This window comes from Lepisma saccharinum, chromosome 14, assembly GCF_977018435.1.
Source record: "Lepisma saccharinum chromosome 14, izLepSacc3.1, whole genome shotgun sequence".
In the NCBI taxonomy this organism is placed as follows: Eukaryota; Metazoa; Arthropoda; class Insecta; order Zygentoma; family Lepismatidae; genus Lepisma; species Lepisma saccharinum.
The window spans coordinates 48,538,248-48,682,426 of NC_139242.1; the positions used below are offsets into that span (position 1 = coordinate 48,538,248).

Below are 144,179 nucleotides of genomic sequence, written 5' to 3' on the forward strand. Positions count from 1 at the left end.
CCCCATTAATATTTTTGTCGGTTTGCAAAGATATAGTGCCAATAAATAAGGGTGCGTGACATGGGCAAATAATACAGATAAGGTAAGTTCAATTTCCGACAATATGGCAGATGTTAAAATATTAATCGTTCAATGGTTGGCTGATTTTAAACTTAATTGAACGGCTCAGGTGTAAAACATGGTAAGTGCCGTTTTGGTCATTTTTGAGTTACTAAGTAAAATGTGCCATCCTTCAATTTTCGAGTGAAATTGCCATGTCATACAATTAACGTCAAAGATAGGAAAATATGACAAAGGAGGGCTGACTATCAATAAAAAGTATACGTAACCCTTCCAATTCGAAAATCCTGGGCACGCCGCTGCATTTCCGCCATTTTGGCGGAGGCGATAATGGTAAGGATGATTAGATGAACTTGAACACTCACAAACGAACATTTTTGCCTAGTTAATAGATAATAATTCATTATTATTATTTATAAATAAAGATATTTGGGGCAGATATTAAATTCCAGCTTATAAAACTGCAATTTATGATGAATCATAAACCACAGAACTATCTTGGCAGGTCACAAGAAAGCAAACAATAAAATTGGCAACAGTGTGTCGAAAATGGAGGTAATGATATTGGCTCTTCAAGCACCATTGCAAATAATGAGTCTGCAGATAACTTGGTGGTATAATACTGTTTTCGTGTGAATTATTCCACAATTCATGAATGCGTGCAAAGAATGAAGCAGCCTTCACGGTATAATTAATGAAAATGTACATAACCAGTAAGTACATGGGCACAAAAGAACCCAGGACTAGATCAGCAAAATTTTCGTATACTTAAAACTTGGCAGTGCCTTAGACTTATCTCAGAAACGACTGTTTCCAAATAATAATAATAATAATAATATGAAAGAGCACACCGATATTTTCAAATACTTTGTTAAAATATAAACATAGATCTCTTTATATACGTATACACGTATAAATGTAGTATTACCTACTCCTAGATTATCTTCGTGTGGATGGATTGCACTGAATGCTTGTGTGTGACTAGGTGTATAATAGAAATATTAGCAAGGTTGTTCGTGATGAATAAGACCAGGATTTGATGCAGATACATACGAAATATGTACAGAAAAACATTGAAATATTATAAAAATATATATTCCTTCATTCTGGTTCCTGACAGTAAGGAAAAATTAGTAATACTAACTTAATTTCTCAATATATTTATTTCATTATGTTATTTGGAAATCGGAAATTGTGATGTGGTAAATTACTGAAAAGTTCATGATTATAATAAACTCATAACATCACTGATAACAGTTTTGGGTACAATTCAGTACTTGATGTAGCCAGACATTTTTCACTGTAAAATGCAAATAAATGTTTATAACATAAAACAAAATTTCCTTTCAAAGATGAAAGATGTCTGTCAAATAGTGAACACACATTTAGTGTAAATTTCAAGAAGAGATTATTTCTTAAAGAAGTAAGTGCATACTTTCAGTAATGCGTAGTGATTTGGAAGGAAATCACAGTTCGAATGCTTGTTCCATACATATTTTTGCATTACTCACTAAAAACGCGTGTTCTAAACACAAAATATGTAAGATACCTCACAATATGTAACTTGAAATTCACGTTTCATGTAAAAATATGTATTCTGAACAGAAAATATATAAGGTATCTCAAAATATTTAAAAATATGAACGTGGAATTCATGTATATCGTTCCCAACACCATAATTCGTCGATTTGTGTCATTTTTTCTTGGCAAAATAGATGTAAACTACATATAATCCGGACTTTAGTGATGAGGGACATTTTTTAAATATGTCGTTAATGAAGATAGACCTATTGTCTAATGGAAGTCATTATAGAGGCTACAGACATGATCCAAACGCGATGACTAACAGGAATGGCACACATTCGAGTTTACAAGAATACTTTCGTAGCTTATTTTGTACTATTGTTTGTCTTTAAATAGGAAGTCTCATTATCTACAATCTGTCTTAGTCTAAGAAGCTGAATATTTCTCGTACATGATTCTGACAAATTTGGCACCGTCACTATCGCAAGCCGTAGTTGAACACTGATATGTATCGTTATCACAAACCGCTTTTTCTTCCTTCTCAGGACACTCCACCGCGAGATCTTGCTTGGTCCATTGTCTCTCCTGCGTTGGTCCAGCGGTCTCGGATGCTGGGGACACGTTGAAATGCGGGACAACTGGAGTGATCTGAAAACAAGGTTAGTAAAGTTCTCCAAAGGTCAACGTTTGCGTGGTTTGGTCCTCTGGGGGCACGGAGGGTGGAGGAATGTCCGGAAGGGGCTGACCCACCCCAAGGGGGTCCCCCAGGTGTGGGGCTGCTGGGTGGGTGAGGTTCGACCTGGCGCTACCGTCTTGCTCCGAGGTCTGCTGGCCGCTCGTCTGCTGCGCTTGCCCCTCCTGCCGCATTATGTTCCGCCTCCATTTCGCCCTAGCGTTCTGGAACCACACCTGCAAGGGGAAGAACGGGACATTGGGATCTGTGAGATGAGATTTAGGAGCCCTTGGGACCATAACATAACAAACTGCACGCATAGTCATCTATACTCTGAGACAAGTCAACCTTGCAGTCAAGATATGTACGTGCGCAGAACATAGTCCCGCTTAGACATGTTCTTTCCTGACGCAATTTTGCACCTGGAACAAAACAATCATTTCATCTCTAATATGTACTCAAAATGATAACATTGGTTATGCAGCTGTGCGGTTATACAGGCGAACTTGGAACTTTAGATTCGCCAACTGGACAGTCTGTTGCGAGGAAGGAACGATGAAAGCCAAGATCCAATCGAACTCGAAAATTTAACACGGTTGTTGCCTACGTTTCTTACCCGTGCGATTTTGATTTAGTTTATTTTGCTTAGCTTTTCTTCCACCTTTGGCTAATCGCGAAAGATGAGGATGAATGATGATGAGATGAGATGGATGCAAACATAAGAACAACACAACACGAGCCCTACAGAGAAATATACTGGCTGTGAGTCCAGACGCCACATAGCGTCGTCGCCTTATAATCAAGGGGTTCGATTCGAGGCACATAGTGGTTTAAACTGTAGGCCCAGCCCCGATTATCCTTATGTGCATAAAGTGAACTTAAAACACCAACTTAACCAATCCAGACGCCAGAGTCTCGCTAGTCTGCAAAATGCAGTCCACGGTGTACTACTTGAAAGTGAGGTTTACATTTGGGTGTCTTCAAAAAGGGTCACTCCCTGCACCCCTCGTACTATTTTCTCAGCTCTTAGGACGCTGCGCCCTTTTCACACACGCGGATTAATACCCAAAATCCTGATGCAAGGTTACATTGTCTCGGAGCCAACTCTAACAGAACAGACGTACAAGATCTGGTAAGAAGGCAGAGCGACTGATTTTATGTAGGTTATTTATAGCTATTTAGCGCTCATGCTTTTTGGTAAAGTACATTTTTGGCGTTATCATGAAGACAATTATTGAGCTGCTGAATTATGAGGTACTAAACGAGTAACCTGGTAGTAGCCAACCTTCTGAACATTACATACTCCTTGAAAATGCCCCAGAAGTTGTATTGTTCAATGGGATTTAGTTTTACTCATATTTTGATGATGTTCACGTAGACTATACAGGTTTTACACATACATGACTGCCTGATCGTACCGTTGCCTCGATTGAATAGGAGGGTTCTACGTACACACTGACGCAGCGTTACCACAGTATCATCTCCCTGACATGTTCTTGAAATTCCACGGAACTCTCCGATGGTGTAGTGGCCATGCCTTGTAATCAAGGCTTCCGGGTTTGGGATCCAATCCCTACTACCCCATCTGAACATAAAGTGGGCTTGAACTTTGACAAACTAAAACAAATTATAAATTTACATACATTTGTGCAAAAGTGCAATATCGTGCATAAAATTCGCACAAATTACTGAAACTTGAATAACTCCTCTCCCATTTCAGTTCTTTTTCTTGTGCTCTTGTGCTCTAGCAGAATTATCTCGCCTGCAGTCAGCATGGGGTCACGTGATCATTTAACTCTTGGGCGTAGCCCTCACATCATCGGATCAGCCAGTTGCTCCCAGAGGAAACTAGTGGAAAAGGATCACATTTTGTCAGTGAAAATGCTTGTCAATAAACACTTGTATAACATCAGCATCGCTGCTCTCCTAACAGACCTCGTACGAATATTAGCGCCTGAAGGTCAGAAAATAAATTAAGTTTATCCATATTCTTTGCAAAAATTGAATAAATATTACACTGTTAAGAGGTTTGTTCCAAGAGTTCCAGTTCTTGTATTACTCTCTCATGTGGAAGTGTGATCAGCATCACGCTTCGGCAACTCTTTGCATATAGTGTGTTGTATAAGCTCCAGATACGTTTAATCCCAGAAATAGTATACCTAATTTGGCAAGTTTGGCTTGAAAGTTGTTGGCAAGAAGTAAAAAACCTGTTATAATCAGGTGCACACAGCCGTTCCTGCAGTATGCACCCAGTTATCCGTGAATTAACTACTTTAAGGGTCTTCGATTTATAGAACAAAAGTTAAAATGTGAAAAGTATTGTATTCTAGTCTGCTTTAACTCCGAATCACATTAAGTAAATCATAGAAATAAGAACACTTTAATATTAATATGTAAAGCAAGACCTTGAGGTTTTTGAACAAATCTGGTGTTAATACAACATACTCATAAAAACACACATATATTATGAACTAATTTATATTAATACATAAAATACACACATTATGAATTAATATTCATTGTACCACTTCAAGAAACTAAGTTGAAATGTACTTTAAACAGGCACATACTTTTATTTATTATTTTTTTAAAAAGAGTAAAATGAGTTTGAATGTGTCCAATTTAATTTCAAGTCCACTAGTTAGAAATTGTCCTATGTCAGTTGAAAAATGCATAGTAGATTAGCTTTTCAGAAAGTTAATATTAAGATCGCACAGAACCTTGGGCCTGTGTTAAAAAGCCTCTTTCTTCGAAAACGTTTCGCTGATAATAGAAAATAAATAGATTTGTTGGAGTTCTTTCTAGTTGCAATTGCATAAGATTGCATTGAATTACTCGTACCTATTAACTAAATGCCTCTCAGAGAAAATGAGGTTATTGCACCGTGATAAGGCCTATTTAACAACCAGGACTATTTTTTACTATGAAGTCATTTTTCCCACTGAAGCTACTCATCTCTACCCATCTTGTATTGACATTTTCGTTACAGTTGTCAATCACTGGAAAATTATTATTTTTTGTTCAAATTACAGATCAATTTATTGATATTTCTTTATTAGTGCGTCTTACAAGATTAGTATGTTTATTATTATTGTAAGATTTTTTAATGGTAATACATTTTGAAGTACTCCTGGTGCAGACAACGGAAAGTATAGAACTGCCTTGGAATACTTTCTAGGGACATTCTAATTCTAGCCTATATATAGCTACAGACTCGACTTCCCCAGCCCCTTGATTAACATGGTCTTCCTCGAAACAGCCCTTCACGCCCTTTGGCCTGATAATTAACAAAATATCCCTGTGTTAACAATTCTAATATATGATCATAGAATCTATCTATAACTAAATGCAGTGGCGTACGCAAGGGGGAGTTACGGGGTATAAACCCCCCCACTTGAGCTTGTGAAATATTATGAAAAATGCTTTGGAAAAAAATTAAATGGCCAATTTTTCACAGTCAAAGATCTGGAACAATAATATTACTATTACTATTTCTACTACTACTGCTACTACTACTACTACTAATAATAATCATCATCATTTGAATTATTATTTCCATGGAGCATGGAGAAAAGCACAGCATTCCAAACACACGCGTCTTTCAGAGTGATGCCTTGAAAATAAACACGAGTTTATGAGGTTAGGTTAGGGTAACTATGATTCACTTTAAAAGAGGTTTCGCATTTACAAATTTTGATTTTTTAAAGTTCTTAACGGATTTTTATTTGAAAATTCTGATTTTCTGAAAATTTCGGTAGGGGCTGGAACACCATCGGCCTCCCCTCTACGTACGCCAGTGTTCAACGAACATGTATTTTTTTGTGTGTGAACAATGAGAATTAACTAAATAAAGTTCTTGGTACGTTGTAAGAGGCTAATGTATAGACAAAGGCTAGGCGGACAAGAATACAGTCACCAATTCGCCTTCCCATTGTATTGTTTACCGCAGCATGTTTGAATGTCTTCTCTCTTTAAAATGTCTCACCTTGTTGACTAGACAATTATTCAAACGATAATAAGCTTAACTATTACAAAATGTTTTGTTGGTAAGAACAACGAGACAATTCAAATGTGAATTATCAGGGACATTTATGCGGGAAAGAAGCCGGAAAAATTCCGACTAATTCCGGGAATCGAACCCGGATCGCCAGCGTGGTAGTCAGACGCTCTACCGACAAGACCATCGCAACTCCTTGGATGAGTTCCATACTTTGATTATTTCCATTTATTTTAATATATTTTCTTGTATTTATGGATCTTCTTCACCCTTGAAATGTCTCACCTTGTTGACCAGACAATTATTTCGTAACAAAGAAACAAAAAAATGCTCCCAGGATTTGATAAAAATCGATTGACTAGAAAGTAATTTCGTTCTAATGTTTTCATAAATACTATATTTATGTAGATCTCTACTACTTAATAGTAGTAGTAGTGGTATTAGTAGTATTATTAGTATTAATTTAGCTAATTAATTAATTATAAGTATTATTAATTAATTGTGATTATTATTATTTAATTAAAGTATAATAAAACAATGGTAATGTGCATTTGGAAAAAAAGTTTTAGAAATAACCCCCCCCCCCCCTTGATGAAATCCTGCGTAAACTACTGACTAAATGTATGTGACTTGATACAGAAAGGAAATAATTAAGTTCATGTACGATTCTTAAAATTTCCTAAACGTACCTAAGATAAGATAAAGCATGCTGGTATGACAGGTTGTAGATAGGTCGTAGCCTATAAACCGCATGAGTTAACAGTACTGAAGCAAGACAATCTCTAACTAGTGGACTTAAAATGTAATTGACACATTCAATGTACAGGCCTATACACACAATATTATTATTGTAACGAAACAATTGATTTCTCTATTAGGTTAACACTTCATATCTCGTAAAGTTAAAAGAGGATTTTCTGTGAAAGCTACTGCCCCATTATGTTCGATAACATAAAATGTTATCGAACATATTCAACCTCCAGAGTAGAAAATTAAAGGTTTTCGTGATGTTCTTCACAGAACATGTGCAAAATATGGTAAAAAATCACTGAAAACGTTAAAAAATTATAAACTGATAATTTTGCATTACTTCCCGAATTATAATGAATTAAAATGTATTCAGCTTGTAAGTGTATCCGCTTACAAGCAATTTCGAGTAAAGAATCATGTTTTTCTTTACTGTAATTTCGAAAGACAAGGTTTCTACATGTAGTGTATAGATACAACATTTGCAAGTGGTTTAAATTACTTTCCCCTTGCATAACATGAAAACACTCAAGAGCCAATTAACAACAACTGATTTATAATTCAGCTGGTTACTGCGTTTGTTTCTGTAGAAATTGCATTTTATGGTACATAATTGTAATTTTAAAATAAAAAAAATCATCGAAACTCATGACCTAATACGCAAATGCCAGTCTGACAGTTATGATAGCAGCAAACTGGCAGTGTTGGTGATGACATGTACAGAATTTACATTTGGTAATAATTCAGAGGGAAAACGACAATACATACGGAAATAAATCTATTTTCAGAACATTTTTACTGCGGTACTGGCGAATTATCAGGATTCTCTCCGGTGTCCCTCTCAAGAATTTAGTTCCGTTTGTGCCACAACTTTGCTTGCAACCATTTGCAACACCCAACTCAGACAAATATCCTATTTGATGAATAATCTTATTTATTCCCGTGCCCTCTGGATCCATATCTCACCTGTAGCACCCTCTTCGACAGGCCAGTCTTCTGAGCCAGCTGCTTGAGGTCCTTGGCGTCCGGATTCTGGTTGATGGCGAAGTACGACTTCATGGTCCGCAGCTGGTGGTGCTTGAACGATGTCCGCATCCTCTTCGTCCTCTGCGAGTGCTGCTGGCCGGGGTTGCCGGGAGACGTGGCGGAGGCCTCGAACGACAACTGGTCCATCGGAGTCCCCATCTCGCCGTGGTGGATCATCTCTGAGAGAAAGGTAAATTAGCACATGGTACCTTCCTCTTGGGTCGTATTACAGTACAAACTTAGGCTAACTGATCAACCAAAAAGTTCCCTTTGCGAATGTCGAGTCAGTATTTCTGAAACTGCAAGTGCTATAAAAATAAAACGTGAACAAGAAAACCTAACTCAATCAGCCGATCCGTTCAGGCCAGTATACCTAGCATTTTCAGGGGGTTGGGCATATCAGAAAATGTGGTGAAAAAGAAAAGATCCGATATGCTGTTGGAGTATTAGATATGGCTAACAACGCTACGGTAGAGCAAAAGGTCTTAATATGGGCCCCCCTTTGTATTTTGTCATTTTCGGAGGAAAAACATTAATATATCAAGCACCTGCTTTTAAAATGCATATCTATGAAATATATACTTAAATGTAGTAGCATGCTAAAGTATAGAAGGTCTCCATTTTTTTTTTAAAAAAAAAGCAATTTCCAGAAAATGGTAAACTGATGTATTTCAAAATTGTGGTTTAAATATGGGCTACTAGTGGCAATATCACAAAAGCAATTAAAATTTTAAAAAAACAGTAATTTATCGCTAAATTCATATTTATGAATAATCTGTTGTTTCGAAAATCACGTGGAATGGGAATAATCGAAATTAAGAAAAACATACAAATATTTGTTGAAATGTGATCTCAGCATTAGACCTCATGTCATAGCCCATATTTAGACCATAACGCTATTTTTCTTCTTCAATTTATTTTCGCTCTCTGTGGTACGTATTTCACAAAGAAATCATGGCATTACAAAAGCCCATATATGTTTTATGTACCGCTAATATCATAACTTATACAAAACAGATGAGAATTCAGAAAACGCTGAGTTAAAACATACCTGCAAAAAGTTTTCGGAGTTCGCAATTCTATAACAGCGTCCAAGGCCGAAACTAACCACCACTTTCTCTTGCGAATTGGCAGATAACCAGTTCCAAGAGCCTCTGCCAGGCTGCAGCACCCGGGAGTGCTGATAACTCCAAAACCCATATTTAAACCTTCGCCCATATTTAGACCTTCTCCTTTAATATTGCAGCTAGAGCTGGACACACAATGACCACCCGACAATCAGGAACACAGTCACTTACAGACAAAGGCTGCCACACGGCTTCCATTTGGCGCTTATTGTTTACGTCCAATTCTCAGAAGTAGGTCGAATGTAAATTAACAATGTTTTCAAATTTCCTTTTATTTTCTTTCACGGCCACCATTGAACAGCCATCATAATTGTACGTTTAGAAAACAATATATTTATAAATTAAATTATTCATATTAGCAACGATTCATTTAACGCCAAGCACACACAGACCAAGGACATTTTAGCATCGCAACTACAGTTCGAAAGAAATCGGGACAGGGGTTAAATTGAAGAACTGTCCAAATTAAATCGGGACTTCCGGTTGCCTTGCATGAACGATTACAAAACTAAAATTACCTAAAATTGAAGACTTCTGCAACCTACCTCTCGCCACAAACAACCCATTTATTTATGCAAGGACAAAACAAATTCTTGCAAAATCTGAAAAATTGTCAATCCCGGGTACGGGACTTGATGCGTCTGAGCGAGAGTGGCAACAATCGATCACAAGCGACCTGTCGATATTTCCGAAACTAGGGAATGTGAAGATATAAAATTTCCTGGAAATGAAGTCCTAGTGAACGCGACTTTAAGGCGACATGAATTATTTTGATTGGCACGGCCGTCGGTCTGCGTGGGTCAAACAATTGAAAAAAAAAAAATCGACACACGATTAATACTTATATTCCTTTTCCGGAATGTCTGGAGTAGCGACGCGCAGAGGGGAAAGCTTGTGGGCGGGGCCAGACTATGCGGCGCCCTCCTGAATGCAGAATTCCCACAGAACTAGTGGACCGCGAATGACCAGTCGAGTCGCCTCCTCCCGCGCGACCCCTCTCCTCCGCGCGTTCATTGGACGAGGCACACACCGCAACGTGCGCGCAGGACGCGTTCGCGTTCCCTTACTCCAGACATTCCGGAAAAGGAATATAGTTTCGAAACCACCCGATACATAAATGCAAAATTTGGTGGGTTGAGAGCAAGGTCCGTCGACGTTGTTTGCTGCCTGCCTCAGTACGGGGGAAACTATGATTTTTCTACAGTGGTCTGTTCTAAGCAACCAATCTACGCCTGTCGATTCTTCAGAAACTACTAAGGATAGAAACTTAAAATTCGGTGGAATGAATCATCTACCCAATACTAACCTAAGGTGCTAGAAGAATCTCCGTCTGGTTGCTTGTCCGTCTATGGCAGCCAATGGAAAGTCAAAAATCAATATCTAAGAATTGAATAACGCTACAGACATGTAAATTGTTGTACCCACAAGTTAAGCGGGTATTGAATCAAGAGCGAATAAGGGTGATAGAAGGGTTGAGCCACTCGTTCCCGTAACGTCCTTATTTCAAGCTGTCCAAATTTGTAATATTCATGCGTCCGTGTGTGTATTACCAATAGCTTACCCGTGCCATTGATTTGATTTATTTCACTTCGCTTCTTGTGCCAATTTTGGCTAATTTTTCGAAGTGGGGATGAGTGATGATATGATGAAATTGATGAATAGACATCACAAACGCCCATGCCCAAGCCAGGATTCGAACCCGGGACCCCTCCGTGCCATACAAGTAATGTACTTACCTGAGGAGGGGGCCTCACAGGCCCACACTTTTTTTCATTAAAATTCTAGAAACCAGTTCGTCATTGAATCACTGCTTCCTTTGTTGATTATATATGTGCAGTTATTTATTAATTATAGTATTTATAAAATATATCATCATTAATAAGAAATAATAACTAATTATTCCATGAGTGTCAAACACGTATTTTACCATTCACTAAAACTCACAAAAACATAATTTTAAATTATTGCATTTTTGTTTATAGAGTTGTATTTGTTCATAAATTATAGTAATCACCAAAATTACAATTATTACCAACCAATTGTACACTCTCATTTGCATGAGTCTCTCGAATAGCACGCATTTAAAGATTGCACTAGGCACACTTAGTTCATTTTGCCTCATATTTACATTACTTTTATATACAGCAATATTGTGAATACTCTAGGGAACAATGTCATTTATTCTAATTTTTTAATAAAAATTTTCAGGGGTGAAAAATCGAAAAAATAGAGGTGGTGGGCCTGACAGCCCCCTCCCCCCCCCCGGGGGTTACAAAATCATGAAATTGTACAAATTAACGAATTGATAAAATAATTAGCATTGAAGATTGTTGGACGATGAGTGGAGGAATTAAATAATACTAATATTAGATTAGAGAACAATTACTACTCACGCATGTAATCAATAATCACACGTAGCAAAGAAGATATTTTTCACTTTATAAATCTCACAGAGTTTCTCCACAAATCGGCCCACACTTATCTTTTCTTTAGACATTTTCAGAATTTTATTACTCCATATAAACCATCACGTACATTAGTATTTCGAGGGTTCAGTACAGTTCAGATTAATTACAAAATTTCTATAATTTACAATCTAGATATTCACTAACGCGGTAATATTCCTTATTAACTAATAGTTTTTTTTAAAATTTGTTTTTGAAACTTGTCATACTTTCTGCTTTTATATCATTTGGTAGGTTATTAAATATTTTAACTGCCATCTGTTCGGTTCCTTCTTGAACTAACATTAGCCTGGTGAAGTATGGCTTTAGAAGCTGTTTATTTTGGGTGTTATATGTACGTTCTATTGAACTTCGTAGCTTAATATTTTTTCTCGCATATAAATCGTCACAATGATGACGAATGTGATAACTCAGAGACTATAATGCTAAAATTTCATCTTCATATGCCTAATAGTTTCTGTGAAAAATGAATATGAAACTACGACAATTAGGCTAACATTGTCCAGATAGGCAATGAAACTCCCATTAAGGCAACCCCCCTCATAAGTTAGTCTGCACGCGCCTTTGGTTGGGACTATTTTCCTATTGTATACATAGAGAGTGCTCTGCACGAAGATTCCTCAGAATACTTCGGAATGAACTCTAAACTTTTTAGAATTTAGGTCTATCGTAACCTTGTCACTTCGATGGAAATTTGTGTCGAAACATCCTTCACTACAAATTTATGATTGCTTTGGTCTCGGATAGTCATCATCGGTTCGGACGGGACAGCTGATGGCGAAGGAGAAAAAAAAGTCCCTTCGTTCTCTGTCTTTGGTATTTGATACTTTTTTTTGTACTTCGATCGACACCAGATGTTTTCTCGGAAAGGCCGCAGAGTGGGAAAACACGAGAAGACAGCTCGTCACTTCTTCAGAACCAGGGCGGTCCATTATTGGCCGGGAAGCCATAACTACTGCATTCCGTGGCCACGAATGTTATCCAATCAATGAATCTACGCGGCGATCCTCATCTGTCACTGTCTGCCACCGGGGCCCAATCGGCTGGACAGGGCTCCACGTTGCCATATCATGTTAACTCCACCCCTGGATTTATTCCACAACTAATCGTTCATCACTTGCGGACAAGGATGGCCTTTGTTCTCCAAGGATGGCAACATGGAGTCCGGACGACTGCACCAACTCTTTTTTCCCCCTACTCCCTTATTTTGACTCGCATCTCTGCCACCACCACACACGGAGGGACATCAAAAGGACTCGATTGTGGACGGACGCCGACTTCTCGACACAAGAGTCGAATTGTATTTCATGCTTGTTGAGAGATAATGTATGCTATTGGAACAGAGCAGACGTGATCAACAGCTATTGGGTACGATGGGATGGAATGTCTGTCCCGAACAGCACAGCAAACCCCTTCATGGTTTTAATTGTTGGGGTATAAATCATGAGATCATGTGTTTCATGGAAGTGTCGGCCTGATCACCATCCGCAAGATAAAAAGACAAAAGATAAAAACTATGCTGTTATTATAATCACAAAAATTATGAATTTCCTGTCAAAAATAGGTAAAATTTCATATTGATGATTTCAAGGAAATTGTATACACAGTGTTTTTTTCTTTTTTTTCGGTATGGCGTACCGGCACCTTTCTGTGGGTGAGAATGGACCAATAAATACATGGATCAATGATCATACCACAATACTTTGAACGATTGTTATGATGAATACGGTAATATACCGGGTGTCCCAAAAGTCGCATGACCGAGAAATAAATATTTGTATTTGAAAACAATACTTGTGTTATTAAATCAACAATAATTTAATAAATAAATACAAATATTTATTTCTCGGTCAAGCGACTTTTGGGACACCCGGTATATTGAGATCCGAACCACTATGTGCCTTAAGACTGAATCGAACCTGGAAACGCTTGATTACAAGGCGACAGAGTTACCACTACGCCATAGGGAGGCCACCTTGCACATTGCAACATGCCATGAAAGTGATGTGATCAGTACCATGCTCTGGTCGCATTAAACCCACCGGGAGGGCGGTGAATCTCAGAGCCGTCCTTTGTAAGGACAGTGGTTGAAAAATTCCTCATCTGAAATCACTTACCACAATAATCAAACCTGGCTCTCCCATTTGACAGTTCTACACCCTACCGACTAGAAAGCCGCGTTTCTGTGTTGGCAGCGGCTGGCTGCTAAGACATTGGTTCTAAATATTCAGCTAACGAGCAAAACACTGGTTTCTTGTGTTTCTTTCTCTACCTCTACTGATTGCACTTTGAACCTAAGTTGGAAACACTTAAAAAAAAGGGGGGGAATAATTTTGTTTCAAACAGGTCCATATTGGATTTTTGTACTAATTTCTCGCCCAGAAATTCTCCTCAAGTAACCAAAATAATTCTGGTATGCCACGCCCTTTTCCATGGATTTTTCTAACAGAATTTTGGGTGCCAGCATCTCTACACCATTGCAAAATTATATGAAACAGAAAAGCTCGTTCTCGAAGGAGCCAGGCCAGGTTGCCAACTGCTGAAGCACCATCATCTTGTTATTGAAATAAACTATTTTATGCTCTGGCAGGGTGTCTACTAGTCAGAATGTAAAGAAAAAGTCAAGAAATCAACATGTAGGTCAAGCACGTCAGAAAATTTGCTTGTGGTCAAGATTTTTTTTTTTTATTATTATTATTTTTACAGTATGTTGAATTTACATTGTTATGTACTTGTACTGGTATTTGATAAAGTTGGAGATTTGGAAATCTAAAATAGTATTGGGTTGTAGTTAAGATTTCTTCACTTTGTTTCTTAAGAATTGCATTCTTGTATACTTGAAGTTTTGTAAAAATATTAAGTAAAGTAATGTGGCCATTATCCCTCCAGGATGAAGTCTGAAACATTAATTTTTACATGCAATTAAAGCAAGTCTAAATCTCTTGTTAAAGTACTGCTTCAGTTTTCATCTTAACGGCCTTGTAGTAGTGGTGGTTTTTTATTGAATAAAAATATCTATTTTCTTAATTTCTAACTATATCTAAGTAGGGGGTGATTAAATAAATGTTTAAAAAAAAAGTGGAAAAGAGGCCAAGAAAAAGGAAGAATAAGAAAATGTCATCAAAAAGTCAACAATTTTGGATTTGTTATTACTTGAGATAAATCATCACGACTAATTATTTCGTGAGTATAAGACGTAGCATAAAAATTACAGAAGGGTCAGGTATTGTAAATTCTTGCCTTAATGAATAATAGGGGTACAGAATTTTACGCTTTCGATTTGCTTTATGCGCCGGGATGCTGTCTTCCCTTTCTGTCAACTGAGAATAAACATCCTGTGTTATAAGAGATGACCTCCTTCAACAGCAATACAACAAGCTGTTTCTGTTACGGACTTCCTGTAAGTCAATTTGCCGGGACCTGTTGCATTGCCGAAAAATGGTTAGCAATACTGTGGGCTACCAGACGTAGTGAGTGTACCGTACCCTCATGCTCACTTCTGTTTGCGTTTATCAGTACGCGTGTTTTTTATACTGTGTTATTGAGTTTCTGTGCTATTCAGTGCTAGTGCTTTATTGTGTGTTAATTGTTATTCATTCATTAGTTAAGCCGCTAAACAAATATAGTCTTGAAAACAAAGAGTTTTATGTACGATAATTGTGAAGGGGCTGATTAATTAAATACAAATATTTCTGGCACCTTATTTCTGACATCTAATTACGAGGACGGGATCGGGACCAAGTCGGAAAATTTTCGGACGGGAAATGTTCGAAATTTCCCGAAGCTCTGGAAATCTCGAATTCTACACGTCGTTTTCACTTTAAGTGATTGTTTTTGCATTTCTAGAATAAAAACTTACTATTTCCGGTAAGTTCCAGAAACTTGCAATGCAGAAAACGTCGAGAATTAACGACTTTTTAAAGTGACCATTCGGTATTTACCGACTGCTTGGGATCCCGAAAAGTCGGAAAGTCATTTCCCGAAGTCAGAATCGGGACGGGAAATTTTTTTTCCCGATCCCGGTCCTGACTTTTCGGGATCCCGCACATCCCTAATGAATAACGTTGAGTCGTTTACTGTTCATTATGTTATTTGAAGTCATACATGCTGCTACTGCTGTGAAGAGATAGATGTTGGTTGGTGATGCTGTATTTCCTGCAGCCTTGAACAATTCTGGTCCCATTTTATTTCTCTTTTTGGTTTTTGTATCACTTAACATTGAAAATAATCTCTCCGCTCCCGCGTTTGAATGTGACAATGTTAGCACTATTTTCGCGAGAGTGGAAATGTTTTAAAAAAAGAACTTGCCTTTAAAGTACTTGGTAACCGATAACATGTTCCAAAATTCTGATGGAGATTTGTTAGTTAGTTCTTTTTTTCTCCTCCTTGCTAATGTATCCAGATAAACTAATCCATTCATTCCAAACCGAGCACGAAGAAAGTGCAACTGACTGGCGAGTATAAGCTTTGCACCTTTGCACAATAAAATGTTATTTTCCAAGATTTAAAAAAGTCCCTACGTTTTCCTTTATTTGGTCAAATCGGGCGAAATATAGTGAAAAGTCCCTATGCGTAGGGACATGACCCTACGGTTGGCATCACTGCCGACAGGTGTCGCATTCGTTCAGTATGAAGCGCCCTCTCGCGGCTGACAACTTCCCCGACCCCCGATAAGCTTCCGGCGCTGTCGAGACAACTGAGGATAAAGTAGCGATGTCTAATCTAAGATTAGATGTCAGAAATAAGGTACCAGAAATATTTGTATTTGGGAGGACACCTTTTCCAGCATCCTTGCGACAAGGTACGTGCTTATTTCAATTGTAATTGTAACTGTAATTGTGAAAAGTGGAAACATTACAAAACAAGCTGTTTCTGTTACGGACTTCCTGTAAGTCAATTTGCCGGAACCTGTTGCATGAAGGGGGCGCTCGGCGGCCGACGCTGTGGCGGTAAACGACTTAAATAACCTCCCTGTGTGTGTGTGTGTGTTTATATATATATATATATATATATATATATATATATATATATATATATATATATATATTGTAATATATATATTGTATATATATATATATATACACACACACACATACATACATACATATATATATATATATATATATATATATATATATATATACACACACACACATACACACAGGTATGTATGTATGTACCTATGTGTGTGGGGTGTGTGTATGAATGTAATAAAGATTGACCTTGTGGCTTTGTAGATAAACCTTAACCCGTCTCGAAGTCTCTTATTGGGCAGACCGAGAATGACGACGACAACAATGATTTACAAATTTCGTAGCCCTTGAAGGAAGCGAAAGCGGGACCTAGAGGTCGAATTCCGTTTTCGGTCCTTTTCTTCCCAGTTATTTTAATTTCTTTGTCTCCTCCGCCTTCCTCCCACACCTCCCCTCGCGGGGGGGACCACCCGAAACCAGAAGCGAAGTAATCGACGAGTAACTGTCTGCCGGAGGAAGCCATATTTCATCCCTAATGGCCCCGACTGGAATCCCCCCACCCCTTCCCTCTCTCTCCAGACGGCCATTGGGACCCCTTGCTCTCTTCCCACAAGGATCGTCTCCTGTCACTTTTATGGGAGGCTGGATTTGTGTCTCCAATTTCCCGAATCAGGGCCGCGCCAACAAGCCGAGCAGCCCTCGAGGAGACGGGCAATCAATCCATCAGCAGGCGAATGGTAATCGGGAGGTCGCGAGTGACGAAACATTAAAATTAGATAAAGTATCATTGGGTGGGTGTGTTTGTATGGAGAAGAGAATGCCTCTCGCCCTTTTCTTCTCTCATCTGTTCTTGTTGGTGCAGGTAAACACACTTTGATTAAGTGCGAATCACTCAAATTGTGTACCACTTTTTCGTTTACTGGTACGCGTACTATACCGCAGTTGAATTCTCTTCGACTGACATCGGGCATTTTCGAGTCACGAGGTACCGAAAGTTCTTGGCGGGACGAAACAAATGAGCGTCGGTTACACAGCATGTTGCCAAACGTCCTGTAAAACGAAGAAGTGGGGGGCTTGATCAGCGCAGTTACTGGATAAAAGTTGTACACTAGTGCACAAAGCACGAAAAATTAGTACACAAAGCACCCAAGCTAGTAAAAACAACTGACAAAAACAGACGTACGCGTGGCAACGTTGTAAAAGGAGCTTTTACTTCGCAACTGAGGTTGTTGACACTCATCGAGACAATTGGCGTATAGATAGAGCTATGTAGCAAAAAGTAGGCCAGCCGCCAGGTGGGCCCGCGATCAATGTAGTTCTGATAAACGTACCTGGTTGGTAGGGTGCTACACATTCACGATCTAGGTCATTCTTGGAGTTGATGTGATCAGCACCACGCTCCTGTCGCCCTTATTCCCAGGGTTACCCCCAGGAACCGATTCATTTGAGGCTGGGTTAACCCCAGAACCAAGGACGTATTTAGGGGGGTCCAGGGGGTCCGCCCCCCGAAAGATTTATCAAGTACTAAAATTAAATAATGAAAATATACTCGTTTAGCATTTCTTGTATAATCTATAATTTCCTCTGAACTTATTAGTATAATCCGTAGGGTTATATTGGGATCATACGGTTTTGAGGGACAGGGAGGACGTACTTGTTGCATAATCGATGATTATTAATTTCCTCTGAACTTTTTTTAATCAGAAACTTAATTTTCTCCAACTACATGTGACATCATTTTTGTTATTCGATAAATATTCAATTATTCATCTAATTGACATTAATTTCATTGTCAGGGCACTTGTTTTTATGTAAATTATGCCGATCTTCACTAAAGGTAAGCTACGTAATGAATATGCGCTGTTATATCTCTATTTTTATAGCTACAGTCTTTTTACCTAATCGTTTAAATACAATATAATAATTTATGTATTGTAATTAGTGTTAATTTGATTTAATATAATTATTTTAATTTAAACATTATTATTATAATTATTAGAGGAGAAGGTCTAAATATGAGCGAAGGTTTAAATATGGTTTTTGCAGTTATCAGCGCTCTCTGGTGCTGCAGAGGCTCTTGGAACTGGTTATCTGTCAAGGACAAAGGTTGTGGCGCTAATTCGCAAGAGAAAGTGGTGGTTAGTTTCGGCCTTGGACGCTGTTATAGAATTGCGACCTCCGAAAACTTTTTGCAGGTATGTTTTAACTCAGCGTTTTCTGAATTCTCAACTGCTTTGTATAGGTTATGATATTAGCGGTACATAAAACAAATGTGGGCTTTTATAATGCCATGATTTGTTTGTGAAATATGTACCACAGAGAGCGAAAATAAATTGAAGAAGAAAAATAGCACATTTTCAACAAATATTTGGATGTGTTTTTCTTAATTTCGATTTTTCCCATTCCGCGTGATTTCCAAAACAACAGATTATTCATAAACATGAATTTTTATAATGTTTTAGCGATAAATGACTGTTTTTTAAAATTTTAATTGCTTTTTGTGACATTGCCACTAGTAGCCCATATTTAGACCACAATTTTGAAATACGTCATTTCACCATTTTTTGGAAAATGCTTTTTTTTAAGAAAAATGGAGACCTTCTATACTTTAGCATGCTATTACATTTAAGTATATATTTCATAGATATAGATAAAGGCAGGTGCTTGATATATTAATTTTTTCCTCCGAAAATTACAACATAAAAAGGGGGGGCCCATATTTAGAGCTTCTCCTCTATTATTCCTGAGACACTAGGTTCGGACCCCCCCCCCCCCGAAACATAGTTCTAGATACGTGCCTGCCCGGATCCACTTTATCCAGGGACAAGGTCGGAAAAATTCCCAGTCAATGTGACTCCCTACCTACTAGTTCACCACGGCTATAACTAGTAGGAGACCTTGGTACAAAACTGCGGAAAATTATTGTAAACTCTACCGTATCCTATCCCATTTTTTGCAGACGTGTTCCTGGTCTCTACCTGTTCGCATTCTACATAAAAGTTCTGCAGTATGTATGACCTGAACGAATTCCAAGAAGATTGAAAAAATGAAACCAAGGACGCAATTTTTTATGTAATCTCAAGAGAAAAAGAACTAAACAGAGACTGGAGCTTGCTACTTCTTAATTTCAAGCAGCTTCCCAATCGTCCTCAAGATGCTGGGTCAACCAGGAAATGTATTGTTTCGTCAATTCTTTCATTGTTACTTCCAAAATTAACTGCCACTTTTAAATTTGTCTGTTGCCTTTTTCAGTTACTTTAAAACGATAATTGTTGTAACATTATATCCTTTAAAACAAGGATCATTTCCATAACTCTAACCGCTTCGATGGTCGAGAGTGTTGGATCACGTACTCACGATATCACCACCAAAGTTCCTTGTTTCGTGTGGTTACCAGATCATTATCAGAGGAAAAAATAGGACACATTGTCTCAAAATGCTGCATTCATAAATTCCTCTCCTTTAGAAACCGCTGATATTCCAAATCCTGAAGAGTTACATGTGTTTAGAATTCCGTCTCAAGCTTTCACATGAATGGTTATATAAATAGACTTATGGTTCTCCTTAATCCACCACCATATTAGTATCACTCGACAGGAAGCCATGGCGCTAGTGTAGAAGCATTACGTACTTTGAATATTCTCCGAAGGCACATGTCGCTAGAATACACAATTGTCACAGAAATATTGACAACAGTGAAAGCAAACAGTCACTTGAATGTTCTGGAATGAATTCTGAACAGACGTAAATTTTCAGAATTTGAATTATCATAGCGGTTTTTCGAAACAAGGATTGGATTAATTTGGTGTTTAAAGTTCACTTGAAGCACAATAAAGATAATCGGGACTGGACATACAGTTTAAAGTGGAATCTGACACGGTTGTGCCAGGTTCAACTATAGGATATTAATAACTATAAGAATAGATTTATCTCAATACAAATTGAGAATGAGTAACATGAGACTGTATATCGGTATACGCGTGATACCTCCCAGGGCACGGGAAAACATTAAGATTTGCAGCAAATAGACAGAAAAACACAGAACTTACGTTTTAACATATGAATTCAGAATCTATTTCTCTTGATTATGCAATTTAAAAAGAACCAAAGTTGTACATCATAACGAACTCACAAATCAAAATCACAGTAACAGTACAATCTTTCTGTCATGCACTTCCATTAATCTCGTAACTTCCCTCCAAGATTCATATCTATCAGGCGGGATGATGTACTTCAGCAGACTCTTCATACGTCCGGGAAGGACATGTCAAATCCGAACCAGTATGTGCCTCCACTGGGTATCGAACCCGGAACCCTTTGATTACGGTACCACGACGGTACCACTGCGCCATCGGGGAGGCCCTTCGAAAAATAATTTTTGCCGTCAAATTTTCCCTTTTCATACAAATTTTCCCTTCATGCTAGAAGAATTGGAATTGTGACCACAAAATTTTGTTGTTGTTGTTGTTATTATTATTATTTCTATTAATCCCATAGAAAAATAAAGAAAAAGTGTTCCCTGTGCTATGCAACATGCCATGAAGACGTATCGGAGTGTAAGGTAACAGATTGAAGAAATCCCGGTTCTCCCCCGCCGGGGATCGAACCCGACCCGGACCTCTCGCATGGTAGTCAGACGCCCTAACGACTGAGCTACCGCAGCTTCTACCCATAGAAAAATGATTTACAAGATACTAAAATTTTTAATAATGAAAGTAAAGAGGAAATAACCGATAGTTAAGATTTGATGATATCAAATTCTGCACTTTCATGATATCAGGTAACATTAGGTTAATAGTCAGCGTTATTAAAATGCCATTAAAAGTAAGATAACGGAAAGGTATTGATTAAGCGACAAAAACGAAGAAAAATATGTCTAACACTTCACAATAGCATGAATCTGACGTATTATCCTGGTGCCATCTAATCTCGCCTCCTAGAATTTTACATGAATTTTCCTGCGTTGAGGAAATTTCCTTCGGGTGGCAACACTGCTTGTTACTGCAAACAACTTCTCCAGCAACTCGTGTCAGATTGTATCGGCGAGGACGTGGCACTTCCATAATACTTGGACAACAAAAGAGGCTTTCCTTCAGGACAAATAAGAGGATTTGCGGTCAGTCGTTGGAGCGTCCCTCGGGAACTAATGAACAAACTTCTCCCCCGGACAGATTCCCCCGTAGAAGGAGGCGAAAATCCTCGTCCGCTGTCCGTCGTCTCCAATTTTCGGATGCTGCGTGGACCGGAAGATGGCGACCGAGAGAAGAAGTACTCTGCATGTACGCAATGAGTCAGGGGAGTTGCTTACCATCTCTCGGCGTATCTCTGTTATTGAACGCCTTGTTCTTCTTCCCCGAGTGACAGGCCTTGACTGAACGAATGTGTTTCGCTACGTCTACGTCTTGCTAGGAAACACAGCGCTTGGCTTTCTAAATAAAAGCTCAATGACAAGAAGGTACAGAGCGCCTTCAGCACCTGATGCCTCAACATGGAAGAGGATTTTGCCATTCGACGTCATTTCTTGTACTTGTTTATAACTATCGACAGTTGTCAAACCCACAATGTGCGAAATAATGGGGGGATGCCGGAAATATCCCCCACACAAAAGGTTTTATCCCCGGTATAGAAGAAAGTTATTTTTATCCCTGCAAGGGATGTTTTTATCCACCTCAAATGAAATCGAATTGAAAGCCTATGAAAACCACAGGGAAAGATTATCCATTTTTTTTAGCAGAATTGAGTTGTTGTTTTAAGACCACTTTATGCACAGATACGCTAATCGGGACTGGATCTACAGTTTAAGGTGGGATCCGAATCACTGTGCCTCGACCGGGTATCGAACCCAGAACCCCTTGATTACAAGGCGACGACGTTACCACTACGCCATCGGGGAGCCTTAGCCAAATTGAGGCAATGGTGCTATCAGATAGCTTTTTCTACACTCACAGAACTAAATGCATCATATCGATTGACGCACCAGAATACATCGATTGATGCACTAAAGTGTGTTTTATGGCTTCTTCAAAGAATCAGATGCGTCTTGATGCACCTTTATGCGTTTTGATGCACCAGAATGCAACTTTTTGGATGATGCAGGAAGGTGCATCAAGGAACATCAACTGATGCATTGAAGTGCATCATTGACTGAAATAAATCCTCACTTGAATCGAATGATGCACTTTGGTGTTTCTTTCACGACATACAAAAATGCACCCAAATGCATCAAATGTGAATCTGATTCCTTGAAGAAGCCATAAAAAACACTTTAGTGCATCAATCGATGTATTCTGGTGCATCAATCGATATGATGCATTTTGTTTTCTGTGTGTAGGGTCTTGTCTAACTAAGAATTGTGCAATAATAGAATGTGCTCTTTCCACCCATGCGAAGAGGTTTTGATCGTGTATACGCGTACATGGAAAGAACGTGCACATGAACGTGCTCAGGAATAACAATAATAATAAAATAATAATAAATAATAATATTGTTTAAATTAGAATAATTATATTAAATCAAATTAATACTAATTACAATACATAAATTAAAATTATATTATTATGACACGATTAGGTAAAAAAGACTGTATAAGAATAGAGATAACAGCGCATATTCATTATGTATTATAGCTTCTGTAGTTAAGATCGGAATAACTTACATAAAAGCAAGTGCTCTGGAAATGAAATTAATGTCAAATAGATGAATAATTGAATATTTATCGAACAACAAAAATGATATTAAATGTAGTTGGAGAAAAGTAAGTTTCTGATTAATATTTTATGCATATTACTTTGAGTTGTAATGTACATAAATCTTCTTTGTAATGTCGGGGCCTCCCCGATGGCGCAGTGGTAGCGTCGTTGCCTTGTAATCAAGGGGTCCCGGGTTCGATACCCGCTGGAGGCACATAGTGGTTCGGATCCCACTTTAAACTGTAGGCCCAGTCCCGATTAGCCTTACTGTGCATAAAGTGGACTTAAAACACCAAATCTAATCTAATAATAATAATGTCATTCAAAACCGTATGATCCCAATATAATCCTTGCCTTCCAATAAGTTCAAAGGAAATTATACAACAAATGCTAAACGAGTATATTTTAATTATTTAATTTTCGTACTTAATAAGTCTTTCGGGTGTTTGTTGGGGGGGGGGTCGGACCCCCTATACGTCCTTTCTGTCCTTCAAAGCCCAATATAATCCTTGTCTTACAATAAATTCAGAGGAATTTATATAACAACGGCTAAACGAATAAATTTTTCATTATTTAATTTTAGTACTTGATTAATCTTTTGTGGGGGGGGTCCGGACCCCCTGGCCCCCTAAATACGTCCTTGGTTCTGAGGTAATGTATACAAATTTGCACTCCCAAAAAAACTGCCTTCCGGAATGAAATCACAAATACGCAATTGAGTGGACCCCCCCCCCCCCCCCAAGCTTAATTCACACAGTGCAAGCTCATGACACGACAGGAATATGTACATCGTTAACTTTGTGTTACTGAGGGAGGCATGCTGTAAAATACGCGATATGCTGCAAAGTTGGTTCCTATGTGTAATAACACTCATGTAAAACACACAAGGATGGTTGATGATTTGGTTTATTTTACTTTGCTTTTCTGCGACTTTTGGCTAATCGTGACGACGATGATGAGTGATTATATGATGAAATTAAGGGACACTCACAAAGAACATCTATGCCCAGGCAGGAATTCGAACCCGGGACACGAATATGGACAGTACCTTCCATTTACAACTCGCTACCCAATAAAATTACATTCATGTCAAATAATTATTCTAATACTTAAGAATAATTTAAGATTAGATTTCAAAATATACTTTCTTGCACGAAGAAAGAAATGCTGTGTAGATTACTTTCAACATTTTAAAGAAACTACTAAGTTAACGATCTACGAATCAATAAATAATGACTTAAACTTTGAGCGCTGTAGCCTTTCCGTCAACTATTTGAGTGACCCTCGCATATTTGGAGCCCGTGCTGCCCAACGGGAGAGAAACTGGGCTTAAAAAACATTGTGTAGATTATTTTCAACATTTTATAGAAACTACTATGTTAACGATCTTCCAAGATAATTTAAACTTCGAGCGCTGCAGCCTCTCCGCCAACTATTTGATCGACCCTCGTATATATGGAGCCCAACCGGCCCTACCGGAGAGAACTATGGGCTTGTTCTATCTTGTAAAACCTTTACATTCTTTGAACACGTCAACTTGACTACCATCCAGCCGGGAAGAACCTTTTGGAAGATATGCGTTTCCATGGTTTCCAAAAGTAGTCTCGGAACCGGAAGTTAGTTTGACGCCGGAGGAAATCCAACTAAGTTCACCTCCGTTCTCCGTTCCTAAGTTTCAAGATCCAAGAGAGCTTTGTGCCTCCTCTTCTCGCTTCTTCTCAGAGTCGCGATATTTTTTTTACCCCCCTTTTTCCCTCCTCCGCTCCATTTTCTTGCAGAGTGGGTTGGGGGGAGTGTTTCATCCCAGTTGCCATGACGACGCCACTTCGTCTGGAACTTTCCGGGGCGATCGATGATTGGTCGGGAGAGGAGCAAGGGGACGGGCTCCAAAGAGAGACAGTGAAGGGTGTGTGGAACGTTTTGCGATCGAGAAAACTGGAGACATTGGTCTAGGTATAAATTACATTACTATTTGCACGTGTATTCGGTTCATCAATTTCTCTATTGTTTGTTGTAATTGTGGTTTTCTTCAGTGTACACATAAAACTTTTTGCTTTGGAAAATTCATGTCTAAAAAGTGAAGATAAATATTTGCAAGAAAATCGCCTTTCTCTTTTGGTGACGGACATAAACGCGCACAATTATTTTTATTTACAACAAGTTGCTACTTGTACAACATCCGCATTTAAATTTGAATTTTTTAGTATACATTATACACGGATAATTGAGACTGAACCTACAGTTTAAAGTGGAATCAGAACCATTATGTACCTCTACCGGGTATCGAACACGGGGTCCCTTGATTACAAGGCGAGGAGGAGGCACGTAGATTCTCTGCATATGTCCCACGCGGCCACGCTGTAGGGTGTCAAACGTATGCAACCAGCAAATCCTTTGTGGAGCTTGTGTTGTGTTGTGCTGTCCATATATGGTTTGTGCTAACGTGGAGAAGGGTTAAATATTGGGCAACTCTGATAATAGCACGGGCAGACACTATCAAAGGGAAGGTTCTCATACAACAGCTAAGGGGAGAGGAAATCGGCTCGTGGGCAAAGGAAGTTAAAGGCAAACTATTCGAGATCGGGTTGGGATGGGTATGGGAAGAAGAGCACGTAGACCAAGGCACACGAGAACTCGTTAAACAGCAACTATGGACGATATAGACCGGCAAGAAATAATGATGGAAAGTGCAACGAAAATATCACTAGACCGCCAGGCAAGGTACATCCGGGAATGGGGACAAGCAAACTATATGAAGAAAGTAATCAAGGAAACAAAAGAGGGAGTGGTATGGCTCAGTTTGGGGAGGGGACCAGTGGCGTAGCATGGACATTTCGGGTGGGAACGCCAAGTCCGAAGGAAGGGTCAGACCTTTCTTGCTTAATAATTTACTTATGGTATTAGTCGTCACAGGTATTGTTCATTTGCCTGAAGTCAGCTGGGTTTTCAATAAAACAACATCCATACATGTTTTAGCTAGAAAATGAGAAGCCTCACTATGCAATAAATGTTTTGAACTCTGGTGTTTTATATCTTTTTTTATACTTTTCTGCATGACGCAAGTCATTAAAAAACCTACCTGAATATCTTGTGCCTCTGAACAACAGTAGACGTCATTGTTGTGGATGATCCAACTACTGATTGATTTGGTTTATTTTACTTCGCTTTTCTACCACTTTTGGTTAATCGCGAATATGAGTGATGATATTGATGAAGGGACACTCGCAAAGAACACCCGTGCTCACGCCGGGATTCGAATCGGGACCTCTGTCGTCTTGGTACAAAACACTCTGACATTACATCTTGAGAATGCTAGAACGAGTGTTGTTAGTGGAGCGTTGCAAGCGGATCGCGAAAAATAGCTATTATAATGCCATGAAGGTCAAACATATATGAAATTACTCAAGTTTTACTTTATATTTACAGCATTTACGCATTTTTGATATTTTAAATCTGGGAACGCCAGGCGTACGGTACGCTACGCCACTGATGGAGACACACTACGGTGAAAAGAGAGGGAGGGACATATGAATGTATAATAGGTAAGGGGAATGACTGGCCAGATCACCTGTTTAAATGTCCGAGAACGCGCGCCCTACAGGACAAATGGCTGTAGGGTGTGGGAAAAGAAGAAGCACTCAAATTAGTTGTGGAACAGAGAGCAGCAAATGTGGAAAAGTTGGAGAAAGTGGAAGTGTTTTTGGTGAAAGTGAAGGAAAAGAGAAGTGAGGCGAGGAAGAAGGAAGAAAGACTGGGAGAAGAACGAGTGGAGTGAATGAGCTGTTAGGGGAGGGGAAAGAATGTGTACATACGGGATAAACTAAGTAAAGAGGCAGCATAACGAAAAATCCAATTGAACAAAATATTGTAGAAGTAAAATTCAAATATTATGCAGTGCTCGCACATGAAAGGAAATAAGTCTAAATCGATATTTGTGATTATCCCTTCATGCGTTTCATGTTATCACCATTCATCGACATCGTTGAGATTATCCAAAGGTGGCAGAAATACAACGTTAAATAAATAAATAAAAAAAAATCTCTAGTATTCAAAGTCATATGAAACAAAAACCCTTAATATTACAGTAGTAGGATGTTCAATAGCTGATATCCATATGTTAAAAACAATTAGACAATATTATTTTGTTTTCTTTCTTCGACTTCACAATTTAACATTCTTTCAGAATGTATGTTGTTTCATGGCTCCGGGATGTAGTTATGTACTGCGTAATAAGACTTTCTTACGTTATGTACCCTCTCTGTAGAGCTAAGTGACGTCGATGAGTCACACAATATCTATGCTTGGAAGATATTATACTTAAAGTATTGATATAATCTGAAACAAACAAAATCTATTGGTTGGCTGATTTTTCTTGACTTTTTGATATGGGAGTGCCGTTTCCTTGACTCCTATATGACTTTTCCACTTTCTTTGGCGTTGTTGATGTTTTGATATCTTGTCCTCTGCCATTGTCGTTCACTGAAGCCAGGTGCTAAATAAATTTACCAAAGATTTGTTATGTTGTGTTAACTAATTATTATATAGTGCGATACTATAAAATAATTAGTGAACATAACATAAATATTTGGTAAACTTATTTTAGCACCTGGCTTCAATGTCCATATTCTCTTCGATTTATACACTAGTTATTGTTTTGGATTTCGTAGCTTTTCATAGTGTGTTTTATTTTACGTTATTTAATCTCCTACACCACTCTCTTATCTCTAGAGTTATCGATTTTTGTTAACTTTCTTTCATCTTCCCTTGGAGCCACCTACTGTCACCATTAGTAACTATTTTATTTACGATTGTGTCAGCCCGTAACAAACTAGAATAAAACATAAAAATTATTCATATCCTCATATTGATTGTGAGTTTATTGTTCCATCGTAATCTTAATTAGATATTCATTTCTCGCTCATTTTAACTCCATTTTCCATGATATATGTTAACAATACACACTCGTACATACATACAGTGGAACCCCGATTTTACGTTCCCGCATTTTATTTCTTAACCTTTGTCCCCTGAAAAATGTAGTTCCACTGTGTGTGTGTATAAAATGTGAACGTCTGAAAACAATACAGTACTCTTGGTCTTTATTTTAACAGGTTCGGTTTTTTTTCACAGGAACTATTCAGGTTTCGTCCACACGAAAAATTGGATGTGAGGCAGGGGTTATAGAAAAGAAGCTTATGACCCTATCGCACCCTCTGGCGTCACTTATATAAGTAGCTCACAAGGGTGACAACGGAAATAGAGTAAAACGGACGGTAAAGTAGAAAAAAATTGATGAAACGTAGGATGAATTAATTCTAATGGATGTATGCGCTTTCCGTCACTTTGAACGAAAAAAAAATCCCCTTGAAACGGTGAAAATTGCAAGTAAACTTTCGTTGCGTTTTCAATCCCTAATATTTACATACCAATGATTAAAAAAAGTAGCAGGTAAAAGGCACAAGCGAGATTTTTTCCTCACTTATTTACGTTGCTTCTCCAATCAGTTGGAAAAGTGTTTGCTTTTGCAAACTCGGCGGATTGGATAAATACGCGGAAATGGCAAATTTCCTGCCTGCGTTCACATTTTTGTGTCTCTAGTAACACATTCCGCCACGTAAACATCACAGGAGAACCTTAATTTGGTCCTGTATTTTCTAACACGAGTTAAATTGCCATGCTTCACATCTTATGTGAAGGTTCTTTTTATCTCATATGCCTATTTATATATCTTATTTCTGATTCGCTTGATAAGTCATTCTCTACCTATCAGAATATAGCTTCTGTTGGTACGATTGTTCAAATACGCAGATGACAAAACAAATTATTTTTCAGCAGTATCATTTTCATTTTTATAATTTAACTAAATCAAGCCTATTCGCTTAGAATTACTAATATAATTTGGTCAAAATTAGCAAATTTAATAAAACCTAACATGCATCTTCGTGATTACGTTAAAAGCTCTACAAAATTCAAGCAAACCAGTTTTTTTTTCAACTATATTTAGTTGAATTGTTGTTTCAAGTCCACCTTATGCATAGGTAGGGTAATCGGGACTGGACATACAGTTTAAAATGGAATCCGAACCACCGTGCAGTGTACTTCCACCGGGTATCGAACCCGGGACGGCACCATTTAGTGCTCGACACTCAACCTCACTTTCTTAAGTTCTGCAAGTTGTGTTTGCTGTACCCCGTCGAAATGGACTACATGAGAGATTTTGAGGGCTCGAACAGGTGTTCTCGGATTACCAGCCATGTTAAATCAGCTTTAACCCGAGAACACCTGTTCGAATCACGTCGCCAGAAAAGCTATAATTCCTATTTGAGGGTTATTTTTGAGTGGAACAAGAATGACATACACAGACACGGAGGGATAGCTAGACAGTGTGTGAGAGAGAAATAATGCATGAGAAACGGATATAAAGAGAAAAAGTGATAGTATGAGACAGAGAAATATAAGAGGACTGACGAAGAGGATAGAGACATACAGATAGAAAGAGAGAGATAAATATGGAGTGAAAGTAAATGGAAATAACAAATACGAGGAAGAAAGTAATAGATACACAAGGAGAAAGATGGAAAGAAAAATATTGGAAGAAAGATTAAGAGAGATCAAGAAACAGAAGCAGAGAAAGAGAAACGCAAGAAGAAAAAGCTAGAGGAAACAGAAATAAAAAAAAACGAGAGAGAGAGATAGTTACTCAGAATAAGAATGAACACGTTGAGCTCACCAGAGATACCAGAGTTCTCGAATTCGAATCCAGGGTGTTCTTTGTGTGTCCTCCTTCATCAATTTCATCAAATCATCACTCATCCTTATAGTCGCAATTAGCCAAAAGTGGCAGAAGAGCGATGCAAAATACAACAATCAAATCAAGTTAAGGGTATTTGGTTAACATCCTGTAGCCTTCATATTCTGTCCCCACATAGTAAGGCCCTAAGTTTCCCTGCTGTGTAGTCTTGGTTTTGGTATGTTTTCTTGTAATCAGAATGTCCTGTGTTTGACTTCGGTTGTGTCGCTGGAGAGTGAGCTTTCACACCGTTTTCACCAAACCCATTACGCCGGCTTCCGTGGCGGAGTGGTTAGCACATCGCGCCACGACACCTGAGGTCCGGGATTCGAATTCCAGTACGGACGTTCTTTGTGAGTGTCCCTTCATCAATTCCATCATATCATAATTCATCCTCATCTTCGCGATTAGCCAAAAGTGGTAGAAAAGCGAGGTAAATTAAACCAAATGAATCTAACCTATTACAAAAGACTGAAAAATGGATCGAGCTGCTTGTGCACTTATCTGGCGAAAGTCATTCTTCGTACGTAGAACTCTTGGCGAAAAATGCAGGCTCGACCAGGACTCGAGCATATATGCAAATATGTGTTTATTTACCAACTTCCTTGGATTAATATTCGCAGACAACTACTATGGGAGGAAGGAGGAAAGATTAGGCGAGTCGAGTGCAATTTCGGTGGTGGTCAACCGCAAAACCACTTCCACTTCCTGCTGAACGAATATCTCACGCTTCTATTATGATTCTTGCAGATAAGAAAGTTTGCATCCAGCTTCATGTTTATGTAGCGTCCCTATTGACTTGCCACAAAAATACACTTAAGACTACTTTCTTGTTTATTTCATTGATTTGTTGGTTACTTCCCTCCTCTGTCCGTTTTGGCTAATTCCGAAGATGATGCATGCTGATCAGATAAAATGGATGACGGAACATTCACAAATACAAATGTGGACAGGACACAAGTCACACAGACGCTTATACTGGACATGGGTTCAGACGGCAGAGCCTCGCTGTGCAAAATGCAGTCCATAGTGTACTACATGGAAGGGAAGTTGACAATTGGATGTCTTCGGGTCTCATGTGTCTCAGGCCTTCATATTATGTAGTATGACTGTCTACAGGAAAAGTATATAAGTTAAGCCTACTATTCTATCTGGCTTCCCTATCCATGCCCTTCTCTTTAAAACACCCTTGCTGATGAAGATGTCTTGGGTTTGACTTCCAGGTAAAAACAAAGAATTTTGTCGCAACTCAAGAATAAATGTAAATATTGTCAATTAAAACTTCGAAGAAAAGCACGTTGAGGGGTCCATACACAATTTGGATTCATTACAATACAGAACTCAACATTTATGAAATTAAGGTTGATCGTGTGTCGCTTAAAACAGTTAATGGTGTAATCTTGCTTCCTTTAAAATGATCTGTTCAATTGATACATTTTTAATGCATTCCACTGAACAAACTGATGAATAGTACATTTTGATGCATTCCTGTGTGTATTATGATTAGCAGTGTAGTGTGTTACTGGAGTCAACATTTACACCAATAGACATATTTTGGGTTCTTTGGTCCGGGTTCGAACTTTGGCTTGTTTTGTGAGTGTCTCTTTATCACTTTTACATATATTCATCGTCGCGATCAGGCAAACGTGGCAGAAAAAGCAATGCAAGTAAGAAAAAAGAACAAAAAATGACACTAAAACATTACATTTTAAGTGAAAGCTGAACTTTATGTCGATTCAGCTGGAAACAATGTTTGAAAAAAATTACCCCAAGAGATCGAGCACGGTTTCGCTAAACAAATCAATATTTTTAGTTTCAAGATGACTTCCTCAACTTCAAGATACTTACCAAGATAGAAATATTTGTTTGAATTAGTAAAATACATTTTGGTATGCTTCTTGGTAAGGTATCCTCTTTAGCAAATTTGGTAATATTGACTGAATGTTCTGTTAACTCTAAGCTAAAATAATTTGATTCAGTTGAACAATCATTTCTTAGGCTAGGCGCCTGTTTAAACCAATATTTCGGTGCGAGAAACTTTTTTTTTGGCTGTTCCAATTTGTTGCACCGTGAGCTTTTTTTCCATCGCGGAGGTAACAACACGAATATTAACTGGAGTGCTGTAAAATAAATTCTGATAAAATGTACTTGTACAGAATTTGGAATATCTCGGAGAGTTTTTAGAGGAAGGAATTTTCGTAAATGACTTTGCTTGCGTGGGCCGGCCTCCGGGGCGCAGTGGTTAGCACAGGGAACTCGGGTACGAATCCCGGCCTGGGTATGGGTGTTCACATCATCACTCATCCTCACCGTCGCGATTCGTTAAAAATGGCAGAAAAGCGTCTCTAATAATGAAAATCAAAACATGGCAGAGGGAGAAGCATCTTGAGAGCACACTATACTTCTTTTGCCATTTTCCTGATCGTATCTCAGAGTCGTCACTTCCCCAGTTTTTTTCCAGTGAGGAAAGCAGCGACGACGGCCAATCAGTAGATATAAACACGGCAAATCTCGAGATGCTTTGAAGTGACGCCGTTGGCAGCCTGTGCGACGCTCCTGGTTGTTAACGCTGCGAGGGGATTGAGCGCTGTTTCTGCACGATGCTGCACGTCCTCCCGAGAAGCTGCGAGGATCCATCAGAGGAGCTGGACGAGTACCAAAGGCTCTTCGGGCGTTGGCAATTAGGCTGCCTGTCTCGTAACCCTTCCTTCCCCGTCGTCCGGGACATGGTTCGAGTGTCCCGCTTCCGTAAACAAATTATATTCGCACTTAAGCGCGACCGTGGGAGACATAAAATGCTGAGACGGCTTACTTCTAGTGTTGTGAGCAGCGTGAAATATTTGACCCAGACTGCAGATTGGATATTTTATGTAAGGTGAAGCTATGAACACGGGCTCCCGCTTATCCAAATGACCAGGAGCCCCCAAAATTTCAGCGTTGACTTAGAATCGATAGGACAAAGGGGAACTACTTAAAGAAGTAGATGGCTCCGGTCTCGAAAGTCAGAAAACAGCGGCGATGGGACTTGATGCGCTGCCCACGTGTCAACTCAATCCGCAGGCTATCGCCCTTTGAGGGTTATAGGGCATGGAGTTTAGAGAAGCTATGAAAGAGATTGCGCTGTGGGAGAGATTGGGTGGGTGCGAGTTTTGGGCCGCGTGAGGAATATATGTATCACAGCACGATACGACGCTACGGATTCCGGGTTTGAATCCCGGTCTAGGTGTTCTTTGTGAGTGTCCCTTCATCAATATCATCACTCATCCTCATCTTCGCGTAAGCCCAAAGTGGCAGTAAAGCGAAAATAAAACAAAGTAAGCGTCCCTTTATCAATTTCACCTAATCGGCACTCAACCTCGTCGTCGAGATTAGCCTAAAGAGAGAAAAACACAATACAAACACAGAGAAGTCAGATGTGTTGTCAATGACTATCATAATGATGTCCGAATACATAATTTAAAATATTTGCATCATGAAGTTTGATATTGTGACGGGGACATATGATCATCCTTGGCAGTAATGAAAAATTAACCTCGTTGCCTCGGTTACTTGGGCAACACCCTCGTTAACTCACACCTGCTTCTATAAGAAGACTGCTAACGTAGATTTACCCAAAGCGTTTATGTAGGAAATCGCTCAGGTAAGCAATAAGATTATACGTAGATGATCACAGTTGAGATTCCATTTAAGCTCCCCCCCCCCCACCAACTCCCGTGTTTTGTCTTTGGGAGAGAGCACCAGACATCCGATCCCCAGTAGCGTCAGCGTTGACTTGGTGTTGCTCGGAAGGGAAAGGAGGTGACTTCACAAACAACTTTTTCTTCTTTGAAACTCGACGTTTTATTTACGGAAACCGGGAAAGGTTTCGAATTTTTCGCACAGGAGATCTCTTCGGAGACAATGGAAAAGCGATGTTTATCTTTTCCCCCCGCTCTTCCACGAGCTGCCAGCCCACTACCCCCTGACAAATTTAAGGATACTTATCAGCTGAAAGCTGGAAGCAAAACATCTTTGTTGAAGGGACTCTGGTCCTTCTCCTCTGTGCGTTAACTGTCAATATCTCGGGCTGTACAGTCACGGACATTTCTGGGTTGCAACAATCTCTACTTCGAATGGAGTCGTTAAAACCCAGAAGTGTCCTTGACTGTAGAGCTGGAAATAAAGTGTGGTGGTTTAGAAGACTGGCTATGGAGAAGATAGTGACTCAAGTGACTGCACGTGCATCCCAAAGATTCTTCTAGCCGACCTCTGTGGAGGAGTGATTAGCACAGCGCGCTTCGACTCCTAATGTCCCGCGTTCAAATCCCGGCTTAAGTAGGGTGGTGCTCTTTGTAAGTATCCCCTCATCAATTTCATCATATCATCAGTCATCCTCCGGTAGGCACTTAGGGGAGCCGGGCATTTTGGTGCCAGGTCATTTTGGTGCTAGGACTTTTTGGTGCCTTTCTCTTTATATCCTTTCACCTCTTACCTCTGTCATTCACTTTCACTTTTCAATGACTATAAATACTGAATGTCAGTTACTTCGTCATCACTTCAAAAATGGGTTCTGTAGTGAATAGTTCTCATGGTGGAAAGGAATTAATCCATGATGGATTTTCGTATTTAAAAGAAAAGGTTAGAAATGATAAAGTGCACTGGCAGTGCTCTCTGAAAAAGCAGGCCCGTGTCCACACTGTGAACGGTGAAATTGTGAAATTTGTAAATGAACACACACATGCACCAGATGTTTGTGGACTAAACACCGGATTACTACACACTGAAATGAAGATTACGGCGCATCCACTGCCTACCAGTCTAACTCAGACTTGAAATAAAAATACGTAGATCAGCAGAGGGTCAATGAAAATGATACGCTAGGGGGATGCTTTATGAAAATTTACTTATCTGGGGGGAATAGCAGGCCCCCACCGAAATACTGTTGTAATGTGTAGTCCTGGGTGTACTATTTGGAAGAGAGGTTGAAATTTGTATGTCTTCAGAAAGTCGCCCATGGTGTCAATTAAAAAACAAAGAAATTGAATAATCACAAGAAAAGAAAAGCTCAGCAATAGATTGATTTGGTTTAATTTACTTCGCTTTTCTGCCACGTTTTACTTATCACCAAGGGCGCCCGCAGAGGAGGGCCAGGGGGCACTTGCCCCACCCCCATATATATATCTGGAAAGACTTTATATAATTTAAATTTTGACATTGTAGCTTGAAAACATGGACGAGCGATGCCGTGAAAGACAGCAGATTAGTGCCTATGCAAATTAGCTGGCGATTCTTTGTGAGAATTCTCTTAATTGGGGGAAAGTATCACCCCCAACGTTCCCCACCTTAAAGCGCTGCTGGCCCCCTCTCGCCGAGAAAAAATCCTGCGGACGGCCCTGCGAATCACGAAGATGAGGATGAGTGAAGACATGATGAAGGGACACTCGGAAATAACATCCATGCCCAGGCCGGTATTCGAACCTGGAACCCATCCATGGAGGTCGGCACTCATTAACACCGTAACTGCGAGGGAAATAGCAGAGAAATGTCTGGAAAAAGTGTGAAATTTATATAATTTATTTCGAGTTTTAGCATCGATCACTGAGAAATTCGTTTCCACTCATTATGGAAATGATAATTGGCCACGACGCGCGGACCGCCCTTATCCGCCCAGCGAACATATTATCGCCGCATCATCGCGATACAAGATAGCAGGATTCGCGCGGATCACGTGACAATGGAAGCAATCGCTGCCGCGCTCACCAGACGACGATGGTCGATGCCGGCGGATCCTCAAAAGGCCAGGCAGATAAAATCGGTCAACTGCATAATCCAGATTATATACGATTCGTTAGTCGGCGGCTGCTAATTGCCCCTGGAAACGGATCGGGCAGGTTGCTGAGGTAACCGGAGGCACATGTTCCTTCAATTAAAGCTCCCGTGTGTGTGATGTCGCATGGACGCCACTGCTTTTTTTTTCACCTGTGACCGCCACGCTTCTATGTAGTTATTAATCAGCTTGTTTTGCAGGCTGACAAGGCTTTATATATGATATATTTGAGCAGAGCTACCTTTTCTGTCAGCAGCTCTGGCTTATCTTGTGTCCAGCTTTAATGCGAGTCTCTCGCCTGGCTTTCCATAGCAGATTCGTTCTTCTCATAGCTTTTCTACCTCTACGCGCATGCGCAGGAACTTAGAGCACATTTTCTACGCAGAAGCTTCCATTCTAGCATCAATAATAATACGGTTAAGTCTACACATGATATGGGAGTATGAGAACTACAACTATCTCAGTAACGATTTATTGAAAACTTTCATAGAACCAAACTGATTCTAAAATCTAAAAGACGTATTGTTATTTAGAATTCCAACCCATACAATATCGCTATAAACTGCGCTTCTTGATTAGTTTCGTGACCCCGTAGGCCTATTGCAAATATCTATACAAGTGTTATAATAAAAGTACGGTCCCTTGAAACAAGATATGCTTTCAAAAAGTAGTTTTTATTATAGATTTAAGGTCAAACAATAAGTTGATAATAATCAAGGGTCCTGTGCTCGATACCCGGTGAGGGCACACTGCACAGTGCTTCCTTGGCAGTGAACTGCGTCAATGGTGGCATCTAGCGGCGTTCTTAGAGTTTTCTATCACGTTGCCTGTTGCTACTTTGACGTTGTAAACACAAACTTTAAGGTCATATGAAATCGGATGATTCCTTTTGATTTATCCTGTTAATGAAACGGGTTAATTGTGACGAACACACAAAGCAGAGATATTCTCGATTGAATCCCAAGAACGCTGGTTACAACTAGTGTTGCCCACGGGACGAGACGGGACAGGCTTTTAAAAATTCGAGACGAGACGAGATTGACCATGTGTCATAAGACAAACGAATATTTTCGAGACGAGACAGCATTTCCAGGAGACTCCACGAGACGAGACAGGCCAAAGTCTCGTCTCGTGGGCAACACTAGTTACAACCAACAAATAACCGTTACATTTCTTTCTATGCTGGTTTTACATAGTTTTTTCTATCTCTTGGGTTAATAGCGACGATGAGGATAAATGATAAAATGGAGGAATAGGCAAACAGAATTCGAACCTTGATATCTGACTTCGTAGAGTGTTGCTCTGACCACTCTTCCACGTGGGCCAGCTATTAGCAGGGGTCTAAGGGTTCCGGAGGTCCTTTCCTCCCCGAAAGACTTACCAAGTACTAAAATTAAATAATGGAAACATATACTTGTTTAGCATTTGTTGTTTAATCGTGGGTTATTTCCACCGAACTTGTTGGATTATATTGGGATCATACGACGTTTAATTACAGCCATAGACGATTTAAGCACATTACTTCCATGGGCGTATTTAGAGGGGGAGGTTTAGGGTTCAAACCCCAACCCCCAGAAATATCTGGCATGTTGGATTAATGGGAGTTCAGAAACCAAAATTTGTAATACACTTTCAGAAATTTATTCGCAGTTTCACAAAAATACAACAGGGAGACAATCCTGGAATGATCGAGCTAGAATTTTCAAACATTTTGAATTCTGAAATTTGAGCGCGACCCCTTCATTTTTACTTCTGCCGCCCTCTTTCCAGTGCTGTTCCTGGATCGACTGAAAATTCCCTTGTGATTGTCCAAAAATTCCTGTCCCAACTTTTAAATTCCCCCTTTATAAGAATTCAAACCAAGAACTTCAGCTTCGTAGCGCGTTACGTTCACTATCCTGCCTTCACCCAACGGTTCGATATAGAAGATACATTTAACCCATATGCGGTCCTATAAAACACATACTTGTATAGTGCATATTGGTTGTATGTAATGTTGTTTGGTAACTATAGGAGCAATATGAGCGTCGGAAAGAGGGATCGAACTGGTTCATAGAACCCCCCCCCCCCCCCGCCTCCCCCGAATTGACATCGTTTATTGCAAGGTACAAAATAGCAGAATGTTTGTTAGTTTTATTGCAAATAACAGAAATAAAGTCCATTGTTAATTAATTAATTGAGTTGGTGTTTTAAGTCCACTTTATGCACAGTAAGGCTAATCGGAACTGGACCTACAGTTTAAAGTGGGATCCGAACCACTATGTGCCTCCACCGGGTATCGAACCCGGACACCTTGATTACACTGCGCCATTGGGGAGGCTATAGAAACAAAATCCGGTTACTTAGTATTCCAACAGAATAACCAAAGCAAAACGGCGTAGATCGAAAAATTTAGGTTACAATACAGGCACCAGGTTACGTTTTACCATTTAATCCAAAAGAATAACTGGTTCCATAGTTTTCAAAATTCCAAAAATTAAGTTTTATGTGAATGGTCAAACGACATAACCTTTATGACTAAAATTTCTCTCTTACTTTTAAAGCTTTTTCTTGAGGTACCTAAAACTTAATGACAAAATATAATAACTGTGCATTTCAGTACACACTGCATGAAACGTACAATAATAATAATAAAAACAATTGTGCTGCATATTCACACTTCTGATGGATAGAGTAGAAAAATCTCCTCAAGGATATAAGGACAGCATTAATAATAATAATAATAATAATAATAATAATAATAATACGTTTGGAATTAATTAGTTTATGAAATTTTAAAATTTTACTTTTTTTACCTTTTTTTATCTTTTATGAAATTTTAAAAATTATTATTAGTATTATTCTTGTTATTATTTCTATTATTCAAATTTCTTGCGACTCCCATGGGAACAATTATGAGTGACTCCCCCCCCCCCCCCGAAATTCTTTCCTGCCTACGGCCATGATTACTACGTATAATAATATGCATAAAATATTAATCAGGAACTTTACTTTTCGCAAAAACAGAATCTAACATCCTTTTTTGTTATTCAATAAATGTTATATTCTCTATCTATTTCACATTAATTTCCTTTCCAGGGCAGTTGCTTTTATACAAAATTTGGCTGTCTTAACTATACGTAAGCTAGATAATGAATTCATGCTGTTATATTATTATTCTTATACCGTATTTTTACCTATTCATGTAATAATTATACAATATTACTTATTTGCATATTTTAATTAATTTTCTTATAATTATGTTAATTTAAATATTATTATTATGAAACACTTGTCCTATTGAAATATATTTTTAGATAGGTCCTGCCTGATATTAGGTGGCAGTACTGGAAATGGGAAGTCTAGCCGCGATAACGTGTTATATCTGTTTCTGACGTCAGCATGATATTTTAGTACATTGCACTGGCAACACTGCAAATACAGTGGATGGGATTAAGTGATGTCAATTCTCATATCGCCCTCAAGGGAAAATTATCTATATTGATGAAAACGGTTCGAGGGGAAACCGTTTAAATTTCAGAGAAAGCCCGTCTGGTGAAATAGCGGAGCACTTGTTAAAACAACAAGAGGCGACCAATTTAGTAAGATTTGCTAAGCGGGCGTGGAAGATATTGGGGGTTAGGGGGGAGAGAACGTAATGTAATTTAACCAAACGGTCCTTCCGCGGGTCTAGTTATTCCGGCCGCTTAACCAAGATGTCGCCACAGGGGAGACCTTGCAGATCCTGAGTCAATATGCCCATTACCAGACGCCAAAGGATGGGTAGGAGGAGAACACGGGGGAAAAAAGTAGCCCCCCCTTCTCCATCTTCGCTTTTCGCCGAGTTCGCATTATCATGGTTTATTCTCATGCAGCCTCCGTGTTTGCCTGGACCAGCGTAGCGTGAAGGAGGCAAACAACGAAGCTGCAGTGCGCAGAATCGGCGAACAGAGCTCAAACATAAAAAGCTCTTGTGCCGCCCCTTTCATGTTTCCCCTAACCGTGTTTTTCTCCTTTTTTCCCCCCAGTACTATTTGAACAAGCTTTTCTGCACACGACACTGAAAAGCATTACTTCATAAGACATGAGAGTGTTTTTTTTTATATAACTCCGCGCTTTTGGTTAAGTCAACTTTTTTCTTCTTTTTGCGCGTGCAAACTCTGAGTTCTGTCTGTCTGCTTTGTCAGTATTAATAAGGGTCGACGTCTGCTATGCGCTCTTAAGGGTATCTTACACCATATTATAGTCTGTATCAAGGCATTGTAAAACTTACGGAGGGCATTCTGGTCACGGTTATCTCGAGAACAAATGAATGCAACATTGTCTAATTTCACTTAAGTACTGAGAAAAAGATTCTCTACCGACTCATTGTTTAAAATTTCCGCTTACGTTCGTTTCAGCTTCGGAAAATAATTGATATTATTTGTCATCTTTTATGGACCAAAGCTCGCGCTCCTATACGTTGAAAGTTGGAGGAGACAACTGGAGTAAGTTACCCAAAGTTATTTGCTACGTCATTACTACACTTACACCACAGAACGGGTGGGAAATAATTTAGAAATGTAAACCCTTTGATGTAAAACTTGGAAGGGGAGCCTCCTCCCTAACATATCTTCTAATTGGAACACCATTCACAGGGTATGACTAAACGTATTCCACAGTGTTTCTTGTCTGGTGCTGCATACAAGAATTGTATACACTATTATCTGGTTACTGTTAACCAGAATGGTTGATATGCTATATTACCAGGACTAGTAACTTCATGAGCAAAGACTTCTCAGAAACTATCCATAAAATTATTACAACTGACTTAAGAAAGTAAGCTTGGATTTTGTATAAATGACAAAAAATTACGTACTTGTGAAAACAGTTTAATAATTCCAGACTACCGGCTGAAATTACTAAACACAAGAGAGAAAAACAATTATTGAGTGCTATTGTACTTTTATTTGCAACGTTTAAGAAACAACAAAGAAAAAGGGGAAGCAAATGAGAAACAGAGGACGAAAAGAGGAAGAGAATAAGAGATAATGAAATAATAATTCAGACATAGAAAGAAATAAGATAGATACGAAACACAAAGAGAGAGAAGACGAAACGAATGTGAAGCAGAAACAAAGAAAGAGAGAACAAACTGAAGAGAAAGAAAATTAAAGGGAAGAGCAAAAAGAAGAAGAGAAGGATTGAGTGAAGAAAGAGATGTAAAGATAGATAGAGACTGATTACATGAGGAAAGGAGGCAAACAAAATTAAAGAGAATCTAAAGATCATAGAAACAGAGCAGCCTAATATTTCGTTTACCAAAGGGAAAAGGACAGAATGAGAAAGATAGAAGAAACAGATGTGAATAGGAGGGAATCTAATGATCAAAGAAAGATAAGAGGTAAAAAAGGGAAGAGAATGAGAGAAAATAATAATTCAGAACAATGAATTGTAGAGATGCAGAATACAAATAATAAAGAAAGAGAAAAAAGGGAAAGAATCGAAGGTAGAAGGAGAGAAGAAAATAAAGAGGAAAAGAGAAACAACCAGAAGAAAAGGGGAAGGGATAGAAAGATTGAGAAAGAAAGGGAAATAGAGAGTGGAAAAGAGAGAGAGGGGAACACTGAAGGTAAGATAATGTAGTGGTCACAAATGCAGAGTAGCACACCTACAAGACCTGCTGGTAATCCTACTCATGTAGATCGATTTATGTTCAGTAAGCCCGAAAACAAACAACACAGCCTTGACAGCGAACTAATGTAAGAATTAACCAGGTACATACCAAGCGCAGGAGGCATCCTCATGGCGACGGGAAGGTCAGGTTCCGGGATCTTCCTCTTCCGAGGCCGCCCCTTCTGCACGGTGCCGACACCGTTGAAGTAGGGCAGCCTGGTGTCCGGACAGTCGGAGTAGCAGGCCTCCAGCTCCGTGACGCAGTAGTCGCTGTGGAAGAGGAGCTCGTAGTGGACCTTGCAGTAGATGAGCCCTTCCCTCATGCCGAAGTGGTCGCCCTTGGCCAAGGGCCGGTTGCAGGAGACGCAGGTGAAGCACTGAAGGTGGTAGACGAGATCTCGGGCCCTCATCACCAGCTCGCTCGCCGAGATGCCTGCTTGGCAGCGACCGCAGCGCTTCACGGCAAACAACCTGAAAGAGCACGATGCATTGTCTACTGTTAATATTTATCTCAGCGATAAATGCTCTCAAGAAAGTTCAAAATACAAACACCAATGTCTTACCAAGAGAAACTACTGTACAAAAAGGATTGACTTTAACGTGAGAAAAGAATCTACAAGGAATGTTGAAATTAACCTAAGAAGAGACACTACAAAATTGAAATTAACTTGAGAAGAGAATCTACAAAGAAGATCGAAATTAACTTGAGAATAGAATTTACAAAGAAGATTGAAATTAACTTGAGAAGAGAAGCTACAAAGAAGATCGAAATTAACTTGAGAATAGAATTTACAAAGAAGATTGAAATTAACGTGAGAAGAGAAGCTACAAAGAAGTTTGAAATTAACTTGAGAAGAGAAGCTACAAAGAAGATCGAAATTAACTTGAGAATAGAATTTACAAAGAAGATTGAAATTAACGTGAGAAGAGAAGCTACAAAGAAGTTTGAAATTAACTTGAGAAGAGAATCTACAAAGAAGATCGAAATTAACTTGAGAATAGAATTTACAAAGAAGATTGAAATTAACTTGAGAAGAGAAGCTACAAAGAAGATCGAAATTAACTTGAGAATAGAATTTACAAAGAAGATTGAAATTAACGTGAGAAGAGAAGCTACAAAGAAGTTTGAAATTAACTTGAGAAGAGAAGCTACAAAGAAGATCGAAATTAACTTGAGAATAGAATTTACAAAGAAGATTGAAATTAACTTGAGAATAGAATCTACAAAGAAGATTGAAATTAACTTGAGAAGAGAATCTACAAAGAAGATTGACATTAACTTGAGAAGAGAATGTACAAAAAAAGATTGAAATTAACTTAAAAAGAGTTACAAAGTTACAAAATAAGACTGCAGTAAAGGAAAAGTATTTGTACCTTTAGTTGGAAGTTGAAAAATGATCTTAGGAAAGACAAAGAAAATATTTTTTGAAATATAGATGTAATAGTAGGGGTTGCTAACAATAAACAATTTAATCTAATTAACTTCAAAGCAAATGAATAGGGGAATAGAGAGTGTCGTAATGCGAACCAAGTGTAAAATGCAGATTAGAACTACATACATAAAGATGTAATTAATGGGGAAAATTTAAGATAAAAATTATTAGACGGTTTAAAGGAAACAAGCTGAAAGTAGTAGAAATGAATGTGAAATGGTGAAGTAAGTCTGAGTGAATCCCTAACACAAGTAAAGTAAAGAAGTAGAAACTACCAATGTAAGCTAATAAGGTAGGTGAGCTAGTAGAAAAGAAGGCTTTCGATATGTAGAAATGATAGGAACTGTAAAATAAATAGTTAAAGGTAATAAAAAAATATAGTAAATGAAGCACAAAATGGCAGAATCAAAATGCAAGAGAAGGTGAATGAAACTAAGAAAAGAAACAGAACAATATGAACAAGAAAATAGAAAGTGGGAACGGGTAAAATCACTAATAAATTATAAAGCCAATGAAAAAGAATTGGAAATACTATTCAAATGAACTGAGTCGTAACAAAATTAAGCTACGGCCGCTATTGTGATAGAAGATCCACTTCCACTACTCCTATCAACACTCCAGTAGTGCACACTACTTTTCGACCTTTGTGGCAAAACAGGACCCTTCATAAGCGCGCGCGCGAGTGTGTGTAGGGCACAGCCAGCCACTTTGAATCTATGAATTAGTAAAGATGACGGATTCATTATTCGGCGCTGACGTGTTTGAGAAACGTTCCCATTTCCCTCCGTCAATGGCTGGCAGGCAGAAGAGGTACAACGGGGGAGGGAGACGTTGAAGAACCCAAGCGGCGACAGGTGAAAGACCTCTCCATCCCCTCTTCCCCGTAAGGATTAATCATATCTGGCATCTACTCGGCCCTTTAGCCCTCAGGGAAGGGCGTCATAACTGCATGCGAGTTCGCATTAAAGGCGAACATAGGGGAGGAAGGATTTCCACGTTTCAAGTACGTCACAGCTACGACTGCCTCATTTCCTAGCTGTTTTTGTATTTTCCTTGTGCGAGCTGTACGCTGTACGCATTACATAAATATTACTTTACACACACTTGCTCCTTACCTACAGTCATGTTAATATTGTATCCTCTTTACGTTTATATACAGATACTCTTAGTAATTGATCAGATATAAGAAAATTAGGGTACTACTTTCGTATAGATGTGACACCTATTTCGAACTTTTTTACATTCCTAACGTACTATTCTGCATTGCGGAACATTTCTTTAGGTGAAATAATGAATTTGTAACGAAAATAATGTATATTTCTTACATTTACGAGTACTTACTGTTATTCGTTATTTCGATTCTGTAACACACATTATGGCGATAGCGTACTGGTTCATCGCGCGTTGTGCGAGTGTTTTGTCGATTTATGCAGTGTTGCAACCTTGTTCACCGAAAAATACCTACTTGCGTGCCCGGATTTGAAATTATGCTAATACCTCGCAAACCATTGACGTTAGCCTCACAAACCATTCACGTTAGCCCCACAAACCTTTTTCCGTAAGGTTACGTTAGGTTAAGTTAGGCAAGCATAGTTTACAAAATTTAAGAAAAAAAATAAAAATACTTGACACGTCATGTTATAGTGAAAACACGGCGAGGTTTGAAACACTGACTACGGGTTTTACGTCATCTAACACACGGAACATTGTTCTCTCGTGCAGAAAGCATATGGCGGCAGCAGAAACAGCGTGTCGGACGGAGATTTTCGCACAAAACAAGATGCATTCGTATTAAAATGGATCAAAACTACATTCACGAACTTCCACATCGCTACAGAAAATGATTTGCGTAAGTACTTTCTCCTGTAAAAAGTAAGAAATCCGTCTCACCTATATGAAAAAGTTACCAAAATTAGATATAAGAACATTAGAAAATACGAAAATTAGACATAATAAGTATAGTCTAGCAATCAAATAAAGTTATGTGTCTGGTTCCTTTGGTGTCAAGTCTCTATATACCTCTTTTCCAATCTTTCACTTCCAACACAAACTCTCTGGGGTGTAAGGGGTGACCTTCCACATAGTACACCCAAATGTCAACCTCACTTCCACGTTAGTGCACCCTGGACTGAAGACTAACGAGGCTCTGGCGACTGGCCCCATGGCCAGTATAATTTTGTTTGTATTGTCCTGTTCTTTTGTTCTTATGTGTGCTGAGTGCCCCTTTACAGCCTCAGCTTTTAACAGAAGTCAGAACATTTTAAATTTTTAAGTTATGCAACGTTAGAGTTGTTATTTGTAATGGTAAGGGGCTGGCCCCCGTATAATGTGACGGGAGCAAAATAGCCTAAGTGCTGACGTTCCCAAAATTTTAAATTCAAATCAAATCAAACCAACACAAACTCCCCTCTTGCACTATTTCACGGCCTGCCTTTCACACTCCCATTCTTCCCTCTTCTTTATGTGATAAGAGGTGTTTACACTTTACGTTACACTATAAAGATGGCTCGGTTTGAGCATGATCACTAATTTCGCTGTCTTCTTCCCCCGCCGTTCTCTTACTTCTCACAGGTATTGTCCCCACTTGTTGTCCCGCTTCTTTTGTCAAAAAGGTTGGGCAGCAGTGTGGAAACTATGTAAAAACCTATGCATCCGAGACTGCAATACTTAGCTAAACTAATTGAAGATGTAGAGGGTAATGTGGAAAATAGAATGGACACACTTGGAGCCGCGGAAGCTCAGCTTGTAGACAATCTGACTACTACACGCGGAAGACCCGGAAGATCTTGACCAGTCGTTTCCATGTTTCTGCTCTTGAGGCTCACCCGATCTCGTATCAGGGTACCTGGGGGGTAGTGGCGACCGGGCATGATGCTGATCACATCATCCCAACTATGACCGAGATAAGAACATATGGAGCTCTACCTCCACGTCATGTGTTCAGGGCATGTGTGCACATGCACAGGGGTACCTTCACCTTTACCTTACACACTTGTAGTAATGTTACATCGACCACTGCTAAATGAGGCGAAAGATTGAAAGAATAAGAAACAGCAGTGGTCTTCGTCGAAAGTGTCATCCGAACATCGAAGAATACAGACCCAAGGTCCAGCTCAAATTTGTAAGTTGTTCGTTAGGACAAAAAAGGAGAGGGAAGGGTTAAAATGAAGAATAAAGAAGAGAATCAGAGATGATGGAGTAGAGGGAAGAATGTAAGGAATATCACTATAAACGAAGGGAGTAAATATTTGGGTTGACACGAGAGGTCAAAAATACTCTGCAATATTTGTTTGTTTGAATTGTTGTTTTTAAGTCCACTTTATGCATTTCTAGTGGGGCTGATCCGATACTTTGAAAATTGCAATAAATAAAAGTTGTTCAAAACACTGATCAATATTAGTGTATAAATATTATTCTCCAATTATATGCATCAATTTACCAAGAAATTTGCTTTAGAATATTCAAGAATTATATGAATGTTAAAATATATATATGTTACATAACCACAAGATCCAGTTTCTCGTGCAAAACTGGTGCAAAATAAAGTGGAAGTTTGAATTTTGCATAATTCCAAGGATAATTAGATTCCGCGAAAGTGACTTACGACATCTTTGCGGACCCCGTGAAAGACCAATATGCCGGAGAAATATCGGCTGGTATCGGTAGATGAATTCCAACCGATACTTTCCGATACCGATACATCGGCGTCGGTATCGGCTCAGCCCTAACAAATAGGTTAATCGAAACTGGACCTACAGTTTAAATTTGGACACCAACAACACACAGAAAACTAAATGCATCATATCGATTGATGCACCAGAATGCATCGATTGATGCAGTAAAGTGTGTTTTATGGCCTCTTCAAGGAATCAGATTCACATTTGATGCATTTGTGTGCATTTTTGTAGGTCGTCAAAGAAACACCGAAGTGCATCATTTGATTCAAGTGACGATTCCTTTCGGTCGAGATGCACTTCAATGCATCAGTTGATGTTCCTTGATGCGCCTTCCTGCATTTTGGATGATGCATTCTGGTGCATCAAAACGCATCAAAGTGCATCAAAACGCATCAACTGATGCATTGAAATGCATCTCGACTGAAAGGAATCGTCACTTGAATCAAATGATGCACTTTGGTGTTTCTTTCACGACGTACAAAAATGCACCCAAATGCATCAAATGTGAATCTGATTTTTTGAAGAGGCCATAAAACACACTTTAGTGCATCAATCTATGGATTCTGGCGCATCAATCGATATGATGCATTTAGTTCTCTGAGTGCATAACCTAATGTGCAACATTTGTGTAGGAAGTTAAGTTCAAAAGGTCATGACGAATTCGTAGAAGGTGGAAGCACGAGGAGTTGCCATTACGAAAAGAAGGAAGAAGATGAGGATTCCTAATATAACAACAGTAGACGGAAAGGAAAAAGAGGACATTGTAAAATCCGATTCTTATAGACCACAGTCTGACCTTCCTTTACATATTGTCCCCCCCTTTAACTTTGTTTGCTAACGAAGGCACTGTGCTGACACGGGGGAAAAAGCAACAATGGATGTTCGTTCAATATTGACAGGTGTTCCTTCTCCCACGAGGCTGTCAGTCCGTCCGCATCGCTATTAAACACCTTATCAGCCGGCACGCTGCGACTGACAGTCAGCCTCCGAAAGGGTCTGTATTGACAACGCGGGCGAGGAAATGAATATTGAATGAGGCGAGACGAGCAGAAACTTCTTTCTTGTGTGCCATTTCGCGAACTTCCTTTCTGGAATGTTATAACCTGCCTTACAGCCCCTGCAGGGACCTGTTGCGAAATGTTAGCCTGACCTGCGGTCTGGTATCTGTTGGTAATTTCAGGGACCTTAGAATTCAAGGCAAAAGGGAGACGTTGTTATCTGACATCTCTTACGTAGTCACACTAGGGCACTGTTCTCAGAGGAAGCAATACCATTTGGATCTTATCTCGAGAATACTACATACATTCCGATTTTTCACGTATAGAGTCACTCGGGGGACAACTTTTTTTTTTGGCGGTTTATAGCTTCGCGAAATGAAGGAGTGTAGCAATGAAAAGGATGTCAAATGAAAGCTACATGTTCTGTTATTGTTACCTATAAGTTTTATTACTGTAAGTCTTATAGCAAAAGAACCAGAGAGAAATAAATAGATGAACGTCAACTTGGGCAAATCACCCCGTGTTCAGGGGAAAATGCCCACCCATTAGTGTAAAATGCCCAATACAAGAAACAATTGTTGCAATACTTGACAACACAGCATTAACTGGAAGATTATTAACGTTGGTTTCGTAAACAAAACATCATTTGTACAGACAAGCATAGCGTTCCTAACAACATTTATTTCGAATTTACCATAGCCTCTTTTACTGTTTACATTTGTGAGAAATTGCAATGCACTTTGGACACATGGACTTGAATTTGGTCCATATTTCATGCATTCACATACTACAAGGAATACACTGGATCCAGTCACATTGTGGTCCTTTCTTATCATAGTAATGCCCATGGGCATATTGTACTTAATTTCTGTGGGCATATCACCCCACAGCTACAAGCAGAAAATTGAATCACTGGGTTGGCAACTCTGAGCACCATGCGGCAGTCTGCGATTCGAACCCGGGATCCCTGGTGTCGTAGGACACTCTGCCACGGAGGCGGGGCTAATTCATTGTAAAAGGCAATTTGTAGATATGTGTTTCCAAGCATAATACTTGCTGGTTGCTGCAGAAGAAGAGTCTTTAAATTCGAAATTTTCCACATACGTACGCGTATATCCCTTCATAACCCCTGTAATTTCATTCACTTTCCCTCAACATTTTGTTTTCTAGCTCCGGCATTTGAGAGGGGCTGAAACCACACCAGCCTCCCTTTGGGTACGCCCTTGGTTACATGTAAATGTGGGTAGGGATATGTAATCAATGTCATGCCGACCTGTAGAATTTTGGAGTTATGAGGATACCGAAAGAGCCTTTCACATGGTCCGCATGACGATTCGTATCAATGTAGGATCCACTTGATATATTCTCCATCCACTGTAAGAACAAAGTTAATGTAAACAAAATCACGCGACTTCTGTGTTAGTTCTGGTGTCTTTTTGTCCATGAATATGCTTGTCTTAGGTGTACAGCTCATAATCTAATATCCCACAACTTCAATATGACAGCTACTTTCAGTGGTATGGCTTCATCACACTATATTCCTACGCGCAAGATTTCTGCACAGCTGCCATTCGAACAACCAATAGGATTTCTCGCTTGTTACGTGTATTTGTTTACATTTATTTCATTCTTACAGGTATCATAGTATAGTATAATTTATTAGCTGATAATTTTTCTTCCGGACCTTTTCCCCTTTCATCAATCCTTTGACAATGGGCTTATCCATAAGAGGTGCAAGTGGAGCATTTGTCCCCTTCGAAAATTTGGCCTAAACTTTGTGTTAGGCAAAAATCTTAATATCGTTTCTATGACTTTGACAGCTCATTTGAGTAACAATTTTTGCTCAAAGATTAAAATTGTAGTTGTGTGCTTCTGGCTGCAAACGAAAATATACATTTTAAAATTTGCAAATAATAAAAAATGTCTTTCTTAGGGATGGTTGACCCCCTCCCTCCTTGGAAAAGTATCTAGATACAGCATCCCTGACTTGAAATGCATCTTGTAACAAGCAGTGCCTTCTTCGCCAGTATTCCAGTCAGTTTTCTTCTTCTTCTCTTCTTGATAACTTTGAACACTGTTATTTTTTTCACCAAGTCTCTTCAGCTTAATTTCAATTTTACTTTGCCTTTTCTTTTCACTCGATCCATCCTTTGCCATAGCCCCATTTCCAAAGCTTCTAGTCGCTTTTCCACGCTTCTTGGTAGCGTCCATATTTCTCCGTGCAACGCTCCACTCTACACAAAAGACTTCGTCTCTTCCTTAGTTCCACAAACACACACACACGACTTCATTTATTAAAGGCTTCCTTTCTCAATGCAATTCTTGCTTGGATCTCCTGATTGAAGCTCATGTCACTACTGACGATTACGTGTCTGAAGCTTCCAAGCTTTTTTTAAAACAATTATTTCGCCTTACACAATTTTTTCTTGGTGTAACCACTCTCTTTGTCGTCTTCAAATTTTTATTTGTTAATTCTCTTATCAACTACACCCCTAATTTTTTTTCTCGGTACGACCCAATATTTAATATTTATTTTTTATCCTTAGGATGACTTTGGCGGCGAGAAGAAAGGTGTATGACCTGATCTGGTAAGGAAAGGCCAATGTTATCATTTAGGCATTGGACTACAAAGGACTGAGGAAGCTACAATATCAAGTAAGTGAAATGTTAAACAATGAGTATAGCTTATCCAGTCACTTCTATTTATGTCAGATGTTATCGGTAGTCTATAAAAGCCTGCAGAACTCGAACTCGAGTTTCTAGCATAACGTGTAATTCCTCCTATCACTGAACTACTGATTCAGCTCTAGTTTTGCTTTTTTTTTTATTACTCTGGCCGAAATCGAGAATGTAGAGAGCTCTATTTTTGCTCCCTTATGTGCCTTAACCCTCGACGCAGATTTGTGTTTTTACTTTTCATATTTCCGTCGTCTCTCTGCTCCTTAATCATGACGATTAGAGAACACTCACCCAATCTCTGGTCAGGATTTGAATTCGTAACCTTCGGTGGCGAAGACCATCAGTCGACCACTGCTTCTAAATGTATTAAGCTGTTCTAATATTTTCTGATTTTCTGCATTGGCCTTTCGAATTGAAAGATATGTCAAACTCTTGGGTTGATCGTAGGATGACATCTCTCTTTTGGCACTCATTGACACCGGAAGATAGCGGAAATATATTCTCCACTGTTACAGAAGCTCGAAATCCGGGAGTTATCATATCCTCGCATCCGGAAGGATGTTCGTCCGTATCAGTTCCAGGGGAGACTTCCCCCTAGGGACATTCAAGGACCAATACCCTTGAATCCCTTATCATTCCGCTGTCCGTTGACTGGATTATCTGCACTCCTTCGCCACCATAACATCCGCTTGCTGAGACTAACTTTCGGCATCGTCCGAACATCCCACCTTCCACATTATCACATGAGCCCAGTGCTTGGTATTTTGTCATCAGGGATCACTGTGAAATTAATTCAGAATACGGAAGATAATCTTGGTACAGAGGAAAATTGTTAAGATTGTGAACCGAAAGAGCTCGCCACGAACAGCAAGAGATAAGTAACAAGACAAAAAGAGGATCAGAGACAGAGGAAATGTAGAGAAAAATAAGGAAAGAGCGTAGACACGGGTAGATAAAGTATAAGAATGGTAGAAAAAGTAATTAGATAAACAGAAAAAGAATAGTTGGCATAGGGGAAGGAGCTAGATAAATACTACATGTATGTAAGATTTCTAAAATGTCCCACCCTAATTTATCGATATGTATCTTTTACTTAGCAAGAACCCCTGTGGTCCAGTTTATATGACATCCGAGTGTCACGTGGGTGACCCGGGATTGATTCCCAGGAAAGGGTGCACTCAGATAACTAAATGCATCATATCGATTGATGCACTAAAGTGTTTTTTTTATGGCTTCTTCAAAGAATCAGATTCACATTCGATGCATTTGGGTGCATTTTTGTATGTCGTGAAAGAAACACCAAAGTTCATTATTTGATTCAACTGAGGATTCCTTTCAGTCGAAATGCACTTCAATGCATCAGTTCATGCGTTTTGATGCACCTTGATGCATTTTGATGAACCAGAATACATCTTTTTTGATGTTGCACGTAAACGTTTCGTCTGAGCTACATGAACTCTGTCGCTCAGACCAAACGTTTAAGTGCATCATCCAAAAAGATGCAGGAAGGTGCATCAAGGAACATCAACTGATGCATTGAAGTGCATCTCGACTGAAAGGAATCCTCACTTGAATCAAATGATGCACTTTCGTGTTTCTTTTACGACATACAAAAATGCACCCAAATGCATCAAATGTGAATCTGATTCTTTGAAGAGGCCATAAAACACACTTTAGTGCATCAATCGATGCATTCTGGTGCATCAATCGATATGATGCATTTAGTTTTCTGTGTGTGGTTTGAGGTGCGAATTTTACCTTCAATGTCCCTGCATGAAGCATTTCTGCGGCTTTACACACCTTCTCGTAAATGAGAACCTGGGGCCAAGCCCGGGGGACTAAACGAGACCAGGGTATGTTGTTAATCACACCACGCTCACTATCGATATCGAGAATGTGTAGACCCATAAATTCACACCCCTTTGCGAAGGTCCGTAGGCAGAATTCTATTTGGGGGGGCTCATTCCTTATCAGGAATCGCCATCTAAAGGCGAAATGGGGGGGGGGTAGAAGGTCTGAAGATGAATTTCTCAGTATATTACAACTTATTATCCAATGTATTTAGTTCTGCTAAGGAGGTAAAAATTAATTACCATAATACATTATTTAAATTAGATATTTGAAGGATTTCGGGGACCCCTCCCCCTAGCTACGTGCCTGCCTATGTGCTTTCATAGCACGGTGTAGTGAATTGTGGGAGGGGGGATTTATCCATCTGCTCGAAATGTTGTCCATTTTTTGAGAATTTAGAATAGAAATTTAGAATTCTTTATTTGATTTGGATTAGATTTTTGTTACTTGGCTAATCGCGACGATGAGGATGAGTGATGGATGATGTGATGAAATTGATTAAGGGACGCTCACGAAGATCAACCATACCGTATCGTACCCAAGGTATTGGGTAAGAAGTATAAAGTCTTAGCATAGCAGGTAGCAGAGATGGGAATGCTGAATAAGTAATCAGGCAAAGGTCGGGTGATTGACTTGGAAGGCGTATGTGGCATGAGGGTTGGAATTGTCAGGAGGTGTGATCAGTTGGCGAGAATACGAGAGAGAGTAAGGTGTGCGGATTGTGAGAGAGAAGCAAAGTGCAGAACTATTATTGGACGCTGGTGTGTGATTGAATCGATGTCTGACGGGGAGGTCAGACAGTGACATTTGAGAGGACAAGTTTAGGAAAGATCTTCATCTATTTGTAAGGCAAGTAATATCCTTTTCTAAACCAATCCATATCGGTTCAGTCATGGAGAGTATAAAACCCATATCTAACTTAAGTTAATTTCTATCGCCATTCCTTTCCTTTAAATGTAATCTCTTGCATTTATCACATTTAGGCCATGCGAGTGATAACCATCTGAGAGATGAATGAGAAATAACTACATCACCGAATTCAATCTAGAGGTTCTTGGTTCGATCCCAAATGCAGCATGGGAGTTGCGTTACGATACCCACGCTAGAATTCTAACCCGGTCGTCGTAGCGCATCGTGCTAGAATTTAGCATACAAATTTAGAATTTAGAGATTTAGCTTTTCCACATTCTTCCTAAGCTGAAATTGTTGCAAGAGGCTGAAACACACCTTTCTTCTCGCTCGGCACGAGCCCACTGCAAATCCCCTTGTTCTCTCCGACGTGAAACTGTTTCCTGCCGAGCATCCCCTTTGCCTTTTTTGTTCTTGCCTTCTCCCAAATAGGCATCGCCCCGCGGAAGATCCTCCACAAAGCGAACAAAAGAAGCGCCATTGTGCGGCAGATAATACGCATGAAATTCGCCCAGCAAGGCTTTTTAGTACCCAATGAAACGAATCTGGACAGTCGCCACACGCCAGCCTTCGGGGTTAGGGGCTGGCGATAGGGCCAGAAGAAGAGGAAGTGACATCATAATCTACGTCATCATTACAAGTACTCCCCACCTTTTTGGGGGGATATCGATTGCAGCTTGTTGCAATCTTTAATAAGGCACTCGTACGCGGAGACTATGTGCCTGATCATGAGGTGTCTATTTTTTTAATAATAAATAGGCTGTAGGTAAATTTCTAAGTGATGAGTCTATTACTATTGAGAGATATGTGAAAACATGGCTTGACCAGGAAAATATTTCCTCAGGAGTTTTGAGTTCTTAAATTAAAATCAGTATTTCATAGTGCTGAGTCTTTTTTTTGTGTGTGTGTATATGCGTGTCTGTGTGGAAAACTGAAAATCTGCGTGACATTTCCAAAAATTGTTTTTCTGTTTGTAGAATAAGCTTTCTTAAAAACCGAAAACCGAAAGTATAAAAAAAATTCAATGTACGAGGGCCGTTTTTCTTGAGCTGGCAAGTGTTGCAATACGTTCGTCTAGTGGTCGTGTGACAAATGATGAACGAGTTGTGCTCTGGGGGCACATTTTTTTTTCCAGTCAACTTGTAAATGCGGTTTCGATTTCTTGCTCTCTGATTGGCTGTTGGAAAGTTACGGTGCTGTGATTGTGAGAATATCTTCTTTGCGCTGTACGTTAGGTTAGGTTAGATTAGATTAGGTTAGAAAGCAGCAAATTTGCGGTAAAAAAAATAGGAAATAAAACATTCTCAAAATCACAGCACCGTAACTTTCCAACAGCCAATCAGAGAGCAAGAAATTAAACCGCATTCACAAGTTGACTAGAAAAAAAAATGGCTCTCTGGGGAGTTGTGCGATCGCATTTACGTTGGGTGTGTAAATTATTACTCCGTGAGACACACACACACACACACACACGCACGCACGCGCGAGCGAGCGAGATTAATTTTATTTTTGATTCACCTAGTACTACACACTCACATTCTCACACACTCACTCGATAGATGAATCAAGAAAATAAAGTCAACACCCATTTAACACCTTTTATAGATTTTATAAAAAAATCTGATGTTGTAGTACTTGGCTTTTTTTCCTCTTTTAGCTAATCGGGACGATGAGGATGAATGATGAAACTGATTGATTGATTTGATTTATTTTACATCGCTTTTCTGACACTCTTGGCTACTCGCAAATATGTGGATGAATAATGATATGATAACATTGATGAATGGACATTCACAAAGAACACGCATGCGCAGGAACTGGATTAGAATACAGGAATTTGGGTGGCGACATCAAGAAAGGCGCTCGGCCATCAACTCTGCTTTTAATGCAAATAAAAGTGAGCAAGTGAATACACAGCCCTTGTCTACATGCAGGGCGGTGCACCTGTTTCGTTCCACTAGTAGACCAGGGTACAGGGGTATTTTACACACTGCAAGTTTTTAGGAATGAATACAATAACCTCTAAGTTCTTAAATCCGTATGGTGACGCTCCAAGTCAAAATGCTTCCGTAAGTTTCTTATTGTAACCTCTGTTCCTGAGCCACTTTCTGCGTGTGGGAATGGTGTGTATGAATGTGTGCATGGGCGTCCGGAGGGGGGGGGGGGTGGGGGGGCAAGGAGAGACCACAGCCCTTCTTGAAAAATTAATGCGAAACTAAAAGCATATATTTAATACGTAGGTATAATTTCATTTCAGTCACAGTAAATTATGTTAATTATTGTAAGGGTTTTGCAGTAACATGTTAACTTCAAACTGAACGAGTGTTTTTTGAGGAGGAAACAGTATTAAGGGGGTGTCTATTCTCCACGTGTAAAAAATACTTTACTTGCCCCTCCCTGTGTGAATCAACTATACATATATATCAATTATGTCCAATCCTTTCCTCAAATGACATCTGCACTCTCCCTGCTTGAGGAGATTTAAGGTTTATGAAAGTTTACAGTTCAACACGAGCATTTCGTTAAATAACAATCTAAGAATAGAAATGACGGGTTTGCGATTTGAATTTTACAACATAATGGAAATAGCTGGTTCGAATTCCAGTCTGGGCATTGGTGTCCTTTGTAAATGTCCCTTCATCAATTTCATCATCTCATCCTTGCGAAGGTCCTCTCCGATGGTTTAGTGGTAACGTCGTGGACTTGTAAGCAAGGGGTCCCGGGTTCAGTACCCGATGGAGGCATGTAGTGGTTCGGATCTTACTTTAAACTGTAGGTCCATTTCCGTTCAGCTTATCTGTGCATAAAGTGGACTCAAAACAAAAAAAAAACTCATGGTCGCGATTAGCCAAAAGTGGGAGAAATGCGACGCTAAATAACACAAATCAAAAGAAAAAAATCGTATATAATAGAAATGGATAATGAAAACTAATTTTTGAGGCTTAATTATTAGTATTATTTTTTCGAGGATATTTCAGGGGAGGAGGGGGGCTTGAACGCCCAAATTCCTGCCTCTGGACATACACTTTCAGAGTATTTCAGATGGTGTTGTACAATCACGGCCGTTTCTGGATTGTAATGATCCTATTGTAAATCAGTGTAGTAGTTACAATCCATAAGTGTCCGTGACTGTACATGCTCAATTCCACCTCACAGCCCCAATCTGGAGCGTTATGTTACGTCTTCTGACGGAGTATATTGGAACTTCACTCTTTGCTTTATTCGACAACGCACCATTCGAAGCAAGAAGACGCAGTCACTCCTGAGGCCTTCCGCCCTCCCAGCAACCAGCCACAGGGTAGGCCGATCTAACTGCTGAGTTTATGGTGCTGGAAGGTGCTTTATTGTTGCAAAGCCAGTGATCATCGAAGCCTTTTGTTGCACGGGGAGCAATCATTGCAGATGTTTAACGCCCGAGGAGGCGGCATCCTTCATTGATACTGCTTTACGACGAGGTCCGTCGATGCGGTCAGTCCGCCAGAAAGGAACTGTCATATAAAACAAACACACTAAGGGCTCCTTTTTTTCTTTTATTATTACTTTTTTTTATCGTAGACTGGTTTTGGGGGGAACCGGTCCCATGCTTCCCCTCCTTGTTGCTCTTTTGTTTCGCTACAATAAGACGGAGTTAGCACTTCATTGTCCTGCAAACCGTCCTCTGCACCAACAACGTTCGTAAAGATGGCGAAGCACCAATTAAGCAGCCTCAACGTACAAGAGTGATAAACGAAAAGGGAACTTTAGGGCTCATTGCTGCAGAGGATCGCCAATCAATGTTTTTCGATAACACTATTTTTTTCTTCTTTTATTAAACGTTTCTTTCCGTGCTGTTCCGGAGAAAACACTCATAAGGTCAATAAGCAAGGTTTGGATGTTGATAAAAAGCAGTTTTTTTTCGAGAGGAAACCGACCTGCGTGGTGGAGTGGTTAGCACAGAGCACTATGGCACCAGTGGTCCCTGGTTCGAATCCAAGCCTGGGTAAGGGCGTTCTTTGTGACATCAATTTCATCACATCATCACTCATCCTCATCTTCGCGATTTGCCAAAAGTGTCAGATAAGCGAAGTTAAATAAAGCAAACCAATCAGTTTACGAGAGAGAGTTTGAAAACATAATCGTAATCCGTGTAACTTCAGTTAGAAACCGGCTAATATCGTTTTTCCTTGCATTTTTGGTCTTTTTAAAAACAATTTTTTAAAGTTTCTTAAGTACATTTTACTCTTTATTTATCAAAATAAAGAATATTATTTTTATAACTATTTTCATGGCAGCCATGTTGAGGAGGGAGCAACGATTTTCGAAAGCGTTGAATTCGATATTACCGTTTAAAATATTAAAATGTATTTATTTTTGCCAATAATTATGAATGTGGATAAAAATAATACATCTAATCAAACACTAAGTAAATGACAACGTGAAATATCTGTTCTAAGTTACCTAGTATGGTGGAGAGGTCAACAGTGGACCTGTCTCAGCATCGGTTCTTTCGGAAATGTTTCTCGTTTCGAGGAACCGCAGTGAAATTTTGAAAAGAAAAACTGGATCTCTTTAAAAAATTTCCTACACCCTCTAAATGTTTCTGCAATGGCGAAGACAGTGAATGCGACTCTTCTGAAGGACTCTACAAATTTCCGGAATTCAGGAAATGAACCGGAGACTGTTACCGACACAGGACAAAGATCCAGTGTGATAACTAATGTTCCATTATGTCACAGTTATACGAGTGTGAAGGTGTAAGAAAAAAAAAACACGATTGCCATTACAAAGTGGTAGCTAATAGAAATGGCGCTGAATGCAAGATGGCAAATGTTGACTTTTGGAAAAAAACAAAAACGACTATATCTCTTAAACTAATGGTCCAATTCCATTGCTCTTTTTTTAAAATGAAAGCCTAAGATGTGGCCTATATTCAAAGTTTTCTTAGGTTTTTCGATATGAGCAACCGTTATCGAATTAATCACGTATTAGTGAGAAATGTCCGTATTTTTTACTAATAAGTTTTATGTTTATCATTAATTTACCATTAACCTACCTAGACATCTGATATGAAAGTGTTCCAAACAAATATTGTAGGGTAAACGTTCATCTTCAATTTGGTATGTTACACTTGTTGGTTTTAACCTCAATTTTTTTTAAAAAAACGAATGATTTATGTTGAGTGTACAGAGAATGCTTCTTGCCGGATGTGTCCTATATAATTACACATATTGTATCGGTGGAGGAACATTGCACAGTGGTTTGGATCCCACTTATACATGTTATATACATGTAATAACATTTAATAATACTAATAATAATAAAAGCAATAATAATAATAGTTGTTGTTATTATTATTATTAATAGTAACAGTAGTAACTAACAATGAAGTATAGTTAACGGTGTCCATGGAAGAACATGAGAACATACTCGTACTGTTGAGCGATGCAGTTCATTGCTGTCTGAGCGAACACGTGCTTTCGGAGTCTCCCGTGAGCCGCTGGAATGCAACAGCAGCCGCTCTGCTCTGATATTGAGCTTGCTGGCCGTAAATCTTGTCTTCCGCAGAGGAACGTTTTTGTCTCCGATGAAGACGGATTGAACGGCCTTACTGAACTGCCCCACCTGCGATCGACGAGCTCCCATCATTTGCAGGAGAAACAAAAAAAAAACGCGCTAGGCGTTTCTAGAATATCTACTGAGTAACTGAGTAGTACAGATGCAACTACAAATTAAGACTGAGTAATATAAACATTCTCAGCACTTTAGACTAAGTAATGTAGAGACAACTAGAAATTTAGACGCAGTAATATAGTGATTATTTTAGAACTTCAAGCTGTGTAATGTATAGAGATTGGCAATGCTTTAGACTGACAAGGTACCCGATTCTTCGCCTTTCATTTTTTATTACCATTTATCTTAATAGCAATATCCGGTTATCTAAGTGTCCCCCTCCGATTTCCATGAAACTTGGCAGATGTATAGAGGGTCCCAAAGGAAGAAATACGTGTTTTTTGTTTCGGCTACAAAACTGTTTTAGGGGCAAAACCCCCCTCAAATGTCAAGATGAGGACAAATTGAAGTGGGGATCTGACCCCTGTGTCCCCCTTCGATTTCCATGGAACATGGCAGGTGTATAGAGGGGCCCAAAGGAAGAAATACGTGTTTTTGTGTTTCAGCTAGTAGGGATTACTGAAACTTTAGACTGAGTAAAAAGAGATTGCTGAAACTCTTGAATGCCTGATGTATGGATTGCTGGAGCTCTAGACTGGCTGATGTAGGGATTGCTGAACTTTAGACTGAGTAATGTAATGATTGCTAGAACTCTAGACTGAGTGATGTAATGATTGATAGAACTCTTGACTGAGGGATTACTGAAACTTTAGACTGAGTAAAAAAAACAAATTGATGGAACTCGAGAATGCGTGATGTAGGGATTCCTGGAGCTCTAGACTGGGTGACGTAGAGATTACTGAAACTTTAGATTGAGTAATGTAGAAATGTTTAGAATTCTAGACTGAGTGATGTAATCATTGCTAGAGCTTTTTACTGAGGTATTACTGAAACTTTAGACTGAGAAAATAATTGCTGGCACTCTAGAATGTGTGATGTAGGGATTCCTGGAGCTCTAGACTGGGTGACGTAGAGATTACTGAAACTTTAGACTGAGTACCTATGGATATTGCTAGAACTCTAGAATACGTGTTGTATGGATTGATGTAACTCTAGATAGGGTGATGTAAGGATTACTGAAACTTTAGAGTGAGTAAAAAGAGATTGCTAGAACTCTAGACTGAGTGATGTAATGATTGCTGGAACTGTGGACTGAGAGGAAACGTTAGACTTAGTGATGTAGAGATTGCTAGAATTCTTGAATGCGTGATGTAGAGATTGCTGGAACTCTAGACTGGGTGATGTAGGAATTACTGAAAATTTAGACTGTGAAATATAGAGATTGCTAGAACTCTAGATTTTGTGATGTAGGATTTGGTGTAACTCTAGATTGGGTGATGTTAGGATTAGTGAAACTTTAGTCTGAGTAAACAGAGATTACTAGAACTCTAGAATGCGTGATGTAAAGATTGCTGCAGCTCTAGACTGGGTGATGTAGGGATTACTGAATCTTTAGACTTAGTAATATGGAGATTTCTAGAACTCTAGAATGCGTGATGTAGGGATTACTGAAACTTTAGCCTTAGTAATATAGAGATTGCTTGAACCCTAGACTGAACAACACATATCTGGCCACAACATTAGACTGAGATGGAGAACTAAAGCAATTTTCAAAACTACATGCAAGGAGCCTGCCTGTAACAATAGAATCGACAAATTCGAAGACGTTTAGAGGGACTTAAGCCTTTATGGAAGGACAGAAGTAGGACATAAATAATCGAAAATGCATGTCCAAATGTACAAATTTGAACAATGCAAAGGGGAATGATGGACATTACTGCATTCTTTCTCCGAAGAGGTATAGTATAATAAGTAGTTGTATTGGTACTATTATAAACCCGAGAAAGTATGAACCCCCCTCAAGCAGGTTTACCTACACTTAAAACAAGCTCAACATGAGCATATGAGCTTTTTGCTCAAGTGTGGAACCCTGCCTAATCCAAGATTTTTGTAAAAATGCCCTCGGGAATTTCTTGGGAAAGTATGACCCCCCTCAGATTGATGAGGCTATACTTATAAAAGGCACTTTTGTGAGATTGTTGTCCATAATCCTGTCAAAAATATGCTCTTCATGATATTGTATGATATAGGCGAGTTATTCAAGAAAAATAGGCAAGTTATTCAAGATCTAGAGAATGGCAAGAGATTTTTGAAAAACTATAGAGATCAAAAGTTGCATCTTGAAATGCCCATGAGAAATCACCAAGCCCCAAGTCTCTAGCATTCATGGTTCCGAAGATATTAACAATTTTGTTAATATTGCTTTTTTCAAAAAATTCTATTTATAGAACAGACATAAATCAGAGATTTCCAGCTTAAATATTGCATATATCAGGAAAATTATAGAGACAAAAAATATAGAGAATTATGCCTACAATATGCCTACAAAATTTCAAGTCTCCAGTGCTGATAGTTTTTGAAAAATCTCAAATTTAAAAAAATTATCGATTTTTTCAAAAATCTTCTAAATCTCATTTAGAATTGAAATAAACAACTCCCATGTTGATACCTTGAAAAGTGGGCAAGTTATTCAAGATCTAGAGAACAACAAGATATTTTGAAAAATTTATAGACATCAAAAAGTTGCATCTCGCCATGCCCATACCAAAGCAACAAACCCCATGTCTCTAGGACATATGGTTCCGAAGATATCAAAGAAACAAAATTATCGATTTTTTCCAAAATTTGAGTATGTTGCTCAGGGGGCCAAGCAGATGTTTGTATATGAGCCACAAGTCTGAAAACACAGCTTTGTTTTAGAGCTTATATTAATACCAGAGAGTCTCAATGCCCTAGTACCGGGGAGAATCAATATATTGATTCTCAAGACTGCAGGCACCTCGGATCAATACATTAGTTCCTCCAATTCCCGTGGTGCTGTGGGATGGAGCAGCGAGGCAGGATCAATACATTAATTCCTCCAATTCCCGTGGCGCTGTGAGCATCGGATCGCTGCAAGCACCTCGGATCAATGTTTGGGGCTGTAATTCCTCCAATTCCCGTGGCGCTGTGGGATAGAGCGGGGACATAAGATCAATATTTTGGGCAATTCCTGCACCGTGCGGGCTGGGGCAGTTTCTGTATCGTAGAGCCAATCAATATATTGGGCAATTCCTGCACCGTGCGAGCCGATCAATACTTGGAGCAGCTCCTGCAGTTTTATTGCCTTGATGGATTAGTTCCTGAGAGTCCCGGGGGCATGGTGCTGCGTGTTGATTGCATGTACACCTAGCAGAAAAATGGGAGGTACGCACAGGAGAAAATACTCCAGCTATGCAGAATCACCCCCATAAATATAATTATCCTAGGATCAAAATTAGTGACAGAATAGAGAAACAAAAATTATAATAGGGCTTGGATATAGCTACCAGCCATTATATTTTTATTTTGAACACAGCACTTAAAACTAAGCCAAGATGCACCCCCACCCACCCCCACCCCCACCCACCCCCAACCCCCAACCACACCCACCCCCACACACCCATACCTACCCCCACCCATACCCACATCCATACATATTTACTTCCCGGTCCAGTTCTATTGCATTATGTTGTGCAATATTAATTGATTAAATACTTATGACATAATGTGATGATGTGGTGTTTTCTGATTGGTTTAAATAAGCAAGGCTCCTATTGGCTCTGTAAATCTATATAAGCCAGGGCACAGTGCAGATTCTTCACCATTGCTGGATCGGCAGTGGAACCCACAAGTGGGGGGCAGAACCTGAACAGGCTTCACCAAAGTATAGGAGAATTGAAGCATATAATTTGGCGGAATAACCCAAGTAAGGTCATAGAGACAATATACACTAATACAATAAAAGCCAATTTTTGGCAGGGGGACCAAAGTGGTTCCTAAATACAAAACTCAAGAACTAATTGACATAGAGCTATGCAGTTTTTTTGTCTGCACTGAACCCAACTGATATTTTTTATTAAGCATAGAATTTTGATTTGATTCCCAAGAAATTTTATATAATAAACCAACAACAAAAATACCAAGGCCAAAAATATTAACACACACACACACACACACATATATACATACACACACACAAATCACACTTCTGAACCCAACTTATATTTTTTATTCAGTATAAAGTTTTGATTTGAATCCCAGGAAATTGTATATAATAAACAATAGCAAAAATGCCAAGTCAAAAATATTGTAATCAATGCAGTAAGAATATATCCAGCCCCAATTGGGCCAAGCACCAAAAGATTTGTAACCCGGACAAATACAGAACTCCCACAAAAATTTGCCCCAAATGCAATAGAAAATACAGCATGGAATATTTCACATATACACATAAAAATACTTGTTCTGCACAGTCATCAACATTGCCCCCACAACCATCCACATCTGGTCTGAAAAGGAAGCATGAAGCACCTCTTAATGCCAGAGCAGCAAAGCAGCCACGCTATGAACCTATCCATAGCAGTTTTAATACCCAACTTAGGGATTATCGGTTTGTATCAGAGCCAAGATGCAGTATTAACAATTTTTTGAACAGTGTAAATCCTGATCTGCAGGCAATTCTAAATGCACAAAATGGCTCTTATAAGCTCTCCCTCAAATTGTATACTCAATATAAGAAACCAAACGGCACAAAATTTACACAGCCCCACATAACAGAAACTGTACCTGTATATTCAAATACAAATTCAAACAAAATAATAAGCAGTTTAATGGATCAATTGAATATTAAACACTCTGAATTTGCAGCAAAAGAGTCTGGATGGAGCCTGTGCGGTTCTCCACACAAGCTCTATGTTAATATTTCTGAATTCAGCCCATTACAAGGATCTACATATCTGCCATTACCTGCCAATATTAAAAACAGAAGAGCCGTGGTTAATATAGAAAATACCGACCAGAAATGCTTTTTGTGGTGTATATTAGCTGCTTTGTTTCTAGTTTCAAGGCATCCTGAGAGAATAACTTATTACAAACAACATGAACATCTTTTTGACGATGCAATGGAGGGTTTGGAATATCCAATGTCTGTTCAGAATATTGATAAATTTGAAAAAAAAAAAAGGCCAGGCATATCAATGGCAAACAATTATCTATTAATGTATTTATTTGTTCCACTGGCAATTGCCCGATAGAACCTCTCAGAATCAGTACAATTGATGATGAATCTGCTATTCCAATTGATTTGCTCTTAATTGAAGGGGATGGCAAATATCATTACACTCTGATACATAATCTTCAAGCTTTAGTGAGAGCACAACTAGACAAATCCAATATAATATTCAAGTTGTGCAGAAGATGTTTATGTGTATTTGATGGCAGGAAAATGGTGAAGGGGGTTCGGGAAGTGAATGCAGAAATTGCAAAAAACAAGTTAATTGAGCATCTGAAATATTGTGGCAATCATAAACCTGTTCATATGGTGATGCCTAATCCAAGTGAAAATTGCAAATTCAAAAAGTTTGAAGCCTTGTTGGAACACCCAGCATATATTGTCTGTGATTTTGAATCCATTCTCAAATCTCTTGCATCCTGCAATCCAGATCCTGAAGAATCTTCAATTACGCCATACCAGCTACATGAACCTTCCAGTTTTTGTTATGTGGTTGTACAGGATGGTGTTGTTACCAAAGAATATTCATACTTGGGACCAGATGCCATCAAAATATTTGCACATAAAATAGAAAATGAGTGCCGTGACATAGCATCTAACATCTTATTAAAATCAAAACCCATGTTGCCTTTAACAGAGAAACAGATTGAAGATTTCAACAATGCAGAAAAATGCCAGGTATGTGATTCTGAATTTTCAGATACAAATATCAAGGTACATCACCATTCTCATACAGATGGTAAATTCTTAATGGCCCTGTGTAATAGCTGTAATATTAAGATCAAGAGACCAAGATTTGTCCCCATATTTTGCCATGGAGCATCCAATTATGATTTTCATCATCTGATCAGGTACGAGGGGTTTGAGAAGCAGAATTTAAATATTTTAGCTGAAAATGATGAGAAATATATATCTATTAGCAAAATAATTAAAGTTAATGGTGTTCCTATTCACATAAGATTTCTTGATTCTTACAGAATTTTATCTGCTAGCCTGGCCACACTGGCCACTCAATTATCTGATGATCAATTCAAAATCACACGTGCATTGTTTCCAAATCAGGACCTGAAATTAATTAGGCGGAAGGGTGTATATCCATATGATTATGTTACAGATTTTTCTAAATTTGATGAGTGTTCTCTGCCTCCACAACAAGAGTTTTACAGCAAAATCAGAGGTTCTGGAATCACAGATGAAGATTATCACCATGCCCAATTGATGTTTAACAATTTAAAATGCCGGACATTTGGTGATTATCACATGGCATATTTGAAACTTGATGTCACTCTCTTAGCTGATATACTGCAGGCATTCAGAAAATCTTCGATGCAAAATTTTGGACTGGACCCAGTGTATTTTTTTAGTGCCCCGGGCCTAGCATGGGCTGCAATGTTTTTAAACACCAAAAAGCCATTGGATCTGATCCAATGGCTTTTTGGTGTTTAAAAACATTGCAGCCCATGCTAGGCCCGGGGCACTAAAAAAATACACTGGGTCCAGTCCATAATTTTGCATCGAAGATTTTCTGAATGCCTGCAGTATATCAGCTAAGAGAGTGACATCAAGTTTCAAATATGCCATGTGATAATCACCAAATGTCCGGCATTTTAAATTGTTAAACATCAATTGGGCATGGTGATAATCTTCATCTGTGATTCCAGAACCTCTGATTTTGCTGTAAAACTCTTGTTGTGGAGGCAGGGAACACTCATCAAATTTAGAAAAATCTGTAACATAATCATATGGATATACACCCTTCCGCCTAATTAATTTCAGGTCCTGATTTGGAAACAATGCACGTGTGATTTTGAATTGATCATCAGATAATTGAGTGGCCAGTGTGGCCAGGCTAGCAGATAAAATTCTGTAAGAATCAAGAAATCTTATGTGAATAGGAACACCATTAACTTTAATTATTTTGCTAATAGATATATATTTCTCATCATTTTCAGCTAAAATATTTAAATTCTGCTTCTCAAACCCCTCGTACCTGATCAGATGATGAAAATCATAATTGGATGCTCCATGGCAAAATATGGGGACAAATCTTGGTCTCTTGATCTTAATATTACAGCTATTACACAGGGCCATTAAGAATTTACCATCTGTATGAGAATGGTGATGTACCTTGATATTTGTATCTGAAAATTCAGAATCACATACCTGGCATTTTTCTGCATTGTTGAAATCTTCAATCTGTTTCTCTGTTAAAGGCAACATGGGTTTTGATTTTAATAAGATGTTAGATGCTATGTCACGGCACTCATTTTCTATTTTATGTGCAAATATTTTGATGGCATCTGGTCCCAAGTATGAATATTCTTTGGTAACAACACCATCCTGTACAACCACATAACAAAAACTGGAAGGTTCATGTAGCTGGTATGGCGTAATTGAAGATTCTTCAGGATCTGGATTGCAGGATGCAAGAGATTTGAGAATGGATTCAAAATCACAGACAATATATGCTGGGTGTTCCAACAAGGCTTCAAACTTTTTGAATTTGCAATTTTCACTTGGATTAGGCATCACCATATGAACAGGTTTATGATTGCCACAATATTTCAGATGCTCAATTAACTTGTTTTTTGCAATTTCTGCATTCACTTCCCGAACCCCCTTCACCATTTTCCTGCCATCAAATACACATAAACATCTTCTGCACAACTTGAATATTATATTGGATTTGTCTAGTTGTGCTCTCACTAAAGCTTGAAGATTATGTATCAGAGTGTAATGATATTTGCCATCCCCTTCAATTAAGAGCAAATCAATTGGAATAGCAGATTCATCATCAATTGTACTGATTCTGAGAGGTTCTATCGGGCAATTGCCAGTGGAACAAATAAATACATTAATAGATAATTGTTTGCCATTGATATGCCTGGCCTTTTTTTTTTTCAAATTTATCAATATTCTGAACAGACATTGGATATTCCAAACCCTCCATTGCATCGTCAAAAAGATGTTCATGTTGTTTGTAATAAGTTATTCTCTCAGGATGCCTTGAAACTAGAAACAAAGCAGCTAATATACACCACAAAAAGCATTTCTGGTCGGTATTTTCTATATTAACCACGGCTCTTCTGTTTTTAATATTGGCAGGTAATGGCAGATATGTAGATCCTTGTAATGGGCTGAATTCAGAAATATTAACATAGAGCTTGTGTGGAGAACCGCACAGGCTCCATCAAGACTCTTTTGCTGCAAATTCAGAGTGTTTAATATTCAATTGATCCATTAAACTGCTTATTATTTTGTTTGAATTTGTATTTGAATATACAGGTACAGTTTCTGTTATGTGGGGCTGTGTAAATTTTGTGCCGTTTGGTTTCTTATATTGAGTATACAATTTGAGGGAGAGCTTATAAGAGCCATTTTGTGCATTTAGAATTGCCTGCAGATCAGGATTTACACTGTTCAAAAAATTGTTAATACTGCATCTTGGCTCTGATACAAACCGATAATCCCTAAGTTGGGTATTAAAACTGCTATGGATAGGTTCATAGCGTGGCTGCTTTGCTGCTCTGGCATTAAGAGGTGCTTCATGCTTCCTTTTCAGACCAGATGTGGATGGTTGTGGGGGCAATGTTGATGACTGTGCAGAACAAGTATTTTTATGTGTATATGTGAAATATTCCATGCTGTATTTTCTATTGCATTTGGGGCAAATTTTTGTGGGAGTTCTGTATTTGTCCGGGTTACAAATCTTTTGGTGCTTGGCCCAATTGTGGCTGGATATATTCTTATTGCATTGATTACAATATTTTTGACTTGGCATTTTTGCTATTGTTTATTATATACAATTTCCTGGGATTCAAATCAAAACTTTATACTGAATAAAAAATATAAGTTGGGTTCAGCAGTGTGATTTGTGTGTGTGTATGTATATATGTGTGTGTGTGTGTGTGTGTTAATATTTTTGGCCTTGGTATTTTTGTTGTTGGTTTATTATATAAAATTTCTTGGGAATCAAATCAAAATTCTATGCTTAATAAAAAATATCAGTTGGGTTCAGTGCAGACAAAAAAACTGCATAGCTCTATGTCAATTAGTTCTTGAGTTTTGTATTTAGGAACCACTTTGGCCCCCCTGCCAAAAATTGGCTTTTATTGTATCAGTGTATATTGTTTCTATGATCAAAATTCTATGCTTAATAAGAAATATCAGTTGGGTTCAGTACAGACAAAAAAACTGCATAGCTCTATGTCAATTAGTTCTTGAGATATTAATTATTTTGTATTTAGGAACCACTTTGCCCCCCCCCTCTTCCCCCCCCTGCCAAAAATTGGCTTTTATTGTATTAGTGTATATTGTCTCTATGACCTTACTTGGGTTATTCCGCCAAATTATATGCTTCAATTCTCCTATACTTTGGTGGAGCCTGTTCAGGTTCTGCCCCCCACTTGTGGGTTCCACTGCCGATCCAGCAATGGTGAAGAATCTGCACTGTGCCCTGGCTTATATAGATTTACAGAGCCAATAGGAGCCCTGCTTATTTAAACCAATCAGAAAACACCACATCATCACATTATGTCATAAGTATTTAATCAATTAATATTGCACAACATAATGCAATAGAACTGGACCGGGAAGTAAATATGTATGGATGTGGGTATGGGTGGGGGTAGGTATGGGTGTGTGGGGGTGGGTGTGGTTGGGGGTGGGGGTGGGTGGGGGTGCATCTTGGCTTAGTTTTAAGTGCTGTGTTCAAAATAAAAATATAATGGCTGGTAGCTATATCCAAGCCCTATTATAATTTTTGTTTCTCTATTCTGTCACTAATTTTGATCCTAGGATAATTATATTTATGGGGGTGATTCTGCATAGCTGGAGTATTTTCTCCTGTGCGTACCTCCCATTTTTCTGCTAGGTGTACATGCAATCAACACGCAGCACCATGCCCCCGGGACTCTCAGGAACTAATCCATCAAGGCAATAAAACTGCAGGAGCTGCTCCAAGTATTGATCGGCTCGCACGGTGCAGGAATTGCCCAATATATTGATTGGCTCTACGATACAGAAACTGCCCCAGCCCGCACGGTGCAGGAATTGCCCAAAATATTGATCTTATGTCCCCGCTCTATCCCACAGCGCCACGGGAATTGGAGGAATTACAGCCCCAAACATTGATCCGAGGTGCTTGCAGCGATCCGATGCTCACAGCGCCACGGGAATTGGAGGAATTAATGTATTGATCCTGCCTCGCTGCTCCATCCCACAGCACCACGGGAATTGGAGGAACTAATGTATTGATCCGAGGTGCCTGCAGTCTTGAGAATCAATATATTGATTCTCCCCGGTACTAGGGCATTGAGACTCTCTGGTATTAATATAAGCTCTAAAACAAAGCTGTGTTTTCAGACTTGTGGCACATATACAAACATCTGCTTGGCCCCCTGAGCAACATACTCAAATTTTGGAAAAAATCGATAATTTTGTTTCTTTGATATCTTCGGAACCATATGTCCTAGAGACATGGGGTTTGTTGCTTTGGTATGGGCATGGCGAGATGCAACTTTTTGATGTCTATAAATTTTTCAAAATATCTTGTTGTTCTCTAGATCTTGAATAACTTGCCCACTTTTCAAGGTATCAACATGGGAGTTGTTTATTTCAATTCTAAATGAGATTTAGAAGATTTTTGAAAAAATCGATAATTTTTTTAAATTTGAGATTTTTCAAAAACTATCAGCACTGGAGACTTGAAATTTTGTAGGCATATTGTAGGCATAATTCTCTATATTTTTTGTCTCTATAATTTTCCTGATATATGCAATATTTAAGCTGGAAATCTCTGATTTATGTCTGTTCTATAAATAGAATTTTTTGAAAAAAGCAATATTAACAAAATTGTTAATATCTTCGGAACCATGAATGCTAGAGACTTGGGGCTTGGTGATTTCTCATGGGCATTTCAAGATGCAACTTTTGATCTCTATAGTTTTTCAAAAATCTCTTGCCATTCTCTAGATCTTGAATAACTTGCCTATTTTTCTTGAATAACTCGCCTATATCATACAATATCATGAAGAGCATATTTTTGACAGGATTATGGACAACAATCTCACAAAAGTGCCTTTTATAAGTATAGCCTCATCAATCTGAGGGGGGTCATACTTTCCCAAGAAATTCCCGAGGGCATTTTTACAAAAATCTTGGATTAGGCAGGGTTCCACACTTGAGCAAAAAGCTCATATGCTCATGTTGAGCTTGTTTTAAGTGTAGGTAAACCTGCTTGAGGGGGGTTCATACTTTCTCGGGTTTATAATAGTACCAATACAACTACTATAATACGTCTGGTAGATTGCTTGTTATCGGCTCGAAATAACATGAAATGATTAATTGATTGATTGATTTGGTCTATTTTACTTTGCTTTTCTGCCAGTTTTGACAAATCGCAAAAATGAGGATGGGTGAAGACTTGATGAAGTGGCACTCACAAGTAACACCCATGCCCATCGAGATAACTGGGAACCAAATAAAGCCCTGGTCCCCAGTTTCACAGGCTATCCAACCAATACAATGATCTACCAAATTAATCGGACAATTTTGAAAATCCAGCACCATCAAGCCCATCATTTTAACTCGACTTCGACAGCCGTCTCACTCATGGTCATTTGCTGCACGAGCTGGACACTCCTTTGTGTTTTGACCGTAATGTTATTGTAAGTGTTCGGCATATTCTTCTGGAACGTGCAGATTTTATTTCCCGCAGGCAGAGTTTTAACCTTGTCAATGATTTATCATCAATGTTGGGAGATGATGACATTTCTATAGGAAATGTTTTTTAGCTTTTTGAGCCTTTTACACTATTTTTGGGGAAGTTTTTTTTAACTGCTCTGGGAATCACCCAGCCTCAATTAAATGGGTTCCTATTTGTTTGTCAGGTGTCAAAACATGTATTTCAACTATAATAGGCTATAATACAATTCACACAATATTAGAGTGATGCAAGAGTCTCTCCTTTGAAGGAAATAGTCCGTGGTGGACTAAGGACCCATGTTTTAATGTTTTAGCAAGTACAAAAAAAAGTACTACAAATTTTTACACAATTTATTAAAGTGTAGATAATATGTAACCATTATTATTTAATTAATTCGATTTTTCTTGCATAACACAACACAATGGTGTTGTTGGATTCTCGTTAGATTCCTTTGTGCGTAAAAATCTTGCATTACTGGAAACTAGAGGAAAACATTATGAAGCACGATTTATAAAGGGCTCCCTTAATGAGTTCTGCAGAGAGGCCCAAAGCTGTTGGTACATATTAATCGTCTATTAACATTATCGGCCTGTAAATATCAAGTAGATACAGTCCCTATTAGCCTATTTATGTTAAACTTTATATTGTTTATCAATCTGGAAAGGTCATCATCGAAATATTGCTATTTGATGTTGCTGGAAGTTTTTTTTGTTCGTTGCAGTTTCAAGATATCATCCCTTTTCTGATACTTATATCTTTAGGGGGAGGGGAAAAGTGCCTCTGCGTTCCCTGCTATATCTGCCAATGCGACACAATATATTAAAAATTTGCCCCCTCTAGGATTGACTTCGGACCCCCTACAAAGAATTCCTGGCTACGGGCCTGCCCCCTTATGTATGCCTCATGGCATGTTGCAAAATGCACTGGGGAACTTTACCTTACCTTTTTTTAATTTTAGGATAAGCGTTTTAGATAATGGAATTTTTACTCGTGTACTTAGAAGGGTGCAAAATGGTCACACGTGCCAAGGCACCCCAAAATTTTAAATCAACCAATCAATCAATAAAGTGAGGTAAAACAAAACAAATCAATGGATTTATTGTCGAGCATGGTGGACCAGCACTTTTCTCGGTAAGCCACGGCCCACTGGGGCTCACCATTGGGCGACGCCCCTGCTTCCCTCGTACGCCTTGCTTATTCCAATCGAATGACCGAAGTGGGAACGCATTTCCAGGGTGAAAAGATCAAGGCCGAACGGAGCAGAGGATCGATATATATTAGTGAGGGACGCTAATGGGTTGCAAAGCAGTGAGGCTCGTGAACCATATTTTACCCTTTTCTGAGCACAACGGAATGTGGACATTTATCAAGTTAAAAAAAGGCGAAGTAGGATCTGCTCCACGTGCTTTTATAGGGTGGCTCCACCTTGTCCTGTTGTTGGGATATTTCACCTGCTTTAATTGGCGTCATGTTTGATTTCCCTCGCTTCCACGCTTCCCTCCAGCCTCCCACGTCGATGGCTTCCACGCTCAGTGTTGCCAACTGTGTGAACAATTTCCCTCGTGGGAAAAAAGAAAATCCCTCGGTGGTGAAAACATGAAGATAGCTTTGGCCAAGTTTATTGTAAAGATAGATTTGTATCCAAAGGTTCATCGGGACTGAATGTTTAAAGTGGTGTCCGAGCCACTGAAAAGTGAACGAAGCTAGCTGACGGAATTAAGGTGGAAAATACATAAATAAATGCATAAAGATCACTGAAAGAGCACAAAAACATTTGCATTTCTCGGGATACAAACAAGATCCATCACTTTATAAACGTGTTGTTTTGATCGAGTGATTGATTGATCTTGTTACTTTTATTTGCTTCTCTGCAACTTTTGGTAAATCGTGAAGATGAAAATGAGTGATGAAATGATGAAACTGATGAAGAGACACACAAAAAACATCCATACTCAGGTCGGGATTAGATCCCGGGACCCCCAGCATCGTAGCGCCCTGCTCTAACCACTCCAGCTCGAAGGTAGGCTGGAAATGCGTTGTCACCTACTCACTTTCAATAATATATTATTATTACAGTTATTTTTAAATTGGTGCTCCTTTTAAGTTCGTATTTATCTTTTTAAACAAACATTGTTGCCACCCACGAATCTAAGAATATCCCAATCCTAACCAAGAGCCTCACATGAAATAATAATAATTGTTAGACCTGCTATAAGAGTAGGTAAAAAGATGATGCAAGAATATAGATGTAACATCACAATTCATTATCTGGCTCACTTCTGGTTACTTGTATAGATCACTAAAATTTGTATAAAAGCTTTAAGTAGAACAAAGGTGCTTTTGGTTTGTTGCTTTTTGCAGGGACTCACTTTGAACTGTAGGTCCAGTCCTACACTACCATAAAGGGGACTTAAAACTGACCATCTTTTTTGTGATTAACAAGACTCTTTGAAGCTCCAAGCAGTTATACAAGCCTAAGAATAAATGTGTGTTGAAAATGCTTATAATTTTAATGCTGAGTAAGGTTTGCTTTATGAAAACGTACATTTTAGGTAAAAAATGATGTCGACAAATAGAGATCACTACATGTACCGCACTCCATGAACAAGATAAATATACGTAGAATCTATGCTATTTCATTGAACCCCAACTGACATGGTACTTTCTAATGTGTCGTGTAGGGTTTTGCCCCTCGGGGATCAAATCTTATATCATTAATTAAATATCTGCTCAAGTCTCTTGCTGGCGATATTTTGGTCAATGAAAATGAACACGTATACCTTAGATTGCGATAAACAGTTGATCCTGTTTAAAGAACTGCATTTTCGAAGAGCAAAGTTGACGTTTCTGGAAACGTAAAATGCATTTTAGTTGTAGAAAATATGGTTACGGCACCACGAAACAGTGGACGCAACCACAAGGAAATATCTTGAACGATCTGGGAGAATTCATCCATAGATGTCTATATTTTTTTTAATGTATGGTATCAATCTAAGGAAACTAAAACTCCATGACGCGACAGCCCTCTGAGGACTAGAGTTTTATCATTGGGTAACAGGTGGTCAGCGAATCGAGTCCCATCGCCGCTGTTTTCTCGCTTTTGAGACCGGAGTCCGCTGTGCAAGTAGCTCCCCAATTGTCCTCACGGCACCTCCCACTGGCGTTGTAACGTAGTCGCCTTGTAATAAGGGGACCCCGAGTTCGATACGCAGTGTGGCACACAGTCCCGATTAGCCTTTCTATGCATGAAGTGGACTTATGAGCAAACTCAAAGCTAATTGTTCTCACAATCCTGGGTCAATACTGAATTTTTTTGGTAGTCGCACCAGAAACGGTCGGATCAAAGACAAGAACGCTAACCTTTACGCCATATTAGCTTATAATTTTACCCACTTATAACGTCATTCTGAAAAAAAATTACCCTTTTCAGTGTTTTCATTACGCATTTGCACATCTACAGCACGTCGTGGGAATGATTTACGATGCCATATCCATATTTACATTTTTACGATGGCCATTATTAGTAATAATAATATGAATAAAATTTATTTGGTTAGGGTAAGAGTGAAGATTGGCAACACTGATTCCATTCAGCCTGTCATGCACATCAACCTGTTCAGATTCATAACCTGGAGATTTCCGTGAAGGCGCCTGGAGAACAATGGTTCGCACATAATACGCACTTTACGCAGAACTTCATCGTCGTGGTGAATTGCTTGAATGGAGATGACCTTCAGATACATTGCCAACACGCAACAAAGGATACTGTGCGGTATTCTCATGTTTGTTGTGGAATCCGTATGTATATTAATTTAATGGCATGATAATTTCGACAGTCCATTTACGTCATATGCAGCGTCATCAACGTCATATGCAGCGTCATCAAATATCTGCTTCTTTGTGTTCAGCCTTTCTACTGGTGGGCGTTTACGTACCATGTATAAAACTTTCAGCGGGACGGCAGAGAAATTAAGATGAACAAGTATAAATGCAGATATTATGTAGGATTTACACATCTTTACATGCACTATGTCTCTCTCTTAATGATGATTGCGTTTGTGTCGCTTTGTGATTTTAGAAAGTCAATGCGTCGGTGTCACTGTCTGATTTTAGATTACCATCGCTTTGCGAATTTAGAAGGTCACTACGTTAGCATAGCTTTGTGATTTAGAAAGTCACTGCGTTAGTGTCGCTTTGTGATTTTAGAAGGTCAATGCGTTAGTATCGCTTTGTGATTTTAGAAGGTCACTGCATTGGTATCACTTTGTGATTTTAGAAGGTCACTGCCTTAGTGTCGCTTTGTGATTTTAGAAGGTCACTGCGTTAGTGCCACTTTGTGATTTTATAAGGTCAATGAGTTAGTATCGCTTTGTAATTTTAGAAAGTCACTGTGTTTCTATCACTTTGTGATTTTATAAGGTCAATGAGTTAGTATCGCTTTGTGATTTTATAAGGTCACTGCATTGGTATCACTTTGTGATTTTAGAAGGTCACTGCTTTAGTGTCGCTTTATGATTTTAGAATGTCACTGCGTTAGTGCTGCTTTGTGATATTATAAGGTCAATGAGTTAGTATCACTTTGTGATATTATAAGGTCAATGAGTGCGTATCACTTTGTGATTTTAGGTCACTGCATTGGTATCACTTTGTGATTTTAGAAAGCCACAGCGTTGGTATCGCTTTCTCATTTTAGATGAGTGTTGCTTTGCGATTTTAGGAGGCCACTACGTTAGGATAGCTTTTTGATTTTAGAAGGTCACTGCCTTAGTGTTGCTTTGTGATTTTAAAAGGTCAATACGTTAGTATCGCTTTGAGATTTTAGAAAGTCAGTACTTTAGTATCGCTTTGGAAATTTAGAAGGTCACTGCATTGGTATCACTTTGTGATTTTAGAATGTCAGTACTTTAGTATCGTTTTGGGAATTTAGAAGGTCACTGCATTGGTATCACTTTGTGATTTTAGAATGTCACTGCGTTTCTATCACTTTGTGATTTTAGAAAGTCAGTACGTTAGTATAGCTTTGTGATTTTAGAAGGTCACTGCATTGGTATCACTTTGTGATTTTAGAAGGTCACTGCGTTAGTGTCGCTTTATGATTTTAGAATGTCACTGCGTAAGTACCGCTTTGTGATTTTATAAGGTCAATGAGTTAGTATCACTTTGTGATTTTAGGTCACTGCATTGGTATCACTTTGTGATTTTAGAAAGTCACAGCGTTGGTATCGCTTTCTCATTTTAGATAAGTGTTGCTTTGTGATTTTAGGAGGCCACTACGTTAGTATAGCTTTGTGATTTTAGAAGGTCACTGCATTGGTATCACTTTGTGATTTTAGAAGGTCACTGCGTTAGTGCCGCTTTGTGATTTTATAAGGTCACTGCGTTAGTGCCGCTTTGTGATTTTATAAGGTCAATGAGTTAGTATCGCTTTGAGATTTTAGAAAGTCACTGTGTTTCTATCACTTTGTGATTTTAGAAGGTCACTGCTTTAGTGTCGCTTTATGATTTTAGAATGTCACTGCGTTAGTGCTGCTTTGTGATATTATAAGGTCAATGAGTTAGTATCACTTTGTGATATTATAAGGTCAATGAGTTAGTATCACTTTGTGATATTATAAGGTCAATGAGTTCGTATCACTTTGTGATTTTAGGTCACTGCATTGGTATCACTTTGTGATTTTAGAAAGTCACAGCGTTGGTATCGCTTTCTCATTTTATATAAGTGTTGCTTTGTGATTTTAGGAGGCCACTACGTTAGTATAGCTTTGTGATTTTATAAGGTCAATGAGTTAGTATCACTTTGTGATTTTAGGTCACTGCATTGTTATCACTTTGTGATTTTAGAAAGTCACAGCGTTGGTATCGCTTTCTCATTTTATATAAGTGTTGCTTTGTGATTTTAGGAGGCCACTACGTTAGTATAGCTTTGTGATTTTATAAGGTCAATGAGTTAGTATCACTTTGTGATTTTAGGTCACTGCATTGGTATCACTTTGTGATTTTAAAAGGTTACTGCGTTAGTGTCGCTTTACAATTTTAGAAGTCACTGCGTTGGTATCGCTTTGTGATTTAAGAAGGTCACTGAGTTAGTGTCGCTTTACAATTTTAGAAGGTCACTGCATTGGTATAGCTTTCTGATGTTAAATTAGTATCGCTTTGTGATTTACAAAGTTACTGCTTTATTCGCTTTGTGATTGTAGAAAGTCGCTTGAGTAGTGTCGCTTTGAGATTTTAGAAAGTAACGTTCGTTACGTTACGTTACTTTATTCTGGGTTTCTCACTAAATTTAAATGTAGGGAGATGTTATTGGCTAGAACAAAACCTCATTAATTTTCAAGGTAAAATGGCGGATTTATTGTACTTCTCATCGTAACTGACAATGATGCGATGTACAAATATGATTTGTACTGAGTATATCACATGCGTACATGGTTCAATTGAAATAAATCCCTAATCAATATTGTGTGTATTAAGGTGATGCTCTTCCATGCATGCATGCCATGGGCGCATTGTTATGCCCGTATTTCGAGTGGACGTGCAATTTTTTGCCTTGGGGGAGTGGGTACATTTCACTTCACACATACATGTTTATCGATATAAACTTTCAATACTCAGCTTTTGTGTACGTGTTAAAAAGTCGTGATCAAGTATTTAGATAATACTATTTATTAATGGCCTAAGAACTTAATATTAGGCTTATCTTGCAGTTCTCATAATAATGAATAAAGTTACAACGTTTTCAATTAACAATTATGTTACGTAATTTTACCACCATTTATGAAGATATTTGAATATTATTGGAGAGTGAGAATTTTATTTTGAAGGGTGACGTAATCCCAGTAACAAAATATTTTAATTCATCAAAGTGAAACCAGCTAATAAATTGTTTAGCATCTCTGTGAGTGTAATGAAAAGAATAAAAATTATATATATTGCTCTATTGTAATTGGATTCCGTAAAGCACTACACTCAACCATATTCCAAGCCACACTTCATGGAATAGCTTGACCCCTCAGTCGAAAATCTCAAATGAGAGATTTTCAGATAACCAATATCAGTGGTTTAGCGGCTTGGGTAAGAATAATTACAATTTCCTTGTAGTATTCTTATTTTACGCCGCTTTTCTACTTATTTAGGCTAGTCGCGACGATGCTAATGAATTATGATTAGATGTAAGCGTTACGTGTGTGGCATTCACACATAAAATGTAAGGTTCTAAACATGAGATTGGATTTAAATTCATAGAGAACTGACTTCATATAATTATGAAGTACTGTACGCTGTCCGCTAACAATTTTTTTTAAAAAAACTTGAGTATGATGATGACCTAGTACATAATGCGTGAAAACGATTTACGAAAATTAGTTGCGTGTGTGACGCTTTAAAAATGTAGCGAAGTTTGACTTCATTTGCCTGTGAAGCATATTGGCTACAGACGCTAATAAATTTTGTTGGTGAAATATGCATTCACAAAACATTTAAACCTTAATGAATTAAAAAAAACAACAGTAACTTTCAGATTGATTCATTTTGTTATTTACTTGGAGTAGTACCACTTTCTGTGGAATTCCCCCGAAGTGATTACGGTGCACGCAGACACAACGGAACTCAACACCGTGCTTACTCACCAGCCTATGTGATCATATTACACCCTACTCATACACCAAGCTAGCCAAAGACGTCCGCAGAATTTTTTCTCGGATTGATTGATTGATTGATTGATTGATTTTGTGTTTTAAGTCCCCTTTATGCACAGTAAGGCTAATCGGGACTGGACCTACAGTTTAAAGTACCGAACCACTATGTGCCTCCATCGGGAATTTTTTTGTCGGAGTGGGGGATAGAGTAATATTTCACATCTTGCCCTTTAGTCATAGAAACTTATATTTTACCACGTTTATTATTATTATTAATAATAATATTATACAAATCATAATATTGAAATTGAAAATAGTTTGTTGTTGTTGTCAAGTTTATAATCGAGTCCATTATTTACATTGAAACTGGATTCACCTTACTTCCTTTCAATAAGCATCTACAAATTATTGGTAAATAGTGCTTTGTCTTTTTGAGTCGAGAAATTCCAAAGGATCGTATTTAAAAGTGATTTTTCCTTGGTATTTTCTACGCAAAGTGTCTGAAATTTCTTCAAATTAGCATTTTTCATTCCAGAAGTACAAATACAACCACTTGAGGGTGAAATAGTGTGTAGAATAATGAGATTTTCACCGATCTAGTCGGGATTCGCGAATTTTTTTCAGTGTCCAACGTTGGGATTTCCCAATCCCGTCCCGACTAAACTTTTTTCGTTCGACACACACCTAGTTATGGAGTGAACATCATTCTAATATCTCTGGTAAAAATGTTCTCTCGTTATTTGGTTGCGTATGGCAGTTAATTGACGTAACTTTTGCAGATATCTCAGAGGGTGTGTGTGTTGGGGGGGGGGGGGGGAGCATGTGCCTCTTGCAGCTAGCTACCGATTCTAAGAGCTAGTGTTGCCTACGAGACGAGACTTTGGCCTGTCTCGTCTCGTGGAAATGCTGTCTTGTCTCGAAAATATTCGTTTGTCTCATGACACATGGTCAATCTGTCTCGTCTCGAATTTTTAAAAGCCTGTCCCGTCTCGTCCCGTGGAAAACACTACTAAGAGCCCAGCGGGCGGCGTGCTGAGGGAGTGCAGAATATAATTTAGGGGATGCTATGTTGAAAATAAAGGAAAAATGAAACATGAATGCTTGCTTTAGCCACTTCATCAAATACAATATTTAGCAGCCTTCCATGAAAATATGCCATTGACTTGACACGACGCGTACACTCTCTCTTCAATACGCTTAATATGACATGGTTTTCATAATTGATAACGCAAATGACACTGCAACACAGAAAAAAAATGAAATCGTTGAATAACAAGACTGTTTTGTTAAGAAATTTGGTAACTGTAAACAACAACAACAACAAAGAATTTACTAAAGTTGGTAATTTTGAACAAATTATTTGGTAACTATAAGCACATGTGCAGGATTACTAAGTAGCATTTAGTATTAGTGAATAATCATTTGTTTGTCTCTGAAACTACTTTTGGTCTTTTTCCTGTGTGAAAAGTTAACAGTATTTTCGGCTGAAAATGGGTTTTGAAGAGTCGCTCACTCACCTGTAATAGTCCTCCTTGCAGTAGATGTTGCCGTCCCTCGCAAAGCAGGTGAGTTCCGAGTCCAGGGGTAACTTACACTCGCTACACTTGAGGCACGCGGAGTGCCACTGCCTGTCCACCGCCAGCAGGTAGAACCTTTCCACGATCTTCCCGCCGCATCCCGCACAGATCGCCGGCTCCCCGACGGGGCTTCCACCCGGCCCCATCGTGTCCCTCTCCCGTTCCTTCAACATTCGTCTCCGGGCGTCGCACCGCGGGGTCAGGCTACGGAGTCCGTCCGTCAACGCGGCCGCATGTCCCCACCAGAAGATCACCGGCAGCCTCCCTACTGGGTCCAGCGGTCCGCTCGCATCCTCGCCCGGCGTATCGCGCGTTCTCCTCAGAGTATCTGTCACTGGGATCGACACGGTCGTCCGCACGAGTAAACTTGGGCCAATTCTCTCTCACAGCTCCTGAAACACAAGAAAAATCCAATTTAGGACACGCAGTTTACGTCACGCGCTTCTTCTGACACCCTCCCAGATTTTAGACCCTTGCCCCATTCTGGGCCATGTTGCAAATTACTATTAGAAAAGGGGATGTGGTGTCTCTCGTTTTGAATAGCCAGTGTTCGAGTTGTAACTTCCGTGATTCAAACAACGTCATAACACCACACACTCACACACATTATATACATATAATATGGTGTGTGTGTGTGTACATATAGATTGAACGATTAATTTATTTTGTTTATTTTACTTTACTTTTCTGATATTGATATTATACATTTATATCTGTGTGTGACCTTTTTCTTCAAGTAGAACATTGAACATTCTAATGCACAATAGATTCTATAGATTTTTTTTAGGATTCAATGTTTATCTTTCTTACGCATTTTATTATTTTTTATGCTAGATCTAAGATTTCGTTGTCTCTGTTATTATTTTTAATTGTTTAATGTTTTAATTTTTAGTATCTCTGCCAAAGGCAACACTGCTGGAATAAGGCTTTATATTCCATTGTCAGCAGTATAAACTCCTATAATAAATAAACCTATTATGTCAATTAATCCATTTCACACTTCTCTCTTAAAATAATATTTGTTACTCCTGTCGAACGGATACACCATTTTCTCACATTTCATATCAACAACCAAATCACAGAATGCAAACTTATTTCTTCAAATCTGGCCTCGCTTCTTAAAACATTTAGCCATCTTTAGTTCCGACGATTGATTGATTTGCTTTATTTTACTTCGCTTTTTGTGCCACTTTTGGCTAATTTGCGAAGATGGGGATGAGTCATGATGCGATGAAATTGATGAATGAACACTCACAAATATCCATGCGCAGGCCAGGATCTAACCCGGACCCCTGGCGTCGTAGCGCGATGTACTAACCACTCTGCTACGGGGGCCGGCTTAATTCCGAACTTTTCACCTCCTTTCGTAGGCTTTAAATTTCAAAATTCGTTCACAGCCCCATCATCGTACTTGTCTTATTATTATTCGTCAGTCGATACCGGATTTTTATGCAGCCCTTGCTTTTAAAATATGTAGCAAAATAGGTAACACGAATTTTCGAAAAGCATATTTATTGCAAATTTTACACTCACATTCTGATTATTTAATAAACTAAATGTATTTAACATTGAATAATTATAAGGAATTGTAAACAAAGAAATGACATCTCCTTTCTCGTTTTTATGAACCATTTTATGCAATCGTGGAATGTTCGTCAGTCTTTGCGACGACGTGATAATAGATGTTCTAGGATTAAATCGTGGGTCTAGGAGAATATTTTCACTGACAAATATTTCAGTCTCTCTCTCTGATACACACACACATAATAAAAATAATGGATTTAATGGTTTAATTATAATTATGCTATATTTTCCGAATTTATATCATTGTCCTCTATATTCATTATTTTCAGCTGCTTGAATTTGGATCTCGTTTACCTAATTGTTTTGACCTACTTCGATTGTCTGTACAAATTTAAATTTATGGGTGCCTAATTGGAAATTTAAAATATATTCTTTAAAATAACATATACAGAAGTTATGATGGTATAATTTGTTCTATATGGTTATATTATTGCATTGCCAGGTAGGGCAAAGGGCAATTAACCAACTTTTGGTGCTAAGGTATAAAATTTGATTCACTAGATCTTAAACCCAATTATTTTTTATGTCGGAATGAGGGAGCTGCAGTGCTCTGGTCCGTCAAGCGCGAGCTGGTTGGATGGTCTGGAGTGTGAATTTTTCGACAAGGGTGCCTCTGTGTGATAAAGGCGATGGAGCGTGGTGCTCATCGCATCACCTTCACAATGCCCTAGATGGTGAATGCGTGGGGCTCCACTCTCCCTCCTGTGTGTCTTCATGGTACAGTCATCGTCAATAAACATGGGACACCTAGATCCTGAAATATTAGCTTCACTGCATGGCTTGACGTGTGTTGCATAACCCTACTGCGGAGACGGAACTTGCCATTGTAGGTTCTCTTTTGCTGTTCGGTCATCACCCTAGAGTTAGGCATCACATAAAGCGCCATGCGGGGAGCCAGTATGTCAGGATCTAGGTGTTGTATTTTTAATGCCGGTGACTGTATAGTGGGTCCAATTTTAGAAGAGAGTGCGGACAATAATCGCCCGACAGCGGAAAAGGTGGCACTGACCTTCATTAGGTGAAGAGACCAAATCTAGGAAATTTACTCAAGCGATTCGGAACTTTTTGCCAGCGGGGGGCTCTAGCCCACCCTCCTGCCCACCCAAATATCCAAGAATCTTCCCAAAGAAGGATTAAAAAAGATATTAAGAATGAGAGAATTACATAGAGAAAGTGGCAGAAAAAGAGAAATTGAGGAAGGAAACGAGAATGAAGAGTGAAACAGGAGATAAAGATAGGAAAAGAAGCAAAGGATAAACACAGGGTGAAAGAGAGAGAATGAGAAAGAAAAGCAGGGAACATAGAAAGGAAAAGTAGAATGAAAAAGAGACAGGTAACAGAAAAAGAGAGAGAAAGAAAAATAATAGAAAAAGAGACAGGAAACATAGAGAGAAAGAAAGAAAAATAGAAAAAGGGACAAGAAACATAGAAATAGAGAGAAAGAAAGAAATATAGAAAAAAAGAGTCACGGAACATAGAAAGATATAAATAGTGAGACAGTGAAAAAAGAGAGATTGAAATAAATATAAAAAGGCATGACACTTAGAAAGAAAGATAGGAGATAAATAGAGACAGGAAACAGAAAGGAGGAGATATGAAGAGATACTGGAAGAAAGGGGAGATTGATGAAAATAGAAATGCAGGCAGGGAACATAGAAATAAAGAAATAGATAGTGAAGCTGTGTAAGAAAAGTGGAGACGAAAGAGAGAGAAAGAGACAGAAAAAGAATGAAATAGGTAAGTAGAAAAGGAGTCGAAGAAAGAGATGGAAAATTAATGATATAGGGGAAGTAGAGAAACGGGATAATAAAGAAGAGGGCGAGAAATAGAATTTTAGGAACCATATCTGCAAAAATTTTGCCCACCGTCGAAGTCCACCTGACGACGCAGATGCGTTAAAGAACAGATGTGTAATCCAAACGTGTAGCAGTCTCAAAGCTGAAAACTATGATGAGGTACTGACAGGCACGTATCCAGAGGGGGGGCTTAGGGGGCTCGAGCCCCCCCCCCCCGAAAGTTTTAGGTTTACACTAGATAAAAAGAGGTTTTTGATTTCTTGTGGTGTGAAATAAAATAATGTGACAATAATTTAAGGAGGGAAATAATTATCGAGGCAAGACGGAGAATGTTCCGTAACCCTGTTATTGATAATAGCACGTATCCAAGATGGGGCACAGGGGGCTAGACCCTTTACCCAGGAAATTTTTCAGTTTACGTTAGATAAAATTAGGTTTTTGGCTTCTTAAATAATGTGAAAATAATGTAAGGAGAGAAATAATTATCGAGGCAAGACGGAGCATGTTTTATACCCCTGTTATAGTTAATGACTCGAGCCCCCCCCCCCCCCGCTCAGGAAATTTTTCAATTTACACTAGATAAAATTAGATTTTTGGCGTCTTGAATAATGTGAAGATAATAAATTTATAAATCTGAGAGAAATAATTATCGAGACAAAACGGAGAGTGTTCTATAACCCTATTATTGTCAATAGCACGTATCCAAGGTGGGAATCAGGAGGCTCGAGCCCCCCTTCAGGAATTTTTTTCTGTTTACACTAGATAAAACTAGGATTTTTTCTTCTTGAATAATGTGATGATAATTTGGGAGAAATAATTATCGAGACAAGATGGAGAATGTTCTATAACCCTGTTATTATTAATAGCACGTATCCAAGCTGGGGTTGAGGTGGCTCGAGGCCCCCCCCAGGATTTTTTTTTATTTTACACTAGATAAAATCAGGTTTTTGGCTTTTTGAATAGTGACGATGATTTAAGGAGATAGATAATTATCGAGGCAAGACGAAGAATGTTCTATAACCCTGTTGTTGATAATATTACACGTACACTTTTCTTGTGCTTTCGGTGTTCTCGCAGCGCATTTGAGCACTATGTAGATACTTGTCAGAATTTGGAAGCTGCACAACAAAGGTAGCGCCACACTTAGGGCGATTCGTTGTAATTTCTAATCTCTGGAAGGCGGGAGGGGGTACGTTCTTGAATGAGAGAAGGAGTCAACTACTGGCTATATTAACGAATCGTTTTATCTACGGAACATTCTAGAATATAATGAGAATATAAATACGCGGATTCAATTTTTCGGTTGATCTGTACAAAGAATCGGTTAATGAGATTTCAGAGGTAAGTGTGACAATTCATACAGTCGTTGGTGATCAGATCAGTCAGCGTCCTCTGATTGCTTTATAAGATATAGTGATTCGAAAATGAAGACATTGACGACAGCAGAATTTTCGGGGCCTCAGTGTAGTGCTAGTTTGGTTCGAGGGCCGAAGAGATCAAAGATCTCTCTCTAAAGTGAATATTTCAGCAGTACCGGATATTGGAGTGGTTTATTAAAACAGAAATAAACTGCATAGATCAACTGAAAAGCAAAGTTTTGAGTGATGATTTAGTTTTGCCAGAACTAAATTTCGTATATGCAGTCCGAGAATTTCATGGTATAAAAATTACTTTTGTTTAAGTCTACTGGGTTCGAAACACATTCAAACACTTAACTACCATAAAGAGACAGCCGAAAATTTTATGAATGTCGAGAAGAAAAAGCAAGAAGATGTTGCATATGTAGACATTTTAGACGGAAATTGCAGGCTCTACCAGGACCCAAATCAGGGCTCTACCAACTGAGCCACCTAGCCATCCTTGACTTCAACCGATTTTTCGTTAAAATGTCTACATAGTACATGTCCTGTGTATATCAAATCGTAACAAGCACAGAAAATATAGGAAAACTGAGGAGCATTATCACCGGTTGAGGATATTTTTTTCTGTGGTCAACAAGAGCTACTACTTCGAGGTGACAATGACAGTGGCCTAATAAGGGAGATTTCACACCCTGTCGCCTGAGGATTTCACAAATCGAAATTAGGTTTGTGCGGCCTTTTGTGTCGCTACGGTGTGAAACGTTGCTGTTGATTGGCCCATTCCAATCGACATGTATCGCGTGTTACTTCGGTCTGAAACATTCCTAAGTCTTGAAAATCCAAGTCACAAGGATGGAAAATTAGGGTCTTGTTAAGGTTAGCTGTGAAGGCAGGCAGACGACAGCACCCTAAAGGATCATATCCAAACCTGCAGGAAGAACGCATCTTACTTTAATCTCCAATACGATGATAAAAACTTCTGGTGAGTTGATTTTAAAAAATGTCGGAGATAAAGAGAGGCGTGCCCAGGATTTTCGGAAGGGAGAGGGGGAATACTGGGTCAAATGGGGTTATTACCTCACCAAACCTCCCTTGGGCACGTCACTGGAGATAAATGAGTAAGCATTTCATCATACTGGGAGACGAAACATTAGATGTGTTGGGAACGGAGGGGTTTTCACTGTGCATTAATTGTTTCGTGATCCACCTGTATTCGAGAAGACTTCCTTTGTTTCGTGCCGATATATGACAAAACAGCGGAAGCTGTGACAGGCATTTTTGAACACTTGTGAGTGCTAAGGCCTGAATCTGAACAATTTGGTGGGTTTCGGCTTTTATAAGAGCTGAAAAATGGGAGGACAAGACACGTTAGTGGTGTTCAGGCTCGATTCAGAGAGAAATATTCGAGAGCTGTCTACGTCCAGTTCGCAGCCCACAATTTGAATCTCGCGTTGTCGAGTGGATTGTCCATCCCGTGCATGTGTAACAGCTTAGTCAAAACACTCAAAGACACCATAGATGTTTTTATGTCTGATGAGATGAAATGGACAAACACACATACTGAGATGGTTCGGGCACACATAATTAATGCATGGAAACAGAGGAGTCGAGTGGTAAAAATGTTCAGATTTCACGTTCTGATTAAAATGACAGCCTTACAATGGCAACGATTTAAGAGATAGTTGTTCCCCATTTTTTATTTTTTTGCCTCAACATTATGGCCTCTTAATGTTAAGCCTTGTCTGCCAAGAGAAAGTAAACTTTCTTGCAACGCCCTCCACACCCCCCCCCCCCCCCGTTTTGGAACCTAATTGCCACCTCTGGTCTTAAACACACAATTGTGAGGTTCTTACTATACCCCTTAAAAAAATGGTGTTGAGCCCCCCCCGAAAGGAATTCCTGGATACGTGCCTGGGTACTGAGAATCACCTAAATGTCCCCGGGCCACTAAAATCGCACTTATGGGTGTGCACTAACATTGTAATAACGAGTTCATCTCTTGCCGATTCTTTCTAGCTAAGTGTAAGAATTTCATTGTAGAAATGAAGGAATGCTTTCATGGTCATCCTGTATTTTTATATCGGTACAGGCATCATTTAAATTTACTGAAAAAAAAAATGACTCTGTTAACACGACAAATACACAATGTATGTATGGGAGTACACAGCTGCTCTTGAAATGTCCTACTATTTGTTTTACATTGTACCTGATTACATCTCTGCAGAATTGGTATGAATTTAATCAACATAGTGTGAACACTGTTCTAAAGGACAACATTCAGTGTCCCTGTAATATATGACGTAACGAAACCGCTTATTGACTTATTATTAACGTGGTTCAGATCTAGACAATAGCAGGACTTTCACTCTACATTATTCTGTTTTTATGTTTGTTCGAGTTTGAATTCCGACATCTAGGTATGTCGGGTAATATCGATTGTTTGCTCTTACGGGCAGCCAGATCAATGTGCGGTAGGCACAGAGACATAGACACAATTTCTTTCCGGGTGCTCTTCAGACTTCAATTTAAAAAATAAAAGCAGCATTTGGGAACATTTTTCAGAGCAAAACAATACCAAAATATGACTATTGCTGTAGCTATAGTGACAGCTAAAGTTGAAATATACTACAACTGTCCGTAGTTGAAACTGTGCGTCGGTTAGTCGCTCCTGATGAATTCTTTTCTCATCGTTCCAAACTGAGATTCCACGTAGTACACACACTCTGGACTGCATTGCTGCAGTCTAACGAGTCTCTGGCGTCTAGACCCACTTGGAGTTTATGTTGTGTCCTCTCCTGTTTTGTTTATGATTGTCCTTTCATTAATTTCATCTTATCACTTTTCATCTCCATCTTCGCGATTAACCAAAAATGGCAGAAAAACGAAGTAAAAAGTAAAGTGCTCCCTGTGCTTTGCACCACGCCATGAAGGCGTATAGGGGGGTGTGGAGTTAGGACCTCACACTTTCTTGATCACGGTCGAAGGTCGGGGTGATGTGATCAGCACCATGCCACTGGCCGCCTTTACCCTCCAGAGTTTCCTCCAGGCACCCACTTTATACGTCGTAGGGTGGGCGCCGGAGCCGCTTCAACAGGTAGAAAAAATTCCGGTTTTCCCCCGCCGGTGATCGAACCCGGGTCTCTCGCATGGTAGACAAACGCCCTAACGACTAAGCTATCGCGGCTAAAATAAAGCGAAGTAAAATAAACAAATCAACCAATTAGAAACATCATTGAACAATACAGGGTAATTCAAAATGAATGGTGTCGCAAAATGGCTAATGACCAGTAGAAGGCGTATTGTGTGTTGGAGCTATCGAGAACTGATTCAATCACAATGGTGCAAAGACATTTCCGCATGCGTTTCGGTAGTAATGCATATGCTTGAACCTTCCGATAAATTTGCCAGTTACAACTGCGTATCGTTAGTGCCTTAGAAACCGTTGACAACGACTTGCTGTCTCGTGCATAGGAAGTACTTGATTATCGTTTGGACCTTTTCCGCGTTACGCGTGGTTCACATGTTGAATCTTTATAATGTGAGTAAAACTTCCAGAGTTCTTCTTTATACTTATACCTTGACTGATTTTCTATCATAAATAGTAACGTCATAAAAACTGTGCAAAGTTGTAACATTAATTTTGAATTACCCTGTGTTTTGGAATAATTAGACAAAGTTTCTGGAAGGCTTCCGACCGGTGAGCCTATACCTAGTTACACCAGTGGGTACACAAAGGTACCCATTTATCCTTAAAATTCTGTAAACACTAATCAGTTTAGAACCTGTTCCGCCATGTTCAGAACAAATCCAGGCCTGTTCTTTGATTTTTGCATAGCAAATAGAGTGAACTATTCCAGAAATATAATACCACACTAAGAGTGTTCCGATCTCTAGACAGATGATCATGTATGAATGTAGGTTATTGTCTTAAGTCCACTTTATGCACAGATCGAGTAATCGGGACTGGACCTACCGTTCAAAGTGGGCTCCGAACTACTATGTGCCTGCATCGAACCCGAAACACCTTGATTACAAGGCGACGACGTTACCACTACGCCATCGGGGAGGGCCGAAATGATCTTTTTTTTTTACCTGTAATACTAATCTTTTCCGCGTGGTGTTGTTGGTGACTTAAATTTCTTGATTCACGTGCAACTAGGACTTATGTTTTATATATTTTTATTGTATGCAACATTTGTTCCCTTATTGATCACCAAGGTATTATATTTTACCTTGGAGACTTTGAGTCTCATGAAATTTAATGATAATTTTGTATTGTCGACACTCTAGGTTTCTTTTACTTCGCTTTCTTTAACAATTTGTGACTAATCGCGACGATGAAGGTGAGTGATGATATGAAATTGATGAAGGGGCGCTCACAAAGAGCACCAGGCCGGGATTCGAATCCGGGACACCTGGCCGTAGCGGATGTGCTAACCACTACGTCACAGAGATCTACGACACTGAGGTTACGGGAGGCTGTCACGACGTTGCTCCACGACAACGCTCCAGCTCATTCTGCATAGGACACAGTCACACATGCTGCTTCTTTGGGCTATCAAATTTTGCCTCACCCCCGTATTCTCCTGACATGGCACCCAGTGACGTCTTCCTCTTTCCTCGGATGAAGAAACCATTGCGTGGCAGGCATTTCCAGAATGAAGACGAGGTGCTTTTCGAGTTGGAACGTTCCCTGAACAGCCAAAATGCAGACTTCTACAACCAAGGTCTCCGCCAAGTCATCCATCGTTGTGAAAAATGCGTCGCATTGAAGGGTGAATATGTAGAGACGGACTAACACCATCACCAAGTTTCATGGTCGCAGCTTGATTTTTTCGAGGTGATAATTAAAACTTTGACTACCCCTCGTACAAAGGCATCCAGACAGATACTGATATTAAACGCTGGGCAAGAATTTTTTAGGTCAAAGGTGACTGTTTTATTTTTTAACTTAGAATGATGTAGGAAACGCAAACTCGCTACTTGTGGATGCAAGAGTTCATTCTGGACAAATAAAATCTGAGCCAAACACTGCGAAACCAATCCAAAAGGAGACGAGCCCCTGAACAGTCGGCAACCCATTTAACTTTTCTGTGTCGCCAGGTTTCGTACACAAGGGGTATGCAGTACGACGCTGAGGTAGGAGCTAGTTATAAAACTTTGAAAAAGCTTTTTCCTGGAGAGGATCTGAATCAAGAGTAGCTCCCAAACTTCGCGCAACAGATGAACAGGGGGACACACAGGTCTGGGCTAGATTTACAGCTTTGACCTGTTCTGAACTTGCCGTACGAAACTGATATCTCCACCCTATCTACGTGGGTGTCCTTACAAGAACGGGCAACACGCACTAAGAAGGAGATAAAGCTCGACTTTCTTTTAGCTTGCTCTGAACTGTACTTTTATGGGTCTCCCTCATCGCACACCGTATTGAGCACCGTCATCTACTGACGTCAGACGTTAGGATAGGTTAGTCATGTAACGTTTAGTGCTCTTAGCATAAATAATGCCTTTTTGGTCAGCCCCAGAAAGACTGCAGTGTGGACTGCTAAGAGGACTAACCTAACAGACATAACCTAACAACGAAGGCATTCCGTGCTGACGTCAGTAGACGACGGTGTTTAATACGGTGTGCGATGAGTGAAACCCGTACTTTTATAGTGTAATCGCAATATGACCCAAAGAGACTAATCACAATCCATTCTCATTTCGATGGTTGTAAAATTTCAACAAACTGATACTTTTATAACAATCAATTCATATTTGATAGAGATAATCATTATTCATATATTTATCTTCGTACTCTATAGACTGTCATTCGCCAAACGTGTTTATTGTGACGTTTCTCACCCTTAATGTGTTATTCAACCCTCCCAAGTAGGGAATTTGAGGCACTTCCAAATATACAGAAAGGTAGCGATGAATTGATTAAAATATTGACATGCCAGTGAACTCTCTCATAAGGTTATTGACTTACCTGTGTTTATACATCTTGGCATTGTAACTTCTACACATTTAATTTTTTTGTAAGAACTTCTTTAAATATTATGTGAGTATAAAAGGTGTTGTTGTATATGAAATTACAAAGAGTTAGTTTATATCGTGTACGATATAATAACTAATATTGAGACTAATTTCATTTAGCGTTGGATAAAGGGAGTATTAGTATCCCCCCCCCCCAGATAAGGATAGACTACAGTTTTGCTTTCATTTGTCGGCAAAAGAACAGATAGTAAAATATATTAAATATGAAATTATACATCATCTTGACATTTCAGTCAGTCAATTCTCTAATTGAATTGAAAGACCGCAAGACTTTGTGCTTTGCGAGAAAAAAGTTTGTCCCACTCCGCAGGTTCATCCCGTTCCAAATCATAGCGTTATTTTACATAGAGAATATTGTAATCCACAACATAAGCTGTTCGGGCATGGACTTGCGACTTTCTGAATGCCAGTCCGCCGTCATGAATTCAGACTTGTGCCTAGAACTTAAATGCATATTAAACATAGATAATTTGCCCTCAGACCGTAAGTAAATAGAGTTCAGATGAAACTTGAATGGAAAATATTGAAGAAAACCTCACCATCCATTGTCGAAAGTGATATATTTATAATAAGATTCACATATTTCTACTGCCATATTTTCCGCTTGTGATTGTGAACTTAGTGAATAAAATATGAACCGCCGACCTCTGTGGAAGCGTGGCGCCAGGGATCCTTTGTTCGAATCCAGGCCTAGGCATGTTCTTTGTGAGAATCTCTTCATCAATTTCATCGTATCATCACTCATCATCATCGCTGGGATTAGCCAAAAGTGGACGAGAAGCGACTCTAAATAACAAAAATGAAATAAACATTTGCGGTGGACAATGAGCCAGTCGATAGGGCATCCAATTGCCAAGCGGGAGACTCGAGTTCGATTCCAGGGGTTGCTGATCTCAGGGCGTCACCGAGGCGGCTCTGGGGTTTACCCAAACTCTATTAAAATGGCAACCTGGGAGCGGAGGTAAGTAAGCCATAGTGTGGTGCCGATCGCATGCGTTGCACAATGACCCAAGATCGTGAATGCGTGGAGCCCCTACATCCACACCCTGCTATGAGCTGGAAACAAAGCCCAGCCTCTGAGTCATTTCTAATTGGAGACAACTCTTCTACAGAAATGATCAAAGGATGAGACCGAGAGAGAGAGACAAGATATGGAGATAAATTCGAGAAGATTTAAGAAAGGTTCTCCATCCCCATCCTTTTCCTCGTCTTTAAATTCCGCAACGAAATTTCCTTGCACATCTTCGGCTAGAAAATATTAGATTAAGTATTGCTTTGTAAATTTAGGAAATAAGAACAACGAAACATTTATTCTATTCATTCAGATTATACACTGGAAGAATTTGACTGTAGAAATCAAATTCTGAGATCGTCAATTTCACCTACCAACCAGCTACCATACAAAGAATGACCATAGCAGTTTTTAATGCTAACAGCCATACTCTCGGTGTGGTATTTGAAAATTTTCCAGTGCGGGTGGTTTTAGTAACTACCCTTGAGGCATTGGTTGAGGTTTGTGTCTTTGTTTAAAGTCCACTTTATTCACAGATAGGCTAATCGAGACTGTACCTATAATTTAAAGAGGGATCCACGAACGACTGTGTGCGTCCATCGGGTATCGAACCCGGGACCGCTTGATTACAAGGCGACGACGTTACTTGAAGCATTGGGGTCGTATATAAATTATTATGAAGAGCCAAAAACTAGCAACCACAGGGCGGCGCAGAAACCAGAGGGGGAATTACTCTTCATCCCCTTTCAAATGCTACCCTGGTTACGCTAATTAATCTAATTTTTACGATTTAGTTTTTAAAAAAACATGTAGCTAGGTGTACGCAACTGTAATCATTATCTATTTTTACACATGTTATTATTCAAATCTAAATAAAAAACGGTTGTTGTAAAATAACAGTTAGACTGTTAAATTTTAACAGTACAATATTGTAAATTCTATAATTTCTGACTTGCGTAGATGGTTTCTTAATTTTATGTGAATAACACGATATAGGAAGCCTGGGTTCGAATAAGGGCATGGCATGAATGAATGCAATTTTGATTTTTCTGTTATCTTCATCGCGGCGGTTAACCTTAATAGGTAAAAGGTGCGGCGTGAAATGGTAAACATCGAAGCACAACACTGGTTCAAGGCACGAGTGACATGAATCTGTAGCGACGCACACACATGCACGTATGATGCCTGACACACGTCTCGTCTGTTTAGGTCCGAATCGACACGCATAAACAAACATGCTCACCCATATCTGCACACACACACACACACACACACGCACGCACACACTCACACGTAAAAATTAAAGATGTATAAAACAGGCACTACTTGACACTTACTGCGTTTACTCAAGCTGTCACTCTTCCTCCCCTCCCCTCTCCTCCTTCTCTCTCTCTCCCTCTCTCTCTCTCTCTCTCTCTCCGTCTCCGAGAGGCGATGATGCTCCACCGCCGAGCTATTCCGAGGGAGAAACCGGACGGACGAGGGACAGATTTTTTCCCGGCCCCGTCTGCTCCTTCCGGCCGGTGGTGGCGCTGGGGAGTATGGCGAGGAAACCTTGGGCTGAGGCCGAAACGTACAATCGGTTGATGTTACACAATCCGCCCCCCCTCGAAGAGCCGTTTCGGAGGCTGTACGCAGACGCGAATCCCATTTGTCATGCCGAATGCGATCGCTTCAGGGTTGCCAACCCACATTTGAGCAAAAGCGCTGATCAGGGATTACAACCGAGTAAACCGTGGGGCTGACTGAAGCAAGAACGAATGCGATTGGGATTCGAACCACACTTCCCCTTAAAAAAATTGTCGTCGTAGGACTTTTTCTAAGGAAGTGATTGGCACCAATAACTTTTTTTTTAAAAAAAAAGAAGAAACAGTGTTGCCCTCCTCTACAAACAGTTGAAGTGATTAGTACATCATGCTGCGATGCCAGGGGTACCGGGTTTAAATCTCGGCCTGGGGATGAATATCATTACTCATCCTCATCGTCGGGATTAAGCAAAAACAGTGGTGTGCCCAGGATTTTTGAAAGAAGGAAGTTACATATACTTTCTCTAGTACTCGGATCTCATTTTGCCATCTTTTCCTACCTTTGAAGTTTTTTTTTTCAGGAATACTGAGCCAAAAGGGGGGTTATGACCCCAACAATACCCTTTGGGCACGCCGCTGGCAAAAAATGCCAGGAAAGCGACAAAGAAAACCTAATTAATTCAATTAATCAACCCAAAGACAGTTTGAATTTAAAATGTGAAGCTCCTGTATTAAGTCTGGACTTGAAACTGTACAGTCCGTATACATCTCTTTCTTAATTAATGCAATACGTGTCAATGAAATAACATATATTTTTTGACCAACATTCAATTTTCCAGAGTGGGTGTGGCCATCCCCTATCCCTCCTTCCGTGGGCTATGTGGGGGTACATGTTAATTACAAAAAGGAGGATACGACTTCTAATTTCTTAGACTTTCAATTTTACACAGGAAAAAAACCGGTTTGTTTGAGTTTCTTGGTAACTTTAAGTAAACATTTTGATATTTTTAATAAATTTTGTAATTTTGATCAAATTATTTCCTATCTCTGAAGAAATGTGAAGTATTATTGGAATAATTTGTTTCTAGTAGAAACGTTTGTCGCTTATTTTTAAACATATGTTTGGTTGCCAGAAATAATTGTTGGTGGCTCCAAACAATTTTTTTTCCTGTGTACAGCTACAATGAATCTTGATAACGTAACGATCGATGGGAATTCCTTCATGTTTTAGGAGTCAGTGCTACACGGTATATTTCCTATATTTCGTGTAATTATACAGGGTGTCGCCATACAATACCGACAAACTTTTACATTGTACAGGTTATCTAGACGAGTGATGTTTCTTTTTGCAACATTTTGCCCTTTGAAGAATAATTTCGATTCTTCCACACCTTGAGAAAAAAAAAAGTCGTTTACATCCTGTATATATGCAGCCATGCGGTACAAATTCACCATGTATATTTTCTGTGGTAAAACGATAAACTTTTTAGTACAGTACGAACAGACTGTGTGACCAGGAAAAGCAAAAAATGACCTATGGAGTGTGAATACTGTAGGTAGAAATTTTAGACTCTCTTTTTTAATGCGTATATAAATGAAGCATATGTATGGATGTATTGCATGGCTACATGCAAATAGGATAGAAAATGCTGTTTTTAGATGACTCATAACTTGAAAACGAGGCTTCAACAGACAAAATGCTATTAAGAAATGTTATTCGTATTAATGGCATCTACAAACTTGGGAAGCGTGTCAGAACGAAATTTCCAAGGCCACTGTTAAAAAGTAGAAAACAGAGGCCAGTCACTAGAAGGGATTCTAATAATGTGGGTAACATGTCCTGTGTTTACATAAGGCCTGCATTTGTTTGGAGGCTATAGTCCCAAGTCTGGACCTACAAAGTGATTTCCGGCGACGTAAAAAAATGCTTTGAAGAGGCCACACAAGAGAAAAGAAAACGCCTGACTGTTATGACTGAAAATGTAGCTATATAGGGGCATCTTATAATTTTTTTTAGCCCCGGACCTTGCTCGTGTGTCTGTGTATGCGAGTCTGTTTCATACACACACACACACACACACGCTCGCATGCGAGTTCCCTCGTACTCTAATGTTCAACGGTAAAAAGCCACAAAAGCGACAGTGTGAATCTGTGGTACACCAATTAAAACTATATCTACTATATAGTACGATACGTATGTGTGTGTGGGTGAATATACTATATACAATTTCCAGTCAGAGCGAAATTCTAGTATACCCTTGAAGCGCCGGGATAAAACTAGTATATCTACAAAGCCTGTGCAGTCCCGCCTCGAAGAGCCAAAAACTGGCAAGCAGAGATGGGGGAATTCCCCCTCATCCCCTTTTCCAAATACCATTCTGTATGTGTTTAAAAGAAATATTACCACACTGGTCCCACTTGTTTTTTTTGTTTTTTCTTCTCTTGCGTCGCTTTTATTCCATTTTTAGATGATCGCGATGGTGAGGATGAATGATTAGATGCCATTGATGAAGACATGCCCAGAGAAACACCCATGCTCGGACCGAGACTCGATCCTGGAACTTTCGCGAGTCGATAACTCATCGTATTGGGCCACCTAGGCGCCTAACTGTAAAGCCAGATGCAGAAATATTAATTATTTTCATAGACTGGGACGAGCCAAGCACAGAGCATAGAAAATTTAATCAATTTAGAACGAAAGAGAACGGTGCCACATTCATTCTAGGGTCAGTGGAATTCTGCTGCGGTTGGCAACGCTGAATTGCATCTGCTCTCTGCCCTGCTTCACTCTGCGCTGGTTCCATCTCTCTGAATCCGGTGACCAATCACGCGCGTCAGGGGTAGGGCGCTCCTGCTTCGCCATTGGCTGCTCACGGTGATGTTGCTGTCAAGATCGTAGATGCATGGTTCGTTTGGTGTCTCTGGTCGCCTTGTATGTGTGTGCGTGTGTGTGTGTGTAGAGGTGCGCGCGCGCGCGATCAGTAGTCCCTGCTTTTTCTCCTCTGACGTGATAACATGCATGTTGAAGCATGGGAGAGCGTGCGGCGTACAAGATGCGTATTGATAAGAATGCGTGCGTGCTGCGTGCGTTTGTAAGTTGAGAGAACCTGAACGTGTAAATGCACGTGTAGGTACACGTTCCAGGGTTATATATTTGTCCTTTATAGGATAAGGACTAGAATCAAATGTTGCAGACAAAAAAAAGCCTTGTTTCCTATACGTATCCAGGAATATTTTATAAGATCGGGGTTGAAATCCTAGAGAAAAAATCACGAATACGAAAACTGATCGATTATTATAGAGGGTGGGCCATAAGCCACGAAATTATTTCAAGATTTAATAATGCCTATTAAAAATTGCGTACATTTACGTGAAATTACATTCTCCCCTATGTAATTAATGTACACAAGAACAAAGAGTCAATATATTCATATATAATGCATATAAAAGTTATGAACTGTTGAAACCACCTCGTGGCTTATGGCCCACCCTGTCATGGGTGTCCGGAAGGGGAGGGGACCAAAGGGGGGCACGCTCTCCCCTGGAAATGGATGTTACCATAAACTTATATATTACACCTCTCCGATGGCGCAGTGGTAGCGTCCTTGCCTTGTAATCAAGGAGTCCCGGATTCGATACCCGGTGGAGACACATAGTGGTTCGGATCCCATATTAAACTGTAGGTCCAGTCCTGATTAGCCTTAATGTGCATTAAGTGGACTTAAAACACCGAATCAATCAATTATTAACCCGGAATCTCAGAAAATAATTAATCCATATTATTAAATTGTGAGCATGTAGAAGCTGATGATAATCACACCATAGGCGTGCACAAACCCTCTGATTAGAGGGGGGGGGGGGGGCAAAAGCCTTGATGAAAGTTCAGTCGGGGAAAGAAACACCTCATTTAAAAAAAAAAAGTTTTAGCTTTAAGGTCACTTTATGCACAGACAGGCTGACCGGGACTGGACCTACAGTTTGAAGAGGAGCCCAAATCTCTATGTGCCTCCGGCGGATATCGAACCCGGGATCCCTTGATTGGAATGTGACGATGTTATCACTACGCCATCGGGGAGGCAACATTTGTTTCTTTGTTTGTTGTTTAGTACAGCAGATTGACAACTACTCATAATTAATTCATTTCTAATGCATGCTCAATTTATTCTGCAGACACATAAGGGAAACACAACTAACGAATATAGTATGTGGGAGTGTTAATAACAAGAAATTTGCTGTAGAATGAAGTGGGGTAGTTCAATTAAAAGAAAATAACGAACCCCCTTCCCTTTTCTAGTTACTTGGAACTTTCGTCGGCTTGAAAATACTTATTTTTTCTTTAAGACCACAATAGCTATTGTTTAATAACGGTAATAAAGATTCCTCCATTAAATTTCTAAACGAGAGTATTAGAGGGGGCAATGTTCCTTCTTGCCTCCCTCCTCCCGTGCGCACGCCTATGAATGACACGTGAATATATTGATTTACGTAGTTAATTTTGACTCAACTGTACCAACCGAGCCAGCTCTGCTTTCGCTTGATTTTTCTCTCACGCTGTATCACTTTTGCCTCTGTCGGTGCTACCGTTTTTGTTAGCTTAAATTTCTACGTAATACATTGTAAAGCTAAAGTGTGTCTGATTGTAAATATAACGACCATGCCTTCCACGGACAACAGTAGTGAGGAATGAAATTGTGAAAAAAAGGGAAACTCCCATCTTTGAAGATCCAGACTGGGATGGTGGCGACAGTATTATACTCGTTTCATTATATTTTCAGCTTATAGTTCATCCATTGTTTTAAACGGAGTGCTTCGGCTTTCTTCGTGATTTTCCGGTATTCAGTATTGGCTGACTACCAATAAGGTCAGAGAAATCTCAAAATCTTAAAAAGAAGTCACAGAAAGTCCATAAGCTCTGCTACGAAAGGGAGTTTTTATCAGCCGGGAATTCTTTGAATTCAGACATTTATCAGGTTTTTTTTTCACCGACAGTTAAATGTGAATTTCGGGTGACTTTTCGTATATACAGTGACGTCATCATAGAAGAACTAGACACAAAACTATATTTATCATTGCTGTTTAGTGCTTGTTTGCGAGAGGAAAAGAAGAAACTTGTGTTCAAAGAGCGCTTACTCTTGAGATGAAGTGGTAAAAAAATAAAGTAAAGTGCTCCCCTGTGCTTAGCACCGCGCCATGGTTATTTATTTATTGGGATAGGAATCAAAGCTATGGATCAGTATTTCCTGCTCTGATAATGTATTTGCGACTGCCGAGAAAAATCGAAGGAAATGAAGTCACGCATATTTTGAAATAAACATATTTTATGTTTGATCATTCTTATGTGTCAATGTATCGTGTGTACATTTTAAATCTTGAACTATAGTTTGATTCTCAATGATAAGTGTGGGAATGTAAAATTGAGTTATAGTCTTTTAAGAGTTGGAATTTCACACGGGTAGATGTCGTTAACGATAACTTTACAACAGGTACTTCACAGAAAGAGGAAGAACCAATTTATAACTATAACATTTTTAGCCTTGAATTTTGTTAATTTTTTCCTGCAAAATCGGCAATTGATTGTATTAATGTGGGAGTAGATAGTATAACTATGTTATCGAGAATAGTTATAAACACACATATAACAGAAGGCCTCACACAAAAATATCCGAACTAACATCTAACGTTACGAACAATGCATACAATCGTGCATTGCAACTCCATATGGTAGAGTACATGATTATGCAGAACATTATAAAACACAACATGAATGAAATAACAAAAAACTTACTTGAAATAGATACTACACAAAGAAACGACAAGAGAAAACATAAAATATTACAGTGAGTGCAAATAAATAAGAGAAATTAAATGAATAACAATTATTTAGTTCCAGTGTAGTTGAAGGTAAGAGGGTTTCTAGTAAAATCACAGGAATTTTCAGTTTTAATTGAATGTGGTCTTACTTTGCTTCTGATCATCAATCAGTCAATCATATAGTGTGTTGCGAAAGGATTTGTATATATCTGTAATTTTGCTTCGTTTTAAAGTGCATTTCAAGTTTTTAGATGCCATATAACTGAACAAGGATTGGCAAGCGAAGGTTCTGTAATCAAGTACATTAACGTTAGTAGCATTTCTGATACGATGTGATGATATTTCACTTCGAAATCAGATAACGTGGATTGTTTTTATATGCATTTATTACATTTGCTACTTGATAGTTTCCTAATGGTGTACCATTATGTCCTATTACTACATAACTTGGTATTGGTTGAATGTCCATTGTGTCAAATATTAGTGTTGTGCAATGAGAGTTCCACTAACATTAGAAAAATAATTACACGATGTTACACCACATCTGAAGAAAGGGGAAATACGTCTGGCACAAATTCTGTCTAGCCAACCTCCGTGGCGGAGTGGTTAACACAACACGCTATGAAGCCAGGGGGTTCGGAGTTCGAATCCCGGCCTGAGCATGTATGTTCTTTGTGAGTGTCCCTTCATCAATTTCACGATATCATCACTCATCCTCATCGCCAAAAGTAGAAGAAAAACTACGCTAGATAAGAAAAATCAAATCAAACAAGTACTGTCGCAACAAAAGTACAGAATTGGACAAAGAAAATAAACCAAACATGACTAATTTGGCCATGGTTCCATTCGCCATGCTTGCGAGAAAACAAGCTTAGCATTTTTGTCTTCTTCGCTGCTCGCGTATTGGTACTGACTAGACTTGACCAAAGCATTCGATCTGATTGTACTTGACTTGCTCTCAGAATGAGCAGCAAATATAACGTGAAGAAAGCAGTGGAGAAGTTGATGAATGGACAAAAATAGATGAAGGTATGAAGCAAATGGAAACTATAACTCTCTAAATTATTATATACTATAACTACTTGTTAGGAGACCTTACCTTACACAGCAACTACAAACATCGAGAGGTCTTTCTTCAACTACATATTCTCACTGCGATCTTCAGTGATGTACATGGACAATCCTAATTTCTTCCCTATGTTTGTAGGTCTCTCCACTCTACCCATGGACCTCATAAACAGTACACTCCCCTGGTACGCTGTCGACGCACAAATTATGATGCTAGCTGATGCCAAATAATAAAAAAACCAGAAATTGATTTTCTCAACGGTGTTCTTTCTGCTATAAATTGGTGTAAAGATAATGGCCTTGTATGTAACCCGAATTAATTCTGCTCTACAATAATTGGTTCCAATGTTGCAATAAGTCAATTCCAGTCAAACACGTCACCAATTATCCTTAATGACACGAAGTTCCCGTATTCCGTAGCATCAACAAAAAGAGTGGATGTTATTTTTGACAAGAAACTTAATTGGCGTAATCACATTACGTCAGAGTTCAAAGTCCTCTTTCGTGCTTCCATTGTTTTACAAATCATCGGAAATGGGATTGTGTCTTACCTAATTTTTCTTTTGTTTGATTGTTGTGATGTCGTGCAATACTACATTATCGTTTTCAAATATTAACAGCAACTTCTTCAACCACACGTGACTAAAAAAATCTCGTGACAATTTTTGCCTGGCGTAAGTCATGATGTCACAAATATGAAAAAGTCCTTGGAAAAGCTTGGCAGAACTGCAGAATTTTTGTCAGGAACGACATTTTTTAAATATATGTATATATATATATATATATATATATATATATATATATATATATATATATATATATATATATATATACAGGGTGTCATTTTAATGGCGCCCACGGACCACAGATTCGTATAGAGGACATAAAAACAAACAACTTTTCTCAGTAACATTTTTCTCGTTGGTGCATCATTTCGGCGCTACAGCTGTTCAAAAAAGACCGTTTTGCCGCCTGGATGCTGGCAACCCAACACAACATTTGATCGTATCTGTGACGGCATTTCCTGCGGCGAAATAGCGCACGGCAGAGTTGCAAGGGACACACAAATTTTGTGAAAATTTACAAACTACCAACCACATGATTAGGTGTAAAACGAAGCGAGAAACGCGTCCAGTAGACCGAACATCATAGTCTACCAGCCAGAAGGTCAGCAGTCATCTCAGGGGAAGGGGAAAGTGAACCGATGATATGAGAAATGGTAAAAACGTATTCAAAATGAAGTGTCAATTTCGGATTTTGTCTCAGCCTACATGTCAAATATCAACAACAATACATTTTATTGGACTTACAGCTTACATGTGGCTGTTTGCGCCCAGCTACATGTCAAATATTTGCAAATCTCGTTGCAAGATTGGTATCTACAGGTTTGTGTCCAGATGCCTTATGGTACTTTTGTGCTGATAACGGAAGTATCCGAGGTTCACGTTGTTACATTACGGCTAAAACACGTACAACCACAGTAACAATCTAATGATGAATCAGTAGCGAATATACTGTCCTGTTCATAGTTGCAAACTATTACATTACATGTATATCCGGTGCATAGATAAACACAGTCGTCGGAGAGCTTGGAGCTTGTATTACTACTACTTATATCCCTGTTTTTTCAACCATTTTTGTCCCTTGTCTCATAATGCACTGAATATACATTATATTATGTGTTGCTTACCTTTGGGATTTTGAGTTCTTTCATTTCTAGTATTTTGTCATCTGTTCAGTGTGTCACAGAAAACTAGTATCAGAAGGACGAAGTGGATAGACTAAATTGTAGATGCCAACTTGGTAACTAGATTTGCAAATATTTGAAATCTAAGCTGATATAAAATTCGATATGACCACTTCCACTTGAATTCTGTTTTCTTTCTACTAGTTTTCGTGTCATTTGTTTACTTCCTGTTAGGTTAAAGAACGTGTTTTGTCGTTTTCTTTTACGGTACATAATGTGGCTGATTGTAGCTATGTCATTTTTCACAGAATATGAGTGTTCCTGGCAACCCTGGAACGCATCTCTTCAGGACGGGATATAACGTCACAAATGCAATCAAATGTTGTGTGTGGTTGCCAGCATTCAGGCGGCAAAACGGTCTTTTTTGAACGACTGTAGCGCCGAAATGATGCATGCACCAACGAGAAAAATGTTACTGAGAAACGTTGTTTGTTTTGATGTCCTCTATACGTTTCCGTGGTCCGTGGGCGCCATTAAAATGACACCCTGTATATATATATATATATATATATATATATATATATAAAAATCATTTCGAATATCCAGTTGGATATTTGGAATGATTATGTGTTTGAAATGCTTCCAGATGATTCCAGGACTGGAATTGTTTGTGGCTAGGCAATTTACAGACTTCGCTACGACGCCAGGATTCCCGGGTTCGAATCCCGGCCTGGGCATGTGTGTTCTTTGTGAGTGACCTTTCATCATATCATCAGTTATCCATATCTGCGCGATTAGCCAAAGGTGGCTACTTTAAGAATCCCCATAAATATCATGTAAAGTTCTTAGATTCTATTGGTGAGCCCAACTTAAGAGTTCAGTATGGGGCTTATGGGGACAGTGTTGCCGCATGGTGCGCACTGGAAGAAGGCTCCGGCGTGCATCGAACTTCTGCTGTAGTACACGCCGCAACAAAAGTTAGTGATTAAAGGAACGGGTACTGTTCAATACAAGAATACAAATCCTTTCGCCATGATTTGAAGGGAAGCTGTTCTTTCATGCGGCTGTGGTACAGAGTAATGACGGTCCATGGAGGGAGATTTGCAAATCTGTTCCCGCATATACTTGTCATACGTCTTGCTGTCCATTTCATCGTGTACGTTGGCCGTGTTTTTTTTTCCTTTAAGTCCACTTTTTGCACAGAAAGGCTAATCGGGACTGGACCTACAGTTTAAACTGGGATCCGAACCACTATATGCCTCCAAAGGGTATCAAACCAGGACGTTACCACTGTGCCATCGGGGAGGCCTGTTTCACATTTATCGGCACACTGTCTTGTTTGAGACAAAACCGTGTTCGTTCATTACCGGCATGCACCAAAGCAAATCTCTCCCCCCGACCTGTAAGTGCTCGCAAACAACTCGTAAGACCGCACAGAAAGTCTTGTTGTGTCTTTATTGTTTTGTCCCTCTATTCGTTTTGCACAGCAGCAGCTCGACAGTCATAGGCGGGTCTAGATTATTTTTTTCTGGGACGTGCACAGAATATGCTGTAAGCATTACGTAATATTGGAAATATAATGTGCAGATTTGCAACTTATTCGACACATCAAAAAGTGCCCTTATATCAGTGTTATGCCCAGTGTTTTCGAAAGGGGGGGGGGGGGTTAGTACGTATACTTTTTAGTAGCTGGTCCTCATATGTCATCTTCTCCTGCTGTTGACCCTCTTCTTTTAGTAATACTTATCCAAGGGGGGGGGGGGGTTATGACCAGCATATGCGCCCATTGGACACGTCACGTCATTCACATCAATATAATTGCAAGGGTTCGTTCTAGGTGTAATTTGTGGTCAGATGAACTAATCGGAACTGAGCCTTCAATGTATAATTCATCCTAGAATGTACCTCCGCCAGGAAACGAACCCAGGGCCCTTCGATTATAAGGGGATAGCATTAGCAGAATTTCCGTCATCGCATTAAAATCAAGTGATCCAGGGTTCGATACATGCTGGAGGCACATAGTACTTCGTATCTCACATAAAACTGTAGGTCCAGTCCCAACTAACCTATCTGCGCATAAAATTGGACTTAAAACTCAATCAATCAATTATTAGTAGAGGTGTGAAATAAAAGGAGTTCTATTGTATTTTTACTCATATGAAGGATAATTACAGAAAGGAGACTGACATTCTTTTAACTATCTAGGAAAAATGGCTCGATCATTTTTTTTTATCTTTTAATATAACGCTCTCAATACTTTTCATAATACTTAGTCATCATTTTGGGAGGGGCAAGTGAACCTCCTCCCGAAAAATCCCGCAATGTATTATATACAATGTGCCTGCGAAGTTTCGCCGCACATCGCCTCGTATTAAAGTTATATTCGAAGTCGTTACCTCTTGACGTTTTTTCTGCTCGTATGGTGTTGCAAGAGGACCTTTAATCGCTTCGCTATTAATTTTGTAAACAGTTTTGAACGAAATTCCAGTCGTTTCAGCATTTTTGCTTGCAGTCCAACTAACACTTTTACCGGGATTTTTCTGCTTGAAGTATATTTATATTTATTACAATTTGTCTCTCTTGTAAGACTCTGGACACTTTTATGCTTGATAATACCACCCCTTGCCATTTTGCTGTTGTAGAATAATTATAATAATAAATTCCTTCAAGAAATACCCAAAATGAGAAAGCGCGCACGCAAACAACAAACCACTTGACCCCCGACAGGAGCCTATTCACGAACTTTTGCCTGAACATTCCCCGCCTCCTCCCCTCTACCGAACACGTGTTTGCAGCAAGTGGCAACCGTCGGACGGCTGTTAGTTTTAACTCCCCAAATCGCGGTAAACACAAGAAAGGAAAACGTCTTGTTTTGATGGTCCGAATTGCAAAAGAAGGTGTAAACCATCAAAGCCTTACATTTCCTCTGGTTTTTGCTTATTTATTATTTTATCTTCGAATGATAACGACTTTTGTTTCTGACAGAAACACACTTGTTTAGGGGTGGTGATCTCAAAAGTAAAAGCCCATAAGGGCCCATACTGAACTCTTAACTTGGGCTCCACTATAGCGGGTCTTTACTATGCAGAATCTTATGCTTTGACGGTAGTAACTGGTAAAATAAGATGTAATGAAAGGCGAATTTCTCTTGTACCTAACCTAACCGAGAATGAATTCTAACCTACGCTTGCACTGTTTACATACTAAATAATATACGAGGGTGTACATAAAAGAAACCGGAAAGCATATCTGTCGGGAAAGCCCGACGTACTTCCGACTTCCGCCGCGAGATGTAGTGAGGAGACACTATGACGTGCCAGTGTGCTGAGCGCCGTTGCCCTGTGTAGACGTGGAGCTGTGCTGTGCCTGTTGACAAACGTTTGCTGCGAATTTTGCTATGACGGATCAGAAGGTACAGAGAGGGTGTGTGAAATTTTGTTTCCTATTAGGGAAAACTGCAGCTGAGACTGTAGCGATACTTAAAGAAGCATTTAAAGAAGACACCCTAGGTAAAACGCAAGTGTACGAGTGGTTTGCACATTTCAAAAAGGGGGAAATGTCAGTGGAAGACCAACCGCGATCTGGACGACCTGCCACAGCAAGAAATGACGAAATCATTGAAAAAGTGCGAAATGCTGTTTGCGAAGATCGTCGTCAAATGGCAAACTGTTAATCAGAATTTCTACACCGGTGTCTTGAGGCGATTGCGTGAAAATGTGCGGCGAAAACGTCCAGAAATGTGGAACCGTGGCGACCACGACAATGCCCCAGCCCACACTTAGTGTTGCTCACGGGACGGGACATGTCCCGTCTCGTCTCGTGTCTCGTCTCGAAAACGAGACGAGACACGAGACGGGACAAGCCTTTTGAAATTCGAGACGGGACGAGACGGAATGCCTTTCTCGTCTCGTTTTCGAGACGAGACACGAGACGGGACGGGACGGCTTTTGAAAAGTCTCGTCTCGTCTCGAATGTCCCGAAAAAATAAAAGCAAAATTTTTAATCAGTTTCAAATACTTGTTTGCTTGGAATAAATTATTTCAATTAGAAACGTTGATAAGCGTGTATTAAGTCAAAATAAGAAGACTATACTAGAGAGAGGCATGAATGAATACCTAAACTTATTTCCTATACTCTTTCGAAACACAGCGTTACTCCCCATTTTTTTTAAAAAAAAAATATTCCAGGTTAATAACTTTATGTTACGATAGTACTCCAGATACTAATACAATTCTGAATAACATCAAGAAAAGGGCAGGTAGAGAAGGTGGAAGGAGGGGCCAAAAGATCGTGGAGTGTCTGCGTCCGAGGTTTATCTTGCAAAAATAGTCTCAGCTCTATAGGTTGGAAAGATAAACGGACCGACGGATATGGTTTATTTTTATTAATTAATTTTTACATCAAAGGGTGTACAGAAGTGATTGTTATTAGGAAGTAGGAAAAGCATTGTGGGAAACATGGCAGTAAAAATTGATAAGGAGTTGTTGGGAAAGTTATTAAGGAGTCCAAGATATTAGCAAGACTAAGATAAGGAGATAATTAGGGACAAATAATCTTGCATTATTCCACTCCGAACAGCTGAGAGCTAAAGAGGAGGAGAAAATACGGGAAATTTGGAAAGAACTAATTTGGTGATTTTAGTGTTTACAGGGAACCACGACAAGATTTTACCACATGATTATTTGCACGGGTTGCGAAATTATTAGAATGTTATGGAAATTTCGGATATGTCTTTGTTGAGAAAATTCTTGTTGTTTCCCTCAGGCATTCTGCAGGTGGTTGGATTCGATTTTTTTACGTCCGTTTGAAGATTATTTCCAATGTTTTTTTTTTCTTATTTAAGGAGAATACTATTCCTTGGATTGTAGTAACGAAATACTGAGGCTGATATAGAATAGATTTCAAATGAAGGAAGTGCACTAAGTTCTGTATAATCGTCGTAGAAGGAAACTTTGTTCTATGAGGGGACTCGCCGATGGTACAGTGGTAGCATCGTCGCCTTGTAATCAAGGGGTCCCGGGTTCGATACGCGGTGAAGGCACATTGTGATTTCAACTCCACTTTAAACTGTGGGTTCAGTCCCGATTAGCGTTTCTGTAAATCAGATGAAGGAATGTTGTAGCTGTTCTTTTTATTCTGTAAATTTAGCCTTCAAGTTTATGAGCAAAATACATGTAGTATCTACTGTCTACATTTTCACTCGTTATTAAACACATTTCACAAAGTAGTTTTATCGAACTTCACAGGGAAGCTGACAGCAATGTCAGGGTGGCGGGAGCTTGTTTACGACCAGGGTGTATTCCGAGACTATTTTTCGCCGTTCCCCACTGACAAAGGTTTCGCTTTGAACAATGGACACCGTTGCTTCAGGGGGCAAACACCAAACATAGGGCGAGGTTGACCTGCAGTAGCGGGTACGTGCCATAAATCCAGGCCTAAAGTAGGAATGAAAATTGATGCAAGGAAAAATTCTGTAATTTGGTTTGCTTGCTGACAGGAAGTTTTGCAGGAAAAGCTGAAAAGGAAAACGGCAGACTTTGAATGAAGGATAGTGAACACAAGTTATTTGTATTAATCGCCGACACACAAGCTTCCATTTCGAAGGTGAGGCTATCAGCAGCGAAGTTATTAGAGGGTTGGAAGCAGTGACGACACCAGAGGGGGCAGGGGGACGCCCCATGTCGGACACTTCGCCCCCCACCCCCCGGGTCCTCCAACTGAAGTTAATTAAATATCGAATAATAAGAGAGTTCATTTATAAGAGTATGACGATTTTCACCTTTTCAAAGTGGTGTATTCTGCATGATATCACTTTTCTGCTTATAATACCAACTTGATTAACAAATATTAATTTGCTTCGTCAAAGATTCGAGTGCCGACCTGGGCATAGGTGATTTCTCATCCATTTATGTCCTGTAATAGCCGAGATTAACCTAAGTTTTAACCAGTCTTAAGAACTGGGAAAAAGTGTTGAATGTGGATGATTTTAAAACATTACGAATATTTTTTGGACCACAAGACATCATCTGTAGTACGGGCAAATTATTCTAATCGTGGTCGTTAGTGACAACGCTAATTATTAAAAGACATTCAAAGTTGATTCAAGATTTGGTTGGTTGGTTGATTTGGCGTTTGAAGTCCACTTTATGCACAGTAAGACTAATCTGGACTGGACTTATAGTTCAAAGTGCCTCCACTGGGTATCGAACCCAGGACCAAAGGTGATCGGAGAAAAACCAGACACTCCATGTCAGTTGTTGTGGATTCATCGCGGTTTCTTACTATTCAGGGACATGAATTTCGAGATGATGAGTGAGGAAACCTTAACAAAGAGAATTTCTTCGATACTCTTGAAGTTAATGAGGGGATATTATTTGGAAATGTATTGAACGTGAACCTTAAAATGCAAATTACACTTAAAATTCGATTCAAAACATATCGCGGGCAGGTAAAAGAACGCTTATTAGGATTTGCCACTCTTCAATCATTAGATGCAGGTTCGCTCTTTCTCGTACATATCAAAATCGAAGAACTTCTTCCCACGAACTCCATAGGTGCCTGTAATTGGGTAGCATAGACATACGTTGAAGTGGTAGAGTAAGAGTAAGTAATGCCAGGGTCAGAATATTTCTTGAATTATGAGATAACTGTAACCTTTGTCTGATTTTTTTATCCTGTGATAACATTTCCCTGAAAGGTGAAACACAGATTTTGCCCAAAACTCTTCAGCGTTACGAAGATGGTTGTCCTTAAGTCTTTGAAAAGGCTTGCTCGAAACAGGATGCTGGATACAAACTGCCTCATTTGGCTGTTCTTGCCATTGGGAAGAAATGTCAAGTCCTGAACGTACCAAAGGTGCGCAATGTGTTCTCCAAAGCACACAGAGCAGAATTCTCCTACAGGAGAATTGCACTTCACTAAGTGCCTCACATTGTTTCTAATACTTAAGAAGATTCATTTCTTCCAACGTCACGTTTATTTTGCAAGAAAATTAAACTCTTAGAAGCATTTTTTTCATCATTTATATTATTATCTTATAACTTAAATATTTATATCAGTAGTTTCATCTCAAGAAAGACGATGAATTATAAAATTATGAATGTATTTCAATACTGAAATAGGCCACTAGAGACAACGCAACTTACCAATAAAAAGAATTAATGTCTTTATTAAAATGAATCATGTGGAGATAAACTCGTAATCAAGAAGTAAATTTAGGCAGTAAACGTCCACTCTAAATAAAAGACACACACAAAACACAATACATGAATATAATAATAATAATTATTATAATAATTATTATTATTATAATTATTATTATATAAGTATATATATGTGTAGTGTTTTCGGGCGTTTTATTGTGACTGCCCCCTTACAATATTTTGTTGCCCCCTTCCGCCCCCCCCCCCCCCACCGTCACATTTCCCTGGCGCCGTCAATGGTTGGAAGTAAATTTATTAAGACGAGGAAAGTAACATTAGCTGTTCACAATGTTGCACCAAAGGACGTGATATGTGCTACTGCTTGTATAAATTATAGGAAATTTAAGCAAAAAATTATAATTGTTGAGACTTGAGAGTTGTTTCCTTCACTTGATCTTAGGAAGAGGTTTTCTGAGACAGAGTGGGATTATTTTACACATACATGGGAAAGGGTGGTTGTTTAAAGATAGAGACGTATTTTGCACATTTTTAAAAGTTCAGATAAAACGAGAATTTAGCCTTACTGTTATGAAAAGAAATAACGCAGTACGGGGAAATAATAACTTCACATTTTTCGCACCTGGTGGGATGCAACACAAGAGTATTGAAGGAAGTCTGTGAACGAGGATGAAGAAGGATATGTGAAATTTGACTTACCTGCGGGTGAATTAGTTTATTCTAATATTCTCAAGATGATTTTTTTTTTTTTTTAAAGTCCACTTGATTCGCAAATAGGCTAAATCGCGAGCCGACCTACAGTTTAAAGTGCGATCCGATCCACCTTGTGCCTCCATTGAGTATCGACGCGAGGACCCTTCATTACTTTTGGCTTTTGTTGGCATGATATCCCGGATCACTTTTACGAGACGAGACGGGACAAAACGAGACGGGACGAGACGAGACGAGACAGAACCCTTCGAGACGGGACACGAGACGGGACAAACGAATATTTTCGAGACGAGACACGAGACGAGACAGCATTTTCACGAGACGGGACGGGACAGACCAAAGTCTCGTCTCGTCTCGTCTCGTGGGCAACACTACCCACACTGCTGTGCGTGTCCAACAGTTTTTGGCGAAAAACCAAATGCCCGTTGTTCCTCACCCTCCGTATTCACCGGACCTTACACCTTTTCATTTTTTTTATTCCCCCGCATGAAGAACGAGCTCAAAGGCAAACGCTTTGCCGATGCGGCTGAAGTTCAGGAACATGCGCTTCAGACCTTGAACAATGTCCCAGTTGAGGACTTCCAAATTGTTTCAAGCAATGGGAACGCCGTTTGGATAAGTGCATCGCGTCAAATGGACAATACTTTGAAGGAGATTAAGGTATTTCTAACTCAAAGTTAATAAAACTCATCTTTTTTGGCATATTCCGGCAAATTCCGGTTTCTTTAGGGTACGCCCTCATACAGTGCTGTAAACGGGAACCACGTGACTTTATATAGCTCAATAAAGGCGATTCTATTCTATTCTTTCATGTTCTAGAGACAGCATAGCTATTGTTTTGCAAAAATAGGAGACCTGAGCTGGAATAGTTTGTCGTTATCATAATTCCACGATAAACTGAAGGCTCTCAAGGGCCAGTTATGATTAAACTATAATGAGCAGAAAGTGATTTTAACATTTAAAAATTATTCTCGACCTTGTTAAACTTTGTGATAAAAGACATTACATTTGAGTCTTCAAAAATATTAGGCATAATAATATTCACAAGAACCTGGCAGTTAGGAGGGGCCATCGCCCCTATTGCCCTACCCGTGGATCCACGTCTGGTCACATCTCGAATTTCGAGGCGGAAAGAAATCGATAATGAATGTGTGCTGTTACATCCCTATTCTTACACTACCAAATAGGTAATAGTGATATGATCAAAATAATATCTGTTCTTGTGATATTTTTTTAACAAACACGTGGTTATTGTGCGAGAACCTCTCTATAGTCGTTTTCACGTTCAGAAGACACAATGGGCTCTTATGGGCAATGCTTTTCTTATGGGAAATACGAGCGCGCTGTTGTGAAATTTCTGGATTTACAAATTTAGCTTAAGTAAAATCGGTACCTGCAGTTTTGCAGGAAATTTTGTAGAGAATACGATGGTGAACACAAAAAACTGGTAACTTGCTTACATAATTTTAGATAAATTAAAAACGCAAATTTTCTGTGAAAACACAATTTTTACATTGTTTTCATTCCTAACGTTGAAACATGCCGTAAAATTGAAGCATTCATTATTAAAAAAATTGACACTGTTTTTTAATTGTCATAGGTGATGGTGGTACTCAGAATGTATCAATACTTTAAAGCATATTCGCATTAAAAAAATATTCAAATAAAGTATGTGGAGATTTTTTATTATCGTGCAGTAGAAAATGTCGTCGCTGGCCATTTTTTGTTCTGTAATTCCAAGTAAAAACTTCCAGCGACAAAGTTGTGGAGAAAATAATGAAATTATTTTTTATAACCACTCAAAGGTTCCCAGAAATATTACTTCCATGCATTTGGAGTTTCTTTTTAACCCGAACCGCGCGTGAAGTAAGGAGACGTTGTCTGGCCATCTTGAGCTGGCTCACCGCAGCATTCCGGCTATGATTCCGGCTATCACCACCAAGTTTTCCATTCAGTAAAAATATGAACTTCATGCAGTTTGTTATAATATAATTGAAATTACTTAAATTTAATAATTGACAATTATTTCCAATGCTGCTGTTGTGAGCAACATTAGTGCTGTCGCAAATACACGTTGTTTTCGTTTACATTACTGTCGACATTAATACTGAAATGAAGATCACCTTTCAGTTTCCAACGTACACATAAATTCATAGACACCATATTAACCTTTGAAAGGCTTTCCAACACGTGACAAAATATGGGGCTTCAAGATAGAAATATGACATGCCTTGCTTGAGTCATTCACGTCTTATCAGTTCACGTGGGCCATAACTCATTTTGTTTGGGTTGCAACTTGAATTTAACCCATGTGCCAGGTTCCCCTTACTTGAGTGAGATATCTACTTTGGTCTGTTTAGACTTTTTCCCTCTTCCGAAAAAGTGTTTTCAGTTGTGTGAGCTCTCAGTGATTTTTACTTTTTTAAGTGATTTCTGAAGTGTCATATTCGTGCATTACACTCGCGTGTGTAGTGATCGCAATGGATCATAGTAAAAAGGGTAACTGTAACGTTCACAGTATAATATTAATATTAATAATTACATATAATTATCATTATATATACAAAATATGTAACACCTTCATTGTGAAGGAAGGTCATCATTTCCCGGTGACATGAGCTAGCGCTGTATTGGCAACACTGTGCGGTTTCTCCATAAGCTCCGTTGTGTCTTCTGAACGTGAAAACGACTCTAGAAAATTATTTTTATGTAGGCCTACCTATGTGCCTGATCACTATCTACAGTCCAAAGAGAAGAAGTCAGCGCATGTAGTAAATAATTGTACACTTGGGGTGAAATATAAACAAACAGTGGCGGTTTCGCCAAAGCAGCAAAAGCGACAAGGAAACAATATAGACTGTTTTCATCGGACTCCATGTGGTTTGTGTCAAGATGTTACCGTCACCGCGCTGGAAGACCCCCGCCGACCTTCAAAGCCCGCGACACCCTCCCCGCTGCAAGCCAAAAGCCATGATACACAAACCTCCTGTTCCTCCGTGGGCGGCGAGTAGAGAGAGAGAGAGAGAAAGATTGTTTGTTCTTGTGGATCAGGTAACCCAGAAACAAGCGCCGCTGTTTAGCGAGCGACCGCGGCTTCTTCCGAGCTTTGTGGCTGCCGTAAGCGCGAATGTTTCTTTTTCTGTGAAATGTAATACTGAGGGAACCTCATCTCAGAGGCTTGCATGTGCCAACCTTCGTGACGGAGTGGCTACACTGGAAAAAACACCGACTTGTTTGAATCAACATAAAGTGTTTGGTTAAACTTTTTGGCAACTGTAAACAAAATATTTGGTAATCTTTACTAAAATTGGCATTTTTTTTTGCCAAATTATTTGGTAACCTTGAACAAACGTATAGGATTGCTCTAAGAACTGGGTAATACTGAACAATCATTTGTTTTTCGTCTATCGTAAGTACTGTTTGCTTGCCAGAAAACAACAACTTTTGGGCTTCGGCTTGGGTTTTAAGTACACTTTATGTACAGTAAAGCTAATCGGGATTAGACCTACAGTTTAAAACGGGATCCGAACCACTTCCACCGGCTATCGAACCAAGGACCCCTTGGTTACAAGTAAATGACGTTACCACGACGCCATCTGGGAGGGAACAAATTAATTTTTGGTTATTCCAAACCAACTTTTCCTATGTGTAGGTAGGATTGTGCGATATTTCGATTTATCGATATCGAGTAGATATTTTATCGAAGTGTTGATATCGATATATTAATATTTTTGACACCGACGATGCTAATATTTTCGTTATTAATAATAATAACAACGAAAATATTAGCATTGTCGGTATCAATATAATAGTGATCAGCTGTATCGCCATTCTTACATTTATTCGTATCAAGTATTCAAGTGTCTCAGTTGAAGTTCAAAAGCCTTGCAACATCCTGGTCAGTTTTCTCCTCACTGTGCTCATGGGGGGACAAGGTGTCCACCTGCCCCACCCGCCGCTGCCTCTCTATCCTTTCAACAAATGGGAAAGAAATTTCCTTGCTCACTTCCCTATATAGAAAGGAGTTTTACTTTGTCGGCGCTTTCTAGACCATAAGGGTTATAGGTTTCTCTGGAAAGACTGAAGGGGCGGGGGACGTTTGTGGAAAATTAAATGCCGCTCAAGTCTGAACCTTTTGTCCCTATCGGAAACAAGTTTTTTTCCAAAAAATGTCTCGCATTTCGTTTAACCAAGCTCGTGACATCATTATAAGAAAGCCTTCAGAACGAAGCAAAAGCGACGGGTGTCACTTGAAAACGAACCTTCAGAAATTAATGCGATCTTTTGTACCGGGCACGACCTGTTTGCACGTGCCGCGCGTCTCTCGGACTTGGCGGTTTTCTCAATACCGTGTCGCCTCGGTCTGGTGGTCGCGCATGAGGAATTCTTTTTTTTTCTTTTCAGACTAAAGGTGCCCATGTCGCTTCGGTCTGGAAGCTCCTTAAAATAATCCCAGATTTTCAGAATCCTTTCTGAAACATTGAGAAGAATATGAGTTGGAATTGCATTCGTTATATTCTAGGCATAATCGCATAATCGTCGCAGATGCCAAATATTTCTTTAAAACGAAAGGGTGCGGCCATTATGTGAAGCTTTTTTAAATTGTGCCGCTATTACCGGTACTTAAAAGCCATTTATTACTTTGCTGCAACATTAGGATGCACGCATTACTCTTGAATATACGTTAAAATTTAAACAACCCAAATCAATGTACACACAGAACCTAAAGTGAATTTGATGCATATACATGTGTAATTTCTCTTTGTTTAAAATTAACTTGATGTTTGATGCATTTTACTGCATCAAATAGGAATATCTACTATGACGTGTGTCGTTTGATGTATCTTAGTGCGTAATTCTGTGGCTGGTGAAATTCAATACATTTAACTACATACTTTTAACTTATGCAGATATCTGCATAATTTTCGCAAAGCTTATAAAATTTGTTGATGTTTTTACAATAATTGAGTTCATCAGTTCAAAAAGTGAAGGAAGTAGAAACGTACATGTAATTCCATGGTAATTAATTTTACTGTCTTCGCAGGATTAAGCATCTTCTATGATAAGTTGTAACATACTGAGAAATTCTTCAGGGCTTCTACACCCCCTCCAGTTTTTCGCCATTAGATGGCTGCTGCTGATAAGGGGATGATCCCCCCCCCCGGCCCTGTTACCATATTAAATCGAGTTCAAAGCAGAGTATATATGTACCATTTGCTCCATGATAAAATCGTTTTTCGGTAATGAATACTCTATCTAGCAAAGTTTTATCCACAGAGATTTAAAAACAGCTGACAGCTGGTGAAATACGGCAGTTCAGTGGCGCCACAAGTTTATTTTCTTACAAGTTTCTAGTGAGTGAACAAAAAAATCTAAATATCCGCGGAAGAATTCTAAACGGATGTGATTAGTCGGGAGTTGCAATATTGCACGGTTATTAGATGAGTCAGAGGTTACTGAGACAGGGTAAGGATCTAGTTGAAACTTACTGTAACACAATCGCATACATACTACTGCAGTCAATAATTTCGTGATCTGTGGTTTAGTAGCATCATATTACAAGATTTCTAATTCCTGCTGCTGCTACATCATCTACCGTTTAGTTTCGGAGCTGTTGGCAGACACACACCACCGTTGCAACTTCTTGGATTCTGAGTACAGTTCTGACTATTCTTAGTCGATCTGTATGCTTATCATCTTTCCAAACCTTTCGCTTTGTCTAATTTGTGGCAGAGCTTACAACTACCATTTATAGAGGAGAAGGTCTAAATATGGGCGAAGGTTTAAATATGGTTTTTGGAGTTATCAGCGCTCCCTGGTGCTGCAGCCTGGCAGAGGATATTGGAACTGGTTATCTGTCAAGAACAAAGGTTGCGGCGCCAATTCGCAAGAGAAAGTGGTGGTTAGTTTCAGCCTTGGACGTTGTTATAGAATTGCGACCTCCGAAAACTTTTTGCAGGTATGTTTTAACTCAGCGTTTTCTGAATTCTCATCTGTTTTGTATAGGTTATGACATTAGCGGTACATAAAACAAATGTGGGCTTTTATAATGCCATGATTTGTTTGTGACATATGTACCACAGAGAAGAAGAAAAATAGGGTGATGGTCTAAATATGGGCTATGACATGAGGTCTAATGTTGAGATAAGATTTTCAACAAATATTTGGATGTTTTTCTTAATTTCGATTTTTCCCATTCCGCGTGATTTTCAAAACAACAGATTATTCATAAATACGAATTTTATAATGTTTTAGCGATAAATGACTGTTTTTTTAAATTTTAATTGCTCTTTGTGATATTGCCACTAGCAGCCCATATTTAGACCACAATTTTGAAATACATCATTTCACCATTTTTTGGAAATTGCTTTTTTTTAAAGAAAAATGGAGACCTTCTATACTTTAACATGCTATATTTCATAGATAGCCTATGCATTTTAAAGGCAGGTGCTTGATATATTATTTTTTTTCCTCCGAAAATTACAACATAAAAAGGGTGGGGGCCCATATTTAGACCTTTTCCTCTATCAGTGACCTTTCTGCATACAGCGTAGACACGCAACTGACTCTTGCTGGGATGAGAGCCGAAGTGTCAAGGCACCGGGTTGCCAGAACAAGCGCTTTCGCTCTTATTCCTTCGCGCTTAGTCAGTTTCGCGGTTATTCCTTCGCGCTTAATCCTGAATTCAATTTGGGTTTCGGAATAAATCCGGTTTAGCGGTTGTTCATTTCGCGCATATTCCGGTGTTTAATTTTGGTTTGCGATTTATCCGTTTCGCTGTAATTCCTTTTGCGCTTATTCGATTTCGCGTTTATTTCTTCGCATATATTCCGTTCACGCTTGTTCCGTTTCTCTCTAGCATTTCGCGTTTAATCCTGTGTTATATTTCGCGCTTAATCCCTTTCGCGGTTATTCCACCACCCCATGGAAGTGTCACCACCTATCCGCTGTAGTACACACAAAGTAACTAGTCCACTGTGCGTGTGTGTGTTGAATAGGCTATCTAAAATACCATGTGATTGTTGTCATGTTGCTGCTCGGTGTGGAATCGTATGATTTTGAGGAATATGGAGGAATGACGGTAGAAGGCATAGCCATAACAAGATACCCATAATTCACTATTTCTCCCACCCGTTCCTCAGACGCCATCAGGGAACAAAGGTCGAGGTGCAATTTACATGCAGCCGCCCGGCAGAAGGCTTCGGCCAAAAGGTCCTATTAGCATTTTCCCCTCCCTGCACCCCCGAGAATATATCAGCCGAGAGGAAATAATAAATTTCTGAGAATGGTGGCGCCTTGTGAACTTGACTTTTGGCGCTCAGGAATTGTTACCATAGTTATCAAGCTAAACTCTTATCTTATCAGTAACTAACAATAAATTAGTAAAGTACGAGAAGTAAACATGTAAAGAAAATGAAAGTAAGAAGAGAGCTGAGAGAGGGAAAAACGTTTTTCATTTCTCTAAAATTTACAACATTTTACCTTCAAAATTTTAACACTCTGCCTGTTCATTTACTAAAAAACAAAAACGGGACGGAACCGTATTTTTCGTAACGACAGGCGCATTCATATTGCCATATATGTGTATGTGCTAGAATAAGACGTAAACACAGCGTCGAATATCAAACACAGACACACACTCGTATGTGTTATATATAGGTATTTAGTACAATATTGAGACATGCACAAATTTAAAATCTCCGTATTTTTTCTTGCATAAAGACAGTTAAGAATGTGCATGCATCATAAATATATATTTTAGAACCGAATTATTAAAATTTTATTAATCGAAGTTAGCTATACAATTGCCATTAATTCTTAAGAAAAATGTTAATGGTATTTTTTTATGGTAGTGGGATGGCAGTGGAATTTTACGGTCTTAGAACATTTCTATAGTTGGGCTTCGCTGATTGCATAGAGGTAACGTCGTTGTGTTGTAATGAAGGGGTCCCTGGTTCGATATCCGGTGAAAGCGCAGAGCGGTTCGTATCCCACTTTAAGCTGTAGGTCCAGTCCCGATTAGTCTAGCTGTGCATAAAGTGGACTTAAACAAACAAACAAAACAAAACTATCTATTCAACGTTTTACAATGTTCTCTGTGCTCGATCATGTACTACTTTCACTGGAATTATAAGCACACTAGAACAAAAGGTAGCTTGAGCTCTCGTAAAATCTTGCTGTGTGCAATCTCATTCTCATTTTCATTCCTAACATGAAGACTAAAAGTGGTAAACGTTGTAAGTGCCAAAAGCGAAAGTGTTGGGAAATCGCATCGTTCCGCACATCAGCCTTTAAGAACATTCACACTACCTCCTTACACGCCCTTTGAACTACTTAGAGGGCTACCAGGCACTTTTCACGTTTACCACATTATAAAGCATGGCACATTTCACAGTTTAACGTGGAAAACGGTGTTTGAATTATTGTGGCACTTACAGCGTTTACCAATTTTAGTCTTCATGGTGAAGGGCTAGAAATTTGAAGACGAGAGGGAAAATTAAAGTGTACCTTATACATAAGTTGTAGCTACCGCCAGAGAGACAGTGTATTGACAAATATGAACAGATGCATGTACTCCAACGAAAGAAGATCAGGTGCTGAAATCAAGAAGTGAGGTACGTCTGAATTTTCGTATGAATAAAGTTCTCACTCTCGTAGAGTTTCCAACTTATATCAACTTCTCATATGACCGCGCGATTTGTATACATGAGCACATGTTCAGTTTCTGGGAACATCAAAATCTGACCACGTGCTCACCACAGGAACAGGTTCTCTCCAAGGGAAGATTCTCGACCTTTTTATTCAAAGTACGTGCTCAAAAGATAGAGAAAACGAGTGAGATGCTCAGTTTCATTCATGGGACCCAGTATTTTTTTTCCGTCCTGCCTCAAAGCAGATGCTGCGTGTTCCAAACCCAGCATTAGAGTGAGAGCAGTATACAATGATAATGAGCAATTAACATTGCATGCAAGTTTAGAACCATTGTCACTGCATCAGATGCAGTGTTAGTATGGTAAAATGCATTTTGTTTCGTTCTTGTCTGCTTAATATGTGTGTTTGTGTGCGTGTATTTATTTATTTCCTTATCACATGTAACAGAGCTCTGGCTCCAACTATTGCATATATAAGTTCGTAGCGTTTTATAACATACGTTAACATGAATACAATAATGAATTAACCAAAGTAACAGGCGATAAGATCAGTGGCGGCTGGCAGCTAGTATGATGGGTAGTGCCAATGTGATCAAGAAATCTAAAAATTTTCGCTAGCATATGTCATAGAAATCTAATGAAGGAGGTAATTTTAATGGAACTTTGTTTATTAAAATTGCAGACAAAAATTCAGAGTTCCTAAGATTGGTTTATTTTACTTCGCATTTGTACTACTTTTGGCTAATCGCGAAGATAAAGATGAGTGAACACTCACAAAGAACACCGATCCCCAGGCCGAGATTCGAACCCGCAATCACTGGCGTCGTAGCATTCTGTGCGGAGATCGGCCAGAGTTTCTAGGAAATAAATGCGACTATTAAAATTTCGACGCCTGTCACCTTTACCATTCTTTTGATATTTTTAAATAGAATTGATGTTTAAATCTGGCGTGGGACAGCCAAGTTGTTTAACTTTTAATTTAATATCTCATAGTACCTTGGAAAACGGTGTATGTAATAATGCTTTAATCTGACTCATCTTTACTAACTACCCTTCCTTTCACACATCATCGTACATTTTCACTTCACTAAACAGAAAAACACTGGACAATTAGAGACACCGAGTCGATCACGGTATTCTCGCCTTGCTTTGATTATAATTTGCAGACGGTACATCAACAGTCGGTGTTACTAACAACTGAAATATGATTATCTGCTAAATGAACTGTAGATCTACAATTTTTAGAATTCAATGCAAGTAATTGAATTATATCTCCAAGTGAAATTCTTATATTGATAGATTTTCCGTGTGAGTTTTTACAAATATTAAAGTAAAAAATCCCCTGGTGATGCGAATCCCCTTTGATATTTAGGCAATTCTTTTGTACAGAAAATGTCTTCAATATTGTCAACGTCAGCTGCAACACGTGAGTGTCTGTGCGTGAGAGCAAGGGATATTTTTTTTCTTAAGGAAGAAATCGATAACAAAAGAGTCTGGATGGCTCTTTAGACGAATCTATCTAAATGGTTATATAAATTTGGGGAGGATATTACGTTCGTTCTTGCCAAGTATGCAGGGAAGTATCTTTCTCGCGAATTACTTTTCCAACGAGTATTGCAAATCGGTCAGGATTAGTCACTTCTCTGTGAAGTTTGCAACGATGTCAACACAATGCGAAAGCTCTCGCGCCGTGCCAGCCAAAAAGGGGCACGGCTGGTTGTCTTATGACTACCACTGGGCTACCATCTCCTCGCTCGTTAACTGTGGAGTCTTTTTCATGCCTCCGCGCATGCCTCTGCGCACAGGCCAGACTATGCTGGCCCAGAGCAAGTGAGAGAACAGCTGGGGATGCGTCGCAGGAATTGAGGAAGCCGTAAGCTCGAACGCTTACGAGATTCTCCTAGTTCGTAAATGTATTAATTTAACTATAGTTTAGCAAAGCAAGTGCTTTTTCTTTTTCTGAGGGTAGAGCCATGGCACGGCGGCTCTCCCCTTAGAGCCGCCGCTGGATAAGATGACACATTGTTATTGGAGTCTAACAATACACAGTCACAACAACACTCACTCAGGCAGTCACGTAGTCGCATCCATTGTCAATGACCATCTGCCAATGTTGGGGAGGAGTACGAAGCCTCGCATTTAGAACTGCTGTGTTTTCAGTATATGGCATTAGCCCCGTACACAGCACAAAATGTTGTTGAGTTGAAGAAATCAGTTAGCCAAGTTTCAAGAGCAGTTTCATCAGGAAACACTTCCTACTGCTGCACTTGTTCCTCGGTTAAACTCGAAGAGCAGAATCAGAAATGTTCAACTTTGTCCACTTGACACTCCATCTTGTTTCGTCCCCAAAATAGACACGATGTGCTCAGAATTAGAATACACAAAACTACAAACTAATCAATAACAATGGATAACTGACAAGGAACTCTTAGCAACGCAGTGTTGCCAACCCATAACAAAACGCTACGAACTTATGCACCGACCCAATACAATAGGCGTACATAGATTAATAAAAATTCATAAGCACCAATTACAATACTACATCACATTAATAGAAGAAAGAAGCCTAGAGAGAAAACACAATTGCACTGATAATTGAGTAAAGTGTACGAGTACAATATTACACTCACTGTACATAATTCCAATAAAAGTTTTATTTAGCAGAATTACACATACATATGCTCATATATAACATACGTACTCTCACATGTAATCATGTATACATACACGCATGCACACAGCCTTACATACACATACGTACTAATTTACATAGAAACATACATACGCACGTCATCGTTGCAAGAATGAGATGACTGAATATAATAGGTGGTAAACTGAAAATATAAAATAGAATCGGCTTTACCATATCTACATGGGGTATAAGGGGCAACCCTTTGCGAATTCACCCATGTCAACGTCACTTCCATGTAGTACACCCTGGACGCCATTTTGCAGACTAACGAGGCTTTGGCGTTTGGATTCACGGCCAGTATAATCTCCCGCGCTTTGTTGACTTTGTGTTCTTGTTAATGCCCTTCATCCATTTAATTTTTTTCACCATTCATCCTCATATTTGCGATTAGCCAAAAAGGGCAGAAAAGCGAAATTAAATAACATACAGAGATGGATATAGATATATACATGTAAAAACCATGGAATATTTCTTTTAGGTGTTTAATTTAATCGTAAAGATACAAAATACACAAGTATATGTGTATGTGTGTGTAATTTATGTATGTATGTATAGATAGAGAGAGAGGGAGAGAGGCACTAAGTTTAGAAAAATGGATCGTGTGTAAGGATTCTCGATTTCAGAGTAGATAAATGATGGAGTCCCTTTTCCTTTGGTCTACGACGCTACTGCTCCAGTTTCCCCTTCCCCTTCTCCTTTGTCCCCATCTTTCCGGCGAAGTGGCATCGGGGTCCTCCAGGCATCTCCTTCCAATGGACCTTTCGGGGCTCCCCATTTATCACGGCCTGTCCGGGTTCCTCTCGGCCCTCTTTTTAATTTCTTTCCGTTCGGCCGGGGCCCTCCAGATCTGTGTAGATATAACTTTCAGCATGCAAATAGAAAATAAATCATTTTTGAGTTGTTTCCTCTCTCTCTCTCTCTCCCCCAACGGAGAACTCTCTTGACCACAAAAACCGGTCCCCGAGGAGAAATATATTAAACCTTCTTCTTCTTCTTCTTCTCGGTCGGCAATAACATGTGTTGCGGAGCCAACGCACGCTTCTCGGCTGGTCCATTGTGGGAGGGACCGGTTCGTCTCTGCTCAGATGGATGGATTCGTTTTCCCCCGCGGACTGTCACTCGAGAGTGCCACAAGTGGAGGTACCCCCAGCGTTGCGCTTACTACCGTGGATATCCTGTTCGTAAACATGCTCCCGAGCTCGATGCGGCGCCCCAATTATGGTTGGGGCTCCTACGGCGCTGCGGTGCCTTTCAGGAAGTGCTTTGGTGTACGCTCACGAGCAAAAGTGAGTAGACCTGCAGATTGTGAAGGTGAAATGATACGTCATTTTAACCAGTCACCAAACCCAATTTGAAGGTTTCCTGTATAGCTGAAGTCTTGAACGTAGTGCCAGTTCGGCATCTTTGACCCAACCCCATAGGAAGCTGACCGGAACCGTATCTGGTTTCGAGCCACCCCCTGTTTTTCTGTAAAGCGATGTTGTCACTTTTGCCTGCAGTGTTTAGACATCCATCCATTCACTGCCAGGTTACACTCCCAAGGTCTTTATATTGTATAAAAAAGTAGCACAATACGATAACACAACCTAGCAAAGATAACCGCAACTTCGCGTTCAAAAATCTCTCAAGAAACTGAATTAGCAACATCTCATTTAGTCCACGTGGACTTGACGAGAGCTGTCATTCTTTGGACGAACGCTATTGGTGGGAAAGGTTTCAAGGGACGATTTATTGGACTCCACGTGGACCTGACATGTGGTTGTTAGGGGGAAAACTGAGATTGTCCCCTTGGCACCCTTGGCCGTACGGCCTAAGCGTCATGCTTTTGTCTCCGGCTACGGGAAGCGCACAGGTTCGAGTCTCCTGAGGGGAAGCGTAACAACTTTTCTCCTGAGATTTCGGGTTTTGTATGGGGCCCGTGACCATCCACCATCGTGAGGAAATTGGGGAGTTACGAATGAGTAGCGGAACCCGGTCATGGAAACGTACAACAGCGACTGGGGGTTCGTCGTGCTGACCACACTCCGTAACTGGTTGTATGATCGCCCACCTTCGAGGCATGTGGGAGTGAGGTCGGCAGTAGATAGGTAAGCCCTGGCCCTCAAGGCTGTTGCGCCACGTGGTTATTGTATATATCTCTCTCCCCTTGCCTGAAACTTCAGACGCTGAGATTTTCGTAAATCAATATATTCAAAGCGATTTCGCATCTGGAGCCACTGTGGTTTAGTCGGCAGTGCGTTAGACTGTCACGCGGGAGACCGGTATTCGATTCCCCGGGTGGGTGATCCAAGGTCTACATTTTTTTCGACCTTGTCCCTGCATAAAGCGGCCATCTGGGAAATGGGTACCTGGCTACATTCCATTAAACTCCTAAAACAAAGTCATTAATAGAGTTTATTGGCTGGTTGGTAAAAGGAACGTGGTGCTGATAACATCACCTCCAAAATATCCGAGCTCGAGAATGTGTGGGGTCTTGACAGCATATCCCCTAAATGTGCTTCACGGCACTGTGCAATATGCACGGGGAGTTTTCCCTTACCTTACCTGAATTACATATCTCTCTTCTCTTGTAAGAGCTGTAAACAATCAAAACATAAAATCAATTATTTGATTTGTTAAATAATTAATATGGAATTTTAGAATGGTGGTCGAGGATAAATGCTGGTTTGTTTCAGATATGGAAGTCTATTGTTTTTCTTGTTAACTCCAATCATAGCATTAACATTTTGGCTATTGATTTGGCTATTTCTTAATGGGTATTCCATGAAGATGAAGCTCTACAGATCATAGGAGGATTAAGATTATCTGAGAGTAGGGGCGGATTTAATGGACGGCCCCCTGTAGTCTCCCTGAATCTCCTCTTCCCTCATTAGTATGTCGCTACCAAAAATTGTATACGGGTATAAGGGGTAACCTCTGAGAAGGTATTTAAAAATCAACCTCACTTGCCCATAGAAAGCAGCTATGCACTTTCCACCTTTACAATTTCTGCCCCTCCCGAAAAAAATTCCTGCGTACGCCAGTGGTTATCACAGCGCGCTACGACGCAAGGGCTTCCAGGTTCGAATCTCGGTCTTGATAAGGGTGTTCTTTGCGAGTGTCACTTCAACCTAGTAACTGCAATGTCAACTTCTTCATGTCATCACTCATCCTCATCTTCACGATTAACCAAAAGTAAAATAAAGCAAATAAATTGTATTAAGCTTTTTTTCATTTTAGTTATTTCGTGTCGTTCCAGCTCTCTAGCTTAAGCACAACGTTAAAACTACTAACAATTAGATGGGATACACGAGAGAACAACAACAGCGCGCTATATTCTTACTACATTTCGTATTTTTAGAACTTTCCATTATCAAAAGTAGCACACGGGATCATTTTAAGAAGGGCTTACGAGTGCTTGACTGCTTTTCTTTGAAAATGTTGATTCGAGGCTGTAGCCCCATCGGCCCCCTTCTGCATATGCCAGTGGTGCTAACCACTTTGCCGCGGAGGTGGTCTACAAATTGCTTGAGCAAAGCAATGTAAATGACGTGGGCAATTATCCAAATCTCTAAAATTAATAAAAAGATCCACCTTCCTGCTTAAAAAGATTGGCACGATGCAAAATCATCCACGGTATTTATAAGCATAATAACCCCGTAGCCGCCAAAGGTAACGACCTAATACATTGAGATGGGCACAAAAGTTGCACGTTGCGACTGCTTGATTCCAATACGGATTTCTCCACGTCATTTTTCAAAACCAAGCTCCATTGATATTTGGCTCCAAAGGTCTTCAGCGGTGGAGATTCATTTCGACAAGAAGAGGAAGAACCACATCGTGTCCCTACAACAACACACGAAGAGTCCCGTGTAAGTTATAGCGGTCCACGTTCCCTTTGTAATACACGAAGATTTACCGCCTCCGGCCGCTTGGCCGGTGTTTTCACGCGTTTCACACTCTCGGCCAAGTCAGGAAGCAGGAGTGGGTGGGGCTGGGAAGGGATATTAAGTTCCCTTTGCCTTTTGTAAACCCAATATTACATGAATTAGGAACAGAGCTGACTTGGGGGGGGGGGAGATGGGGGTAAATATTACCTCCTCATCCTCGCAAACCACTTGGAGCCTTTATTTATGGGATAGGCGTGACGACATACCATAAAATTCTCTCTCATTTTTAAGCGCCTCCTCCTCTCTCATAGTTTATCTATTCTTTACACGGTGCTTGTTTAATCTATGTAGTCCTTTCTGGTCTCTCGAGTCGCACGACTTTGAAAAAAGGACTGCAAATATGGAGATAGAATGGAGAAAGAAGACATAAAAATACATGCAGCATCTATGTATTCGTCATGTGGATGTTGAAAGATGCTGTCACCTGAGTCTAAATCTTGTACGTGTTTTTCAACAGATCTTCGGTTAACTTTGTTATCTCTCACGTTTACAGCCGATCGGTATGCTCCTCAATCAGTTTTTCCTCGGGCCTCTTCACTTGATATGCATATATATATACATACATACATATATGCGAAGCATTTACTAAAATAGCGGCAAACAAATTACTCTTCACCAGAACCATTTGTTAGTACTATAATCCTCTACGTCTCTTATTTCCCCTTTATAAATAATAAAGAAGTGAGACGTGGATTATATTATCGGCGCAGTGGAAGTTAATTATCTTTCAGTAGGTATTTCAACTATTTAATGTAAACTTAATATTCATTCAACCATAATATTTATTAATAAATTATATCAGTAAATATACTTTCCAAATTTATATATGTATCACATGGTTCATTCATAACCCATCAAAACACCTAAGAACAATATTTTAGTTTACTCAACAAAAATAACGATGTTTAATCTCCCCATTAAATTGTAACAGTCCGTCCAATTAAATTGACAAAAGTCAGTACGTAACGGCTATACGAGACAACTGCAACCCCGCTCAAAACCCCCACAGCCAGCATGACCCGGAGCAATCTACCCTTAAGAGAACAAATTTATTCTTTAGCACTTTTAAGAAGTCGAAATAACTATATTAACGTTAGGCAAATTACACCAGGCCATGCAGGCCCAAAAAGGGTGATACACGGAAATATAGTATACTCAGCCTCTGTCCAGTTAGCCCTACGTCTCGCCCAGTCGGTAAGGATCTGCCACGCCAAACTCCTCGCTCAACCAGCGCAGAAGCTTAGCCAATGGCATACCCTACCTTAGTCACATGTATATTGAGTCTTCATTCGTCACGAATGAGCTATCGTATACTATGGGCTTACAGTACTAATTCCCATAAAATCGGGCCTACGTGTTTAGAATTACAAATCAAAAAGGTACAAATTACCAAATTTAGTAAAAGCTACTGTTATACACAGTCCGACAATTAAGTAATGAGACTGATTTTATGTTGTCCAACGTGTGCATTCTATCTATTCTACAACCTGGCAACACCTCATGAACTTGCGATAGACATGCTGGGCATAATGCCGCCATGTCGTGAGGGATGTGTCTTCATGTAATTGCAATGGTGCAGCGAGACAACATCAAGTTTCATGAAAGACATTCGTAAAACTGCTTGCGGGAATAAACATTTCTTGAATTCCATTGTTGTGGAGGACGAAACAACATTTTCGCCACTTTTGGCTAATTTTTTAATATGGGGATGAGTGGTGATGTGATAAAATTGATGAATGGACACTCACAAACATTCATGCTCAGGCCGGGATTCAAACCCGGAAACCCCTGGCGCCCTTGCACGATTTGCTAACCACTCAGCCACGGGGGCAGGCTGGAAAGATTGGACCCTCACTTTTACATTACAGAAAACGTTAGAACAAAGGTCAACATGGAAATAAGTGTGTGTAATCACTACTCCAAGCGTGTTTTATGAATAATTTCTTCTCTTGTCGAATTCGCATAAGTGAAAATAGTGGTCAATGCAAGTTAAATGTTATAGCATGTGCACTGACAATTTACTTACTGCTAGTTTTAGTTATAAAGAATCCTGATTGGTTTATGTCTTTTGCAGAAATGGCGCAGGCGAACAATGGATGCACTTTATGAAATTCAAATCGAGTTCATAGCGTAGGTACGTATGTTTACTTCTTCAAGTTCTTTATTAAACAAACATTCTAAATATGTATGTTAGAGCCCGGGTAAAGCTTAAAGAGTTACTTTTCCTGAGAAAAGTAAAACATACTGGCAGCAGTACCTCCCCTACGTCTCCCAACAATTTGAGCTACGTTTACGGCGTAGCTACATATTTGTGTTTCAGTCGTCTCTAGCCCCGCCTGGTGTTCCCTTTTGAACTTTGCATGCTAGAAAGAATTTTCCACCGACCACCGCTGTCTTTTCCATGTGCGTGTGTATGTTCTTATTAAAAAAAGTCTCAAGGCCCTTGAAGATTGTGAGGAACATGTCCGATTTTCTATAAGTTTGTCCTGAGCTGTATGTTACATGTCTCGTTACAATTCTTATCAGAATCGATTCTCTTCAACATGAGCATAATCAGCTCGATATGTATGGATTAGAGTACAGCATGGGACCACTTTCTCTCGCTCGTGCCCATGCGAATCTCCCATCCTTCAGCGTACACCATAGAATATCATTTTATTGTGACCGTAATCGTAGACACATGTATGTAAAATATCCGTCTTGGTAGTTTCAGCCCACAATCATCTATTTCATTTTCATGTATATCACTGTGTATTGGTAAGATTGACTAAACTGCATTTTAACATGGAGTTGATGACTACGTTCAATTATGTTTCAATTTGACTGCGTCTTTCACTTCATGATCCTTATTTAAGGACCCACTACTACAGACAAATTACGGTTATACATGTAATAAGGTCTCAATTCCGTACGCTATCTAGTGTCATCCGTGCGAACTATTTGGTGCTCGAGCGAAATTCTCTCACCGCAGCACTTCAGTATGGACTAATATGACCTCCCCTACACATATACATACGGGCGCGAATAGGCACTTCTGTATTTATGTACCTCAAGTACGTGTGAGGCCCTGTTATACGACCGTAAAGATAGGGTAAGTTGATCGAATTTCCCTACGGAGTATGCAACCCAACTAACGCTTCGTGTGTCATCCGTGTATTTCTAATCTCAGCTTGGAGCTTGCTTTTTCTAGAAAGGTACGATCCGGTCCTAAATTGTTCCTCAATGAAACAGGAGAATGTTCGTGGACTTGTGTATCACCATCAGGTCCATGAAATTAGTGCTGGTATATGGACCGACACTGCTGTTTAAAAGTGAATGATTAATGATTTTTTGCGTTTAAAAATCGTGGCGTGAACAAGTCAGATCTGAAAATCAAGATAAGACTTAGATTTTCTTTGTTTGAAATATTGTTTTAAGTTCAATTCATGCACAGATAGGCTAATCGGAACTGGACCTACAGTTTAAAGCAACATTCGATACACTATGTACCTCAATCGGCTATCGAACCTGGAACAACTTGATAACAAGGACGTACAGTTGTGAAAAATGTCAATTTTCATGAAGCAAGCGGCTCACCTAGCTAAATAAAATTCATTAGGCTCGCATAACATTAATTGTAATGTAAAATTCAAACACAATGTGTTTATTTTAAAAGCTTTATTTTACGTTACTAAAACAATGGATTACCAACCTTTCTTGTTAGTGCTGAAATGTGAATCTTGTCCTGTAGTTCCTAAAGATTTTTATTGACTGAAACTGCCTTCAGGATCGCATGAAGTAATGGATTTCACCACGAGGTTGCATTCTCTATTGTTGACAACAATATTAGAATAGCAGTTGACATTCATTGGCTATTGTCGGGATTTAAAATAAACAGAGAGTACAATACGAACAGAATACAGATAAACGTAAAACATTTGGTACTTATTTAACAGAAGAAGGTAAGAATGAAACCTAATTTCCTTCATTTATTATTACCCAATAATTATTGCATTGTTTCCATAAATATGCATACGTAATATTTCCCCTAAAACATAAATTCCTCTTTGCCATATTATAAATGCAATTTATTCCATTGTAAAAATAACTTAACATTTTATTTATATTGCACGCTATCTTTCCTCTTCACTCTTCAATTCTTGCACACAAATTGTTTCTTCTTCCTCCTGTTCATCTTCCTTTTCTCCAGGCTTACCCCTTCCAAGAGCTCTAGTGTTGTTCTAGTCCCTTGCCCAACAATGAACTCTATCATACTTTCCCTATTTAATCCGTTTCGCGCGTTGTGTCTCCACTCCGAGCCGTAACCATGCTCACCCGTATCTTGTACCTACTTCCTGCTGCTTACAGGCGAAAGGAAATGATCTAATGGGGTTAAGGGAAATAAGACTTTCCTATGAAACTAGTGCAGACCTGGCCAACCAGGTGCATTTGTGGAAGAGCGCTTTCGTTTGTAGAGCGAGCATCGGTACTGTCGCGTTGCAAGAAGGGTGAACGAGACAAGGGGATTCGTCGGTCACGTTCGAGCAGTGGGAAATCTCTCGCCACCCGATTCGTAAGTGACTGTGTTGGTGACATTATAAGCATGGCAGAAGAGACAGAAGGTCACTCGCAGTATTGTTACCCTCTCAACGCCAATGGCTCTCCCACTCCTGCTCTGCTGTCTCCTGGCCTTTAGGTACAGTGTGCAGGCGGATAGCTCGCACCGCACGGAACGCTTACTGAAATTGAGATGCTGAAGCTTGAGCTAGTGAATTAGTGTCTCTTTTACTGAATATGTTTTAAAATTTCTTCTAATTAAGTCACATCTTCATAAAAGACCTACAGGAACACTTGTAGTCCACTGTCACAGCTGAGCTTTTTCTTAAATAATGTTTTTCTGATATTGCAAATTTATCGACTTTAGTCACTTAGAACTGTAAACCTAAGACAGGGGCGTGTTCTCCTCGTTACCTCCTTTACAACTTTTTCCCATACATTTGTATGCATTTAGCTTTAATGTATGGGTAATTTTTCATTATAAACTATTAAAACAATCTTCTAAACAAGAATTTAAGTAAATTATTTAAAGAATCTAAAGACTCGTTTATGTACAGTCACTGGCAATAAAAATGGGACACTTAGATCCTGAAATACTCATTTCCCTGCAAGACGTTATGTGTGTTGCCTAACTCTACGGCGATAAGTGGATTTTAATAGCAAATTTTCAATGGCTACTTCCACCACCACCGCAACACACTTAATGCCTTTCAGGGAAGCGTGTATTTCAGGATATAGGTGTCCCATTTTTATTACCGTTGACTGTACGTCACTGATCGTTCTCCATCGAACCCTTCTGAGAAGGTTGAGAAGGCTAAGGAAACGAATAAAAAATGGGCGGCTGGTTATTTCAGAACACATGCCCTGCGTTGTCAGTTCCACCGCTGAAAAGAGCGTTGGCCTGAGAACTCTGCTTGATAGTTCCTGCTTTCTGCGCCGCGGTTTGCAGACGTGCTGTTGCTACATGAAGGAAAAGATTAAATTTTAGGCAAAATGGGATATTTTATGAAAAATATCGAAATTGCCAATATCTACGAGTATTACATCTAATGGAATAAATAATCCAGGTCAGATTTTCAGAATACGCCACTGCCTAACATAATATTCACCGTAAGGAAACAAGTGTTGCCACCTAAATATTTTGTATTTAGGAACCCAACCTCTGTTCATGGTGAATAAAGTGGCCATTATAATGACCTGACTATATTTTAAGGATGGGTCTTTCAGAAAATGCCACGGCTGTTCTTTATTGGTTGATTTCAATTTCTGAAGGACATGCGCTCCTCACTCATCCACCTTGAGTGCCCCGTCCACGCCTCTGCTTTCCATTTAAACATCTTCTTCGTCCGCCCATTCTTCCCTCCCTTTTGCTCCTTTCTTCATGAATATTAACATCCAAGATTCGATAAATCTCCGTTTATCTTCTCCTTTCATCACCTGCCTTCGTCCGGGGCAAGTGAGAAAAGGCGAAGGGAACCGTTCATCTTCCTCGTCAGGAGAAAGATTAATCCTCGAGCTGGGATTCCCCTTTACCCTCTACGGAAGGATTTCTGGCTGCCAGAATATACTTTACACTCTGTTCGTCTTTTGGAGTAGAGTTCTTCGTGTTCTTTCGTTCTCTTTCGTCTTCGTGTTCTTTCGTTCTCTTTCGACTTCGGATTCTTCCGTTCCCTTTCGTCTTCGCTCTTCGGTTGTTTTGTTCTCTTTCGTCTTCGAGTTCTTCCGTTTCCTGTCTTTTTCGGGTTCTTCAGTTTCCTTTCGTCTTCGGGTCCTTTCGTTCTCTTCTCTTTCGTCTTCGGGTTCTTTCGTTCTCTTTCGTCTTCGGGTTATTTCGTTCCCCTTTCGTCTTCGGGTTCTTCCGTTTCCTTTCGTCTTCGGGTTCTTTCGTTCTCTTTCGTCTTTGCTCTTCGGGTCCTTTCGTTCTCTTTGTCTTCGGTTTCTTTCGTTCTCTTTCGTCTTCGCACATCTGGTTCTTTCCCTCCCCTTTCGTCTTCGGGTTCTTCCGTTCCCTCTCGTCTTCGGGTCCTTTCGTTGTTTTTCGTCTTCGGGTTCTTTCGTTCCCTTTCTTCTTCGGTTTATTCCGTTTCCTTTCGTCTTCGGGTTCTTCCGCTCCGTTTCGTCTTCGCTCTTCGGGTCCTTTCGTTCTCTTTCGTCTTCGGGTTCTTTCGTTCTCTTTCGTCTTCGCTCTTCGGGTCCTTTCGATCTCTTTCGTCTTCGGGTCCTTTCGTCCTCTTTCATCTTCGGGTTCTTACGTTCCCTATCTAATCTACTTAAAAGTACGGATGACTACATATGAACTTAGGCCAACATGCATGTCAATGTCAGAGCGTTTCACTCAGCAAAGCAATTTAACACTGGGCTTCCCGATGACGTCGGTGCCTTGAAATCAAGGGGTCCCGGGTTCGATACACGGTAGAGGCACATGGCACAGAGGTTCCGATTCCACTTTAAACCGTAGGTCCAGTCCCGATTAGCCTTTCTGTGCATAAAGTGAACTTAAACAACAACAAACAAACAAATAAACGAGTTTACTCACTGTCTAAAATTATCAGGGACCGTCCATCATTCCTCTCTGCACCTCTTCCAACAAAGAAACAAGGAAACAAACATTGGGCTAGGTCAGTTTCCTCTGGTTATTGCATTGTATTGAATTTAATTGGACAATGAATTTCTTTCTCTCTACTTTTCTGTCTTTTTCTCTACTTTTCTCTCTCTTTCTCATTTTCTCTGTCTCTATTCTTCTCTTTCTCTCTAATCTTCTCTTTTCCTACTTTTCTCTCTCTCTTTCTTTCTCCATTTTTCTTTCTGTCTCTCTCCGTCTCTCTTTCTTTCTCTCTTCTTTCTCATTTCTTAACTTAATTGACAATGAGGAGTAATGGGAAATATTGAATTCATATTGTGCCAAATTTTTATATGTGAGTGATTGAAAACAAAGCAGAATTAATTGACATCTTCCGTGTCGAAGAAAAGTACTTCTAGTGGTATTTCTTTTGTAAAAACTGGCAACATCAATGAGTAAAGTGGTTTACAAGTGCTGCTTAGTCTGCGGTGAATATAGTGATAGTTTTTTCCTGTTCGTTTTTTGCATTTTTGCTGAATTGTACTGTATGTTTTCCATATTGAAAATCTCATATTACAACGGTTGTTGTCTTACTTAAATGGTCGTTGTTCCATGGTGATTAGTTGCGGTGGCTCAGTCGGTAACGCGTCTGACTACCATGCTAAAGGTCCCAGGTTCGATCCCCGGCCGGTTCAAATCCGGGAACTTTTCTAACGATGGAAGCGGCCCCGGCGGCCACCCAGCGTCGAATAACATGGGTACCTGGGGGAAACCCTGGGGGGTAAAGGCGGTCAGGGTCGTGATGCTGATCACATCACCCCCACTCACGACCGGATCAAGAAAGTTTGGGGCGTTACTCCCACACCTTCATGGCGTAGTGCTATGCACAGGGGAGCACTTTACCTTTACCTTTACATATACAGAGTGCCATCGCACAAGTTTTTGCAGCGAACCCTCTAAAAATGACGTTGTGATTAGTGTCAAATTTGTTTACTATAGCATATAGCGTGGTCTCATCTCGATTTTACAGAGCTCTCTCTCGTCTCGAATGGTCTCGTCTCTTTCTCGTCACAAAGAGAGAGAGCGTTACGAATTAAATCGAACTCTCGTATATTATTGAGGTACAGTTTATTAAGAAACTCTCTCTCTCTCTCTCTCTCTCTCACACACCCTTTCTCCCTGTCTCTCTCTCTCTCTCCTCTCTATATCACCCTCTCTCATTTTCTATTTTCTTTCTATCTTCTTCTATCTTTCTTTTCTCTACTTTGCTCTCTCTCTTTCTTTCTCCTTTTCTTTCTTTCTGTCTCTCTCCGTCTCTCTTTCTTTCTTTCTCCTTTTCTTTCTTTCTCTCTACTTTTCTCTATCTCTTTTTTCTCCTACTTTTCTTTTCGCTCTTTCTTTCTCATTTTCTCTCTTTCTCTCTATTCTTCTCTTTCTCTCTAATTTTCTCTTTTCCTACTTTTCTCTCTCTCTTTCTCTCTCCATTTTTCTTTCTGTCTCTCTCCGTCTCTGTTTCTTTCTTTCTTCTTTTCTTTCTTTCTCCTTTTCTTTCTTTCTCTTTCTTTCTCTCTACTTTCCTCTGGCATTTGCTACTTTTCTCTCTCTCTTTCTTTCTCCATTTCTTTCTTTCTGTCTCTCCGTCTCTCTTTCTTTCTCTCTTCTTTTCTTTCTTTCTCCTTTTCTTTCTTTCTCTCTACTTTTCTCTTTATTTATTTCTACTTTCCTCTGTATTTTTCTCTCTCTCCTTCTTTCTGTCTCTCTCCGTCTCTCTTTCTTTCTTTCTTCTTTTCTTTCTTTCTCCTTTTCTTTCTTTCTCTCTACTTTTCTCTATCTCTTTTTTCTCCTACTTTTCTTTTCGCTCTTTCTTTATCCTTTTCTCCCTCCCCTCTCTCTCTCTCTCTCTCTCTTTCTCTCTATCTCTCTCTCTCTCTCTCTCTCTCTCTCTCTCTCTCTCTCTCTCTCTCTCTCTCGGCAGTCTCAGTTTCTGCATTATCCCTATATGTTGTTTGGTGAGCAAGGAAAGCAACGGACTCAAGGGGAGTAAAATGATAGCTTTCTTACGTCGTTGGTTGCAAATTCTGCAAAGTAGGAGCCTTACGAAGCGGTTTTGGAAGACGTGCCTCGGAATTTTTCCTGTCTCCCTCCTCCTTCCCTCTCCTTCCGGCCGTGCTCATTGAATCGCGTCAGGCGACGCCCGAGGAAGGAGCAGGAGTTCCGCCAAATTTGGAACCAACCTTCGGAGAAGCCCTCCTCACGCAGGGCAATTGGCCGCAATGACATCTGCCATTATGCCATTAGGAATGCAATCGGAGGGTCCCACAAGAGGGCGCTCACGAACGTTTCCGGACGATCATTATCCGCATGAAATATGTTCCCAGGAGGACCTCATCGGAATTGCAGAAGCAGCCTCCACATGCGACTGCTCCTCTTCTGGTCTGGAAAGAAAGAAAAAAGATGAAGAAAAAGTTATTGTCTTCAAGCTCACTGGGAAAGAGATTGAGCCTGCTATTATTTCACGCACAAGTGTGGACAAGGAAAAAGACCTTCACCCTACTCCTCCCCCTGAAACGACACACGCAACGAGGACATGTGAAAATACTGCCATTTTCCAGTCGAAAAGGACTCCAGTTTATCGTGATTACTGTACAAACAGTCTGTTGCCCCTGTAGGCTTTTCTACTTGCCAATTGTACCCTTCATTGTTTCACCATATAACTTGAATTTAGCTCACTGCTTGTTCTCTTCTTTCCACCCACTAAGTTCTAACTAGTTTTGAACGTATCTTGCTACAAGCGCTTTTATCGTATCTGCGTGAAACCATACGAATATCGAGAATTTTTCTGCGAAAATGATATCCTCAACACTCATTTGAAATATAAGATATTCTACTGCCAGACACTAAATCTTACTTGGAAGAAGAGCCGTACTGGCCCGTCGAACAAGGGGGTGTTTGCCTCCTGGACCCCACTCCTTTAGTCCTCCACAATAAGTACAAATTGAATAAAGAGTTAATTAATACGCAAGGAATTCAACTTATGTGCTTTTGTTTACGTTGGCTTCAATCTTACCATACACACAGACTAGATTGTGTTTGTATAGAAGAAAATTGCAGTGGCAAATTGAGGACCCTTTCTCTTGGGAGGCTGATGATTTTCTTGTTTTTTACGTCGTCTCTGGGGTGATCGCTTGATTTAGGATGCCAGAGGAAGGGCGATCGTCCTATTATGTTAATGGAAGATTTGGATTTAGTGTTAGTTTTATTTGTGGTGTGAAAGCACCTGGAATTTTATCGTCTAGTCTCCGACCCTCTCCTTGAACGAACTTCTGTAGAGAGACTATTGGCTTTCACTTTCAGCAGTGTTGCCCTTGTCCAGAAGAGTGAAAAATATTAGATAAAATTAATTATTTAATTTCCTGGACGATGATGGCGTTGAATAAAAATATCGAACAATAGTTCGCTCAGCCTATCGAGTGGTTCTCGAGATAATTGTCAGCAAGATTACCCTTCGACCCTACTCTTTCATCCATCCATGACGTCAAACAACTCTTGGCAGCAATGAATACAATCATGGGCGTATATATAGTTCACGTAAAGAGGGGGGTGAACATTTGGTATGATTAGGGTTGCTATATTTCATAAGTGAAAATCCGGGACACTACTGACCTGAAGCTTGTTGGGGAGCTGGGGGAGGGGGGAGGGCTGGACACGAAAAAAAAATAGATATCCACTTCGAAGTGGATTAATCTAGCAATTCCTTTTCGGTGCCATAATTAACTAAGCTGCTATTTCACAATGTCGAAACTTTATTTGAGAACTGCGGATTGAACAGTGCGGGTACCCAAGCAATGACTGTTTGCAGTAAACGGCTCACTATCCAATGGAAGAGATTTGCAACTGAAATTCAGTGCTGCGGGCAGACGGCGCCACTATCGTCAATTCAAATATATTTGCAGCATTTTCTTGTAACTCGATAACTCTTGTATTATCGAGAGGGAGCGGTTCAATGCACAGTTAGATTGTTTAGTAAAATGAACATTTAAATATTACGCATTTAAATATAAATAAGGCTCAGGAAAGTATAATCTTAATCGTTTCTTCTTTCCCACCGGGACATTTGTGCATCCCGAAGAAATTAATCGAGACACCAGGACAAATTATATCATTCCGGGATTGTCCAGGAAAATCCGGGACGTATAGCAGGTCTAGGTATGATCAGACTATCAAAATCCAATATATCAACCAGACAATCCGACATTTTGACACACGGTTTCAATAAATGAGGGATAGCCATTTCACATTTTTGGAATAAGTTGTTGCAATTTTACAATGTTGACTGTGTTCAGAGAAACGTATTAGTGAATAGAATTCCACAAGTCACGCTACTTAGTATTGATACTTTTCTGTTCATGTTGTGTCAAACAACTTGAGAATGTTACGGTCTTTCCCTGGTTTTCTTGTACTGCGTTTTTAAAAACCAAATTCCTTTAAGAAGACTCGTGGGAAAGAAATATATTGATATTGATATTTTTGATATTTATTGATATTGGTACGAGCCCTTCGGCTGTGCGTATCTTACAATATTGTTACATAAACACCCCGACCCTAAACATGCACCCCCTTTATCATACATTCAGAAACATTTATAAACAGAAACATTTGGAAAATAATTACATACTATGTACATATATAAATAGCAATGTGGTCCTCTTCTTACATTTGAGATTGTTCATTTTCACAACACTACATTACACGCTCTACCTATGCTTGAGCCCCTGCTGTTCCGTACCCTTCACTTTCACTGACTCCTTGCAGAATTTTCCTGCGCTCCCTCCAAACTGCATGTAAATAGGAGCCCAGGGCTTTGATATTTATATTCGTTATACCACTCCTCTCCTCCCTACATATAGCCTGGATGGTCTGCTCAATGCTGTCCCTTGCACTGTCCCCCATTTGCGTTGTCTGAGGGGTGCCGACCAAACATACTCGTGTAGGATGTGAGCCCTCGTCTCCTCTTCGCCGCATAACGTGCAGATGGCACGACCGTCCGGCCCCTTGAGTTTGTGTTGCCTCCACCCCCTAGCAGGAACCAGGCGAATCCACTTCTTTGCTGGTACGTACACGTATCAATGTATCGTTTTCTCCCCCATTCCACCCACACCCCTGGCGGTTGTGCGGCGACGAGCGTTACCTTCTCCCTACATTCTGCCATGATGTCTTGCCTGCTACTGTCCACCAACCTTTCCCTTATGATTTGCAACATCCCAGTTTCGCACCTCCCGCCCCTCACCTCTTCCCACAGTTCCCCCAGACCCATTCTGTACAAGTCGTCCTTAATCCCACGTGCCCAGTGGCGTGCGAACCCTTCCTCAATCTGAACTCGCAGACACTGTTCTTTCAGTGAGTCTCCGGCCCCTTGTTACCAACTGTCTTGACAGTTCCATTGCAGTTTATTTTCGCAGAAATTCCGAAACTATCAGGAAATTGCAGACATTTCGTCTGCAGCCCCATCTGGTGTGTGGAATTTCGTAACTTCCTTCCTATCCGTATCCTGTCCTATACGTCTCTGATTTAGGAGAATAAAACAAGTCCGAAGATTTTTTTATGAACAAGCGGATAGAATAGGTAATGTGGTAATTTTACTGAACCAAAAGGCAGGGGGGGGGGTTGGTCCCGTTGAACCCCCTTAAATACGCCCATGAATACAATGTATATTTATATCATCGGAAGTCAGAGACATTTCCAGAATTCCCCCCCCCCCCCCTTGATACAAAGCCCAAGGTGCAAATAATGTAATGCTAATCACACATGTAGATCTCCCTGTTCAGAAAGGTCGGATCATGATTTCACAAGTCTATGAGTTCCACGTCAACAATTCGTGTTTGTTTGTTAAGGCAGGTAACCGAAAAAAGACGCAACTCGTTAGCTATTGATGAATGCAGCTCGGGAATGGGGTTATTCATATTCCTCGTGCCTCTGGCCTTCAGCGCCAATAAAGCATGCGTCCGAACTCTCGGCTTCTCACCCCGCTCGCTCCGAGGGCGCTCCCGAAAGTGGGTCTGGGATGGGCGTGGCGAGACCCTTTCATTCAGCCGGTCAAGAAGATTGAGAAATGGCGGTGAGTTGTTTAAGAGTTACGTCTGTTTGGGAGGAGGCAGGGAGGGGGGAAGAAAAGCCATTTGAAGCTCGAGTCGGAAACTAAAGAACTCCTCGCCGAAATCCATTTGTCAAAGTTCGATGCATATGGGATGCGGAGTGCGTTTCCATTTTCGCGAATCGTTCGCGGCGAAATGAGCGATTCGTTTATTTTGAAACCGTTCGCAAGGCTATTGCGTTTGGTGGTGCTAGAATCGTTCACGGTAAGCCTGCTTAATTCACTGGTGTGACGTTATATCATTGGTGACGACAAGACAAGGCTATTCTCGATTTTTTCGTCTTGGACATTCTGCTTCCTGACGACATCCATGGCGGAGTGGTTAGCACAGCGCGCTACGACAACATGGGTCCAGGTTCGAATCCCGGCCTGGGCATGGATGTTTGTGAGTGTTCATTCATCATGTCATCACTCATCCCCATCTTCGCAAATTTGCCAAAAGTGGCACAAAAAGCGAAGTAAAATAATGCAAATCAATCAGTCAATCTCTCCATCTTCATGATTAGCCAAAACTGACAGAAAAGCGAAGTAAAATAAATGAAGTATTGTTTCCTGTGTCGATCTGCCTCTTGAAGGAATCTAGATCTTGCACTCAAATTAGAACCTTGAAGCTTACTCCACATGATCAAGGGTTCGATTCTCGCTGAGTATACGTACCAATGGTTTGTGTTTATCTTAAAACTGTGAATTCCTTCCCCGATTTCCCTGTCTGCACAAAGTGACGAGAAAAGGAACACTTTCCAACTACGTATTTACAGCATATCAATCACTATCATTATGATTCGAAACAGGGAAGTGAGAAGAATTTTGGTCTTTAAAGTAACTTCTAAAATCTAACTAACTAAAACTCCATGGTGCTCCTGTCTCAGGGCCAGGACCTGCAAAAAGGTTCTTTGATTGAGTGACGCCTGATCACCGCTTCGAGTGTCATCGCCGCTGTTTTCTGGCTTTCGAGACAAAGTCCGCTACTTCCTCTTTTCAAGTAGTTCCCCGATTGTCCGCACAATGTTGCGTCAATGCCAAAATTTTGAAAGTCCCACCGGGAACTGATCCCCGAAGGTGAGAGAGCGCTTGACAGAAGACGGGAAGCACCCAGAACCGGTTGAAGTCTAGAACATTTTTGAAGAGCTCAGTAACTTCTGCAATTCCTGTAACACACACAGGGGTTTATACAGAATTTTCCATTTGAGAGGTCGTTTTTAGGTAGAGTCAACGTGTATTTATCGCCAAATGCCCATGAATTGAAAGTTGGTGAACAATTTTAGAGGGGTGTTGGCAAATAATTTCGTAGAGTGTTAGGGAAATGTTGGGGGTGTGTGGCCAAATCACTGGAAACAGTGACGACAACTTCAGGGGTTCATCCAGAATTTTCCATTTGGAGGTGTAAGTTCACAGTACAACAGCAACTTGGGCGTTCGTCGTGCTGACCACACGTCACGCCGTAATGCTGGGGTGAGGATGGCAGTCGGCACGGGCTATTGCGCCACAGAATATTTAAGTTTACATTCAGAGCTAAAACGACCATAAATTGGTCCTTTGTAGGGGATGAAGACATTTTTAGGGTGTTGGGGGTGTGTGGATATATCGCTGGACCAATTTAAAGTCATTTGAGCAATTAGGCCAGAGAGGTTAACATAAGCAAGCAAACGCACAAACAAAAACTTCGAAGTCCAACATCCTGGATGATCCCCGACAGGTCTAGTTGCCTCCTGAGGGTTCCCTCCAGCTCCAGAAAAGCCTCCAAGTCCCGACGCCGTGTCGTAGGTCTGGAAGTCATTAGCGAGGCTGTGGAAACAGACGACGAGGAGGAGAGGATGCGAGGGGCCGTGTGACAGCGTTGGCGCCAGCATCCCTTCGCCCTCGCCCGAGATTTCAAGGGACCGTGACGTCATCTATCATGTTAATTTCCGAAGCCTTCTCTCCTTGCCTGTCGACCATCGCCAAACCCGGTTCCTTACCTTTAACCTCTCCGAAATTCGACTCCTTTGGTTCCCCACTACAACCAGCGAGGGCTGTTGGTTTCCATGGCCTCCGGTGGTTGGGGTCGAGGAAGGAAACCGCCAAAGACTCGCGCTTCAATAAAATCATTGCGACACCTTACGAGTTGTTTCTCGAAGCATTCTTAAACGTTTTACAATCTCTGAAGCTATTGGTCTTCCCTCCGCTAACAAATCCTTTTATGGTCGTCCAGGAATTTAACCTCTCTTTTTATCTTCCTCTTCATTTCAAAAACCTGGTTTTCAACAGAACTGAACACAGTTTTTTCATAGACGCCATCTTTTATTTGAGACCTTAAAAACAGAAGTTACTAATGTTGAAGGCAATAACTGAAGTTGAAAGAAGTACATTAAGGAATATTTCGGTAATTTGCAGACATATAAGGGCCAACCGGATGCAAAAAAAAAGTAACCCCCCCCCCCAAGACAAGGGTATTAATTTGAGACAATCAAAGTTAACATTCTAGAATTCTGACCCAAAGAATGTTGTTTGCAGATAAACGTTATCCCACCTGTAGAATATCCATTTGAGAAAAATAAAGTTTCAAGAAGGAGGGGAATTATTTTTATATTGATATTAAAGTTAACATTCTCCAAGAATTGTCAGAGGTAATGCTAACTTCACAATAAAAGTAACAATGATCAGTAGGAATATTTTTATTAACAATAAAGTAAGAAAGTAACAATGGTCAGAAGAAATATTTTGACTTTGGTCCTCCCTGATGGCGTAGTGGCAACATCGTCGCGTTTTAATCAAGGGGTTCCGGGTTCGATACCTGGTAGCGCACTTAGTGTTTCGAATTCAATTATAAACTGTAGGTCCAGTCTCGATTGGCTTATCTGTGCATAAAATTGGCTTAAAATAAGAAAATGAAACTCAAATATTTGACTTTAAAATAAGGTAAGAAACTAAGTTTGATCAGAACCACGATGCTTAACTCAACAATGGAGTAACAATTCAAGAATGAATAGGGCTTTTCTTTTGACACTAAAGGAACGATGCAATAACCATCAGAAGGAATGCTTATCTTGACAACAAAGTAGGAACGCAAGAAAAATCATAAGGATTTCATCTTTAGAAGAAATTTGAAATAGTTACATGCCAAGAAGATAAGTTAATCTTAGCAATAATGTAACACAGTAGTTCTTTTTGTAGTGAATCTCTCCTTTTGTTAGGTTATTATATTTTCCAATTTATACTAACAACTCCATGGTTGACCTGGAGTGGTTAGCACAGTGCGTTACGACTTCAGAGATCCCGGGTTCGAATCCTGGTCTGGGCGTGGATGTTCCTTCATCAATTTCGTCATATCATTACTAATCTGATCGTCGCGATTAGCCAAATGTGGCAGAAAGGCGACGCTAAATACCAAAAATCAAATTAAACGTATATGTCAAGAATGTGGAATCATGGAAAAACAGGAACGTCATGTAAGTACAGTAAAACCTCGTTATACCGGACTTCGCTTAATCCGGACAGGCAAGAGGCAAAAAAAAGTGTGATGCAGAGCACCGAGCACCATCATAATATGGGCATCGCGTATGTACGTACTGCATTGTATTATTTCTATACATTTTACAGTACTGTATAGTGTATTTAGGCCCTTTAAATACACCATAATAAACGTGTTTTGTTGCTATAAACGGAGTTTTAATGCACTCTCTACTGTTCTTTTAGGTTATTTCAGTTAATCCGGACTTTGGTTAATCCGGTCAACTTATCCCCCCCATTAGTCCGGATTAACGAGGTTTTACTGTATCAGAATGTAGGATCTCTAACTTCACAGGGTACAGAAGGTCTTTGAAAACGTGCCCGAGAGGCCCTCAGACACCCGTTACATTTGAAGCCGGAACTTCCCACTTCTTGAGATTTCTGGACCTCAATGTGGTTCCAAGATTTTCCCAATTTTCTGGTCATATCGACCGTAGAGAAACGATGGCCAGTTTGACCACATGATGGAACCAAAAGACGTCGGGGGCGTCACATGAACCGTGTTGAAAGTGATGGACAGCCTCCAGGTTTAAGATTTGGTCCTTTTCGGTCCATTTATTTCTGACCAGACTCCAAGCAATCTGAAATTATGCGTCCGCTTTTTGCAAGTGGGACTGGGCTGAATGTGTGAGTGGAAATGAAGGGTGTTTCCGTTGACATTTAGTTGAGTGTGAACGGGGGCACAGTCTCAGCAGAAATGTATTCCCGAAATGTTAAAATATAGAGAGAAATGCATGGCTTCAAAATCTGCTGTTATCAGCTGTTAAATACAATTAAGAATAATGCTAAAATATTTTTCAAAGCAGCTAAAGAGATAGGTTTGGAAGCTAACAAAGAGAAAACTAAATATATGCTTACAGGCCGAAACCAAGTGTTAGGTAATAATCAAAATCTAATTATTGATAACAACTCGTTTGAACCAGTTTCCAAATTCAAGTACTTAGGAATAATACTAACAAATGAAAATAATATTAAAGAGGACATAAAAAGCAGGCTTAATTCAGGAAATGCATGTTACTTTTCTCTTCGTAAACTTTTGTCTTCTCGTTTAATATCTAAGAAACTAAAAGTTAAAATATACAAAACAGTAATTTTGCCTGTAATATTATATGGATGCGAAACTTGGTCCCTTACATTGAAAGAGGAACATAAATTGAGAGTATTTGAAAATAAGATCCTTAGGAAAATATTTGGGCCTAAAAGAGATGAGGAGACAGGTGAGTGGAGAAGGTTAGCCTACACAATTTAGAACTTCGTAATTTGTATTCATCTTCAGATATAATTAGAATGATTAAATCAAGAATATTTAGGTGGGCAGGCCATGTGGCACGAATGGGAGAGGAAAGAGAGTTAGCAGGATTCTTGTTGGGAAACCTGATGGTAAGAGACCTGTAGGAAGGCCATGACGAAGATGGAGGGACAACGTTGAGATGGGCCTAAAGGAAATCGGTAGGGATGGAAACGAGTATGTACGATAGGATAGGGACAGATGGAAGGCCTGTGTTGCTGCAGCCATGAACCTTCGGGTTATAGAAGGCTAGAGTTAGTTAGTTAGTTATCAGCTGTTATTGTGGTGTAATGTTGTAATTGGAGGTTTGATATATATATATATATATATATATATATATATATATATATATATATCAAAGCAAGATTGATACACTTATGGTTCATCAATTGAGACTGTTTAACCTGTAATTTTAGTTCCTTTGAAATGTTCCGTGTCTGATGAGAAAGATAGAAGTAGGGCAGAGGAAAGAGAGTGAAGAGAGAGAGTAGCTCCTCTATCTCTCTCTCTCTCATTTCAACCTCCTTCCCTTCTTATCTCTTCGTCTTTCTTTCTCTCTCTTTCTGCCCTATTTCTATATTTTTATCTCTCCCCTTCTATTTCTCTACTTCTATGTCCTTCCCTCTCTCCGTTCTTTCTTTCTCTCCTGTCTCACTCTTTATCTTTTTCTATCTCCTTCTCTTTCCCTCTCCTTCTCTTTCTCCACCTCTCGTCGTAGAGAGAGAGAGAGAAAGTTACTCTTCTGCATAATAAGGGAGAAAGGGAGAGAAAAGAAAGAGAGGGAGAGAGAGGGAGGGAAAAGAAGTCTCTATACTTTCTTTCTCTCTCTCTCTCCCCTATCCTTTCTTCCCCTCTCTCTAGAGGGGGAGATAGTGTGTTCCAAATGTTACATTTTAGTGCATCGCACAGAGCAGCAGTTGATAAAAGTACTCTTTGATCCATTTCTGTATGTATTTTGATACAGCAGAAGTATATTAGCATGTGCAGTATTTACCTAGTCAAAATTGAGATAAATTGAGTACCTCTTGTCAGATTAGATCTTGTTGAAGGCGCGGACAGCAAATTCCCAAAGTACAATCTTAGGGTATCTCCCTTTGGAAAATTTCCGTTGGTATTCCATTGAACGTCTTTAGTACACAAGCAGTGGCGTTACCATTGTATGGCACTCGTCCTTACAAAGCATTCCTCAGCCAGCTTGAATGCCCAATCATCTCCTTCCAGTAGCCAAAGAGACCAGGCCTTTCAGTTACAAATCAGCCAAAAGGTTTTTTTTTGTCTAATGCAATAATCGTTGGTCATCGTCGGTGCGACTGCCTCTAGATCTCCTGGGGTTCTTTCCCCAACAAGCGTCTCTTCTTCTTACATGCTCATCATGAAACTGCTTCTTTTCTCGCCGTCGGCCGGCGCCA

General features: G+C 39.6%; 1 protein-coding gene and 1 pseudogene across 1 annotated transcript; both read right to left on the reverse strand.

Annotated features, from left to right (window-relative positions):
* Nucleotides 1–2,244: 2,244 nt before the first annotated feature.
* Nucleotides 2,245–79,889, reverse strand: LOC145998355 (LIM/homeobox protein Lhx9-like). Its single transcript, XM_083134763.1, has 4 exons — nt 79,657–79,889; nt 41,621–41,982; nt 7,968–8,206; nt 2,245–2,493 (listed from the first exon to the last, which is right to left on the reverse strand). Exons 1-4 carry the CDS (start codon nt 79,887–79,889, stop codon nt 2,245–2,247), a joined length of 1,083 nt encoding a protein of 360 aa, XP_082990889.1.
* Nucleotides 79,890–131,915: 52,026 nt separating this feature from the next.
* Nucleotides 131,916–133,832, reverse strand: LOC145998356 (uncharacterized; annotated as a pseudogene).
* Nucleotides 133,833–144,179: the final 10,347 nt, after the last annotated feature.

Coding starts and splice junctions, on each gene's coding strand:
- LOC145998355 (XM_083134763.1), bottom strand. CDS start 79,889: ATGTTGAAGGAACGGGAGAGGGACACGATGGGGCCGGGTGGAAGCCCC. Junction 8,207..41,620: donor GAGGATGCCTCCTGCGCTTG/GTATGTACCTGG, acceptor CCTTTCTCTCAG/AGATGATCCACCACGGCGAG. Junction 2,494..7,967: donor TGTCGAAGAGGGTGCTACAG/GTGAGATATGGA, acceptor TTCCCCTTGCAG/GTGTGGTTCCAGAACGCTAG.